Source organism: Magnolia sinica, chromosome 2, assembly GCF_029962835.1.
Source record: "Magnolia sinica isolate HGM2019 chromosome 2, MsV1, whole genome shotgun sequence".
NCBI classification, from domain to species: Eukaryota; Viridiplantae; Streptophyta; class Magnoliopsida; order Magnoliales; family Magnoliaceae; genus Magnolia; species Magnolia sinica.
The window spans coordinates 45379915-45524093 of record NC_080574.1 but is presented as its reverse complement, the minus strand read 5'-3'; the positions used below and the strand labels follow the sequence as shown (position 1 = coordinate 45524093).

The 144179-nt window shown below is 39.9% G+C and overlaps 3 protein-coding genes and 1 long non-coding RNA gene across 10 annotated transcripts; 1 reads left to right on the top strand and 3 right to left on the bottom strand.

The window, feature by feature from the left end:
* The first annotated feature begins 5212 nt into the window (after positions 1 to 5212).
* On the top strand, positions 5213 to 13134 carry LOC131237071 (uncharacterized). Its single transcript, XM_058234725.1, has 2 exons — positions 5213 to 5844; positions 11889 to 13134. Exons 1-2 carry the CDS (start codon positions 5362 to 5364, stop codon positions 12660 to 12662), a joined length of 1257 nt encoding a protein of 418 aa, XP_058090708.1. The 5' UTR covers positions 5213 to 5361; the 3' UTR covers positions 12663 to 13134.
* Positions 13135 to 65927: 52793 nt separating this feature from the next.
* Positions 65928 to 78310, bottom strand: LOC131228620 (uncharacterized). 2 transcript variants are annotated; one of them, XR_009163028.1, is made up of 4 exons: positions 78119 to 78310; positions 77918 to 77962; positions 76153 to 76241; positions 65928 to 66293 (listed from the first exon to the last, which is right to left on the bottom strand). It is a non-coding gene; the product is annotated as an uncharacterized LOC131228620 (long non-coding RNA). The 2 variants fall into 2 exon arrangements; XR_009163030.1 differs by having other exon boundaries at positions 65928 to 66283; positions 76157 to 76241.
* A 485-nt stretch (positions 78311 to 78795) lies between these two features.
* LOC131228614 (uncharacterized) lies at positions 78796 to 80046 on the bottom strand. Its single transcript, XM_058224393.1, has 5 exons — positions 79708 to 80046; positions 79502 to 79606; positions 79353 to 79424; positions 79017 to 79271; positions 78796 to 78925 (listed from the first exon to the last, which is right to left on the bottom strand). The coding sequence occupies exons 1-5, from the start codon at positions 79729 to 79731 to the stop codon at positions 78881 to 78883; spliced, it is 501 nt and encodes a 166-aa protein (XP_058080376.1). The 5' UTR covers positions 79732 to 80046; the 3' UTR covers positions 78796 to 78880.
* A 16837-nt stretch (positions 80047 to 96883) lies between these two features.
* Positions 96884 to 132000, bottom strand: LOC131237070 (uncharacterized). Of its 6 annotated transcripts, XR_009167006.1 has the most exons (7): positions 131830 to 131999; positions 123796 to 123854; positions 122379 to 122639; positions 113738 to 114818; positions 110608 to 110985; positions 108562 to 108891; positions 96884 to 98275 (listed from the first exon to the last, which is right to left on the bottom strand). XR_009167006.1 is itself a non-coding variant. In XM_058234722.1 (6 exons), coding segments are annotated over exons 4-6 (1431 nt in total). In that variant the 5' UTR covers positions 114789 to 114827; positions 122379 to 122639; positions 123796 to 123854; positions 131830 to 132000; the 3' UTR covers positions 108514 to 108889. The 6 variants fall into 6 exon arrangements, 5 of the variants coding, with proteins under 5 accessions (XP_058090705.1, XP_058090707.1, XP_058090703.1 ...); XM_058234722.1 differs by lacking the exon at positions 96884 to 98275 and having other exon boundaries at positions 108514 to 108891; positions 113738 to 114827; positions 131830 to 132000; XM_058234724.1 differs by lacking the exon at positions 96884 to 98275 and having other exon boundaries at positions 108514 to 108891; positions 110655 to 110985; positions 131830 to 132000.
* Between the last annotated feature and the right edge of the window lie 12179 nt (positions 132001 to 144179).

Below are 144179 nucleotides of genomic sequence, written 5' to 3'. Positions count from 1 at the left end.
GGGCGGGTGTGTGCGGGTGGCTGTAGTTCGACTACATGGGACCCTCGCGCCCGATGTCACACGCCTCATGCTCGCCTGACTCGTGTGGTCTAGCCTACTGTCTGACCAACCTTGATTGTTAACCCTGTTTACTCATACTTGTATGGAACCTGAGACACCCCACAACCATTGTAGCTCATCAATAATCCACTTGAAATTTGGTCCACAGTCTCGTGAGCCGGGCATGGTGGAATGAGACACTATGTCCGAGCTGTCAACCTATGCTGGGGTACCGCGCCTCCCCGTAGTGACCGCGAGCGATCCCTTTCTCATGGCACTCCTCATGTGCTTGAAGTCGGGGATGAGGAACCCGATGGGATCACGGACCGCGGGGTCTCGGCCTCACGCATTAGGGGGCCTTGGCCTCACAACCCGTTTAGGGCATTGATACGTGGGGTGTACCAGATTCCCAAATCTGCTGGATGAATGGACCTAACTAATCATACGGCTAACACGATCATTGCATCGCACTAGTTAGGTGGCGACTCGGCAGTCGAGGTCGCACTGAGGGAGTGTTGGCATTGGCGATCGTTAGATGTTGTCGCACGAGGGAGCGTTGTGGTGAGGGCATGCATCATATCATGCTGCGTACATGCGCATTAATAAGATTACTTAGACGTGTGTGATTGTTTGCTTTTCATTAAGATCATATCAAAATTGATGCCTGTGATAACTTGAGATTAATAGCACCCACTGAGTTGATCACTCACTCCCACTCTGGGATGGTGTTTTAAAACACCAACCAGACCCATTCATAGATGCAGGTGACTCGGGACTGGAGGAGCCTGGCGAGTCGAGCCTGGACGAGGAGGACGAGCTATCATACTTCCAGCTGATTGAGGGTTCTCCGCCAGCTTGATCGGCGGGATTGGGCCACTGAGCAGGGGGCTCAGTCCTATTCTTTTGGTCTTGCTATTCTTTTGAGATTTTGATGGGTAGCGTCTTATGCAACCCATGTATTCTTTTAGACTTGTATATATATATATATATATATATATACATATATATATATTTATATATATATAGATATATATATATATATATATATATATATTGTATTCAGTCTCTTTCATTTCAGTGGACTTGTGTGGATGTACTTTATGTTCCAGAAGATTCCAGGCTGCGCATTTAGATTGGATCGCATATTAATGAAAATTGACTATAAGTGACCTCGGGAACTCGGGAGTCGAGTATATGCACGACCCCCGATTTTTAGGGCGTTACACCCTCCCTCCTTCAACGGCTCATAGCAGGTTCTAGCCAGCCTAATGAGATATGCGGTCGAGAAATACCACGTGAACTTGCCTCATATGCAGAAATGTGGAAGATGTATTTACTAAATCTAGACCTCTCATCACGCCATCTCCACCAGGCGGATTCCAGGCCTAAAAGTTCAGCTGATATGATCATGAGCGGTGTCACGCTTGTAACAAAAAAAGAAAGAAAAAGGAACGATTATAAATGAAACCGATCAACGGTCCAAATTCTACGTCCCATTTGTGGCCCACCCAATTAACGGATGAAGCTGATCCTTGAGACATGGATTATGCACACGAGATCATCTGACCGACCTAATTTGATATAGCACACACGTGCTCCTTTCTTTCATGTGTGAGGCGAATTTCTCTACGTAATAGATGACTCGCAGGCACTTAAAAGATTACTTATAAATTGCATACGTGGCATAAATGTAATTGAAATTAAGCTTTCTATATTATGGGTCCCCATCATGAGCCAAAAATTACTGTTGTTCGGTCATTGGTGGTCATGTATTGTACGGTTAAAAATAAACTATTTCAATCACGAATCGAAGGTCAGGATTGTTTAATCAATTTGATTTTGGAACTTTAATTTAGCAACAGTGACTCCACAAATAGACAGCTTAATTTGAGTGAAGGTATGCCACATGTACAATATTTTAGTGTCTGTGTATCAAGCGTCACATGCAGCCAGAGTATCAAATAATTACCAACATCTAATCTCTCCTGACAGAAAAGTATTAACAAATCAGAAATTCTGTGGGCCCACATAGTCAGGAATAATGAAACGCACTAGTTACAGTCCGACGCCCGTGGAAGTCCCTATCATTTCGGACGTGGGCCCGCTGTTTACTTTTGGGTCCCACACCAGGTATTAGGGAAACGATTTGGCTACTCTCCCTGCTAACAGCCAATGGCTGATGGTTGGTGCTATTCGGGCTCCACTATGATGTATGTGTTTCATCCATTCCGTCCATCTATTTTTCCAGATCATTTTAACATATGAGACCAAAAATTAAGTATATCTCAATATCAAGGGGAACACATTACAGGAAACAGTGTTGAATGAACGTCGACCATTAAAAGCTTTTTGAGGGCCATAAAAGTTTTGGATCAAGATGATCTTTCTTTTTCCCCTTCATCTGGTCCTGTATGATCTAATCAACAAATTGGATGTGAAATAAACAGTACAGTGGGCCTTAGGAGGATTTTAATGGTGGATATCCAATCACTATTGTTTTTCTGTGGTGTGTTCCACCTGAGATTTATATCCCTCTAATTTTTTGTATCAAGCCCTAAGATGATCTGTAAAAATGGATGAAAGGAATGGATGAAACACATACATCATGTTGGGGCCCACAGAGAACCAACCATCAGCCCCATTTCCAGGTATTAGTGGTTTCATCGGTCCCTGAAAATAGATATGGAGTAGGTGGACCCCATTACCCTGTGAGTAGGCAGAAGTTTGTTCCATCTTTTCCAACAAGTGGTTTTCTCATATATCCATGTGCTGGCCTTTTTTGAAGTACCTTGAGTAGCTTGCCACTGTCTTCCTAATTACAATGCAGCTTTGACTTCAACTTGCACAATGCCTCGTAATTCAGTGATCCAAACCATTAATTAGATGGACCATCTCCAGATTGATCATGCCCCACAACTTTTCCATATTGTAAGATCCTAGCAACCCCATATTTGGGTTTTTGTTTTAGTTGAAAGTGGACCGTCGGGCCATCGATGGAAATGTTAACATATCCCATCGACTAGATTTTAATTGCATGATGGTCGTCCACCCGAGTTTTGGCCCGCAATGTTCACCATCTAGGGCATAGAATCACGGTCCCACATGTTCGAATTCAATAACCAAACCCCTACAACGCGTCCCACCAAAATTCCATGCAACCATCCTCACCATACACGTGGAGAGAGAGATAACGAATCTATACCGTCCATCTAGTGGCCCCTACCATGGATGCCCCCGAAGCGGATTGGCTGGTGTATAACACACCTGCAACCTAGCTGATGTGGGTACTTGTCGTGCGTAGATGAGCGCTGACTCTCCTCCAGCTGCGAGTTGTACGAACGGTTCAAAGGAGATCAAAGTTATATGGGCCCCACAATAATGTATTTATCATATCTACACCGTTCATCCATTTGGTGAGATCATTTTAGATCTTGATCCCCAAAATGAGTAATTTCTAAGATTCAAGTGGACCACACCACAAATTACAGTGTGGACAATTATTCTCACCGTTAAAACATTCATAGGGCCCACCGTAACGGTTACTTTCCATCCAATCTGTTCATAAAGTCACACAGACTTGGATGAAGAGTAAAAACAAATATCATATTGATCCAAAAATTCTGTGAACCCAAAAGGGTTTCAATGGCAGGCGTTCAATCCTCTACTACTTTTTACAGTGTGGTCCAATTGATTTTTGAATGTGTCTTATTATTTGGCTTAAGACTTAGGACAAGCTCACCAAGTGGACGGATGGTTTGGATATGAATCATACCTCATGATGAGACCCACAGAATTTGGTGACGTCAACACACTAGCCACATCGGTGGTGTGTGGTACACCAGCCAATCCGCTTCGGGAAGCCCCATAGCTTAAAATCAGCACCATCAGATAGTCCTAGCCATTTGTTTTTACCCACTTTCCCATCTGAATGAATAGGAAACGGATTGGCTACTCCCCCTGCCACCAGCCAATGGCCGGTGGTCAGTGCTCTGTGGCCCCCACCATGATGTATGTGTTTCATCAATGCCGTCCATCTATTTTTATAGATCATTTTATGGTATTGCACAAAAAATGAGCTGTATCCCAGTCTCAAGTGGACCACATTATAAGAAACAGTGTTGAATGAACGTCAACCATTAAAAAAATTTTGGGGCCCATAAAAATATTGGATCAAGCTGATCTTTGTTTTTTTCCCTTCATCTGGGGTCTTTATGACCGAATAAACAGATTGGATGTCAAATAAAAATTACAGTGGGCCTTAGTAGGAATTAAATGATGGATACCTAATCAATATTGTTTTCCTGTGGTGTGGTATACCTGAGATTTATATCCCTCTCATTTTTTGAACATACTCCTATAATCATCTTTAAAAACCGATGAACGGAATGGATGAAATACATACATTATGGTGGGGCCCACAGATCACCGACCACCAGCCACGGGGCTGGTGTCAGGGGGAGTAGCCAATCCATTCCCGAATGAATACAATCTGTCATGTTCTAATATCACGTGAATGAGATCATCTAATGAATGGTGTACTTTAATTGTCAGCCTTCCATAGTAGGGGACAGTATAGACGGTCCTGATTCACAACTCACTGCCAACGTACGGTACATTGGAAAAATCATTTCATCTTCCTACTTTCAGCGGCATGCGTGGCTTTCTTATTTCTCCATTTAGCATTCCGTGGTATCATCTAGTTTGGTACTCACACCATCTAGTAGGCCCAAACTTTCATGTGCCATGTGCCACGTGCCTCAATAATCGGAGTCCTTTCATTTTTTGGACGAGACATGTCCGAAGATCTGAATGGGAAAACACAATGTTAGACGATCCACATTCAACGTGCGCATGTAACGTTTGTTGAACGCGATGCACTGGCACCTTTTGCTTTAAGAGGTTTTGCTTTCTTCGTACTTGAAATTAATAACCTTTGGTTGGTCCACGTGGCTGCATTTAGCTGATCTCGCGACAACCATATTGTGGGACCTACTCACCTTGAACAGATACCATCCCTTCTTAACCGTCCATGTACGGAAGTGGGCCACACATGCACGTGCGACACCAGGGCTACCTGTGATTAAGTCACGATGGCCCACGAATTTCAATGGTTCCGCAGGATACCGAATCCGCATCCCTTTAAAACAGTTTTATATGATATCGAAAATTCCAACCTTCATCATCTTTATGTTCATCTCACGCAAACCTCGTGCAATCCTAATATCAGCTCTCTCCCTTCATTTCCTCTTCCAAAATGGATAAAAGAGCAGCGAAGATCAAAAGCAAGAGAAGGAGAAGCATCTGAAGGACCACAGAAAAATCATGGTCCTTCGATGGAAGACCAATTTCAACTGGCGTCTCTTCCTTCTATTCCTCACCCCTCTCTCTCTCCTGATCTTCATCTTTCTCTCCTCCACCACCAATCCCTTCTCTCTCCTCCCCCAATCCCCCCAACCAAAACCTCGTCCCTCTCTCCCACGTCTTCCTCGGACTCCCAACCTCGAAACGTTGCGGTGGAAGAGGAGGAAAGCTGAGTTGGATCGGTCCCGAGTCGCCATCTGCCTGGTAGGCGGAGCAAGGCGGTTCGAACTCACCGGGCCTTCGATTCTCGAGAACATTCTTAGGGTTTATAAAAACTCGGATCTGTTCCTGCACAGCCCGTTTGACGGAGGAGCGTACAAGTTCTCGATCTTGAAGGACGCGCCACGGATCGCAGCTGTTCGGATCTTCGTACCCGAGTACGTGCCCGAGAACGAATCGCAGGCCCGGGTCTTGACCGCGAGCGGTTCCCCCAACGGCATCCAGGTGACAGTTCCCGTCCCGTTTCAGTTTCGTTTTCTTCTAACCAAATGCCGGGTTATTCTCTCTTCATATTGGAATAGAGTTTCTCGTATCGGTTTTCTTGCGAGAAGAGGAATTATACGATACTCATGCGTAGCATGACGCTTGATACGCAGGCACTTAGAAATCGTAGACGTGTCATATACTATTAACTAAAATAAACCGTCTAGACTGCAACCAGATTCGATGAGGCCCAGACATGGCAAGATTTGATAGCGCCACGTGTTCCCATCAAGCATGGCCCACCGAAGCATGTTTGGAAGTGGTATGCGGCTCACCAAATCCCGTTCCGTCCAGATTGTTAATCCAACGGTGGGAGATTTTCAGATTTTGAGAATTCTCCAGGAATGTTAGCTTGCATTTTCTCGGGAGATTTTCAGATTTAGAGGTTTTTCAGATATTATTAGCCGAACATTTTAGCTGAAAATAAAATATTTAAAATATTAATATCAAATTTAAAATATATTTATATAATGGATTTAATGTTTTACCTTTTCAAGATAAAATCACAATAAAATGCAAAATTTTAGAAATCTCACGATAATATTATCTAAATTTTATACAAGATTATCAAAATATGGAGATTAGATTGGTTTAACAACCCTAACCTCCGCTTCATTGAAACTTTTTCTTCCCAAACCAAGACCGTTGGATTTTTTGTTTTTATTTTTTCATTCTTAAACGGTCCAATACATGTCCACCAATCCAATAGAGAGATGATCAAATAAACTTAATTTTTGGTTCATGGTACGTATACACTATCATAATTTGGAGGGTTTAATTTGACTAATATTTTTATGCCAATTTTAAGTAATTTCTAAGTGCCTGCGTATCATCCATCACACACTAGCGGAGTATCAAAGTTTCTGTTTTACTTTCTCCGGTCCTCCAGCAGTAGGGTGTGTGTCAGTTTCAGGCGTAGGTTTGTTGGGATCCTTTCGTACTGTTTGAAGGGTAGGTTGGTTTCATGATTTCCGTTTTCGTTTTCGTTTCCTCGGGACGCACATGGCTGGCTGCTACTTCTTGCGTAGGGGAATTATTTGATACTCTGGCGGAACGTAATGGTTCTTATGCGTGCACTCTGAAATCATAAGCGTAGGACTCGTTTAACTCAAATCAAACCGTAAGAAAACGTGGGCCCCTCGTAGATAGGGCAGTCTCACAAAATTCATTGATTTTAAGATGATCCTAACCTCATTTTTAATGGACGCTTGTTTGTTGAGTTTGGACCGTTGACTGGTTCTTATTTCGATCGTCTGTTGATAGGTCGTCTTTCCAAGTTAGGAGATCGGCTGTAATTTGTTTACCAACCCACGTATAAATGTGGGCCCAAAATTTTGAGCCACCTAATATGACTAATATATGTGTCACGTGTACAATTTCTAACTGGAAGCGGATTAGGTGCAGCCTCGATCTCACCCAACAAGCTGCGGCCCTGGCTGTGGGGCCCACCTTGATGTATGTATTATATATCCACGCTGTCCATTCGACCATACCGTAGGAAACAGTGGTGATTGAACGCCCACCATTAAAAACTTTCTAAGGGCCCACTGTAATGACCACCGTAGTGTTTATTGGCCATCTTACCCCTTGATAAGGTCAAACAAACATGAATGGAGATAATTAAAAAAAAAAAAAAATTAAAAAAAACAAATATTAGCTTGATTCATTTATGGGCCCCACTGTCAGGGCCTAACCACGTTGGGTGAGGCGGGGGCCGCAGCCGCAACTAAATCCGCCCCCTTTCTAACGGACGCGGATTTCCAGCCAAAAGCCTTTCTCATAAAGTTCCTGCGCTGTAAATCTAGTTGGGGCCCACCGTGATGTTTGTGAGAAATCTACTCCAACCATCCGTTTTTTTGAGCTCATTTTGATTCACTGGACCAAAAATGAGCCGGATTCAATACTCAAGTGGGCTGAAAACGTAAGTATTGAACGTCTGCAGTTGAAATATTTGTGTACAGAAGTTTGGAATCAGTCTAATATTTGTGTTTTGTGTTCATCCCGGTATGGATGGCACGTAAACATCACTGTTTAACTGAGAACTGAGGGAGGTTTCAACGGTATGAATTTCCTTAACCGCCTTTTTCCTTTAGTTCAGCCCACTTGAGTGTTGGATCCTATTCAATTTTGGTATCAACCATTAAAATGATCTCACAAAACGGATGAACGGAGTGGATTTCCCACAAACATCACGGTGAGCCCCACCTAGGTTCCCAGCGTAGGAACTTCCTGCCAAAGGCATTTGCAGGAAATCCGCATCCCTTTCTAATTCAGTCATCACGCAATGGCGTGGTATCAGAGCTTTTCGTCGATTAGCCGCTTGTGCTTTCCGTCCACTAAGTGATATTCCTTGACCTAATATCAGGGCACTCGAACCGTTAGGTAGGTTGCACGTGTACAGTAGACGGTTAGGAAAGGGCGCGGGTTAGGTGAGGCAAAGGTATCAACTAAACGGTTGAAGCCTGATCATGGGGCCTACCTCAATGTTTTTGTCGTATATCCATGCAGTTCATCTGTTTTTCCAGCTCATTGGAAAACATTTGTGATTGAAACGCCTACCATTAAAAGATTCCTGGGGCCACTGTACTCGGTGATAAAGCCACACGTACCTGGATGAAGGGAAAACACAGGTAATACCTTGATCCAAAACCTTTTTCATCCCTACTGTGTGGCTGAGATTTGGATCTGCCTCATTTTTCGCACCATGCCCTAAAACGAGGTGACAAGATGGATGAACGGCATGGATATACAACAATACATCAAGGTGGGCCTCACCCACTAAGATGTTGCCCCTGCCTCACCTAATCCGCGTCCATTAAAGGAAAATGGGCGAACGGGACCATATTGCATGTGGGGCCTACGCCTGGATCAGGAGACGCTTACAATGGGACTCACCTGATAAACGTTCTTTACGTATTCTGTGTGTGAGCTGAAGTGGAACAATACCTTGTCACGTAAGTCATATATATATATATATATATATATATATATATATATATATAATATATATATATATATATATATATATAAAGGCATGCTCGGCATGCTCTCCTACCACCTACACAGGTGTGCACCTTTCCACACGTGTCATGGGTGACGAATCCAAATGGTCCATAAGATGCGGAATCCCATGAAACCTTAAGGAGGTGAATTTTCACCCTGATCTAAGATTTTGGTGGGCCATAGTAAAGAGAAATTCAAATCAAAGAAAGAAACTGTTTGCATTTTTATAGCCCACCAAAGTTTTGGTTAAATGTAAAAATTGGTACCATGAGGTTTCATGAGGTTATGCTTCATGTGGACCGTTCAGATTTTCAAGAATCATCATATATGATGAGTTCTCAAAAAAGTTCGTAGATAGTCCATGGTTCGCAGGTGAGCGTTCAGCTATATATATATATATATATGATCATGACATGAGCCCCACCTTTAGATTAAAACTTGGACGGTTTCTTATATTCTTTTCATATCATGGGTCACATTTTCACCTCAAATTTGGATGGTTGTTCGTATTCAGTTCACCTTCAGTCACGTCTTGCACAAAGACAAGCCCGCACAGGAGTTGTTAGGTCAGTTGCATGATGGGAGTTGTTAGCATGATTTTTTCTTTCTTCCTACCTTATTATTAATATTACTTGGACTCCAAATGACTCGCCTTTATTCCTGTGTCGAGACGGGGCTCGACTGAGTCAATCATATTTATTTAGGGGTGCCTCGTTGTACTGAATTGGATCAGACTCAACTGATTTTGATAAGTTGGCTATTAGATGGGAAAGTAATGGAGTGGGATCAATACTTAAAAGTAAGAAATTATGGAATTAAAAAAAATTAAAATTAAAAGAAGAAAAAGTTTGGGCAATGACGTTATTTTATTCTTTATCCCTACTTTTAGACTTTCAATCTAGATTATCTCTTTGTGGCAAACAGAAAATTCTTATTTGTTGCAATCTGATTGGGCTACATTACCACCCAATGTATTTGATGCGATAGTACTGACAATATCAATGATGAGGTGGACTAATCATGATGAAGGAAAACTAGAATTTCCAGGATCCAAATTCTTAGAATTTTGGATGTGGAGACCACCTCAATTTTTTCGTTGGTAAATTCCTAAAGAGCCAAACAATGAGTTTGCACGCAATCAGTGGAACATTGATCTAAAATTGGCAAATCCCAAAGACCATAATTCATAAATCTAGGATTGGATTGGAGAAAACAAGGATCCAAGTAACAATTTAAGCATTCTTTTACCTCATATGGAACATAGCCAAAAAATGCTACCTCCCACAGATGAGCCACTCATTTATTTAACGGATCAGGTCTGGGCACACGAGGATCCATACGAGTCTTAACTCTGGTCTGGGTATATCTTCAATGATCCCTATACAATGGATCAGCTAGCTTTCATATGAGAGCCTGTGTTTGGGGAAGTCTTATTCACACAAGCAACTAAACCTAACAATAACACCATTGGGATGGACTAATTATCTTCTTCTTCTTTTAATCTCTTTTCTCCCATTTAGTAAATTTATGAGAAATCATCGCATTCGATAACCGTATGTGAACTTCCACATTCATCCATTTATTTCTGATCACCAACATACATGCGCAAGAATGTCAATCGTGCCTGCTTTCACATCTATTAATTAATTAATTAATTATAAATTTTTAATTTTCACTTGGATGCGATTAAACTCAGTTATTATTGATCATTTTCAATTTTGTAAGGTTGGATGTTTCCCTAGATGTGTATAACTTAACTAATCCAAGTTGGATCTAAGCAATCATATTTTAGGATGACCTAAATTCCATTCATTTAAAAATTAATTTAGGTTGAGTTTGTTTGGGTTGATTTTGAGAGGGGTCCCACATTCCACATTTAGTAATAGGTCAAACTTCTGCACCTAGACGTTCTTAATTTCGGATCAGGTCTAGTGTCACGGTGAGTAGACTCACCCATTCATACCTCTTCACCGAAGTTAACTTGACATCTCAACAAACCATCATCAAGGAGTCATCATGTAGAAAGAGATTTTTTTATATTTTATATATTTTTTTATTATTCTTCATCTTTCTTTTCTTTTCTAAACACGCTAACGGGGTATGATGAACCATGATACTCCAAAACAGCTCATGTATCTGTGCATGTCAAAGGTTATACATAGCTTGCCGAAAACCTACGCGAGTCCCAGCTGGTCCATGTTATAGATCACAGAACCATGGGCCGTCCACGTCAAACTGAAAAAATCGTAAACGGATTGGCTACTCGCACTGCCACCAGCCAATGGCTGGTGATCGAGTGCTCTGTGGGCCCCATAATGATGTATGTGTTTCATCCATGCCGTCCATCTATTTTTCTAGATCATTTTATGGTGTGAGACCGAAAATGAGATATATCCAAATCTCAAGTGGACCACATTAAAGGAAATAGTGTTGAATGAACGTCCACCATTAAAAACTTTTTGAGGGCTATAAAAGTTTTGGATCAAGATGATCTTTGTTTTTTCCCTTCATCTGGGTCTGTATGACCTAATCAACATATTGGATGTCAAATAAAAAGTACAGTGGGCCTTAGGAGGATTTTAATGGTGGAGATCCAATACTATTGTTTTCCTGTGGTGTGGTCCACCTGATATTTATATCTCTCTAATTTTTGGGATAAAGCCCTAAAATGATCCGTAAAAATGGATGAAACACATACATCATGGTGGGGCCCACAGAGCACCGACCACCAGCCACCGGGCTGGTGGCAGGGGGAGTAGCCAATCCGTTCTCGAAAAAATCTAATTGCACTGTGCATGATAATACCATCTTCGATACAAGCTCCAACTGTCCACGTGGCACGTAACACCGTGACATGGATGAAAAAAGGGGCACCGTAAAAGCAACGGCTACAATTGAGGCATGATTCTTGAAGAGTGGGCCACGAGTATGCTGGGGAACACCATGTATAAAAGCCCCCACTTCCATTTTCTTCTAACTAGGTATTTTGATTTATCTTGCAGGGCCTGCTGCAGTACTTCAACCTGGTGGAAGGGTGCCTGACCATGATAAGAGATCACCAGACCCACCACAACTTCACCTACGACTGGGTGGTCCGCACCCGCGTCGATGGCTACTGGTCCGCGCCGCTCTCCCCTCACAACTTCATCCCAGGAAAGTACCTGGTCCCACCAGGGTCCCAGTATGGAGGCCTCAACGACCGGCTAGGGATAGGTGATCTCCGCACCACCACAGCTGCCCTTTCCCGCCTCTCCCTCATCCCATCCCTCGACGCCGCGGGCTACCGTACCCTCAATTCAGAGAGTGCCTTCAAGGCACAGCTGGTCACCCAAGGTGTGGACTACCATACCAACCAAATCCCATTCTGCATCCTTAGCGACCGGACCTACGCCTTCCCTCCGTCGCGATTCGGCGTGCCCGTTGCGTCGCTGGGAAGCCCGGGCCCACTAAGTGGGGCCAAATGCAGGCCGTGCAAGGCCGTGTGCGTGGGGCCCTGCGTGGGTGACGTGATGGAGAGCCTGGAGAAGGGATGGAGCTGGACGGAGTGGGGAAACGGGATATTGGAGCTGTGCGACGCGAGCCACGCGTGGGAGAAGGGTTGGGAGCGGATCTTCGATGGGGTCGGGGGTCGCCGTTATGCCGCCGTTAGGAAGAGGGTTGGGGGAATGGGGTTGAGGGAGTGCGTGAGGGATTGGGAGGTGATGAGGAAGCGGGCCGTCTGGTGGGACGCGCCTTCTTCGACGGAGATCTGTAAGAAGGGTTTGCCGGGCGGTTGATCGTGTGGTGATGGTGGTCCACGTCGCATGATTTCCATCGTTTGTCTGGTGGCCTGTTTTCTTTTGTACAGAGACTGCGAAGAGGCTTTTGTTTTCTCTTTTATAGAAATGTGCAGGATTTGGAGAGAATGTATACCGGAATTCATTGGTTTTTGAATGAAGGTAGAGGGAGAATGGATATTCATGAAGATTCGGAATGTGAGTTTCAACAGATGTGGGTGAAATCGGGACCGTTCATCAGAGTAGGGTGCACTTCGAGAATGCGCTGTACCAAAACTTAGGCAGTTCCAATCATGTGGTGAAAATGATTGCGTAAAACATAAAGGTCAGCTATAGGGCGGTAGGGTAGTTTAAGTGGACCATTAAGAAATGAAAAATGGCACTTAACGTGTGGTCTCGTCGGATGGAAGCGGAATGCGTACTGTGTAGACTCTGTGGACCCACTTTGATTTATGATTTTATTCATTCCGTCTATCCTTTTTATCAGATAATTTTATGGCCTTTTCCCAAAAATGAAGCATATCCAAAGCTCAACTGGACCACACTACAGGAAACAATGTGAATTGAACGTCTACCATTGAAAATTTTATTTGGGGTCACAGAAGTTTTGAATCAAGCTGATGTTTGATTTTATTTTTTTTTTCATAAAATCGTCATCCATGTATGTGCGATATTATAAACAGGTTGGATGACAAATAAACATCAGTATGGCCCTAGGAATATTTCAACGGTGAAAATCATTATTTACACTCTTTTCTGTGGTATGGCCCACTCGAGCTTTGTATGTGATTCAATTTTCGGCTCAACCCTTCAAATAATATGAAAAAACGGATGGATGGCGTAGATAAACCACGTGAATTCACGGTAGGCCCAACAGAGTTTATGCAGTACGCTATCTGATTTCTCGTCGGATGGATGGGGACGCTTACATCCCACTCGCACTGCAATCGGTCCATTCATTAGATTAAGGCGTTCGCATCGGACGCGGATTAAGTGGTGTTGCCAACACGTCTCCAGCGGTGGTGTATGAGCTGTGGGGCCCACCCTGATATATGCGTGATATCACTCCGTCCGTACGTTTTCCAGCTCATTTTAAGACATGAACCCAAAATTGGAGCAGATCCGAAGCTCAAGTGGATCCACACCACATAAACGGTGGGGACATTGACACCCACCGTTGAAACATTCCTATGGCCTACCGTAATGTTTATTTTCCATCCGAACCTCTTAATAAGGTCACACAGACCTGGATGAATGGAAAATACAAATGTCAGCTTGATCCAAGATTTTTGTAACCCTCAACAAGTTTTTAATGGTGATCGTTCAATCACCACTTTTTTCAGTAGTGTCGTCCACTTAAGCTTCGTATCTTTTTTTTTTTTTTTTTTTAAACTCATGACTTAAAATGAGTTGGAAAAATGGATGGACGCAGTGGATATAAAATATATACATCAAAGTGGGCCCTACAGTTCACACTCCACCGCTGGAGGTTATTCCGCGTCTGTTCGCATACTTTCACCCGTTTTCTGGTAAAGGCTCTTAATCCCACCTTACCTTCCACGCAAAGAAACGGCAGGAGTGGTTGAACGTCCGTTGATGAATACTCTGACTCTAACATATACTGAGGTGCATGCCTATGAACGATCCAACTCCGCTGACCATCAACTCCATTTGTTTGATGAAAAAATTAGCACAGTAAATGATTACTTTTTTCTTTTTTTTAAATATTAATGAAATGCTGAAAACTTATGCTATCAAAGTAGATTTTTAGGGTACAGAAACATGGTTTTGGATAAAAATACCCTTGGATTTTAAGGTAAAACAGTTGAAAAAAGTAGGGGTATTTTCGTCTTTATAAGTTTATTCGTACAAATAGACTCAGTTCAAATAAAAAAAAGGTGAATGGTCAATCACATCTATAGTAAAAAATTACCCTTGTTTGATCGGGCGCACCAAGGTGGTTGGGACCCCTTACTATGGGGCTCACAGTGATGTATATGGCTTAAATCCACACCGTACAATCATTTTGAAAGCTCATTTTAGGGCATGATAGCAAAAATTAAGTGGACCCAAATCTTAAGTGGACCACACCACAGGAAACAATCGTGATTGAATCCCTAGCATTAAAAACTTTCATGGATTTCACCATAATATTTATTTACCATCCAACCTGTTGATAAGGTCACAAAGACCTAGACAAAGAGACCACAAAACAAAGACCTAGACGAAGAGACCACAAAAATATCATCATTATCCAAAGCTTTTGTGGCCCACGACAAGTTTTTAATGGTCATTTACCACCATACACCGTATTTGTGTGCATGCATATACATACGCACTCAAATATATACACTTACATTAACTTAGGCATCAACGTGGAAATCCACCTCAAAACGCACCTTTTATGTGGGTGTTCATGAAATAAAAAATTTATAAATAAATAAATAATAATAATAATAATAATAATAAAAAACTAACCATGCATTACCTTTTATATATATATATATATATATATATATATATATATATATATATATATATATATATATATATATATATAGGTTAGAGTCCTAATAATTCGATTAGAGTCCATTTGAGATTTGGATCCGCTTATGTTTCTGGATCATGCCCAAAAATGACCTTTCAATACAGGTGAACTGCGTGGATGTATAAACGAGTCCTAATAATTCGATCAACGTCCATTTGAGATTTGAATCCGCTTATGTTTCTGGATCATGTACAAAAATGACCTTTCAATACAGATGAACTGCGTGGATGTATAAAAGAGTCCTAGTAATTCGATCAAAGTCCATTTGAGATTTGAATCCGCTTATGTTTCTGGATCATGCCCAAAAATGACCTTTCAATACAGATGAACTGCATGGATGTAGTCACATACTCAACGGTGGGCCGCACAGTCCGGGGTACACACCCCGTTTGATCAGATTATCCCGACTATCAAATGAATGAACTCTTTCTCATCAACGTAAGCAGCTGCCTTTTCTTTTTTCTTTTAATCTTTAGCTTCTTTTTTTTTTAGTGTGCACGAGCGCATGCGCTTTTATATTATCGACGTGTGAACCATCTGCCAAAGGTCGAGATCATCCAAACATTGTAATTTTGGCCTGGCCCATTAACTAATTAAGGGGCTTCCTATCTTTTCCATTTGTTGATTATCAGAAGGTGGGACAAAAGGAAGGCTTCCTATCATAGCACATGTTTGGAAAGAAGAGAAGGTCAGTGTCTTCTTCTCAAAATAGTAGTCGAATATAAATGCATATTATACAAGGAGAGAGAATTCTCAAGAAATGAAAAATAAAACTGATATTATTTATAAAAGTCTGAATGAAGTCTTTTCACCAAATTGCGGAGAACACTTACATCAGCTATAAATTAAGAATTTATTATTATTTTTTTAAAATAATAACTTTACTAAAAATAATAAATAACTTTTAAATTAACTCAAACTTTTTTCCATAATTAAAAAATAATAATTAGTTATAATTATTTCAGAATATTGTAAACTTTTAAATACTTTTAAAATGATAAAAAAAATCATAACTTACTAAAAATAATAAATATAACTTAAAAACAAAATGTAGTAAATTTTAATTTTATATTTTTCTTTTCACACACATTCCGCACGAGCACTTGAACTCATGACTTCGGTGTAAAGCTACTCTTGAAACTTTTAACAAGATTTCCGTGACATTGTTTCTAGTCTACCCAATAGACATAAAAAAATAATAATAATAAATAAATAATAAAAATAAAAAATAAAAAATGAATGGGTCAAATGGGCAAATTCCTCGGCACATCCCAAAAATAGCCAATGAACTTGATCGTTAGAATCGGAACCCGACAAGTTAGATCCTAGCCAATGATCTAGACTTTCCAAAAACCTTTACCACGCCTCATTCTTATAAAGTTGTCTCTGACCGACCTAAGAAGCATCAAAATCCAAGTGAGTCTAGTAAAAAAGGTCACTGGCACCCCTCATAAACAACCAATGAACTCAATTGGCAGAGGAACTCAACAAATCAAACCTTGGCTAATTGTCTAGACCATCAAGAAATCTTGATCATTTCTTATTCTAATGAAATTGTCTTTGTGTAACACAAAAGGTGTTGAATACTTGAACAAGTCCAGTAAAAAGGGTTCTCGACACTTCTTAGAAACAATTAATGGACTTGATCGACAGATTAAATTCAGTAGATTTGACCTAAGCCAAATATCCAAGCCTACCAAGGTACTATATAATCATTCGACACAAGAAACTACATGCAAAAAGAAAAAGAAAAAAGAAAGAAAGAGACAGCAAACCGTTGGTCACTAGGTAATTGACAGCTCACCTAGCACACTTTTAATTTTCAAAATTATTCCCCAACACCTGTTATTTTGCGAAACAAAAAAGACAACCAGTAGTTAACATCAATGTCAGTCACCTACTGACCAATGGTAGAAGGTTAATTATAAGGCATGTAACAATTACCATATGGGATATTTCGAAAGCTCCAGAGACATGTTGTTCACTAGAAAGATAGAGAGATATGTCCATGAGACAAGATGTGGACGTTTTAAGGTTTCCCGAGAGTCCAGAAATCCTTGATAGTGCCGACAGTCTATCCAATCCAGAATTTCATGATAGCCAGTAGAAGAAGTCAATAAAGTCCATAGTAAGGCTATGATCGGGGATATGCGACCACTCCTTTAAAAAAAACATGGTGTTTAGTCTCTCATTTTCCTTCTCATATATCTGTATCCAAATTGTATTCCACTCCACACATCTCTACTACACTTGTAATCAGTTCATTTACTTTTCTCTTTCCTTTTGCTTGCCCTAAGCCATTGACTCTGTAAAGCAATGCTAGGTATGCTTCTTCTTTCTTTCTTTTTTTTCCTTACCATGAGCCTTTGGCTTTGTAAAGCAACACTAGGGGGACTTTTCATTTTATTTGTTTACCTTGAGCCTTCGACTCTGCGAAGCAAGGCTCAGTTCCTCTCCTTTTTTTCTTTTTTCTTTTCTTTTTTTCTTTTTTTCTTTTTTTCTTTTTTTTATCTGCTCATCGGCTTTGTAAAGCAAGGCTAAATTATTCTTTTTTTTATTATCTGCCCTGAACCTAAAAGTTCTGTGAAGCAAGGCCAGATGAAGCAGCACCAAAATTCTACTAAATCCCTAAAAAAACATTAATTAAAAGCCCACAAAGTAGAGATCTACACATCATGCGGCCACAAAAGAATGCATAATCCATTTTCCATCCCCAATGCCCTTACAGAGAATCTGATCGTTGACTAACTCATGAGTCACTTGAGTTTGGGAGTCTTACAATTTCTCGTCCCTTAATCAATTATATGACTTCTAGATGATCGTAGATTCTAAGCTTTATTTAGTTAGTAACGACTCCAAATTATATGTTTATCATATTTGAGTCAATACCACACCCCATCTACGCAACAAAAAGAGATGGGGGCGATCTGTAGTGTTCATATAGAGTTTGTTAATAGCTTTTCAATGATAGATTATTCATGTGAAATGAATAACCAATTGCAAAGTTATGGCCAATGGAAGTTATATGGCGTGCTAGACCCTTGATCAAACTTTCTAACTTGATTTCCTTTAATACCCATGATGTGATTTTTGTTGACTTTGTCTTACATCAGACTCCTTCACCTGAAAAATTAAACTACTCCCTAAGTTTAGAGTGGTAGCAACCTATCACAATGACTCGCCTTTGTACCACGTCTTCTATGTCTTTGCAATAACTAATGTCGAAAGGTTATATGCTAAATTAGAATTTTACACTTATAATGGAATTTTAGAAAATGAAACCTTGTATTTTGTTTTTTTTGCAGTTTTTATGTACAAGCTGCCGACTTCCACATCTTTTATAATAATAGATTTGTGATTAGTTGCTCTCAATTAATGTCAATTGGCCAGACTATTTGTAGCGCCCCGAATTTCAGGGGCCGAGTAGGAACTCGACTCCCGAATTCCTGGGTGCCACGTGTGCCCTAATGGGCTCCAAATTCCAATGCATTTGGGTTTATTCATAAGCAATGAGGAGTTTAACAAACCATAAGCATGAGAATATCATGAAATATAAATACGAGCTGTTAAACATGTAAGATATCTAAAATACAGTGTTAAGAAAATCCAAATCGGGAACTAGTCCCACCCAAATAAATATCTCAAAATGACTAGGGCCCTGGCCCATGTCTCGCAACCATCAAAACATAAACTAGAAGAAACCATCGAAAGTCTGATAGTACGCCTGCTCCTCTTCGTCGTTCACATCGACATCTTTCAACGTGTCCCGCTCCAGTGTTCCTGCATCTATGTCAGATTCTGGTTAGTGTTTTAGAACACTGTTCCAGAGTAGGAGTGAGTAGCTAACTCAGTGGTACCATTAGCAATAGATCACACAAATCATCATACATAAGAGTAGATTTAGTAAATAATATACGTGATAGAATCCTAAGTACTCTTAGTTAATGTAATGCTTGATTTAATGATATGATGTATGCCCCTCACCATCAACACTCCCTTGAGCGATAACATCTAACGATCGCAATGACCAACACTCTCTTATTTGCGACCTCGACTACCGAATCGCCACAATAAATAATGCAATGTCATGTAAGTGTTAACCAAGTTGATTAATTAGGCTCATTCCTCTAGTAGGCTGGGAAAACTGGAGTACCCTTGTCAGAAACATTGCCCTAACCTGATCGCGTGGCTCAGGGCTATGGCTATATGGCTTTCACGGTCCTTAGCTCTCGTGGGTTCGCCAATCCCATATCTCTAGTGTCACCCCAAACTCGGAAACTGGGCTCACAAAATTTTCGATCGCCGAATTCGACACCGACAGCCTCCGTAGTGCCCCATTCTCAGATCCCGGCACTCATATGCCAGATTCTGATCCCAGGATCCTACAAGGAGGATTTTCGAACGTACATTTGTCTCATAAGAAGTATAACTACAAGTATACCCAAATCATAAAGGCAACATCATCACCACATATCCACTAATATAATTATTTGAATACAATGCTAAAAGGGAAATACATATGTCAAAATCAAAGCTTCAGAGGACAGTTGCACGCTCCAACTCAATGCTGCTGCAACCTAACGCCACCTGCACACATCTATCGTGCATAAGCTTGTAGAAAGCTTAAAGGGTGGTGAAAGTATATGCACAAGGTAAGTGCCAAGTAAGCAATATCAGAGTAATGCAGAAATATACGGTAAGTCTATGAATGCTATCAGTTGTACCAAAGCTATGTGATGCAAGGCATGAATGCTATCGGCCATACTAAGGTCATGCGATGCGAAGCCTATGTAGCCAAATGTCATATGCGAGATACAAAGCAAGCATGTCAATACTCATCAAGTACACATATCAGTACAATTCCTCTCTGGATATCATCGGGGTCTAATACACTTCACACTAACTGCCTCATCCCTAGCTGCACAACCAAGCAAGTGGAAGAGACCACACTATCCGCCGAGCAATAGTCTGTCAATACCTACCCGGCTCATCGATAGCGGACTCATTTGTGAGCTGGTCAAACTCAGCCTGCCTTATAACCCCCTCACTTGGGCAGATAAGGCCACACTCCCTTTCAACCGACCACGACACAGTGGGAGACGTGGTCTACTGGTATTCGGCACTTGGGCGCTCATGTATCCACTCAGTCTAGACGTTGGAGCATATCCTGGTACCAAAAAGGTTCTGAAATTTTCACTCAATGACATCCTAAGTGCCCACAATGCTAGAGCCAATATTTTCAATATCCGATATGACCATCCATGATGTGCCTGTGGAGACCACAGCCCTGATGTCGCTAGGGCATGCAGTGATCACGACACACAACGTGAAATGCATGAGTCACACCGTCAGTCAAGCAGCAATCCTGCGCATATCGCGTGATCATGTGGGGCACTTCGTCTTATAAGGAGTGTCGTAAATGTCTCAGCCCAACGACTTATGCTATGATTAAACATTCCTCATATGAAGCATACATATGATGTGTATGGGCATAAATCATGGAGTTATACTAAGCATGTTATAAAGTGATGAATTATCAACAAGTATGAACCTATCAATGGGCCCTAAGGAGAGTTACAATGCGAACATTTAACTAACATTGTACTTACAATGTGGACGTCAAACCATCATTGCTCCCAAGGCATAGCCCGTCATAAAGGTCAATACATAAACCATGGTGGAATCACATTCAATGGGCCTTATGTACATCCCATTGGGCCTTGACCCACGGGCCTCCAATACATCAAACGGGCCTCATAACTTGGGCCTCAACAACGGGCCACAAATACATCAAGATGGGCCTAATCACATGGGCCTCATATATATACCAAGTTTGGCCTCAATAGATGGCCACAAGTACATCAATATGTATAATATATATATATATATATATATATATATATATATATATATATATATATATATATAAATGAATCATATCAAAAGACCAACTGGACTGCACTCCAAATAACAGTGGTGAGAATGATTTCTACCATTTAAAACTTTTGAGGCCCACCATAACATTTATTTTCTACCCAATCTAATCATAAGGTCATACAAACCTGAATTAAGAGGAAAAACAATTTTCCTAATGATTTAAAACCTATGTGACAACAAGGTTCAATGGCAGACACTCAATCCCTACTACCTTTGTTGTGTGGTCCACTTGATACAGGATCTGTCTCATTTTTTAAATCAAGCTTTAAAATGATCTTTCAAATGGTTGGACGACTTGGATACAACACATGCATCATGGTGGGTCCCATATAGATGGACAGCCTAGATAAAACACATATTTCATTGCAGGGCCCGTATAACTTGCTGACATCATACAACAATGGGACCCTTAAGCTTAATGGCGTCAATACACCAGCAAGCAATGTAACTGGTGTGAGGTACCCAGCCAATCTGTTCCCACTGCAGGTGGGTCCCACCATCCAAACCTGATGGATGGTGGATACAACACATGCATCATGGTGGCGTTCTACCATCTAAATAATGGACAGACGACGTGGATGGAACCCACGTAGCAGCTGGGTCCCACATGTCCTACTGGCATCAGTACAATAGCTATAGAGCTGCTGTACGTTGCAGCATCAGCTACTTCAAACGATAAAGGTGGGTCCCACGTAGGGCCCACCCTAATGTTTATCTGCCATCCAAGCCGTTGATAAGGTCACACAGACCCTGAATGAAAAGGAAAAACAAATTTCATGCTGATCCAAAACTTCTGGGACACCCAAAAGGGGTGCCATGGCAGATGTCCAATCCCACTATTTCCTGCCTTATGGGCCATTTGAGATCCAGATCGAGCTGATTTTTGGAGGGGGCCCACTTCAAGAAGGGGCCCACCAAATGAACGGTTTGGATGACAAACACCCATCATGGTGGGGCCCACGGCTAGGACCGTGGGTCCCTGCTATCCGCCTGCTGAACGCCGCAGGCGCTGCCTGCGTGGCTCTAGCAGCAGCAGCGTCTGCTGCATATGTATTTTTTTTTAAATATAATTTTTTTGAGGTTTTCCATGCGTGGGGCCCGCATCGGAAGAACCCACCTCGTCCACTACTTCCCATAGCCCAAGACAAGTCAAACAACCCAATATTCAATATATTTTGGGGTGTGGAAACATCATATGAATTTTTAACGGTGACAGCCACTGTTTTCTATGCTATGGCCTGCCAGAAAGTCGGATTGGCCCCATTTTTATGCTCAACGCCTAAAATGGTCTGGGGAAAGGGATGGATGGTGTGGATTGGGTTCATACATCAAGGTGGGGCCTACAAAAGTGGCCCACCCAAATAGCCTTGAACTAAGGCTAATATTTTTGTTTCCATTTTAAGTCCAGCGTCCCTAGACACTGGGCGATTTGGGCTTCTACACAATTCATTTAAGGTGGGCCCCACCTAGGGATGTGGGCCACCAAAAGAAAGGGTTAGATGGTGTGGGTAATACATACATCAAAGTGGGGTCCATCCAAGTGGGCCACACAACTACGTCATCACATAAAAAAGGCAAAAGGAGAGACAGAGAGGGAGAGAGAGACATACATGCATGGAGGGACCCCGACACTATGGGCCCTCCTTTCAAGCATTCAATCATACATCAAGTGGGCCCCATTACACATGGGCCCATCAAATCAAAAATCAAAGGTGGAGATCCTTTCTCCACCAAAATGTAGGGTTAAGATCCTTTCTCCACCAAAATATAAGGTCTAGATGACCCTATTCATATAAGGAGAATAAACATCATGATAGGTTCAATGGAGAATGGCCCCATCATGGAATGACATGAGGATTAAGGTGGGCCATCAACCACACCTAGGGTCTAAAGTGAGATCCATACCATCAATCGGTTGGCCTCACTTGGCCCTTCATTAAAAAAAAAGAAAATCTAGGCCTAATAGAGCACCCACCATTCGATCTTCTTGGTCCGTTGGAACGCTGGTCTCCTTGTACTTCACTTTGATGGTAGAAGATGAGAAATGATTGGCTAGAATAAAGGTTTTGGGATGAAAAAGTGGGCCACACACAACTCACTTTCTCTCCATGGGAAGGCTTAGACGTCCACTTTTTCTGGTGCTTGGAAAATGCATTTGAGAAATGAGAGAGAGAGAGAGAGGGTTGTTGGGAGAGAAAGGTGAGTGATGGATGTGAGGTGAGTGATGGGTGAGGTGAGAGATTGGTTAACTTGGTGGTTGCTTGACTTGTGGAGAAAGAAAGTATGGGTGCTCTTGTACTTAACATGAGGTGATTGATTGATTGATTTGAGTGATTGATTAATGGGACATGATGTAGAGATTCTCTTGGGATTGCAAACGCACGGCGTTTTCTTCGAAATAAATGCCGACCCACATCTCCCTGCCAGGGTATCGGATCGGTATGCAAGACGCGGGGTTGAAACCGCGATGATGGTGTGGTCACAATGGTACAAGTCTCAGATTAAGCAGACTCAAATTTACAGGATACGACTCAGGGTCATTCACAAACATCAATTATAGGTCATGAATTGCCAGACTTCGACGGGAAGGATCGCGGGAGTCGACGGAACAATATAGACTAGGATACGGGCTTCATATCTAGGCTCATATGAAAACAATTAGGACTTCTAGGTCCTGCTCGCGGTCACTACGGGGAGGTCGTCACCCCAGCATAGGCCGATATCACGGGCACAGTGTCCTATACTACCGTCCCCGACTCACGAGTTTTGTTGCTCATTGGTCACTATGGGGAGGCTCGTCACCCCAGCATAGGCCGACAGCATGGGCATAGTGTCTCATACCACCATCCCCAGCTCATGAATCTTGTGGGCTAAATCTTATAATTAACAGTGAGTGTAAAGGTCTCGGGGTATTTCAAGTTCCTACATAGGCGTGCAATCATGGTTAACATATAAGGAGGACCGATTGTGAGCCAATATGCACCCATAAGTCGTACCATAAACTGAACGGCCTGAGAATGGTGTCTCGTGTAGTCCAACTATAACCATCAATTCACGGCTTAACTAATCGAGCCAGATTTGTCCGTGGGCTGAACCAACAGAGGGGTTTCCCAAATAATTACGGTTAATCGGCCAATCTATGAAAGGACATATTCATAAATAGGTAGTATAAGTTCAGCACTTCCAGAATAACTCTACCAATGCGGAATGAAGTTTAACATTCCAAGTACATAAACAGCAACATAATAATTTTCACAAAATGAGAGAGTCATGTTCACATATTCCAACGATTTCTACCAAAGGGGCGGCCATGTACCTGGGCATGTCAACACGAATTCACATATGCTAACATAAAACAGGAAATTCAGCAATACATCAGAAACTTAGCGTAATTAATTCAAAGATTTAGCAATTCTACAATGCACTACTCCTATGCCTAGCATGTTTCACATACAACTGAAATCAACCAGCAAATTCAGCATTTATTCGGTAAACTAAGTGCATACACCCTAATTTGACGTGCATCATAGTGTTTCATATATTTGGGGATGTTTGGAACTAAACCCCCTTTTCATTTGGAGAAAACCCTATATTTCACAAATTAACTCAACCAATTCAATTTCAGCAACATGCAGGGAAGTTTCATCAAACACATTTACTAAAAACCACGCTAGGCACGAAGATCGTCCATCTAAGGGTAATGATCCGCACATATAGTTGACCGGAAGTCTTTGCAAGCGTCCTAACGTTGCTAGGTCCGCAAACTTGACGTGTCGAGGCCCTGCGTTGCAAGAAAGTGGCGGTAAGATGCATGTATGTGGCTGATCACTAAGAAAGAGTGGATTGAAGTCTGATTCTCACCTTAGATCAGGCATAGCTCGGTTCTAGGTGATCGGGCCAGAATTCTCGACAATTTAGGGGTGTGGATTAGGGGAATTTTGATCCCCAAGCACCAAATGCACAACATAATCACTCTCCTTTCCTCTCTCTCTCTCTCTCAGATTTCAGTTGCTGGAAACGGTGGAAGTGAGAGGGGTTTGGGCATTAAATATCCAGAAATTAAGTCATTTGGCCCTGTTTCACTAAATGCCTCCAATGGCCTTGTGGGGCTCATACCTAGCTATTGGGGCCGTCCTGATGGTCCCCTAGCCCATCTAATTTATGAGATAGGTACCTCATGGCCCGATGAAGGACTAGGCAAAGTTTGACGATAAACAGATGTGGGGTTTTATCGCAAGGGTCCGATTTACAATCAACGATCACCATTTCTCGATCGAGGGTCAGATTTGGCAGACGACAGCAGAGAAATATCTTTAACCTATGGTGCAAATTTGGGTGGAATCCAATGGCTAAAATGTCCCAATTTATTATCCTAAGTGATGGGGCCATTTGTTTTAAAATTTAAATTTTTGGTCAATATTTGAGAGAGTTGTATTTTACAAGTGCCGACTGGATCGTGCAAATCGTCTATTTCCAGGCGTCGTTTGAGTGCATTTCCTGCGATGGACCACATGCCTAGTGAGATGGACATTACATTATAATTTCGGAACTAGCGGCCCACCAACGAGCGATCTAGAGCTTATTCAGGTAATCAGGGCACTTTTGCAATAAATTGGGTAGGGAGATTTCTTGAGCATAAGGTTGAAGTATGGATTAACTAAGTTCACAGTATGGTCTATTCAAAATTAGCGAAAATGATGATTCGGTTATGATCACTCTAAACTGTCAATTTTAGGCTAAAAGAGTAACCGGGTTGATTTAGTTTATTAATTAAGGTCTGGGCCATAGCTGACTCGACTTTAGATAGATCTTTAATTTAGTTACGGTTGTTTGATTAGTCAGTGGCAGGTCGGTTAGATTTAGGCCCTAATTGAACAAATCATGGGGCTAAACTCAATGTTTAATTGATTAGTTGGATTCATTAGTTTTATACGGTGGATTAATCTTATTAGTATGGTTCTTTATCAGTACCAGCCGTGTATATGCCCATCTCGAGTGTCAAAGGTCAGTAAGTGATGACGTGGTTAGTTATAAAAAAAATTAAAAAATTAAGGATTTTTGATAATTCAAAATAGCAAAAATTCACGGTGTTACAATCTACCCCCCCCTAAAAATAATTTCATCCTCGAAATTGCCTGATGTAAATAGGTAAAGGTATTTTAATTTCGTACACCTAGGTTTCGTTGGTTTCACGTTCATGTGCATGATAGGGTGCATTCTATCTATGATAATCTGACTTATTGTAGTCTACCCCCTTAAAACTTTTCCATCCTGATGGTTTACTAAATTTTTATTTTATTCATTTATTCATTTTTTGTAATATTTGGATTCATGATGACAGTTCTCCTCTATCTAGAGTAAAAATGCATGTTTTCAATGTTCAGCTAACACGAAGAGACGGTTGTAGTGGGCTTGAACCTGATACATCGATCATCTACCTGGCAAGTGTAGAAGGTTCATTGTATCCCTTTTTAGTCCTGGTGGATCCTAGTCTTCTACTCGGTCAAAGCAGTAAGTCCATTGGTAGTCGCCCAAGATTGAGAATTGGGTCAAGCCGCGAATGTTTTGCAGGTGTATAGTTCCGTAATTCTGTAGTCCGATCAATCTAAATGTTTAGGGAATACCCATCATTGAAAAGTTCAAATCTCTTATTTATAAGGTTGTCATTTGGGTCTTCATCTAAGAAAGTTCTCATTTTAATTTATGTCCAAATTAAGGGTTAATAAATCTCTCAATATGCCTATGATCAAAGATCATCCTAAAAAGGTTTCTAATGGCATAAAATTTTATATGTTTATTGCCATTTCGATCTTATGGCTAGAGGGCTATGAGCAACTGTACTTCAGTTTCATTTATCTCAAGAGGGAAGGAGTGATCGAATGTTCTAAGGTATTCTGAAGGTTGGAGTGCTAATAACGCTAATAAGGACGCAGAAAAGGAAAGATGGAGAATATCATCTTCTCGAAGTTGTTTGAACCTTGAGTCCATAAGAGGATAAGAAAACTCAAAATATTTTACTATAGTCCACCTCTAATATGAGCTAACAGAGTATTGAACTATGAAACTCAATCATACTCAAGGGTCCTAACTTAATTACATCAAAATAAATTAAACAAAAATATGTGTGTGTAATCAAATTTAATCACAGCATGATTCCTAGTACAATTATAAATAATTTCTAAATAAACACCAAATACTAAGCTTTAATATGAAAAGATATGACTAGTCGATTGGTAACTCGAAGTTGCAGAAATTTTTGGTTACAACCCTTTTATTATTTGAAACATATTTGTCATCTTTAGCTATTATATTATTTTTATAATTTTTTTTTAAATACATCATTAATCTTACTTTTATTTTTTAAAATTTCATTTCATTTCAACATCCATAAAAATCCTAAAAATTCCGCAAGTACCAGTTGTCCAAAACAAACGATTTTCTGTATGGTTCCATAATGTCTTTATTCCATGTAACATTTTCTATACTTTTAGTTAGTAAAATATTTTAAAAAAATTTATGGTGGTTTAACTTTAAGTTTAAATTTACTCCATAAAATTCCAATTCATTTAGAGTTATATAAAAATTATTAAATTTCTAGAAGTAACAGTTGTCCAAAACTAACGATTTTTGGATAGTTGTCAAAGCATCCTAGATTTAACTATATTAAAATTTTTATTTTATTTTTTTATATGAATAGTTTTTTTTATGAAACTGGATTTGTCAAGCTTCAATCTGGCTTTTGAATCACCTAAATCGAAGTTATATTGAGGGAGATATGACTTTTTGAAGTTAGTCTAAAAACACAGAAAATCGCAAAAAATTCCGGCGGTGTGCCACCAATTCGGTGGTGGTGCCGCCATCCTCTGGTGCTAGTGGCAGCATGCCACCATTTTGGTAGTTCCGTCACCACCTTCTAGTGGTTCCAGCAGTGGCTCTGCCACTTAATATTTGAAACCGGTGTTTCTTTAAATCTATAATGAGTTACTCGACATGCCATATATAAATTTGGGTTAAGAGAAGTTACTCTATCCAAATAACCTAGTTATTTTACAAGACTCCATCAGGTTAATGGTCTAAAATCTATTTTATTTATATTTTCACTATTTATAGTAAGTTTTAGTTTAATTATAGCTCTCCATCCCCTGAGCTTTAGGAGTTGTGTTCAACATGAAAAGTACTAGAAAAATTAGAAGAATAAAGTGGTGGAAGGTGAGATTTTTAAAGGAGATGGGTTGTAAGGAGGATTTGAGACTTAGGGATTAAGTTTTGAGAGCTTGTGAAGTGAATAGGGTGATAACTTGAGAGTGAAAAGGGTAGAAAGGAGTAGGAATGGCCCTAGGTGAAGCCCCTAGGGCTTCTATGTGATTTAGAGGAGTAAAGAGGGGTCCCCACATATTGGAGAGCCCCACACACATTTTGGATCGCATTATCTCCAATCTTCGAATTTTCAACTACAAGTGATTAATATCACTTCTTATAGCCTAAGCTCCTTCTATACCAGAACCCTAGGCTAAGACTGCAGTGTTCAAATTAACCGGATGGCTTGGTCTTAAGGTCCTTTAATATCTCTAAGTTCGATCGCTCCCTCCTAAGTTGATAAGGTGTCATGATAAACCCACTGCCCAAGGCCCAGCTTAACCCCGAACCATGCTCTGATAACATCTGTAGCGCCCCAAATTTTAGGGACTGAGTAGGAACTCGGCTCCCGAATTCCCAAGTGCCACGTGTGCCCTAATGGGCTCCAGATTCCAATGCATTTGGGTTTATTCATAAGCAATGAGGAGTTTAGCAAATCATAAGCATGAGAATATCATAAAATGTAAATATGAGCTACTAAATATGTAAGGTATCCAAGATACAGTGCCAAGAAAATCCAAATTGGGAACTAGTCCCACTAAATAAATATGCTAAAATGACTAGGCCCTATCCCATGTCCCGCAACCATCCAAACATAAACTAGAAGAAACCACTAAAAGTCTAATAGTATGACTGCTCCTCTCCGTCCTCCACACCGGCATCTTCCAATGCATTCTGCTCCAGTGTTCTTGCATCTATGTTAGATTCTGGTTAGTGTTTTAGAACACAATCCCAGAGTGGGAGTGAGTAGCTAATTCAGTGGTACCATTATCAATAGATCACATAAATCATCATACATAAGAGTAGATTTAGTAAATAACATACATCATAGAATCCTAAGTACACTTAGTTAATGCAATGCATGGTTTAATGAAATGATGCATACCCCTCACCACCAATACTCCCTCGAGCGACAACATCTAACGATCGCAATGACCAACACTCCCTCAGTTGTGACCTTGACTACGAATCACCATAATAAATAATGCAATGTCATGTAAATGTTAACCAAGTTAATTAATTAGGTTCATTCATCTAGCAGGTTGAGGAAACCGGAATACCCTTGTCAGAAACATTACCCTAACCTGAGCGCACGGCTCAGGGCCATGGCCATATGGCTCTCGTGGTCCTTAACCCTCGTGGGTTCATCAATCCCATAGCTCTAGGCTCATACAAAAATATTTAGGACTTTCAGGTCCTGCTCGTGGTCATTATGGGGAGGTCGTCACCCTAGCATAGGCCGATAGCACGGGTACAGTATTTCATACCACTGTCCCTGGTTCACCAGTCTTGGTGCTCATTAGTCACTACGGGGAACCATTACGTGACATAAGTTAGTATCAGAGCATAACTTGGGAATACCAAAAGATAACATCACATATCTGCTGATAGCTACCCTACACTTTATGATTGTTGAGAACTTAGCATGGTTAGATCCCCGAGTTTGAATAACTTCGATATTTTCTGACATAGCTCCCTACCGTTGATATTGTAAGGCTGCATAGTATTCCATTTTTTATCATTTCTGATCTACGATTCGAGGTTCAGTTGGATCATCGTAATGTTGATGACGCGTCTTGGGAGGGCGAGGTTAAGATTAGAGAGCGCTATCTTCATCCTTTTGTAGATTAATCATGCCTTATCATATATACTTGATGATATTTTCTCTTCCCTTGTCTGTTCTGTAAATTTCGAGGATGACATTTTTATTAGGAAGGAAGAGCTTTAAGACCCCTATCCTAGCCCGTACCATTCCGTACACTTCCACGGTCCTCCTGGTCGAATTTCGGTGACTCGCGATCTGTCATTGGTGTTTGAGCGCGATCCTGAGTCATGTCCCCTATATTAGAGTCAGCTTGACTCGAAACTTATACCCTAGTGACTGCGCCGTCGCTACGGTTCCAACGCCGTGACTCGAGCATCGATCCGATACCCGAGCCAGGAGATGTGAGCCTGTATTCATTCTAAAGAAACGCCGATCATTGTGAATTTTGAGAGAATCTCTACGACCCGTCACATCAATCAATCAAGTACACATCATTTTACAAGTCAAGTGCACTACCCATACCCCATGCCACCTCACCCCTCACAAGTCAACTCTCTCTCTCCCCACCCCTCTTTTACCCAAAATTCAACTAAACCCATACCTCTCCATCCATTCCTTACAACACCCGTTCCACCCATCCCTTATCAATTCCATCACTTCTCTCTCTCTCTCTCTCTCTCTCTCATTCTCTAACAATCTCCTAGGCTCCCAAAGAGAGAACCCAATGTCCAAGCTCTCCAAGCCTTCCATGAAGAAGCTAGTGTGGCCCACCTTCCTACCATCCAATCCCACCCTCTAAGCTTCATCTCGACCGTTGAATCGCATCCCTTGGAGCTCTAAAATGAGTTGATGGAAGAAGGAAGAAGGGATCTTGAGGTGGGTGATTTTATATTTTGATTTTGGTGATTTAAGGGCCCAGTTATGGTGGGACCCATCTTGATCTATGCATTATATAGGGAGGGCCCATAGTGGTGGGGTCCCTCCCCTTCACCAATTTCTCTCTCTCTCTCTCTCTCTCTCTCTCTCTCTCTCTCTCTCTCTCTCTCTCTCCCTCTCTCTCTCTCTCTCTCTCTCTCTCTCTCTCTCTCTCTCTTCTTTCCATATTTTTCGACCCATCTGATGATGTGTGATAAATCCAGACTATCAAGCAGCCACTCGGGTCTAATTGGATGAGAAAAACATATATCAGTTTGATCCTGAGCTTGGGTGGGCCACATTGACATGGACCCCACCTGATCTATCATTTTACTCACACCATTCATGTGTATGTGGACCCCACTTGTAGCATTCATCCATCAGGCTGTCCACTGTCCAGACAGGGACGGTGGAACCCACCTTAAGTATGTATTTCGTACACACACCTTCCATCGTCCAGTTTCTGGACAATGGAACCATTACGTGAACAGTGTTGCATTCACACTGTCCATCCTTTTTGCTTGAAGTGGGATCCCACCTAGATATATATTACATCTCCGCCGTCCATTCCATTTCCTAGCTCATTTTAGTTATTGAACCAAAAAATGAAGTCAATTCGAATCTCCAGCGGGCCACATCATAGGAAACAATGATATTTACTGTTAAAGTCTGTTAGGGCCCACTGTAATTTTCTACACACCAAAACATATTGAATATTGGGCTTATTAGACCCGTCATGAACTCAACCGGTGGACTAGATTGTCCTGATGTGGGCCCCACATACGAAAGTCCTTAAAAAACAAATATATATATATATAAAACATGCCTGGACATTGTTGCTCGTTACAGCAAGCAGCGTCCTGCTGCTTGGAAATGGGCAGGGTCAATGGCCCCCACCTCAGGACCCACCATGATGCGTGTTAATCATCAACACTGTGCATTTGATGGGTCCCCTTTGGGAACTGGGATCCCCCAAAAATCAGCCATTCACGGGACTCAGGTGGTCCACACTTCAAAGCAGCAGGGGGTTGAATGTCTACCGTTGAAACCCTTTTTGGGTCCCAGAAGTTTTGGATACATATGATATTTGTTTTTCATCTTTATCAAGGTCTGCGTGACCCTATCAACAGATGGGATGGAAAATAAACGTTATGGTGGGCCCCACATCTATGTGAACGGACTGGCTAGTGTACCTCTCACAGCTATATATAGCTGCTGTATTTACGTCAGTAAGCTCAGTGGGTCTGATTACGAGGGATGTGTTAATCTAGACTGTCCATCTATGCGGGTCCCACCTTGATGTACCTGTTGTACACGTGGACCCCAAGTGATGTATATGTTTTATATCCACATTGTCCAGCTATATGTACGATGGAAATCCACCTTGATATATGTCTTTTATCTGCACCGTCCAAGGTGCAGATGGTACTGTGGTACCCACGTGATCTATTTATGTGCACCACCATGCTGTATATGTTTCATCCACACCGTCCAAAATGCTTGGATGGTGCTGGACAGTATTTGGGCGATGTGCAGATCCCACCTCCATGTATGTTTCATATCCACATTGTCCAAAGTGTTTGGACGGTGCTGGACAACCACTGGGAGGTGCTGATTTACATAGGCAATGTTTGGACAGTGCTGATTTACCTGGACAATGTTTGGATGGTGCTGATTTCCTTGGACAATATTTGGACAGTGATGATTATCATTAGTGAGCCATGTGCCCCATAGAATGATAGTGCATAGTGATACACATGCTGCACCTACCACTATTGAAATGATTTTAGATGTAATCCAAGCCCTCACCCACATTATAATGGGACCCACCATGATGCATGTGTTGTATCTATACCGTCCAACCATTTGAGAGATTGTTTTATGGCATGAGTAAAAGAATGAATCAGATCTGGAATTCTAGCAGACCCCACCATTTGAAATAGTGGGGACAGTGACATCCACCGTTCAAAAAAAAAATTCTTAAGGGCCATGGCAGTTCCAAGCAAGCTAATACTTCATCAATTTTAACTGATGAATATGTTAGATCTCAAAATATATCACAGCGGGTCCTATAAATGTTTTAACGGTGGGTGTGGCTGCTCCCACGGTTTTGTGGCGGGCCCTTTGTATTTTAACGGTGAAAATCATTATCTCCATCGTTATTTGTGGTATGGTCCAGATGATCTTTTGATATGATTTATTTGTCTAGATAATGCTCTAAAATGATCTCTTTAGATGGATGAATGGTGTAGCTAGAGTGGCCCATTTGATATGGCCTATTTGATGTATTTGGGGCCCATTAGGTGAGGCCCGATGTGATGTATTTGGGCCCATGGGTTAAGGCCCATTGTGATGTATTTGGGCTCATGGTTTAAGGCCCATTGTGATGATTTGGGCCCATGGTTTAAGGCCCATTGTGATGTATTTGGAGCCCATGGGTAGAGGCCCATTATGATATATTTGAGACCATGGGATTTGGCGCTTTATGATGTATTGCGGCCCATTCGATAAGGCCCAGTGTGATCTATATTTGACCTTTGAGTGAGGCCTATGATAATGTACATTAGGCCATTGTGTGAGACGTGGGCCCACTGTACGTTTGGCCCTATGTGGGCCACTCCTTGGGAACAATGTTGGTTGAATGTCCACATTGATGGGCAATGATAGTTAAATATCCACATTGTGACCTTCCCTTAGGCCTAATTAGGCCCATTCTCATCATTCTCTAATAGGTTAACCCAAATTATTGGGCCCCATTAATATTCTTGATCCATCATCAGTTGTCCATTTATGGACCCTGCCTTGCGTCGAGGTTGATTCCGATTATCGAGGCTGATTCCGATTGTCGAAGCTGATTTCGATTGTTAAGACCGATTTCGATTCCAATTATCGTGGCTGATTCCGATTATCGATACCAATTCCGATTGTCGAGGCTGATTCCAATTGTTGAGGCCAGATATCGAGGCCGATTATCGAGGTCTAATGTGATGTATATGCGGCCTGTATTTAAGGCCCATTGTGATGTGCATTTGGCCCATGTTTGAGGCCCGATGTGATGTATATGCGACCCGTATTTGAGGCCCATTGTGATGTGCATTCAGCCCGTGTTTGAGGCCCAATGTGATGTATATACGACCCGTATTTGAGGCCCATTGTGATGTGTATTCAGCCTATGTTTAAGGCCCAATGTGATGGATATGAGGCCTATGTGATGAGGCCCATTATGATGTATTTGAGGGCCAGGCGATGGAGCCCATCGTGATGTATGTTAGGCCCATGTGAAAGGCCCATTTGATGTATATTAAGCTCTTAAGTGAGGTCCATGGTGTTGTATATTTGGCCCTTGTGTGAGGCCATAGGTCCACTATACGTCAGGCTCTATGTGGGTCATTCCTTGGAAGCGATGTTAGTTAAATGTCCACATTGTCGAGGTCGATTGTCCATATCGGTTATTGATACTGATTATGAGTATGTAATAGCATATCATCAAGATAGATGCCCATACACATCATCTGCATGTTTGTTATGAGATGTGGTTGACCATTGCATATGTCATTGGGCAGGTTGTTATGAGACTTCCTGATAGGCGGAGATTGTCTCACATGAGCGCATGGTATGTGCAGGATTGATGCATGACTGGATTGTATAAATCAAACATCCTGCATTGTATGTTGAGATTACTATACGCCCTAGCGACATCAGGGCTGTAGCTTCCATAGGCATATCGTGGATGGTCAGATAGGACACCGAAAATCTGTTCTAACATCGGGTCGTCATAGATGACCCTAAGTGAAAATTCCTAAACTCTCTTGGTACCAGAGGGCACCCCAACGTCGAGACCGAGTGGATACATGAGTGCCCGAGTGCCGAATACTAGGAGGCCGTGTCTCCCACTGTGTCGTGGTCGGTTGGGAGGGGGTATGGCCTTACCCGCCCGAGAGTAAGGAGCATAGCTAGGCTGATTTTAACCAGCTCGTGAATGGGTCCGCTATTGATGTGCCGGGTAGATATTGGCTGACTACTAGTTAAGCAGATAGTAAGGTCTCTTCCACTTGCATGGTTATGCGTCAGTGGGCGGCGATTTGCATATAGAGTGTACTAGACCCCGATGATGATCCTAGAGATGAACAGTATTGATATGTGGACTTATTAGGCAGGAGTTGCATACTCATTCATTCATTCACTATTCACTCAGGCTGGTGGTGCACAACTATTTGTTATGTGTGCCTTCGCATTGGCTAGGATTTTAGTTGAGGCACGCAATTAACCTGAGATCAGGAGTTTACCACATTGAATTTGACTATCCAAATTTAGGTATGAGACTAGTTTGGATAGAAGTCCCTTGTGATGGACCCCATAGCCTGTAATACTATGTACTATCATCCTGACGTCATACTCCAGCATGGTTATTCCATTCGCACCACATATTGCATTACATCTGCGGCATATGACATTTTGAGTTACTGTGTTTCTGCATTTATATAGTCTACATACGACTGACAGTATTTGTGAACTCATCAGGAATTATATATTGCATTGCATCCTTGCCATCTGATATTTGGCTCTTTATGACTCCTCATTTGCATAGCTGATCTGTATTGCGTACTCTGATATTATTTGACTCATGGACTCATCAATATTTCCACTTTACTTTGATATCATATGATTCATGATCTTACCAGTATTTTCGATATTGTATGATTATGGTATTATATTGAATACTTAGCACTTACCTTGTGTACAGACTTACACCACCCTCTAAGCTTTCTATAAGCTTATGCATGATAGATGTGTGAAGGTGACATTATGATGCATCGGAGCTGAGATAAGAGCGTGTGGTTGAGCTTTTGGAGTTTTCTTTGATATTTCTATATTGTATTTCCCTTTCAGCATTGTACTCAAATGATTATATTAGTGGATATGTGATGATGATGTTGCCTTTGTGATTTGGGTAAACTTATGGTTATGCTTCTTACGAGATAAATGTATGTTGAAAAATCCTCCTTATAGGATCACAGGATCGAAACCTGGCATATAGGCGCTGGGAGCCGAGAATGGGGTACTACAGAGGCTGACGGCACCGAATTCGGCGATCGGGATTCCTATGAATCCGATTTTCGAGTTTGGGGCGTGACAATAAGCATGCGAATATCAAAAAATATAAATACAAGTTACTAAACATGTAAAATATCCAAAATACAGTGTCAAGAAAATCCAAATCTGGAACTAGTCCCACCAAATAAATATCCCAAAATGACTGGGGCTCTATCCCATGTCCCACGACCATCCAAACATAAACTAGAAGAAACCACCGAAAGTCTGATAGTACGATTGCTTCTCTCCGTCCTCCACACCGGCATCTTCTAACGTGGCCCGCTCCAGTGTTCTTGCATCAATGCCAAATTCTGGTTGGTGTTTTAGAACACAGTCCCAGAGTGAGAGTGAGTAGCTAACTCAGTGGTACCATTAGTAATAGATCACACAAATCATCATACATAAGAGTAGATTTAGTAAACAACATACATCATAGAATTCTAAGTACTCTTAGTTAATGCAATGCTTGATTTAATAATATGATGCATACCCCTCACCACCAACACTCCCTCGAACAATAAAATCTAACGATCGCAATGACCAACACTCCCTCAGTTGCGACCTCGACTATCGAATCGCCATAATAAATAATGCAATGTCATGTAAATGTTAACCAAGTTGATTAATTAGGTTCATTCATCCAGGAGGTTGGGAAAACTAGAATACCCTTGTCAGAAACATTACCCTAACCTGATCGCATGGCTCAGGGCCATGGCCATATAGCTCTCGCGTTCCTTAGCCCTCATGGGTTCGTCAATCCCATATCTCTAGGCTCATATGAAAATATTTAGGACTTCTAGGTCCTGCTAGCGGTCACTACGGGGAGGTCATCACCCTAGCATAGGCCGACAGCACAGTATCCCATACTACTATCCTTGACTCACGAGTCTTGGTGCTCATTGGTCACTACAGGGAGGCTCATCATCCCAGTATAGGCCGACAACATGGGCATAATTTTTCATACCACCATCCCCGGCTTATGAGTCTTGTAAGCCGAATCTTATAATTAATAATGGGCACAAAGGTCTCGGGGTATCTCGAGTTCCTACATAGGCGTATTGTCATGGTTAACATATGAGGATAGCTGATTGTGATCCAATATGCCCCTATAAGTCGCACCATAAACCGAACGGCCTGAGAACGGTGTCTTGTGTAGTCCAACTACGACCTTCAATTCACAGCTTAACTAATCGGGCCAGATTTGTCCGTGGGCTGAACCAACAAAGGGGTTTTCCAAATAATTACGGTTAATCGGCCAATCCATGAAAGGACAGATCCATAAACAGGTAATATAAGTTCAGCACTTCTAGAATAACTCTACCAATGCAGAATGAAGTTTAACATTCCAAGTACATAGACAGCAACATAGTAATTTTCACAAAATGAGAGAGTCATGTTCACATATTCCAATGATTTCTACTAAAGGGGTGGCCATGTACCTAAGCGTGTCAACACGAATTCACATATGCCAACATAAAACAGGAAATTTAGCAATACATCAGAAACTTAACGTAATTAATTCAGAGATTCAGCAATTCAACTACAATGCACTACTCCTATGCCTAGCATGTTTCACATACAACTGAAATCAACTAGCAAATTTAGCATTTATTCGATAAACTAAGTGCATACACCCTAATTCGACATGCATCATAGCATTTCATATATTTTGGGATATTTGGACTTAAACCCCTTTTTCATTTGGAGAAAACCCTAAATTTCATAAATCAACTCAACCAATTTAATTTCAGCAACATATAGGGAAGTTTCATCAAACACGTTTACTAAAAACCATGCTAGGCCCAAAGATCAGCCATCTAAGGATAATAATCCGCACATATAGTTAACCAGAAGCCTTCGCAAGCGTCCTAATGTCGTCGGGTCCGCAAACTCGAAGTGTCGAGGCCTTGCGTTGCAAGAAAGCGGCGGTAAGATGCATGTAGGTGGCTGATCACTAAGAAAGAGTGGATTGAAGTGTAATTCTCACCTTAGATTGGCCGTAGCTCGGTTCTACGGCGTTCGGGCCGTTTAACTAAATGCCTCCAATAGCCTTGTGGGGCCCATATTTGGCTATTGGGGCCGTCCTGATGGCCTCCTGACCCATCTAATTTATGGAATAGGTGCCCCATGGCCCAATGAAGGGCCAGGCAAAGTTTGACAGTAAACGGACGTGGGGTTTTATCACAAGGGTCCGATTTGCGATCGCTAATCACAGTTTCTCGATCGCGGGTCAGATTTAGCGGATGAGCGTAGGAAAATATCTTCAACCTATGGTGCAAATTTGAGTGAAATCCAATAGCTGAAATGTCCTAATTTATTATCCTAAGTGGTAGGGCCATTTGTTTTAAAATTCAAATTTTTGGCCAATACTTGGTAGAGTTGCATTTTATAAGTGCCGACTGGATGGCACAAATCATCTATTTCCAGGCGTCGTTTGAGTGCATTTCCTATGATGGACCACACGCCTAGTGAGATGGACATTACTCTATAATTTTGGAACTAGTGGCCCACTAACGAGCAGTCTAGAGATTGTTCGGGTAATCGGGGCACTTCTGCAATAAATTGGGTAGGGAGATTTCTTAAGCACAATGGTTGAAGTATGGATTAACTAAGTTCACAGTATAGTCTATTCAAAATTAGCGAAAATGGTGATTTGGTTATGATCACTCTAAACTGTCAGTTTTAGGTTAAAAGAGTAACCGGGTTGATTTGGTTTATTAATTAAGGTCCAGGCCATAGCTGACTCGACTTTAGATAGATGTTTAATTTAGTTACGGTTGTTTGATTAGTCAGTGGCAGGTCGGTTAGATTTAGGCCATATGTGAACAAATCATGGGGCTAAACTCGATATTTAAGCGATCGGTTGAATTCATTAGTTTTATACAGTGGATCAATCTTATTAGTACGGTTATTTATCGGTACCAACCGCATATTAGCCCATCTCGAGTGTCAAGGGTCAGTAAGTGATGACGTGGCTAGTTATAAAAAAAGAAAATTTTTAGGATTTTTGGTAATTCAAAATAGCAAAAATTCAAGGAGTCACACTATTATTGTTGTCCTACCAACATTTAATCCATGCATGTTGGTGGTTGTTGAAAATGTCATGCTCTAAAATTCGAAGCCTGAGTACAATGACCATAATTCCAAGTTCTAAGTTGTGAACTATTATTTTATGCATCCATTCATCACATTCACAATCAATTAATCACATATTCAAACCTAATCAACTACTTATTCTTTCAAACTAAAAAATATAAATTTAAAATTCAAATTTAATTTCAAAATTCAAATTCTACTTTACTGTTGTTATAATTGTCTTTCACTTAAAAGTCTTTCTATTTATCTTATTACAATTGTTTTAATAATAATGAATAGAATAAAACTAAACTAGGGACAGCTCTTTAATATAATTAACTATCTAAGTACTTGGCTTTTACCAATCCCTCCTCCTAAGAGTTGTTAAATTAGGTGAGCCAGAGGCCCAAGGCGATCATATCCATTATAGTTAAATTTAAAGAGATCTACCATACGAAACAATTTTATAACATATAGGAACCGACTATGATATCAATGGAATAATGTTATTGATGAAAATCATACAAAGATTTCATGAATGAACCATCATAACATAATGTCATAAATGTAATAGTGTATGAAATTGTATATTATATTACATCCAACTCCAGTCAACTAGCTTTTCATAAACTCACATGGCTTTTAGACATTATGAACCTTTTGTAAATCAACCATGCTTACCTAACCGGTCTAGCAAGGCATGTACTTACATTTAATTTGATCTCATATGACTTTAGATGTTAGGAACCTTTTACAAATCAACCATGCTCACATAACTAGTCTAACAAGACGTGTGCTTAGATTCAAATTAACCAAGATCCTGCACGGCTCTAGACGTTAGGAACCTTTTGCAAATTAACTATATTAAGTGATGACCAAATTAATCATGCTTATCGATCCATCGATTAGAGCAAATCAACCATGCTAACCAATCTAACGGAAAACAAGATCTCGCATGGATTTAGATGTTAGGTACCTTCTGCAAATCAATCATGCTCACCTAATTGATCCAACGAGATGAAAAATCAACCATGCACACCGATGAGCAAATCAACCATGATCATCAATTTGTCATCCAACCAAAATTGAATTCTCCAATATCCACAGTTTCTAATTCCAAATATCCAAACCTAATAGAATGTATTCCATGATAATGTAATCATATCAATTCTCAATTAATCGTAATGTTAAATCAATAATTCGAATTCAAGCACACTATGACCATTCATGTAATCCCTTAATAGACAACTTAACAAATAATCTATACTTATTAATAATTCAAGAAAAATTAATAACATAATAAGATTGATACCAAGCGAGATTGTGATATAATTGAAGGAAGCATACAATAGTCATAATTCAAAAGAAAATTACAAAAAATGTTCAACATTCAAGATATTAATTAAAAGGGTTAATTCCAATGGTAATGGACAATACAAGGAATGTATCTAAATCCTTGAGGATCAAGTAAAAGCAGTCAAAATAAGCCCCTGAGTCTAAAAGGAAAGAAAATGGTTATTTCTTCAAGCGAAATAACTAAACCCAAAGAAAAAGAGTTAGAGCGACGCAAAATTTGAGATTTAAACAATAGAAGTTTATTATCAAAAAGAAAATTGAAGACATTTAGAGTTTGATTTGAGAAGAAAGGAAAATTTTAAAAAATATATTGTAAATGAACTAAATCTAGAATATTATATACAAGTGAAAGGAAGTTAAGAGAGAAGGATCATTCACTGGTTTGTTGAGTCAACCCGAATCTTACTCAAACTCCACTCAATTTATCTCTGACTCAACCCTGAGTTGGCCTTAAATCAGTGAGTTAACTCAATTACACGATTCTTCTTCTTCTTCTTCTTCTTCTTCTTCTTCTCTCTGTCTCTCTCTCTCTCTCTCTCTCTCTCTCTCTCTCTCTCTCTCACACTCACACACACACACACACACACACACACACACACACACACTGGTAAAAGAGCTTTATAGAGCTCTCTCAACCCTCTCACGGTTCCGAAGTCACAACCGAAGAATGATTGTTAAGATTAGTTATGCTAGAAAGTTCCAACAAGCATTTTCTAACACTAAGATCTTCAAATTTTTTATTCTTATTTATTGCAGTGATTTATTTTGGAAAGATCTTGATTTAACAATGATCATACAGTGATGAGATGGCCCATGTAATATGCAGTTTGGATCTTAATTCGAAGATCATACAAATTTATCTAGTTATAGGGTCTCGATGGAGAAGAATGATTGCTCTAATGGTGGATCCTCATTTGGTAGAAATCTTGATGATCCGAAGCTAGTGGATAGCACAGATTGATGTCCTAAAACTTGTGAATAGGAGAATTTGAAGCTTTCAATATATTCACCTGGTGGGTTATGCAAGAAACCGTTTTGACTCGTTGTTGCATGCCACTACGAAAAATGAAAAAATTGAGGAAGGTCTTCTTAGATTCCAACTTCTATTCAAGGTCCCTTATATTATTATTTAACGATCTGAATTGATTTATATCAAAGGTTTCGAATGCTTACTATAACAGAGTCATTCTCATGACTGAAACTGTTAGAGAGGAAGTCGGGATTTGAGCTTTGTTTTAAAATGAGGAGAAAAGTGAGGTATGAGGTGAGGATGACAATGCGTTGTGGGGATGGATGATTATGGACAATTGAGATGGGTTCAAGCTTTGATATGATAACTTTTCATCCATTATATATGGCTGAAGGAGGAGATTTCGAATGTACAATCAAAGGTCGCATATTATCCTGGTTTCATGTGTGACATGAGGGAGCTTTTTAGGCTATATGATTGTATACACCAATGTGTGGATAGGTGAGGCATTTTCTTAATGACTTAGATCGAGGAATGGAGAAGACAAATCTCATGGTCGATCTATTAGGTTGATACATATGAGCTATCATTTGATGGCCATGATTTGATATTTAGACGTTTTAGATCCATTAGTTACTAGTTCCTTCTAATCGTAGACGGTCAATTCTCTAAATGAAGATGAGAGGAAAATTATTTTTTAGCACTAAAAGGTTTCATTTTCAATCGTTGGAGGAAAATTCATTGATTCTAATTTACATGCACACATGGTGTACATCTTGGCCCTGAATCACATGTGTGAATCATCCGAGGATGGTTTGTAGGTTGATCTCGGTCATGGTATCTAGTTACCTACCTAATGTGTAGAGTTGTATATGAGCCAAGCTAGCTCTACTTGGCTTGAACTAGCTCACTTTGACTTGGCTTGAACAACGAATCAAGGTAATCTAAGCTTTAAATGACCCATCTTGTTTTGAAAACGGGCCGAGGTCAAGCAGAGTGGAGCTCGACCCGACTTGAAGGTTGACCTCAGCTCGACTTATATATATATATATATATATTGTAACACCCCGGGTTTTCAGGGGCCATGTAAGAACTCGGCTCCCGAATTCCCAGGTATTATGGGTGCCCTAATGGACTTCATATTTTAATTACATTTGGATGATGTCACAAACAATGAAGGATTTAGCAAGGCATGAAGCCGAAGTACGTCATAAGCAGTATTAATTGCTACTAATTATAAAAATATCCAGACAATGAATCCAAAGTCAGCTAAATAGGGAACTAGTCCCACCCATACACGACCCAAAGCGACTAGGGCCCTAGTCCATACCCTACGGTAGCCCAAACTCGACTAAACAGACCTAGCGAAAGTTTCGAAGCAGAGAAGCTCCTCTTCCATATCCTTACTCACCTTGCTCGGCTCATCGAGCTCCGCCTCACCTGCATCTAGAAAAGGGTCTGGTTGGTGTTTTAAAACACCGTCCCAGAGTGGGAGTGAGTGATCAACTCAGTGGGTGATATTAGTCTTAAGTCGTAACAAACATCAATTATATTATGAATTTAATGAAATGCAATCATTCAGGAACACCTAACTAATCATATTAATGCATATGTCTGATAGATGAATGATGCATGCTCTTGCCACAACACTCCCTCGAGCGACTCCGTCTAACGATCGCGTATAACCAACACTCCCTCAGAGCGACCTCGACTGCCGAGTCGCCAACCTAGCTAGTGCGATGCAATGATAATGTTAGCCAAGTTCTTAATTAATTCCATTCATCCAGTAGGTTAGGAAAACTGATACACCTCACGTATCAATGCCCTAAACTGGTTGCGAAGCCAAAGCCCCCCAATGTGTGAGGCCGAGACCCCGCGATCCTTGATCCCATCGAGTTTCCCATCCGTGACTTCAAGCACATGGGGAGTGCCGAGAGAAAGGGATCGCTCGTGGTCACTACGGGGAGGAGCGTCACCATAGCATAAGCCGACAGCTCAGACATAGTGTCCCATTCCACCATGCCCAGCTCATGAGACGGTGGATCGATTTTGATATAGTTATCGATGGGCTACAACAGTTGTAGGGTGTTCCAGGTTCCATACATATGTAAGCAAACAAGGTTAATAAATAAGGTTGGTCAGCCAGTAGACTAGACCACACGAGTCCAGGCAAGTACGTGGCGGAACGGCATCGGGTGCAAGCGACTCATGTAGCCTAACTACTGTCGTCCACACGCACTCACCCAAATCCATGGGTTTAGCCTCGAGACAGTCCTACCAACGAGACCGCCTTCTCTCTCCTCGAATTCCTGACCAACCCAAGGGTGGGGTGGTAACTCATAACCTGCCAATTATCAATGAATCATCAAGCATACACAACATCATGTTCTCATACTTCTCAACATACAATTCAGATTCTCTTAGCAAACAAAGCTAGCAATATCATGAACAAGGTTTGTGTATGTGTGTGTTATGTGGGTTGGTGAGGAAGTTAAGCACTTCCTACATCCCTTAGAACCAAAATGCACAAGAATCAAAGAATCTTACATGCTATAAGACACATCATATGAGAGATCAAGCAAGATAATACATGTAGTTATCCATGGTAGCCGAATCATGTGAGAAACACAAACAATATCACATGAGAACCAACCAAGCAAACAATCCCATACAATCCTCAAGCAAACATCCAAATCTTAGGGTTCCTCTAGATTCTCCAAATATAGCATCCAAGTAATCAAAATCATTAGACTCGTAATAGAATTTGTGCAAGGCCACCTAAGGATAATAGTCCGCACCTCTGGATTGTTGAAGGCTTAGAAGACAACCTAGGAAGATGGATTTTTGGGGTTGAATGACCAAAATCCCTAAAGCAAGCATTTGTATGTTAGAATCCATGCCAATCTCTTCTCAATACATGGATTTCAAGAAAAAGGGGTGACGGGTTTTACCTAGACGACTAACGGATGATTCTTGTGGCTGTGGTGTAGGGATTTCCTTAGAGAAGGGGTAGAGAGTTGCAAGGTTGAGCTTCCTTGGGCCCCACCATCAACAACACCCTCCTTCACTCTCTTCTTCCTCTCTCTTTCTCCTCCTTCTCTTCTCCCCTTTCTCTCTTCTCTCTCTTCTAGGGCAAAATCGTATGGGGAGAGGGGGTGCCCAAATGAGGCCCTTTTATAATGCCAGATTTGGTGGAAATGGCCCCATGTGTTAGGTTTTTACTATACTAGACCTATAGGAGGATCTTTCTAAGCTATAATGCCCACTATAGGGTATACATATTGATGTACACCATAGGATAGATAGCCTTAATGATGATCTACGTATGAACATGATCGGCCGCCATTTGGATGCGCCGATCGATAAATATGATTAGAAGTCTGTTCAACGGTACCGATGGTCAATCGGGGCCTCGACTATACAGATATGAGCAGAGAAATATTCTTACTCCATGTGTGAAGTTTGGTCACAAACCGACGGTCTGAAATCCTCAACTTTGCATAAGAGTGGATGACTCAATTCACTTAAGTTTCAGCTCCTTTCTTTAGGGTATTTGTGCTTCTCATGGACTCGTCCTTCAGCTTAAGTTGAGCAGTTCTGAACACTACCCAGGTCCGACTCCCGCGATGGACGTCGAGCCCAGTAAGACGAACATTACTCTATAATTTGGAACTATTGGCCCACTAACGAGCGGTCTAGAGCTTGTTCAGAAAATCGAGGCGTTTCTGGAATGAATTAGGTATTGAGATTTCTCATGGGTAATGATCAGGGTTTAGATTAACTATATTTATAGGGTGATCCATTTATAACTAGTGAAAGTGGAGATTTGGTCATGATCACTCTAAACCGTCGGTTTTAGGCTAAAAGAGTAATGGGGTTTATTTAGTCGATTAGCAAAGATCCGGGCCTTGTCTGACACGGCTTCAGTTAGATCTTTAATTTAATTATTCTTGTCTTGATTAGTTAGTGATGGGTCGGTTAGATTTGCGTCCTATGTGAGTAAATCACGGGGCTACACCTGATGTTCAAGTGATCGGGCGAATTCGTTGGCTTCCTAGAACTGATTGATCGAACTTGTGCGGTTCTTTACTGGTACCATCACTGTATAAACTAACATTCAGTGCTAATGGTCATTAAGTGATATTATAAGTTAATTAATAAAAAAATTCAAGGATTTTTGAAAATCCAAAACAGTGAAAATCCAGGATGTTACAATCTACCCCCCTTAAAAATAATTTTGTCCCCGAAATTACCTAAGGGTAATAAGTAAAGATATTATCATTTCATTTACTTAAGTTTTGTTGGTTTCGGGTTGATATACCTTTTAGGGTATATAAATAATACATTAGCCTAGCTCATTATGATCTACACCCCTTTTTTAAAAAAAATCACCTTTAAGGGTTGAAAACAAATGTCAAAATCATGATTATTGTGCTACGTGTTTGATGATAAAGTTTACCTGAGGGTGGTATATTCTACTCTTTATGATTGGGTTAATATGGAAAGACAGTTGTGGTAGGCTTTGATCCCATACGTCGATCCTCTGCCTGACCAGGGCAGAAAGATCGTTGTATCCCTTCCTAGTCCTGGCAGATCCTGGTCTTCTGCTCGGTCAAAGCAGTGAGTCCGTTGGTATTCACCTACGATTGAAAGTTAGGTTAAGCCGCGAATACTTCGCAAATGTATGGTTCCGTAATTCCGTAGTCCGATTATTCTTAACATTTGGAAGATATCAAAATTTATTAAAAAGTTCAAGTTTCATATTTTTAATAATTTAGTGGGTGGTGAGTCTCCCACAGTGCTTATGATTAAATGATTATCATAAAAAGGTTTCCAGGAACTTAAGGTTTCTATCGACAAGGCCGCCGTGAGGTAGGTGAACATATCGACCTTCTCCCCGCGAAGGCATTTCCTAGAAGGACGTTCCTTAAGAGGTTAAACACTACAGCATTTTCTGTTCAAGGGTTGTACACAATATGTATAAGACCTATAGGTCCAATTTCACAAGCATAACAATTACACATACAAGGCATTCACAAACAAGAAGAAAAACTTCAAGACAATTCATACGTTTATATTAAATCCAAAATGCCATTACATGGCCAGTTACATTCTATAGCATGGATTTCAAGTGTTACTAGATACTGCAAACATAAGGGAAATACAGCCTAATCAAAGCAGGAAAGGTTACAACTATCTTTCAATGCTTGAAAGTAATCCTATTGACTCAAACAAACTACTACTTATCCGTAAAGTTAAGCCACTATTCTTCTAGGTCAGACGAGGATGAGGTGCCTCCGCCCCTCTGCTGCAACAAATCAAGGCTCAGGAAGTGATGATGGTGATTTGGAAAGAGCTAATAGAGTTAATCAAGACTCAACTACTGCTACAACTCAAACAAGACAACAAAGACAACTTATCGGATGGAATACCTAGCCCAAGCTATTGAAGGGTCAGATCACACATCTAGGTCGATGTTTTGGATCCTACAGGCAACTTAAATCCATTGATTATGTGGACTACATAGCATCCTTAGCACCTTCCTTTATCTGGAAAGCATTGGAGAATGGAAAGATATTAAAGTCTATGGCCACAAAACTCAAAGGGTGTGCTTGTTTGGTGGCAACAACACCAATTGACCTATGAAAGAAAGGGAATGGAAAAGATTAATAATCGGGCTAAAATGAAGTTGAAAATGAATAGTAAATTGTTATCACTTGATTATTATCAAACCTTATATAAAAATTTTCAATTACAACAATCTAATGATCAATCTATGCCAAAGTATATAAAATCAAATTTTATTTATTTTTTTTATACAAATCGTTGGGTTTTGTGAATGAGCTTATGGGAGTGAATGAGTGGATGGTTTTGAATGGGTTTTGTTGAAGGGGAAGGTGATGAGAATGGGTTTTTTTTTAAAAATGGGGGTATTGAAGGGGAAAGTATTGAGAATGGATTTGGTGAATGGGTTTGAGATGGTATTGAGAATGGATTTGAGATTTGGAGAGGGAGAGGGTTTCTTTAGAGGTTTTTGGAGGGTTAGTAGTGAAACGAGAAAGAATAAAGAACCGAAAGTTCTACAATATTTCAAAAGTTTGAAGGGATGGTGACCCTACAAAGGCTGTAGGAATGGAAAGAGGAAGAACATCATCTCCCCAATGTGGTATGAATCTTGATTCCATACGAGAATAAGAATTCAAAATATTTTAGTAAAGTCTACTTCGAATACGAACTTACAAATTCTTAAGCAATGAAACAAAACCCTACTTAAGAATTCTAATTCGTTAAATTATAAATTATTTAAAATAGTAAAATATACTAAAAATAAGGATTTAATTTAATCACCCAGGATGATTCCTAAGATCCTTGGAAGCAATTCCTAATTACACTTCAAATCTTAAAACTCTATGATGAAAGGGATACATTTGGTCCATTGGCAACTTTTACTTGTAAAAACTTTCGGTTTCAATACATCTTTTATTCATAAAGTATTTATCGCTTTTAATTACTAAAAAATTTTTTATGGTAATTCATCATTAATTTGACCTTTTTCATATAAAATTTCAATCCATTTAAAGTTCCACAAAAATTATAAAAATTTTAGAAGCGTAAGTCATTCAAAACTAGCGATTTTCTATAAGATACTAAAACGTATCTAATTATTGTAACATTTCTTATACTTTTAGTAACTAAATTATTTTTAAAATTTTTATATGATTTATCATTAAGCTTTAAGTCATCTCACAAAATTTCATATCAATTGGAGTTGTAAATAAATTATAAAAATTCTAGAAGTAACCACCATCTAAAACTAATGATTTTTGAACAGTAGTCAATTCATTCTAAGTTTAACTATATTATAATTTTTATTTTATTTTTATATAAAACTATACTTGTTAAGCTTTAATCTGGCTTTTGAATCACCTAAATCGGAGTTGTAATGAAAGAGATATGAATTTTTTCAGACAAAAATTTACAAAAAATGGGTCGTCCGGCCCGCTGGAAGGTCGGGCGCTGGCGGCGCCGGGGCTGGGTGTTGTGGCGCCGGGCCTCTGTACCATGGGCACTGGCGGTGCCGGTCGAGCGCTGCGGCGCCAAGGCGCTGGAGGGTCACACATTGCGACAGCCATATCTCATAAACCGGGATGCATTATTCAACATGCCATATATGAATTTGGGGTAGGAGAAGCTACTCTACACAATGGACCTAGTCATTTCACAAGATTCTATCAATTTAATGGTCAAAAATCTATTTTGTTTATATTTTTATTATTTATAGTAAATTTTTGTTTGCTTATAGCTTTTCATCCTATGAGCTTTGTAATTGTGTCCAATTTGAAAGTACGTAGAGATATTAGAGGGATAAAGTAGTGGAAAGTGAGATTTTTTGAAAGAAATGGATTGGAAGGAGGAGCTGAGACTTAGGAGTCAAGTTTTAATAGCTTGGGAAGAAAATGGAGTGATGATTGAGGGTGAAAGGGGTAGGATTGGCTAGAAATGACCATAGGGAGAAGACCTTAGGGCCTTTAAGGAGCTTTTAAGAGGCCAGAAGGGGGGTCTCCACGTGTGGGAGGGCCCCACCTATTTGTCGAGCCAGGATACACTAGATTTTAGGATTGCACAAGCTACTTCAGCAGCTTAAACCTATCGTATTTTGGTCAGGTCGACTCAAGTCGTCCAACCTTCCAATTAGAAGTGATTTGGATCACTTTGCGCAGTCTAAGTATTTCTATTCGTAAACCCTAACGTTCTAGTCTTCGGACTTGTCAAATGACATGATCCTGGGATCCTATAGATGTCTCTAAGTTTGTTCGCTCCCTCCTACATCAGCAAATGCATTATGGCGAGTTCATAATCCACATCCAATTAATTTCAAACCATTGCTCTGATACCATCTGTAACACCCCGGGTTTTAAGGGGCCGTGTAAGAACTCGGCTCCCGAATTCCCAAGTGTTATAGGTACCCTAATGGGCTTCATATTTTAATTACATTTGGATGATCTCATAAATAATGAAAGCTTTAGCAAGGCATGAAGCCGAAGTACGTCATAAGCAGTATCAATTGCTACTAATTATAAAAATATCGAGACAATGAATCCAAAATCATCTAAATAGGGAACTAGTCCCACCCATACATAATCCAAAGCGCCTAGGGCCCTAGTCCATACCCTACGGTAGCCTAAACTCAACTAAATGGACCCGACGAAAGTCTGGAAGCAGAGAAGCCTTCTTCCCTATCCTTGCTCACCTCGCTCGGCTCATCGAGCTCCACTTCACTTGCATCTAGAAAAGGATCTGGTTGGTGTTTTAAAACACCGTCCCAGAGTGGGAGTGAGTGATCAATTCAGTGGGTGTTATTAGTCTTAAGTCGTAACAACATCAATTATATTATGAATTTAATGAAATGCAATCATTCAGGAACACCTAACTAATCTTGTTAATGCATATGTATGATAGATAATATCATGCATGCCCTCGCCACAACACTCCCTTGAGCGACTCCGTCTAACGATCTCGTATGACCAACACTCCCTCAGAGTGACCTCGACTGCCGAGTCATCAACCTAGCTAGTGCGATGCGATGATAATGTTAGCCAAGTTCTTAATTAATTCCATTCATCCAGCAGGTTAAGAAAACTGATACACCTCACGTATCAATGCCCTGAACTGGTTGCGAGGCCAAAGCCCCCCAATGTGTGAGGCCGAGACCCCGCGATCAGTGATCCCATCGGGTTCCCCATCCCCGACTTCAAGCACATGGGGAGTGCCGAGAGAAAGGGATCGCTCGCGGTCACTACGGGGAGGCGCGTCACCTCAGCGTAGGCCGACAGCTCGGACACAGTGTCCTATTCCACCATGCCCGGCTCACGAGACGGTGGATTGATTTCGATATAGTTATCGATGGGTTACAACGGTTTTAGGGTGTTTCAGGTTCCATACATATGTAAGCAAACAAGGTTAACAAACAAGGTTGGTCAGCCAGTAGACTAGACCGCACGAGTCCGGGTAAGTACTTGGCGGAACGGTATCGGGTGCAAGCGACCCATGTAGCCTAACTACTGTCGTCCACACGCACTCACCCAAATCCATGGGTTTAGCCTCGAGACAGTCCTACCAACGGGACCGCCTTCGCTCTCCTCGTGTTCCTGACCAACCCAAGGGTAGGGTGGTAACTCATAACCTGCCAATTATCAATGAATCATCAAGCATACACAACATCATGTTCTCATACTTCTCAACATACAATTCAGATTCTCTTAGCAAACAAAGCTAGCAATATCATGAACAAGGTGTGTGTGTGTGTGTGTTGTGTGGGTTGGTGAGGAAGTTAAGCACTTCCTACATCCCTTAGAACCAAAATGCACAAGAATTAAAGAATCTTACATGCTATAAGACACATCATATGAGAGATCAAGTAAGACAATAACATGTAGTTATCCATTGTAGCTGAATCATGTGAGAAGCACAAACAATATCACATGAGAACCAACCAAGCAAACAATCCCATATAATCCTCAAGCAAACATCCAAATCCTAGGGTTACTTTAGATTCTTCAAATATAGCATCCAAGCAATCAAAATTATTAGACTCGTAATAGAATTGGTGCAAGGCCACCTAAGGATAATAGTCCGCACCTCCAGATTGTTGAAGGCTTAGAAGACGACCTAGGAAGATGGATTTTTGGGGTTGAATGGCCGGAATCCCTAAAGTAAGCATTTGTATGTTAGAATCCATGCCAATCTCTTCTCAATCATGGATTTCAAGAAAAATGGGTGACAGGTTTTACCTAGACGACCAACAGATGATTCTTGTGGTTGTAGTGTAGGGATTTCCTTAGAGAAGGAGTAAAGAGTTACAAGGTTGAGCTTCCTTGGGCCCCACCATCAACAACACCCTCCTTCACTCTCTTCTTCCTCTCTCTTTCTCCTCCTTCTCTTCTCCCCTTTCTCTCTTCTCTCTCTTCTAGAGCAAAATCGTATGGGGAGAGGGGGTGCCCAAATGAGGCCCTTTTATAATGTCAGATTTGGTGGAAATGGCCCCAAGTGTTAGGTTTTTACTATACTAGACCTATGGGAAGGTCTTTCTAAGCTCTAAGGCCCACTATGGGGTATACATATTGATATACACCATAGGATAGATAGCCCTAATGATGATCTACGTATGAACATGATCGGCCCGCCATTTGGATGCGTCGATCGACAGATATGATTAGAAGTCTGTTCAACGGTCACCGATAGTCGATCGGGGCCACGGCTATACGGATATGAGCAGAGAAATATCCTTACTCCACGTGTGAAGTTTAGTCACAAACCAATAGTCTGAAATCCTCAACTTTGCATAAGAGTGGATGACTCAATTCACTTAAGTTTCAGCTCATTTCTTTAGGGTATTTGCGCTTCTCATGGACTCGTCCTTCGGCTCAAGTTGAGCGGTTCTGAACACTACCCAGGTCCGATTCCCGTGATGGACATCGAGCCCAGTAAGATGAACATTACTCTATAATTTTGGAACTAATGGTCCACTAATGAGCGGTCTAGAGCTTGTTCGAAAAATCGGGGCGTTTCTGGAATGAATTAGGTGTTGAGATTTCTCGTGGGCAATGATTAGGGTTTGGATTAACTATATTTATAGGGTGTTCTATTTATAACTAGTAAAAGTGGAGATTTGGTCATGATCACTCTAAACCGTCGGTTTTAGGCTAAAAGAGTAATGGGGTTCATTTGGTCGATTAGCCAAGATCCGGGCCTTATCTGACTCGGCTTCGGTTAGATCTTTAATTTAGTTATGCTTGTCTTGATTAGTTAGCGATGGATCGGTTAGATTTGGGTCCTATGTGAGTAAATCACAGGGCTACACCTGATGTTCAAGTGATCGGGCGGATTCGTTGGCTTCCTACGACTGATTGATCGGACTTGTGCGGTTCTTTACTGGTACCATCACTATATAAACTAACATTGAGTGCTAATGGTCATTAAGTGATATTATAAGTTAATTAATAAAAAAATTCAAGGATTTTTGGAAATCCAAAACAGTGAAAATCCAGGATGTTTCATATATATATATATATATATATATATATATATATATATATATATATACACATATATATATATATAAATTCCTACCCTACCTATCCCTCCCTTTCTTATATTTTCTTTTCCTTACCCAACTCGCCAGGCCTGAGCTCCTCTCTCTCTCTCTCTCTCTCTCTCTCTCTCTCTCTCTCTCTCTCTCCACTAGGCCACTCGCTGAAGCTCAATTCAGCATCTGCCGAGCTCGTCTCAGTAGTACGAACCACACTCGGCCACTTGTCCGAGCTCTCTCTCTCTCTCAACAACTAGGTACCTCTATCTAAATCTATTCTTTGATTCTTTTTTATTTTTAGAAAACTCTAAATCCCAAAATTAAGATTTGAGATTTTGAATCTTTGATTTGGAGGTCAGGTTGGAGCTGGATTGGGGTTGGGTTAGGTTAGGATCAGGCTTGCCTTGACTCAAGGTAAGCTCACATCGACTTGATCCACTAACTCACCTTGAGCTTGCCTCGAAAGGTTTGACCATCAAGCCAAGCTCCAATGGTAAGCTCGAGCTCGAGGAGAGCACGGACAAGTCAAGCCAAGCCTAGCCCACCTCGACTCGACTTAACGTAATGTACAACCCTACCAATGTGCAACTTAGATTGTCGAAAGATGATTTCAATTGGTTATTTAGTTGGATGGTTTAAAAGAGATGTGATTCAAAATTAACAGTTAGATCTCATTTAAAACAAAATTCAAGTGTCTAACAATATTCTTTGAGGTGTAGTTATATGATTAATCTCCCAAATGAATGGTCGGATTGTGACCTATCATGTGAAGGCGTACGGTGTACAGTATGTATGCAATCACTAAATCCTCTTTAGATTTTAAAAATTGTAGATTCTATGAGATTCTTCCCAAAGGATTTAGGACCTCTAAAATTATGTCCAGATATGACCCAATGTGAAAAGTAATTGGTAGATTCGTTAGGGGTCAATTATGGATCGCAAGGATTATCTTTGTCTAGTTTTCAAGTAGGTCATCTAGCGAATATGATGAAAATTTTGACAGACAATTGACCTTATGAATTAGATGTCGAGATTGATAATGTGCAATTCAACTAGGTTAAATAAATATTAGTTAAATTTTTCATCATGATTGGACTCCCACAAATAGGTTTTTTGAAGAATGAAGTCAGGTAGTAACATACACACCATAAAAACTTTAGATAATCAATGATGTATTTGTATCCATTGAAACTGAACTTTAATGGTGTAAAATAATCCTTAATGTATTAGGATCAGGATGAAATATTCAGAGTTATCGATTGAAAATGGACTAAATTGTGTTGTCTATTTAATGATGATGTGATTGTCTAAATTAAAAGTAGACAATTGTGCAGCTTAATCTATCCATAAAGAGTCTTCTCAATGGTTGGATTGATGAATGATCAAGCATACAAGTAGATATGAAGGTTGATGACTGAATGACCTAGAATTAGTGGAGTTGGAGAATTTACACACATCGGTTATGGGTAAGGATTGAGGGATTGATTCATCTTCGTGGTTGGATCATTTTGAAGGGTTTAAGCATGTTATCACATGGTTCAAAGGGTTGATATAAATCGTGAGTTCAATTGTCCTTAATTATGTAAGTTTATAGTGAGGATTATGCGTCAAACAAAGGCGGATTGATTTCGAACGTTATGGGTTCACTATGAGTTGGTGTCACTCAAGATTGTACAATTTAGAATTGGCTAATTTCATGCTCAAGTGGTTAATCTATTTGGGTAGACTTTTAGTGTAATTGTAAGGTACTAATCAGGATATTTTAGTACATGGTTCGTGGGGTCATATCAGGTAAGTTTAGTGTGTGATTATCGGTTAGATTTAGACTAGATTATAGATGAACAATTAGTCTTGTGAGTGTAAGGGCGTGTTTGGATTTGCGTATAGGGTTGTATTGCATTGTTTTACTGTGCGTCTTATGTACTCCCAGCATTGTAGGCTGTATCGACGAGTCTTTTCATTGTTAAGCAGAATGGTTGGTACGAAGTGGGTTTGAAAATGTAAGCAGTGGATATACCTAATTCACTGTTTGAATTAGGATTGGACTGAGGGTGCCGCTAGTGCATACCACATACAATACTTGCTACGGACCACCGATGGAATGGCAAGTAAAACAAACCAACACCCAATGGCTGGGATTCTATGTTATGTGGGCCCCACCACGATTATTCATATACCTCTCATGAGTTTGTATCTAGACTTAAAATCATCTTAAAAAATGGATGAACGGAATGGATGCGGCACATATATCATGGTCTAGCCCATAGCACTCACATATCCAATTTTAAAATAATAAATATCTAGTTTCAAATAACAGAAACACAGCTAATGTATGTCCAACGAATAAAAAAAATACTGTAACACCACTGAATATGGGAAAAATAAACCAAAACGAGCTCTGAAATAACAGTCAATAATATACGATTAATACAAATAAAGTAGAGATTTGTCCATTTACCGGGAAAAAAGAAATTCACAATATACTAAAAAGTTTTTTCTAGAAAAAAAAAGGTAGAAAACGCATGACCTTGAAACATCTGAAACATCAGTCAATTTAGGGGTAGCTATATCGTCCGCACCCCACCCAATGATCCCATAACATCAGAAACTTGAAACAAACCATGCAACCACTGCATATATAAGTACCACCCCAATCAAATTTTTGAAGATGACAATCAAATTCCCTTCCTCTGTACCATATCGATTCATGTCCGAGCTCGATACACTGGATCTCTACACTCCATTTTGAATTTTGTCATTGCTAGCCGATGGATGAAACACAGCAACATCACTTTCAAGTCTTCTAGACTGTCTTTCTGTCATGTTTGCTGACGCCCCGTAGGGTTTACCACAGGTGTCGCCCGATCAACTTTGCTATAGATTGGCCTACATCGATGTAACCACATGAATTATGTAAGTATGATACAATGGACTAATCTGATAATACCCAAAAATAGGTAAACATGTTTTTGAATATTGCATTCCAATTGTAGGTTCATACCTTGAATCTGGTCCATTCAGTAGTAGCCTCACCGTACGTTCTGAACTATCTGTGTCCGCACCCACTGAATCCATCAACCTGTTCTCGAGCAAGCTCCCAGTTGTCATAGATTCCTGGCACTCTACCCACATACACGACATAGTATTTACCCATTTCTACCTACAAATAAACATATTGTCATATTTGAAGTGAATCAAGTCTTCAGTCAGTATGCTCGGCCTTATATATATAACTAAGAACAGAGAACAGCACATGAGAAGCTTATGATGGAAAATATGGACGAATAAATCGCTTTCTCACCTAAAACACTAAATGATTTATTCAATTCGTAGTTGAATTGAGTAGAAATATATAAACCCTATTTACATGAAAGCAGTATCATACAATTTCAACTATCATTATATGAAGTCCCTGTATACATAAAAGCAGGATCATACACATTCAATATTCATTATATTCAGTCAATAATCATCACATATTTACAAGATTATATATAAATAGCAGTTTAATGAGATGACAGTATAACGAAATAGCAACAACAAATCCATCAAAAACATGAATACCAGAGTAACCAAACCATGCAGACAGTACAGCGAGTCCCTACATTAACCAATCAATCAACATTGGCCAATTTTCCAAAAGAAGTAAGCTGAAATACATTTTCAGCTATCCACATCAAACTGTGGATGGTCCAACCATCAGCAATGTCATTATCCAAAATTATCATATATCAATATGTTCTGTTATCCGTCAGCACCCATGCAAACCAAAATCATCAACCATCTAAACCCATCATACCATAACAGTTATACAAAACATAAACCAATAAAAAAAAAGGTGTTCAATTTCATCAAGTTCCCATAAGCTATGTATCAAAGGAAGATATTTTTTAAATAGGGCCACTGCGTTTGAGGAATTTCTGCACCCACTCCTTCCTCCTCTCATGGCCCATCTTCATAAAAAATTCAGCACAAACAAGATCCCCCTACATAACCGGGCAGCATGAAGTTGGTCTTCGGGACTAAGTCCGTCAACTTCTTCAAGTATGCTCAACATTTTCTAGACTCAGGTCATTGTTTTACCCTGAGACATAATGATAGTCAAGGATTTGACAGCATCAGCCACTTCACCCATCTTGTCACCAATGACACCACTGGACAACCTGGTAGCAGTTGATTGAGTATTTTTTGACCCCTTAAAGGTCTCGACAGAAACTGTGGAAACTCTGTTTAACTGATGTGATCCATTATTGATGGGATGGGCTGAACCACTATCGTGGTCCTCACCCGAGTCAGATGAAAGGTAAACTGTCTTAGATCCATATTCATCTGATTCCGAGTCAAAATTGAACTCATTTCTTGATCGTCGTCGACCAGAAAGTGGTGACGAGTAAGCTACGCTCGTGAATGACCCATAAGCACAGTCGTTGCCGAACATGAATGCCAGATCACTGTATCTGTCAATATATTTCCCACGCACTCTTTCTGCGAATGGGTGAGACTGTAAAAAGGATAATAGAATCTCGTTGGCACATTTTCATCAATATACTGAATTAAAACTGCATAATTTGAGCTGTGATTATTGCTTACGGCAATGTACCCATCCCACACTTCATCTGTCGTCGTCATCATTTTGTTTTCACTGTCTCATCCAAACCCGAAAGCATTTAGTATGTCTAGCACAGCCAGTAAAATCTTTTTAGGGTATGTAAGCAGTTTGAAATGTGTTTGTTCTCTAGATTAATACCACATATATCAAATATTTCAGTTATTGTGGCCTTATATGCCTCTGGTTTGAATCTCATATCACTTTTCCTGCCAAGATTCATTTATTCGACTAGTGCATTATCCATAGGGTCTATTCATTGAACCCGACCTGATTTCTTACTACCTATAGGTTTTCTATTGTTGCTCAGTGTCAGATTTCTCCTACTCGGGCTACCAATTAGCTTACTCAGTGATGCTTGGGTTTTTTTGGGGGAGCTTGTCTCACGTCTAGGGGAACCCGTTTCAATCTAACACATTTTTTCCTTATATGAACTCCGTAAGAAATTCATCTTACCTACGCATTAGTAACAATTAATGGGAATAGGAATACATAAAACTATGAAACATTGCAAGTTTACTTAGCAGCAACAAAGTATAGATTATGACATCCTAAGACAGTATGAGAGTATTATTATATGGCAAGTAGTAAGCAGTTATATGATACTAAAATTCATGCATGATCCGAAACTACTTTAACCAAAAAATCATCACAAATCCCATTAACCGAACACTGTTATAAAAAAAAAAATTGTTGTTACACAAACAACATTATACATAAAGAAAAACTTAGCAAAGTCAATGTTACTACCGAGTCCAAGGGAGACTGTAATTTCACATCCTATCTGTAATCTCATCCCTCTTTTTCACCCACTCTTCTCTTGCTTTATCTGCCACGCGAGATAAAACACGATCTTCTTCGACCACACTTACATCCATAGGAGATGGCAAGATTTTCTCAGCATTGTCTACACTATTCTCAATTGTTTCTGTAAATCCATCTTGAGCACAAACACGGATGAAGTTGTGTAGAACACAGCAAGCTATAACAATCTTAACTCGAGTTATAAACTTGAACTGTGGTGCTACACGTAGAATAGGAGAACAGCCTTTCAAGAGTCTAAAACAACGTTCTATAACATTTTGCAGCTGTGCATGATGATAATTGAAGAATTCTTTCTTATTAGCAAGCCTTCATCCTATACGAAACTCATTCAAATGATTTCTAACACCTTGATAAGGTGTTATAAACCCAGGAGAATGTGCATAACCCGCATCAATGACATAGTATTTTTCTACATAAACCAACGTATGGATATTAAGAACATTACATTTGACCTTTTACTACTTTTTTGATGGAATAACATCAATGTTTATTTACCATGAAGAACAAGGAAACAATCTAGTCGATGGGTTAACGCATTATGCAAAACAAGAGCATCAGAGGCCGAACCATCCCAACTCATAAGCACGTATACAAATTTCATATCAAAAGTACAAGCTACCATTACATTCTGAGATAAAAAAACCTTTTCGATTTCGAAAGGTGGCACTTGCTTCCTTGGAAAAATATGCTGGTATATGTGTCCCATCAAGTGCCCCAATACAATCCTATAAAAAGGTTGTTATGACTTTTAAGTTGTTAATTACAAATTAGCACATAGTTCATTTCATAAAAATCTGTATATCAAAATATTTTACCTGAAAGTATGGCGACCACATAGGATTATCGGATATCTCTTTCAGAGTATGTAAACCTAAAAACTTCACATATTTCGGATAAAGTCTAATTACAACATCAAGAACTCTTTAGAAATGACAACTAACGGTTTCACCAGACTTAGAAAAGTGATGTCCAATAACACGATTTCGTACATAGTGGCCGATTGTATGCAGGAACAATACTACTTGTTCCTTCAAACTGCACCTCCTTAAATTAGAAAGTAAATTTCTATCTCTAAGTAGAGAACATAATTCGAAGAACTTATCTCGACTCATTCTTAACTGTACTAAACAGTCAACGTCGCTCTTGTTAATGATGTCATTTATGAATCTACTTCTCTCAATATGACCACCTCTAGGCGTAGCCTTTATACAATAACGCCGATAATATTCAACAGCTCCCATAACACACGTAGACACTAAAATCGTGGTTAATACAGCAGTTATTTCATTTTCATTCCATTCACTACTGGAAGACTGATCTCGGCTAGACTCACCACTATGAGACCCCATTAGACAAACGAGGGAGTGACCTGTTATTCTTCTCAATTATTTTCTATTTCTTAGTGCAAATGACACTAGAGGACTGTATATACAGCAACGAATTCAAGTAGACATTAATTGATTTCAAATCACAGCAAATGAATGATTATCAAGATTGGCATACGCAAAATATATCTAATACAAGGTATATTACAGTCAGGTAGACTCAGAAAAATTGCACATATGCAAATATCGATGTCTACACTAGTGGTCGACAATTAGACCTCAGAATATACTTATGTCAATAAGAAAATTAAAAATAGAATCGAAATGATAATGGAGCATCTTCATATTACAGTTTGCAAGACAAGAGACCTGGTCTGCTAGTCTCTCAGACATCGTTCATAACTAAATAATATTCACAGCACCATAGAATACGATCAATAGAATCAAGGGTTTCAACATGCATCATATATTTCTTATCTTACTCGAATGATGCATTCAAGACATTGTAATATTGACAAATGAGTATTACCTTCAATAATCAATAAGCCACTCGATGAAACAAAACTCTTAAAAAGATTTATAGAACAGATGTTTTTTGGGTGGAAGAAGATGGTTGATAATAGCTTCTTATATAGCACCTTTGTTCTTTGTTACTTTTAAAAAAACTGATTAGTATGAGGATCTGCATGTATGTAAATATCGCTGTCTGAACTAGTGGTCGACAGTCAGACCTCAGAATATACTTATGCCAACAAGAAAATTGAAAATAGAATCGAAATGATAATGGAGCACCTTCATATTACAGTTTGCAAGACAAGAGACATGGTCTACTAGTCTCTCAGACATCGTTCATAACCAAATAATATATATTCACAGTACCATAGAATACAATCAATAGAAACAAGGGTTTCAACATGCATCATTTATTTCTTATCTTACTTGGATAATGCATTTAAGACATTGTAATATTGACAAATGAGTATTACCTTCAACAATCAACAAGCCACTTGATGAAACAAAACCCTTAAAAAGATTTACAGAATAGATGTTTTTTGGGTAGAAGAAGATGGTTGATAATAGCTTCTTATATAGCTCCTCTGTTCTTTTTTACTTTTGAAAGGACTGATTAGTATGAGGATCTGCACATATGCAAATATCGTTGTCTGTACCAATGGTCAACAGTCAGACCTCAGAATATACTTACATCAACAAAAAAATTGAAAATAGAATCGAAACGATAATGGAGCATCTTCATTTACAATTTGCAAGACAAGAGATCTAGTTTGCTAGTCTCTCAGACATCGTTCATAATCAAATAATATTCACAGCAACATAGAATACAATCAATAGAAACAATGGTTTCAACATGCATCCTATATTTCTTATCTTACTCAGATGATGCATTCAAGACATTGTAATATTGACAAATGAGTATTACCTTCAACAATCAAAAAGCCACCAGATGAAACAAAACATTAAAAAAGATTTACAGAACAGAGGTTTTTTAGGTGGAAGAAGATGGTTGATAGTAGTTTCTTATATAGCGATATCCAAAATCTACTTTGCATTGGTAGATGGAGTTAATAAATCCAACATTGTATGACATGTAGTGGTCATGTCCCACATGTCGTGAGGTGAATCCATCAAACAGATTCACTTCTGATATGCATTCACCTCATGTAGACTCTATACAGTCAAGAAAAATTAAATCAGGTGTATTGCAGGATACACCTTCTTCGTAGGGTATAGGAGAGAACAGTCTACCCAGATACTCATCTCCTCCTATAAAAGAGGGTACATGGATAGGCATAATATTCACCACTGAAAGGATGCATATGCTCCACATATATCATGGTCACCCTTTGTTCCTTGTCATGGAAAGAAAATCAACATACCTGGTTTCACTTCTGATGTTAGCGTAATCTGTATTAGGCGAAAGAAAAAGGAGAATTTTTGTCAGGATCAACCTACGATGGAGTCTTCCCATCTTCTTTGTAGGGGAAGTCGATGATGTAGGGTTGGAGATATAGCCGTAAGGACACAGTATCCTCTCGCACAGGGCTGGAGATGAACGGAGAAGAAGACTGAGTGCGCAGGAAGGTGCGATGGACCAGCGAAACACGAAGAGGCAAGCCTCTTTTCTTATAACAACTCGTCCAACTAGTACAGTGTCCTGGGGCGTCCACATAGAATTTTTTGCAGGACCGATCATTTAAACTATGCGCGGTGAGGTACCACAAGCAAATCAACCTAAGATTAGCCTATTAGAATAAACCGGTCGGGTCCTGACAGGGTCGATGCGGGCCATCAAGCTAGATGACTCGTTTGCACTTAGCAACAGCCCGTATGGGCTACACCGTGACACAGGAAGGTCAGAAAATTCTAAAAATGAAGGGAACCATAAATCTCACTGGGCTTGTGGACCATCGTAGAACACGGACCCAGTGGACACCCAGAAGTGGGATATGGCACTGACCAAATGCGCCCCACCAATGTCAGGACCGGAATCTGGCGCTTGCAATGAAACCGATGTACCAGGCTATCCAACTGTCGGATCTCTTCTACATTTGCGGTGGAGGTCTAATGAATTTTTCTACACCCGTCCACAAACTCTGGGACCCGATCATGGAACGGTGACCGTCAATCACAAATCAGACCCGTACGACTAAACCCCAGATCCGATCACCCCCAAATTTTGCATGGCCCTTCATCGGGCCATGAAGCAACTATCCCATGAATTTCATACCCAGAGGGCCACCAGAACCATTCCAATCACCAGAATGGACCCCTTAGGGCCGTTTAAAGATCAGAACCGTTGACTCAAACCCCACAACCGTTCATCCGTTTGCTCCCAAATTTTACACGGGCCCTAATCGGGATATAGGGCACCTACTCACCAAATTTGGTGGCCAAAGGAGTGTTAGGGCCACACCAACTCTAAAAATGAGTTCTAGTGGGCTATTTTGGGAATTTGAGGAAACTTAAGGCCAAAGGGCCCAAGTCTAGGGAATAAACCCTAGCTCTCATAACTCTCCCTCATTTTGCCATAACCACCAAGAGAGAAAGAGAGTGAGGGAGTTAAGAGGAGATGATAGTGTGAGGGGAGGAGATTCAAGGTGGACCCTAGATCGAGGTGGGGACTAAGGAAGTCGATCTTGTATTTCCTTATTCTTGTTCCAAAGGGAACACCCAGCACTACAACCCCAAGAATCGTCTGTTGATCGTCTAGGTAAGATCCTTCATCCCTTTTGCTTGAAACCGTTGTGAAGAGGAGGGATTTACATGAGATTCTAACATAAAATGTATGCTTTAGGGATCCCGGCAATTCGATCCCAAAATCCACGCTCCTAGGTCGTTCCCAAGCCTTCAACGAATCTGAAGGTGCGGACTATTATCCTTAGGTGGCCTAGCACCAATTATAGTAGGAGTTTAATGATTTTGTTTGTTTGGAATGTTGTATTAAAGAATCTAGAGGAAACCTAGGAATGACATGTTATTAGAATTGTATGGATTTGTATGCTTGGTGCTCATTTGATGATTGATATTGCCCCTCACATGATTTGGTATATGGATGATTTCATGCTCATGTTTGGTTGATTTTCCTCATATGTGTTTGCTTCCTAGTGTGTAGGATCCATTGCTCATGTGTATTTGATCCCTTGAGGCGTAGGAAGTGCTTAACTTCCTCCCTAATCCACACTACTCACTTGCACCTTAATCATGATATTGTAGCTTGCTCGATAGGAGTATTTGAATCATATGTTGCGATATATGTGAACATGATACTGTTATGCTTGTTGATAACCTTGATGTTGGTATATAATGATCCGTTCTCAAACCCTTGGGTTGGTTAGGAAATACAAGGAGAGACAGTAGCCCTATTAGTAGGGCTACCCTAAGGCTAAACCCGTGGATTTGGGCGAGTGCGCATGGGCAGCAGTAGTTCGACTACATAGGCCTCCTGCGCTCGATGTCGTCTGTCACGTGCTCGCCTGACTCGTGCGGTCTAGCCTACTCACTAGCCAATCGTGATTGTTAACCATGTTTGCTCACTTATGTATGGAACCTGATCCACCCTACAACCGTTGTAGCCCATCAATAACCCACTTGACACTGGTCCACAATCTTGTGAGCCGGGCATGGTGGAATGGGAAACTATGTCCGAGCTGTCGGCCTACGCTGGAGTACCGCGCCTCCCCGTAGTGACCGGGAGTGATCCCTTTCTCTCAACACTCCTCATGTGCTTGAAGTCGAGGATGAGGAACCCGACGGGATCATGGAGCGCAGGGTCTCGGCCTCACGCATTGGGGGGTCTTGGCCTCGCAACCAAATTAGAGCATTGATACGTGGGGTGTACCAGATTCTCCAATCTGCTGGATGAACAGACCTAACTAATAACTCGGCTAACACGATCACATTGCATCGTTGGCGACTCGGCAGTCGAGGTCGCACTGAGGGAGTGTTGTCATTTGCGATCGTTAGATGGAGTTGCTCGAGGGAGCGTTGTGGCGAGGGCATGCATCATATCATCTTGCAAGCATGCACATTAATAAGACTAGTTAGGTGTTTATGATTGACTGTCTTTCATTAAGATCATATTATAATTGATGCCTGTGATAACTTGAGACTAATAGCACCCACTGAGTTGATCATTCACTCACACTCTGGGATGGTGTTTTAAAACACCAACCAGACCCATTCATAAATGCAGGTGACTCGGAGCTAGAGGAGCCTGGCGAGGCGAGCTTAGACGAGGAGGACGAGCTATCTTACTTCCAGTTGATGGAGGGTTCTCCGCCAGCTTGATTTGCATGATTGGATCACTGAGCGGGGGGCTCAGTTCTATTCTTTTGAACTTGCTATTCTTTTAAAATTTTGTTGGGTAGCGTCATATGCGCCCCTTTTTTTTCACTTTTGGACATGTATATGGACGTATGTTTGTTTTTTTTTTTTTTGCTCATTTCAGTAGACTGGTGTGGTTATGTTTCATGTTCCGGAAACTTTCAGGCTGTGCAACTAAACCTGATTAAAGGTATTAATAAAATCAGTTAAAAGTGACCCTCGGGAACTCGGGAGTCGAGCGTATGCGTGACCCCCGATTTTCAAGGTGTTACATTTCTTGGTCCAGAGGTAGTGCAGTGCAATGAGGGCACTGCACTGCCCGATGCGTATTCAATGTACCAGCGAAACACGTGTTAAGAAGAATGTGGTTCAACGTAGTACTCAGACGCCACATGAAACAACGGATTTCAAATCAAATTCAAACGGGTGATATTGTAAATTTAAATAATAAAACAATGTTGTACCATCTGGACCACTCATCCAAACATGCCCTAAGTGGCAAGAGTGTATGTGTACATACTTACATATATAAATATATACACAAAGTCATATAATTACTAATTATTCACACTAAACAGATAGATCACACATATCAATGGTTACAACTTACACAAAGTACTAGATGCATGTATGCATAGATGCATAGATGAATGCAAGTGTACACATACACATGTACCTGAAGGTTTATAAAACCCCTGGTCATTACAGAGAAGGAGAAGGGTGTTGATCTTTGTTTTGATGACCATGGAAGTATTATCTTACTCTACGATCGATCCGTGCATAACCACCAGTCCATCAATCAATGTTATTAGGCCATCCATCAATTGATATTTTGACTTAATCGAAACTTTTTCTAAACGGATTATCAATCCATCCATGGATCCATTAAGGAATCCTATGATTGATTTCTATTGGTGTGACAGCACATGTTAATTCATTATTAGAGCAAATAATCCATCAGTGGATTCCTCAAGAAGCGCTCCTTCATTTGCATAACTCAACTCTTCTACTTCGTCCTCAAGAGGCGCTGATTCATCTGCAAAGGTCCATTTCTCTTATTCGTTTTTTGGATGACTAAAAAGCATCTGATTCCATAAGTTAACTTCCCCCTCTAAAGGTGTGTTGCCTAAAGAATATCCTAAATTTCGATAATCATTTTCAAGAGTTTGAGGAGCTATTTTGGTTTAAGCATTGAGCATATTCACACTACAAGAAAAATGGGCACAGGCTACGGCCAAAAACCGTAGCAAAAGGTCTTTTGCTTCCGATATGGTCCGTAGCACGTCCACCGTGATTGGTTGGGTAGCTAAAGGTAACGCTACAGATTATATCCGTAGCAATAGATACCAATAGCTACGGACAAAAGCCGTAGCGATGCTACACCTACAAATTAAATCCGTAGCAGTAGGTGTCAATAGCTACGGATAAAGGTCGTAGCTATAGTTTCTGTAGCGTACAATACCTACGGCTACAGATTAGATCCGTAGCAGATGATATCACTAGCTACGGAAAAAAGCAGTAGCTATAATTTTTGTAGCGAAGTGCACCTACTACTACGAATAATATCAGTAGCTAAAAGTGGAATGAAATCCGTAGCAATAATCTATAGTTAGCAATAGCTACGGTTTTCAGAACAATAGCTACGGCCAAAATTCGTAGCTATTTTTTAAAAAAATTGTAATATGGTGCCTGTTTCCATTGCAAGAACCTGTTGTGATTGATAACTCATCAAAGCTTAATGTTGATAGAAGTAGTACATAAAATGCAATCAGGAAAAAAAAAATGATGCATTTATTACAAATGGCAATCAAATTATACAATGCATCCTCCATTCACATTTCTAAATAAACAATACTTCACTTTGCTCAACCTATCATAAGAATTACAACTAAGGCGTGCCCTCATGTGCAAGAAACAAATACACTCCAACACAGTAAACACCCTCCATATAATGCAATAATGCTCACGTTTTTACAGAATTTTCTTCCTTTAGACGGTCAATTTCAGCAAATGCAAAAGATAGAGATTCTTCTTTCCCTGAAACTGCAGATGTAACTTCTGTGAACTTTGACACAAGATCACTTTCAAGTTCTAGAACCCTTCCCTTGAGAAAATGAATTTCATCCTCCAGTGACTTCTTTCAAGTTCTGGAACCCTTCCCTTGAGAAAATAGCATTTATAGACACAATTAAACAAGCATGCCTTTGTACACATCTCGAAAGGAAGAAAGATTTCAAGAAAAAAAAAAACACACACACACTTATATAGGAAGATATCACATATGTGACACATTAGGTTTATCAGATCTGAACTTTCCATTTGATTTTGAATATCAGATAATTTTACTTTTCAATTAATCCACAGCTTATAAGGTAAAATGATGGTTTTTTTTTTTTTTTTTGCTAACCATTGATATATATATATATATATATATATATATATATATATATATATATATATATATATATATATATATATATATATATATATTAATCCACAGCTTACAAGGTAAAATGATGGTTTTTTTTTTTTTTTGCTAACCATTGATATATATACATATATATGTGTGTGTGTGTGTGTGTGTGTGTGTGTGTGTGTGTGTGTGTGTGTATATATATATATATATATATTGTCGCCAACCTAAGGATTCAAATGGACTAAGTTTTACATATGAAATCCTGAGTATTGTATATTAAAATATGGAGAGGTCAGATATCACATATATGCCACATTAAGCACAATCACCCATGTGTGTATGTATATGATACTCAGGTGGATATGGCGAAACTGCATGTTAATGAGGTTTGGTTTAGGAGTGAAGTGGAGGAAGTGAATGCAAGTTTATAGGATATGCTTTTTTCTTTGTGCTCATAAATGGGTCTCTAAAAGTCTTTTTAATGATTTTGAGGGGTTTGCCGTTGTCATCTTTCTTGTACATTATTGTAGTAGATACTCTTAGGCAACTAATTATCAAACCTAACTAAGAGGACGCTTCAGGTGGAAATTTGGGATTTGGGCTACAACTTCTCTAAACTTACGTAACTTATGGAAGAGTAGTTAATGATTAAACAAAAACTAAAGCATTCCTAACTGACGGTGAATTAACCATGCACTCCTCTTTTTTTAACTTTGATCTTTCATAGATGCCTTAAAGCACTTTTTGTGATTTGCTTTACAGTAGATTGGTATTGAAGGAGAGTGTCTTGGTTTTTAGCTCCTTTGTTATAAGACTGTCAACAAGAATTATTATAAAAATAGGCCTGCAATCATAGATGGTTTCCAAATCTTCAATTTAAGTAGGCATTATTGAACTATCATGATTTTTTGTTGCTATTATTGATGTCCCTGATGTCTTGATTCTTGAGTCTTCATGTATATACTTCGTAGTATTAGGTTATATTAAGCTTTCTTTCTTTTGTTATTAAAGCTCAAGATTTACTTGTGAAATATTAGACATATTGATAAACTAGGGATATTTTTTAAAATAATGCATGTATGTTATTATTTTTGTGTGCATGTATTTATGTTTCTCGAATCATAATTTCATAATCAAAATCAAAATCAGAATTAGTAAAAAAAAAAAAAAAATGAAATTACAATCCTTCTAAAAAATGTGTTCAAACCCAGGATGGACTTTTAAACTCAAAACTCCAACTTAAACATACTAAAATATGTGACTTACTATAAAAAGTAAACTTACTATTTACAGATGATATCCATTCCTACTAGACTTCATGATTTTCTACCAAAAGTAGTAACAGCCCATCAACACAGTAAAGTGGTTTGGATGACAACTGTGCAGTTGGACATAGAATTAATGTCTAACAGAGCATTCTGGTTTTCTGATTTTCTATTTTCACATTAGTGCTGATGTCACATATGTTCCTAACGCTGATATATGGTTTCTATCAGTAAAACAGAGTGGGGAATGCCAACGCTACACTATAACTAACAAAATTGGAACATACTTGTAGAAACATTGCATGGTAAGAGAGAAAGACATGAGTAAGAAAAAGAGGAGAGAAAAAAAATGCATACATGTATGCATGCATGCATACATACATACATAGATCAGGTTATGAGTTTAGGTTTAGGTTATAGGTTATAGGTTTAGGAATTCGGGTTCGGGTTTAGGTTTAGGTTAAGGTTAAGGTTATAGGTTTAGGTTTAGGGATTTGAGAATAGGTTATAGGTTATAGGTTTAGGTTTAGGTTTAGGTTATAGGTTACAGGTTTAGGTTATAGGGTTAGGTTTAGGGATTTGAGAATAGGTTTAGGTTTAGGTTTAGGTTTAGGTTATAGGTTATAGGTTATAGGTTTAGTTTATAGGTTATAGGTTTAGTTTATAGGTTATAGGTTTAGGTTTAGGTTTAGGTTATAGGTTATAGGTTTAGTTTATAGGTTATAGGTTTAGGTTTAGGTTATAGGTTTAGGTGTAGGTTATAGGTTATAGGTTATAGGTTTGGGTGGGTTTAGGTTTAGGTTATAAGTTTAGATTGAGGTTATAGGTTATAGGTTTAGGAATTCGGGTTCGAGTTCGGGTTCGGGTTCAGGTTTAGGTTTAGGTTAAGGTTAAGGTTATAGGTTTAGTTTAGGGATTTGAGAATAGGTTATAAGTTATAGGTTATAGGATTAGGTTTAGGTTTGGGTTTAGGTTTAGGTTATAGGTTATAGGTTTAGGTTTAGGTTTAGGGATTTGAGAATAGGTTTAGGTTTAGGTTTAGGTTATAGGTTATAGGTTTAGGTTAAGGTTATAGGTTTAGGTTTAGGTGTAGGTTATAGGTAGGTTATAGGTTATAGGTTATAGGTTTAGGTTTAGGTTTAGGTTTAGGTTATAGGTTATAAGTTTAGATTGAGGTTATAGGTTATAAGTTTAGGAATTCGGGTTCGGGTTCAGGTTCGGGTTTAGGTTTAGGTTTATGTTAAGGTTAAGGTTATAGGTTTAGGTTTAGGGATTTGAGAATAGGCAATAAGTTATAGGTTATAGGAGTAGGTTTAGGTTTAGGTTATAGGTTTAGGTTTAGGTTTAGGGATTTGAGAATAGGTTTAGGTTTAGGTTTAGGTTTAGGTTTAGGTGTATGTTATAGGTGGGTTATAGGTTATAGGTTTGGGTTTAGGTTTAGGTTTAGGTTTAGGTTTAGATTGAGGTTATAGGTTATAGGTTACAGGTTTAGGTTTAAGGATTTGAGAATAGGTTTAGGTTTAGGTTTAGGTTTAGGTTATAGGTTATAGGTTTAGTTTATAGGTTTATGTCACGCCCCAAACTCGGAAAACGGGCTCACAAAATTCCCGATCGCCGAATCCGGTGCCGACAGCCTCCGTAGTACCCCATTTTCGGATTCCGGCATTCTCATGCCAGGTTCCGATCCTGGGATCCTACAAGGAGGGTTTTTAGTATAAATTTTTTTTTGTAATAGAGCATAACCACAAGCATAACCAAGTCACAAAACAGCATCACCACATATCCACTAAATCAAAACTTTAAGTACAATGCAGAAAGGGAAATACAAGGTGATCAAAAGCTCCAAAATAAACTGACGTGCACTCCTGCCTCAGCGCTGTTGCTGTCCAACACTACCTGCACGCAACAGTCGTGCATAAAAAGCTTAGAGGGTGGTGCAAGTGTGTGTGCAAGGCCAGCGCCAAGTGTACAATATCAGAGTAATGCGGAAATATGCGATAAGTCCATGAATGCTATCGGCCATACCAAGGCCATGCGATGCGAGGCCTATGTAGCCAAATGTCATATGCGAGATGCGAAGCAAGCAAGTCAGTCCTCATCAAGTACACATATCAGTACAGTTCCTCTCTAGGTATCACCGGGGTCTAATACACCTCACACTGACTGCCTCCTCCCTAGCTGCACAGTCAAATGAGCGGAATAGACCTCACTATCTGCTTGACCAGTAGTCTATCAATACCTACCCGACTCGTCGATAGCGGATCCATTTACGAGCTAGTTATACTCAGCCTAGCTTATAGCGCCCTCACTCGGGCGGATAAGGCCACACCCCCTTCCAACCGACCACGAAACAGTGGGAGACGCGGCCCACCGGTATTCGGCACTCGGCGCTCGTGTATCCACTCGGTCAGACGTTGGAGCATCTCCCGGTACCAAAAGGTTCGGACTTTCACCCAAGGACATCCTAAGTGCCCACAGCTCTAGAATTAACATTTCCGGGATCCGATACGGCCATCCACGATGTGTCCGTGGAGCCACGGCCCGATGTCGCTAGGGCGTGCGTGATCAAGTCACACATATGCAAGATGCATGAGTCACACCGTACAATCATGCAACAGCAATCTCATGCGTACCACGCAATCATGCGGGGCACTCCGTCTCATAAGGAGTCCCAGAAATGTTTTAACCAACGGCTTATATTATGATCAAGCATTCCTCATATCAAGCATACATATGATGCATATGGGCATGTATCATGGAGCTATACTAAGCATGTTATAAAGTGGTGAACTACCAACAAATGTGGGCCTACTAATGGGCCCTAGGGAGAGTTATAATGCGGACATTTAACCAACATTATTCTTACAACGTGGACGTCAAACCAACATTTCTCCCAAGGCATAACCTGTCATCAAACATTATTACACACACTATGGAGGAATCCCTCATTGCAATGGACCCTAAGGACATCCTGTTGGGCCTCGACCCATGGGCCTTATATTCATCAAATGGGCCGCATCATATGGGCCTTTTATAAATCAAGTGGGCCACATCGGAGGGGCCTTATGTACATTGCAAATGGGCCATATCCCACGGGCCTTTGAATGCATCACAATGGGCCTTGTAACATGGGCCTCAAATACATTGAATGGGCCCCATCACATGGGCCTTACATGTATACCAAGGTGGGCCACACCAAAGTACAAGTGGTGAGGATGATTTCCACCATTAAAATCCCTAAGGCCCACCAACAAATATATATTATATAATATAATATATAATATATACAATATAACATATATAATATAATATATATATATAAATATATATATCTATATATATATATATATATATGTATATATATATATACATATATATATATATATAGATAATAATATATATATTTATATACACACACCACACGCACGCACGCACACAGCACGCACGCACACTCACGCGCGCACACACGCGCACAGGGGGGCACCGTCCAGGGAGGACGGTGCGGACGAACACATACAACAAGGTAGGCCACCGTCTGTCCGGACGGTGGCTACAACACATACATCACTTTGTGGGTCCCATGTGGGGCCCACCATAACGCTTGCTTTCCATCCAACCGTTGAGGAGGTCACGCAGACTGGTTTAAGTGGAAGAACAAATTTCATATTGATCCTAAACTTCGTGGGCCCAAAATTGGTTTCAATGGTAGAGAGTTCAACCCCACGTTACCTTTGGTGTGGGCCAACCGAGTCTTGGATGGACTGAATTTTGGAGGGGACCCACCTCAAGGGGTGGTCCACCTCATGGACGGCGTGGATACAAAATATACATCATGGTGGGGCCCACATGAGGGGCCGTGGGTCCCTGCACGGACGTCCGCTACACGCGGCGTCTGCGTCTCTGGCGCTGTCAGCGGCAGCAGCGAAAGCTGCTGCCTATATATTTTTTTTTTGAAAGAAACCTCCATTTTCAAGGTTTTGCATACGTGGGGCCCGCATCAGGGAGATCCGAGCTCGCCATCGATCCCCATGGCTCAAGACAAGAAGGATGAGCCCAATATTCAATATATTTTGGTGAATAAAAACAGTAGTTGGATTTTTAACGGTAACCACCACTGTTTCTCATGCTATGGCCCACCAGTTACTCGGATCTGCTTCATTTTTCGGCTCAACGCCTAAAATGAACTCAAGAATGAAATGGACGGCATGGATTGTCTTCATACATCAATGTGGGGTCCACACAAGTGGACCACCTCAATGGGGTGTGAACCAAGCTGATATTTGTGCTTTCATTTCAGTCCAGGGACGTCCCTGGACAGGGACGGCCTGTGCACACGGCATGCACAAGGTGGGCCTTGCTCCTGTGGGCCACCAAATGGATGAATGGTAAGGGTAAAACATATATTAAGGTGGGGCCCATCCAAGTGGGTCACATGGCCACCCCATCACGCACAAGGATAAATAAATAAATAAATAAAAGAGAATGAGAGAGAGAGAGATAGAGAGAGAAACGGGACACGCATGATGGAGGGCTCCGCCACTATGAGCCCTCCCTTACAAGCAATCATACATCGAGTGGGTCCCATTGCATGTGGGCCCACCAAATCAAGGATCAACGGTGGAGATCCCTTCTCCACCAAAATGAAAGGTCTAGATGACCCTTTTCAAGCTAGAAAATAAACATCATGATGGGGTTCATAGAGAATGGCCCCATCACGGAATGATCATGAAGATCAAGGTGGGCCATCGACCACATCTTAAGGTCCCAAGTGAGATCCATACCATTGATCGGTAGGCCTCACTTGGTCCATCATCAAAACATGAAAACCTATCCTATAAGGCACCCACTGGTCGATCTTCTCGGTCGGAATGCCGGCCTCCTTGAGCTTCACTTAAACGGTGGAAGATGGGGAATGAAAGGCTAGGATGGAGGGTTTGGGATGGGAAAGTGGACCACACACATGCACTCTCTCACATGGAGAAGCTTGGACGTGAGAGCTCTCTTAGGTTGCTTGGAATTGAGTTGAGAAATGAGAAAGAGAGAGGGAGAGATGGGATGTAAAGAGAGAGAGTGATGGATGTGAGTGATGGGTGAGGTGATGTGTACTTGACTAGCATGGGTGTGTAAGAGAGAGGGTGAGAAAGGGTTGACTTTGGAGAGAGAAAGCATGGGTTGCTTGTACTTGACATGAGGTGATGGATGGGATTGATTGATGGGATTGATTTGACACATTGTAGAGATTCTCTTGGGATTGCAAACGCGCGGCGTTTTCTTCGAAATAAACGCCGGCTCACATCTTCCTGCCAGGGTATCGGATCGGTACAAGAGACGCGGCGTTAGAATCGCAACGACGGTGCGGTCGCAAGGGTACAAGTCTTGATTTAAGCCGACGCAAATCTACAGCATACGACTTAGGGTCGATCGCAACGTCAATTATACGTCACGGGATGTCGAAATTCGACAGGAAGGATCGCGGGACTCGATGGAACAGAACGGACTAGGATACGGGTCTTACAGTTTAGCTTTAGGTTAAGGTTATAGGTTATAAGTTTAGGTGTAGATTATAGGTAGGTTATAGGTTATAAGTTATAGGTTTGGGTTTAGGTTTAGGTTATAGTTTTAGGTTTAGTTTATAGGTTATAGGTTATAGGTTTAGGAATTCGGGTTCAGGTTCGGGTTCGGGTTCAGGTTTAGGTTAAGGTTATAGGTTTAGGTTTAGGGATTTGAAAATAGGTTATAAGTTATAGGATATAGGTTAGGTTTTAGGTTATAGGTTTAGGTTTAGGTTTAGGGATTTGAGAATGGATTTAGGTTTAGGTTTAGTTTATAGGTTATAGGTTTAGGTTTAAGTGTAAGCTATAGGTGGGTTATAGGTAATAGGTTATAGGTTTGGGTTTAGTTTTAGCTTTAGGTTTAGGTTATAGGTTATAGGTTTAGATTGAGGTTATAGGTTATAGGTTTAGGAATTCAGCTTCGGGTTTAGGTTTAGGTTAAGGTTAAGGTTATAGGTTTAGGTTTAGGGATTTGAGAATAGGTTATAAGATTAGGTTTAGGTTTGGGTTTAGGTTATAAGTTATAAGTTTAGGTTATAGGTTTAGGTTATAAGTTTAGGTGTAGGTTTAGATTGAGGTTATAGGTTATAGGTTTAGTAATTCGGGTTCGAGTTCGGGTTCGGGTTCGGGTTCGGGCCTGTAGTGATGTTTATTTATCATTTAACCTATTCATAAGATGACATAGACAGTGATGAAGGGAAAAAATAAATATCAGCGGTTCCCACCTTCCAGGGACCCCCGCTCAACATCCGAATAGCTCTGAGCACATCCAGATCTGCTTCATCAATTTTGAGATAATACATAAACACGGGCCTGTCCAAATGGTCAGGTCACCCATATTGCTATCCATAGAAAATGGACAACTTCATCATGGTCATAACAGCGGTTCCCACCTTCCAGGGACCCCCGCTCAACATCCGGATAGCTCCGACGCACATCCGGATCTGCTTCATTAATTTCGAGATAATTCATAAACACGGGCCTATCCAAATGGCCAGGCCACCCATATTGCTGTCCATAGGAAATGGACAGCTTCATCATAATCATAACAGTGGTTCCCACCTTCCAAGGACCCCCGCTCAACATCCGGATAGCTCCGATGCACATCCAAATCTGCTTTATTAATTTTGAGATAATATATAAACATGGGCCTGTCCAAATGGCCAGGCCACCCATATTGTTGTCCATAGGAAATGGACAGCTTCATCATGGTTATAACAGTAATTTCCACCTGTAAGGGATGGAGGAGAAACTGATACGAGAAGTTTATATGATGTGGGGTCGTGATCCAGATCAAACGGTTGGACTTGATTGTTTTCTGATGTGAGAATTACTCAGTCTGACTCTCAAAATCCTCAAAAAGACAATCATGATACCTCATATCTGATATTTTGGCAATGGATCTATGCTCCCTATAACACCCTTCTGAATCATATAGCCCCAGAAATCAGGTCCTAAAACACCCTTCCAAATTCAAAAGTATGGTACCTAAGTTTTCATATGTGACAAAGCCAATTCCTCAATGTTACTTGGATACTGGTTCCTAAAACACATTGAATATCAAATATCAATGTCTTTGATACTAAAGATACAAACATATAGACACAAGTTTTATAGAAAAGATACAAACAAGAGAGCCAGTATAAAACTACAGGGAATCAAATGCTCTAATTGCCCATAGTCATACCAATAGAGCATGTTTGCAATTAACCGTGCACCTCATGGTGGAGAATTTTCATCCAATCCACTCATCCATTAGATGTGTCACCATATTTTCACCTGGATCTTAAAAATCAATCTAACCCAAAACTTGAGTGGGCCACACCATAAGAACTCTAAATTCTAAATCTTAAAAATTAGTCCAATCTAAGACTTGGGTGGGCCACACCATATGAAACAATGTAAAATCATGCTCAAAAACTCTAAATTCAGTTCATCCTGGTCTGGTGCATTAGATAATTGAATAAGACGCCATATAAACACTAATACAGTGGACCCCACATGCAACTTACATTATTGTAATAGTGGGACTTCCATCTCAACTATCCCCCCATATTGTAGACAACCTACGTTTTAAATAGGCCTGAATTTTTAGGTCCTACTGGTGGATCTCATGTACATGACGTATTCTATGCACGTCAGCAAATAGTCACACCCGCAAATAAGGGTAAAAGCACTTAGAATGGTATAAACATCTCCTAAAGAATTTGAGAATTTTGTAATGTGGTTTTATAAAGAAAAGGTTGCATAGAATGGCTGTAATATTCTTGACCATTCAATCAATGCCCCACATGGTTAACCTATAAGATGCTCCAAGAAAATGTGCATATGAACTGCTTCCATGACATGTGCTTAGAAGCCAGCAACCAAAAAGCCTAATTATAAAGTGCTAGACATTTTACGGGCCTATTTGGATGCACACCAAATTCATGAATTGCATGAATTTGGCAAATTTTTAACTGTCAAATCCTTGGATTTGGCAATTAATGTGTTTGGGTTGGTGTTACTTGATAAATTCACTAATTGCCAATTAGAAAAAGGACATAAATCATGCAATTAGCAATTAAAAAAAATCTAAAATTCCCCTATTCACGAAGTTAGGTATCTTGAGAATGTTTCCCCCCATTTGACAAAAGGTCCATTTTGTAACCATTAGTCCAATTGCTATAACCATGTGATCCAAATGATATTTGAGATAACTAGAAAAAACAAATCAAGCCCCAGATGATGAATGGTCCAATCAATGAATCATATAGTATGAAGGAAAGAAGACTCACCAATTTAGCTAGCAAGGAGAGAAAGTGTGAGTGCTTGGAATGTCGCCCTTTCTTTGAATAATGGATGCATATTTCACAATGCAATCTGAGAATGAGAAAGTTTTTTAGTTTCTCCGACAATGCATATGGGCACAGATTTACATATAAAGATTTTAAAGATTGTAAAACAGAGTAAATGATTATATTAACTTCCAATTATCGATTAAGAAGAAAAATGTAAATGATGATGGGAAAGAAATCTCGATATATTAAATTATTGAAGGACAATGAGACATACCAAGACTATAGGTGCCCAGAGTGAGATAACTGCACTAATGTTGTACCTAGCTGCATTGACAAAACAAAAAATTATACGAATGAAATGACAAAAAGCCAAGATATCATGGACCAAGAGGAAGATAAGTACCCTCAAGAAAAAACTCATGTCAAGCATATTTAATGCGACGAACTTTCATTATGTCTTTGGTTGGCTTCACCAAAGGTTTTATCTGCACTAGCAGGACAGATTAATAAACAACACCAATAAAACAAAATTTTACTTGGATGTAAAAGTTGAATGTCAATTTGCAACATAGAAGCAACAAGCAGAAAATTGTGTATCTGAAAATATAAATAAAGAGCTAAAATTTGAGTACATTTGAGTGAAAAAATAACCAAGATCTACTGATGACACTACCCGTAGAAAGTCAATACCCCTTGGATAACTAAATCCTCTATTAATGCAATTAGCATTTCTAAAGGAAATTTAAAAATAAATAAATAAAATTTAAATCTGCCTTCTAAATTGTACTTACCGATAGTTGGAATTTAAATCTGCCTTCAATACTCACAGCTGTATACTGAACAAAAGTCATCAAATGTTGCATCACTGCTTCAACCTCCTCTTTCGACTGCCTCTGAGGAACAAGTTCACATCCCAGTCTGGAAAATCAATAAAGGAATGGCAAAACAAAAACATGTGAAGACACGAATGAAATACAGCAGACTGTAAAAGCTAAAGCAGATAAAAATCACTCCAATTACGTGTCAAAATAGCGTTCTAAGTGGTGCCATTGAGGATCTTTACAACGGTTTCCAAAGCGAACCACTTCTCTCGAAAATACTTTCAACTCTTCCCTGTAGAATTGCATGATAAATCAAAAGGAACATCTCCCCTTTAAGAAGTATGTAAAATCTAGTCATATGGCAAGCATAACCATGTGGAATAAGATCTTCCATAATTCAATGGAAAAGATATTATTAAAACAGAGTTTTACTAAGCCCACTCGCAACTCTACATGTGACCAGATCTGCTGAATTGGAAAGCGTGTAGGACATCCAAGCCACGCATCAGATGGGTAACACCATGTAGATGACCTGGAGAAATATTCAGGATGGTCAATTAGGCAGAGGGAATGTGCATGTGAAATGTGAAACATTGAAGAAATCTTTTTGAATTGCCCATTGTGTCCATACATGTTTGCCCCACCTACTAAGTCAATTGCCCTGATTTTTTTACCAAATCATCAACACAGAAGAGCCTATCTGATACATGGATCACATGTCCTACATACATGCATCTAGAGGAGAGTTTGAACTTGGGAAAGCCCTATCAAAAAAAAATAGTTAATCATGCACTATTCACCTCTTGTCAGCAGCAACAATCCTTAGTAGTTCATCCATATCTTTGGAAATTAAAAATTGAACACCTTCAGAAGGAATAAAAGGTACCATTTACCATGAACTAAAACCATACATTATCCATACCTTGATTGGACTCACTACAAGGGTAATCTTTCAATGACGGCCCACTGCTTCTGATAATCACTACAGGGGTAACAAAATTACAAATAGTAAGACTCATGAGATGACATATGTATAAATAGTGACAAGACTAGCTGGTAATGACAGGAGGCTAAGACATCAAATTATTTATGAAGAACAGGAAAAAGCACAGATAAAATAAATAGTTAAAAACTTTACCATTTCAATATTGAACCTTGTAGTGGCAACATTGATCTGTGGGGCTAAAAATACATCAGCCTGCATATAAAAATCTCAAGTTCGTTGGGCCTTTGAGGTCCTCAACTGATAGTAGAAGAAGCCAGAAAACTATTGAAATTAACCATCAAGCATTTTAAAAATCCCTCTCAAAAAATGAAGGAAAAGTACACAACTCACCTTGATGCCCATTCTCCCTCCTCCTTACCCGGGCTTGGGACTGGCAATGCAAGGAGTTGCATTGGCGGAGTTAAAAAGGGGCTTAGGCTCCATTTGGTTTGTGATGACCAAATGGAGTCTAATATGTTTAAATATAGAGTATAAAATTCATTCAAAGTTACAAAAACCAAACCAAACAACATATAGAGTAACCAGAAAAAACATGTATACCATCAATATGTTGAACTATAAAGTGTCAAATTAGTTCAAAATTAAGGAAAAAACAAGTGAAACATCATCTAAAGTAACTAAAAAAAGCATCCACACCAAGTTCAATTATAGAGAGTACTAAATTTGTTCAAATCATTGAAATCTCAAAGATTCCTTCCCCAATTGCACAAGTGATCCCGGACCGGCCTCTCCAAGTGTAGATGTGAGCCTATCTTCTTTCCACAAATGAGTGTTAGGATGTATAATCTTAGTCAGGATAATAACAAAAACTCCCTCCTCCAATGGTTCGCAATGGACAACTGCATTTGGATTAACTTCGTGTACTTGACCACAAGCAACTACATCACGATTTTCCTAACCAAGCAAGTCGCATCTCTTACCGATATATATAACATCCAGCTACATGTACACATATAAAATGGCATTAGTATTGTTATCATTTATAAAATAATTGTAAGTTCAATACAGTAGTAAATTTACACTTGCATACCGACGATGCCTGAGCAGATCTAGCAATTGTTGGTGATAAGAGGTTTTGAGTAGATTGTGCATGTTGCTGCATCTCCATCCAAGCCTCCATCTTGGCCAGTAATTTCTTTATATCAAATATCTCCTGCACTAGGCTATCTCTTTCTTTTATCAAATTCTCTACCTTTGAACGGGCAGGGGCTGACATCTTCAATCCTGTCTTGGTTATTGAGCAACTTAGACTCCACATTCGCCCTCTACTGTCAGAACCAACCAACTGTAAAACATTGCAAATCAAGTTATTAGAAAATTCATAATTACCATGAATCTCACTGTAATTTTTTAATTTTATTATTACCTGTGTAAGGGCATCGTCAACGCCGGTAATCTTAGAAGAAGGATTGCTAGAATAAAGCTCATCTAATTTTTCCTGTGACAAAATACAAACGAATGTAAAACAATTCAAAGTTATACATCACATCTACCGGTAGAAGGGGATGTACTTACAACAGGGTGAGGATACTGGACAACTCCGTCCTTGCTTGTATGGGCTCTTAAGTAAACATCACATCTACCTATCTCGGCATCAGAGATAAGATTTCTCTCCTTCGCCTTTGGCACATTACATATGAATGGAGTTAGATGAGTGATAATTCAAAAGTAAATTCAATATTAAACTATAATACATATATTTATAAATAAATAATACATACCATCTGATGGCGAATAACAGCCATGTTGTTCCTCCCAAGACAAGCAGGTCCTTTTAGCTTGGACCGATTGACTTTATTCCTTTCGCTTGCTCTCTAGAATTCCTCAATGCTATGTTGATTCACGAAGACTAACCAATCCTCCATAGGGATACCTGGGGGGGCAGGACTATCTCTCACAACTGCAAGATTCTTATCTTTAATATATTTTGCAGTCAACCTTTGCTTGTAATTCCACCATGTTTCCTTGATGCGTTTTGTTACGTATATAAGACTCGCATCCCAACTTTGACCCTCAAACTCATAAGCCTGTGACAATGACTCTATGATCATTTGAATGTGTACATGAGGCACCTGGCGAAAGTCCTGGTATATGATCGAGATATGAGTACGGGTGAGATGCCAATATGTGATTCAAATTGCTTTTGTTCAGGACAATCCTCATTCGGTTGCCCGAATTTATTCGTCTTTAGGACTTTTTCCCTATCAGGTTGCTCATGTAAAAAAGCAACCCTAGTAAGACCTGTCTTTCTAGACGAAGAAGAAGAAGCTGACACAACAACATAAAAAGAATAACAGTTATATATACACATCATTGATTACCGCCAATATATAAGAAAATTGAAATTTACATATCTAATTAAGGAGAACTGTCATATTACCGTTGGTCTTGCTCGCATCTGTAGTCTCGATCAAGTGCACGCCCAATGCCTCTGGTTGTGAATCCATGTGCTTGTTTAAATTAAAATAAAATAAAATAAAATAAAAATACTAGTGATTAATATAATAATTTGGATAACAGATAAAGTACAAACAATTCACTACATTATCCATACCTTGATTGGATTTCCTCCAATAAATATCATTTTGTTCCATGCTTAGAAAATATAAATAATTCAAGAGATTCTCCTTGGTCGCTTTCTTTTCTTTTTTTCTCGACTACAACACTGATGTCTTCAGGTTCATTGAATATCAACTCATCAACAATTACTAATGAGGTGAGATTAGGTCCTGCATCGGCATCAGTTACATCCTTAAATCGTTCTGATAGATGGCATGTCTCTTCTTTGATAAAAATCTTTTTTGAAACCTCCAATACCACATGCCATTTAGGATTTTTTTGGATCTCTAGAGTAGAAAACTTACGTGGCATGCTCCGCAAGAATGAATGGCTCGTCACCCAATTTGTCTAAACTATAAAGACTAGACAAATTTACTAATCTCAGATTCGCTTCGACATCGAAAGAAACAGCATGATGAGTCACCTTCACTCAATCATACTTAAATAAGATGGGCTTATACCCTGTTCTATACTCCAATTGGATAATTCTACGAAGGACTCCGTAGTAAGGTTGATTTTCATCCACTGTATTCATATCCTTAGCATTAGATCGGAAGGTGGTCATACCCTCCGTTATAACCCCACTGTTTTGGTTCATTTTATTCTTCTCATAGTCCTTAGTGACAAAGAGAAAACCATTAATACAATACTTATTGTATTGAGTACAAAAAGCTAGAGTTCCTCTCACTATATCTTTAAATTCTTTATCGTCAGATTCACTAAACTCTGGTTGCCTCTTCAACCAAGGTATGAATACATCCTCGTTAGGCACCCTGTTGGTCCTCCTGTAACATCGCTGCAAGAAATCTTTGTGCTTCCTGCACGTTATTTGATACCATTGTTATATTGAAATTGTATAAAGTAAAGAAGATATATACAAATGAGCTAATTGTGCATACCCTTCTCACACATCATAGCTGGGATGACTCTTCAGTACCCATGTACGAGCCTACTCGTATTCGATACCTGCTAGGATAACACTTTGACCCGAACCTATTAGACCAACATCGTCATTATTGTTATCGTCATCAATGACATCTTGCAACTTTTATAGTCCTAAAATGACTCCATCAAACCGTTTTTCCAATTTTTGCAAGAGGCTTGTTTTTTATTTTCCTCTGTATTGGTTGCAATATATAATTATCTCCTCTTGGATATATTGTTTTGCAATGCAACCCTCAGGTCGCGTCCTGTTACAGACATAGGCCTTGAATGTCTTCATGAACCTGATAAAGATAATGATACATTACAAATACATATAACTATAGATGTTAAGCTAGATTATTCTTACTAAACTTATAGCGTACCTTTCGAATAGATACATCCATCGATAGTATACAGGACCACATATGCGAGCCTCGAAAGCCAAGTGGATAGACAGATGCACATCACGACAAATATAGATGGAGGGCATATAATCTCAAGCTAACATAACGTCCTAGCCATACCCCTCTTAAGAGTAAGGAGCATTTGAACGTCTACTATTGTCGAGCACAAGGCATTAAAGAAGGTGCAAAAGCTTGTAATTATAGGACGAATGACCTTCCTATCCCTGAATGCATGCTGGATGAGAACTGGGAGCAAATGTCGCATCAACACATGGTAAGAATGAGACTTCATTCCCTTTAAATCCATGCAATCTCCCTTTATGATGGTCTTCCAAATCGCAATAAAATCGATTGGAACACGCAGGTCATGCAAAGTCTGGATGAAAAGCTTTTTCTCTTCTTTTCTTAAACAAAAAGGACATTGTTTCTGAATCATCTTGCCATTGCTCTTTTTTAACCATAGACGCTTCTTAATTCCCAACCGTTTTAGGTCCCTACGTGCATTAGCATTATCCTTGGTCTTGCCAGGTGTGTTCAACAACAAGGCGATAAGGATTTCACATATATTTTTCTCGACATGCATAACATCAAGGTTGTGACGCACTGGAATATCTTTTCAATACTCCAGAACAAATAATATAGACCATTTGAAGAACCACGGTGATTCAACATCACCCGTTAGCTCTTGTCGGCCTCCATCAATACCCCTCATATTCCTCTTCTCAGTCTTCCCCCATTGCATATTCAGGTTCGCAGTCTGTCTTTTGACCTCAATCCCGTCCAGACGAATGGATTGACGTCGTATCCCCACCTTCTTATTGAATGTGTCATCACTTGTGTCCTTCCTTGCCTGGTCTAACATTGGCAACCATATTCTGTGACCCATATAAACATGTTTCTTTCCATATTGGAGTCGCAGAGGAATCTGTGTTAGGACCACATACAGGACAACCATACTTACCCTTGGTCCTACAACCAGAAACATTACCATATACTGAAAAGTCATGGATTGTCCAGAGCAAAATGGCACGCATCTTGAATTTAGTTTTTATGATATGTGCCAAGCGTCGTGACCCCTTTATACGATAAGTCTTGCAATTCATCAATCAATGGTTGTAAATGAACATCAATATCATTTCTTGGTTGTTGTGATCCGTCAATGAGCAAAGTCAATATATTAAACTGAGGTTTCATGCAAAGCTTTGGTGGAAGGTTGTACATCACACACATAACGGGCCATGAACTATAAGTTGTAGTCAAAGCACCGAATGGGTTAAACCCATCTGTAGCCAGGCCCAATCAAACATTGCGAGGCTCAGCTGAAAAATCCATATACTTCTCATCGAGATTCTTCCATGCAATAGAATCAACCGGATGCTCCATCTTTTCTGGTTGTAATTTTCTAGTTGAGTGCCAGGACATTTCTTTTGTTAACCATGACACACTGAACATTCTTTGTAGCCTTGGTGTTAATGAAAAATACCTTAACACCTTGACAGGTACTTGAGATTATTTTTTCTCAACATTCATTTCTATCTTGAACCTAGGAGCTTTACAAGTTAGACAACTGGTTTTCATCTTGTTGTCTTTTCAGTACAAGATACAATCATTTGGACAAGCATGGATCTTCACATAATCAAGACCCAACTTTGTAATGATCTTCTTCGCTTGGTAGGTATTAGTAGGGGCCTTATTACCAGAAGGTAACACCTTCTTTAATAGTTGAAGAAGCTCTGTAAAGTTTTTTTCGCTTCATCCATGCTTCACCTTTAATTTGAAAAGTTATACAATAAAAGTCAGCATAGTGAAATCTTGGGCCCCTGGGTATAGCCCAGTCATTGCGTCTCATAGATTTTCTTCAAACTCATCAGTTTCATTTTCCCCAAAGACGCCTTCGACTACATGGGTCACATTTGGCTCATCTTGTACAACTTCATCTAGGTTATTACCACCGAGTTCTTGAACAATTACGTTGTGAACCTCATTTAAGTTCAGGGCATTATGGTACTGTTGGGAACTTGATGCATATTCAGTACACTTAGTTGATACATGCTCACCATGCATGTCCCAAACCCTATAACTTGAGTCAAATCCATTTTTCATTAGATGTATTTCCAAATCATCATAAGAAACCGGTAATCGTAAACATCTGCAAGTGGCGCATGGACAAAGAATGGTTTCTCTACCAGGAAGGTGTTCTCGTGCAAACTTCAAAAAGCTTCTGATTCCAGAAATAAAATGAGGGTTCGGAAAACTTAATGTCATCCACTCCCTATCTATTATAGCCGGATCCTGATTAACCATGGGGTTCATTTTGAACCTACACCTTACAAAAAAAAATTATTATTATTATTTTTCACCCATTCACGGATCTAATTCTAAACACATGCATCTATGACTATCATTGGAGCTTAGTCTTTGAATAGCTTTAACTTTTCATGGGCATATCACGAGGGACCTAGATTGCCTACTGACGGTGCTGTGTGGGTCACCGCATGATGTATGTGTTTCATCCATGCCATTCATCCATTTTTCTACATCATGTTAGGGCATGAGACCAAAAAAAGGAAGATCCAAATCTTATGTGGATTACATACGACGAAACAATGATTATTGAACGCCCATTCATTTTTGGCCTCATGACCCGCGATGATATGGAAAAATGAATGAACAATCAAGCTCAGGACCCACATCATGGAAAGTCTAGATTAATAGACTATTTGTATTATGAACAATATAAACCATCAATTTCCTTAGCCATTGATTGGATAGTTAAGATCATCTAGTCAAAAGTGGTTTTTTTTAGAGAGAGAGAGGGGCAATCAAGGATGGACACATTTGATGGATTGCCCATATTGAGGGTTGGGACCAACCTGGATTTAAGTACAAGGCATGTTCCATCAGTATGGGGCAAGTGTTTGCCATTAATGAGATTTTTGAGAGGAATCCCACTATTATTGAGAACTAAGGAATTTGGTTGCGGTACCAGAGCAGAACTGGTTACCACAATATGTATAAGGAATACCGAGACACGACTCTTAATGGTGCTATTGACCAGATGTATGACGAGATGGCTTCTTGCCATAGGGTAAGGTCTCCTTGCATTTAGATAATCAAGACAGCTACCATACCTGACTCGCTTTGCAAGAGAGAATACTAAGCAATTTCATGATTTCAAAATCAAGTTCCCGTTGGTGTTCAAGAAGGTTAGGCCACCAACTAGGAAGCTTAAGACAACATTCAAGGCATCAAGGCCTAATTTGTTCATGTAATTCTAATCAATGATATCTATGACTTTGTGTTGCCAAATCAGATTCGTTGAAACTATTAGAAAGTTGAGATGCTTCCAAGTTATTTGGGATTTTGGTCTCGATGGCATAAGCTTTTCTTTATTGGTTTTTATATTTTAGAAATTTTAAGTGTGGTTTAAGACATGATGGTGAAGGATATTAACTTGTTTTTTATTTCTTAACAAAAAAAAAAATGTACAAGGCATGTTCATGTACATGTAGTGCCAGACCTGGCACCAAGCTCATATGTTGGACATACATGCCATTTTGACACATGTGGGGCAGTTCACCTGTTCAATAGTGGAGATTTAAAGGAGTATTTAATAAATAAATAAAAACTTTTGAAAGACTTGAAGGAGATAATTGCAGAATGATCTACAGCAATCCAGAACTAAACATACAGAAGTTTATTGAGGCAACAAGAAATGCATGAAGATGAAGTGAACTACAGCTTCAGATCTAGAACTCATCAAGAAGATGAGAAACTAAGGCTATATTTGGCTCAAGGCATGAAGAAAATATTATGCAATCTTTGGAATTTATAATCTTAATAGAATTACCAAAAATCATGAGAGATGCATGTTTGGATGCAAAAGAAACCCCTTTCCAATAAAGATAAAAGAGCCTCATTTTGCCATTTATGTTCAGCATTGTGACTCAATAAAAAAAACCACGATTTGAGGGGGTGGAAATTACCATTGGATAACTATCAGACAGCACACCTTTCAAAGATCTAGGCCATTCACCAGGTAGGGTACACTGGGAGCATGCCATGAACTAAAATTAATGTTGGTTGGTCCACAGATCAAGCAGGCCACTTGTGTGAGAAAAATGGGCGGTAGAACATGTGTGGCTCACTTGATGAGTGTACACCATCTTGATTCTTGGTACAAGTTCACAATGTGTACTACACATCAGATAATCCAGATCCCCGATATATGTGCCATCTGACGTGGGAACCAGGCCCCACCTGGGAGTTGTCATGCCGAACTCCACGTTCTATTATGAGCTGAAATTCCAAAATCACCGGAAAAAAAAAAAAAAAAAAACCTCTCCTGAAATGGTTGGAGCAAAATGCAATAATCTTACGCAATTTTACTAAAAGGGAACTTGAAATTCAGGGTTAAGGTGCAACAAATTGGGGTTTTGGATAGAAATCCACTCAGAAGTAATTGAAGTTTCGAGAACTTGAATTCCCAGGTTTTTCATAAGATAATCAAGCACAAAAGCAACTAGTATATCTAGCTCTTGAAATCAGGAAGTTTCACACAGAAGCCAAAGGAAATGCTAAAAAAGAAAGTAGAAACTTACATTTTAGATCCAAAAGTCGACTTCAAACAGATCAACTTAAAGGAATCAGGATTTTCAAATGTTGAAATACAAGGGTTGGGTAAAAAAATTCAATTGAAAAAAGTACAAAAAACTAGGGTTCCAGATTAACGAAATCTAAAATCAAATTCAGAAAAATACACAGATCTTCAAAATCTAGGTTTCCACAATGAAATCAAAAGAAAAGTTGGGCAAAAATAAAAATAAAATCCAGATCCGTGAAATGTGGGTTTTCGAAGAATCAAGCTGAAACAGCCACAGAAAATGCACAAAAAAAATGGAACTGAAACTGATTCACGAAGAATTCGAAGTTGTTCAACGACATTCCAGGAGTCGAGAGATTTTGGATCTGGATGAAAAAGAAGGAGAAGTATCCGTACAATTTCCTTCAACGGTAGATCTCTTCGCATTGCTAAGATTTCTACTCTCTCCAAAAAAGATATTACAAAGCAGAAGCAAACCCTAATCGATTACAAAACTTCAAAGAAGAAATCCCGAAAATAAAAAAGAAAGAGAATTTTGTTTCATGAATTTAGCACTATCAAACAATCATGAATATATTAAAGCTGAAAAGATCAAAAGAATATCACCTTCCAGAAGTGGAAACCCTAATCTGTTGGATTTGTATGCCGATGAGGTGTGGACGGAGCACCGTTACAATGCCGTCGTAGGGCAGCTGGGTTGCGGTAAAACAGAGCTACGACATGTCTGCAAGGCAAATGAGAGAGAGAGAGAGAGAGAGAGAGAGAGAGAGAGAGAGTGTGCGAAATACAGTGTTTGTGCGCGGCTCTGTTTTGAGCACGCACCCAAATTTGGGGCTCTTCCGACGGACCGACCGATTAAGGACTCCGTGGGGCCCACCATGATGTATTTTGTTAATCCATTCCTATCCATAATTTTAATAAATTATTTTATGTTAAGAAACCAAATTTCAAGTATATTGAAGGCCCAACTGGACCACACCATAAGAAGGAATTGTAATTTAATATCAATGTTTCCTACCATGTGGTCCACTTGAGCCTTCGATCTAGCTGATTTTTTTTTTCAACCTCTAAAGTAATATTTAAAAATATATAGACGGCTTAGATAGAACATATAGTTTTTTTTAGGCCTCATAGAGCCCCTTACAACACTATTAATTATTAATGGTGTATCAACTTTTTAGCTATGGATTAAAACCGTAGCAAGTATAGCTAAGATTTATATCCATAGCAAAAAAATAATGTGGTCTAAATCCTTTACCCCTTTTTTTGGTAGTGTCACCTATTTATGGAGTACATCGGCATTCAATCCCAATAGCGGAGGTGAGTGCATAAGCGATATAACATGGTTACTTGAACACATACTAACTGCGAGCTCCTTTAACGGTTGTGAACATTTATTGGCACTATTATATTTGCAATCCATGGCCTTCGTCAATCAAGAAATCCCCACTTGCAACTCCTACATTGAACATTTGAATTCTTAATAAAAGGTTACGAATTCTTTGCTCATTATGTTTGATTCCCCAAAGCATAATTCATAGGATTATTACGTCTTTATTTATTGTCAGAAACTATTGACCCCTAAAAGACTTCACACTGATAGCAAATAATATAGCAAGTATATGGATAGAAGATGGGAACACTATATTCTTTTCAAAAGTAGCCATTGAATCAACAAAAATGAGAAATATCTAAAAACCAAAAATAAAATTGATATTTTTTTATATTTCTTAGGGAATAAAGAATGTTTACGTAGCCATTAACATGATTTACGTAAGAAAGAAAAAAAACCCTAAATTCATGACTTCTTCAAATAGTAAACTTTCAATTTATTAAAAATAGTAAATAATTTCTAAACTAGATCAAACTCTTTCCAATGACTCAAAAATTGAGTTCAAGTTATCCTAAGACTCTAAACTCTAAAATAACCTTACAGTTGTAAAAATCCTAGTTAACAGCAATAAATTTTAATTTAAAATTTAAAATTAACTCCTAAAATAACTTATTCTTAAAAAACCATTCAAGGGCCAGCATGTAGAGTTAATTGATATCTTTCCAACGATATATTATACATTATATGCACAAAATGGATAACCACTTGTAAAGTTATGGCTGCTAGAAGATATATTGTGCTCTAGAGGCTTAAGATTGAACTCTTTAATCCAATTTCCTTTCATCATATCCATTCATGAGGTAAAATCTTCCTGGACCTTGTCCAACATCACTTTCCAGGTGAATCTTATACAACCCTTGAATTATTCATAAAACACTCATCTAAAGCAACAAAAAAGCACGCCAATACACCATATCTAGAAGAAGACTAGAATACGCCATTTTTCCAACTTTGTAAAAATAAAAAAATCGTGCGTATACAGTGCAGAGCCTCAGGTCAAAGTCTCTTTTGAGGTACGAGGAGAAAATGGGTGGGAGCACGTGCTTTTTTGAATTGCTTGTTGTCCATTTCTGAAGAAAAGGTGGACCCGCAACATTTGAGATTGGGCCCCTTAGAAATGGACAACTTTTGTGAATGAAAAAGTCATGAATGGAGGTTTCATACCGCTCAAGAAATGCTAAAGCTACAAGGATGTTGAGATAAGTATTCATCCATGAAGCTTCCCTTGCCTAGAAATTAGACCAGTCCATTCATCAGGTGGGCCATTCGTGGATGGGAAAACTGGAAGATTCAAACAGAATAAATGACCAACTATCTATACTAAACACACGTGCACCATAGTTCGCAGACCCAAAAATTAAGGTCGATTCAATGTTCAGACAGGTCGGGTCAGCTAGAAGACTTGACCCAACTCAACTAGATATTGATACTTGCAATTAAAAATACTATGTGTGTGTGTGTATATATGGAAAAGGTTTTATGCCGTCGAGCTCATGCGAATTTTCCATGAGGTCGAGTTGTGTGAGCCCCACCATGATGTGTGTCGAACATCTACCCCATCAGTCAGATGCACCATTCCATGGCGGGCCTAGGGCTTAAAAATCAAGTCAATCCATGACTTGGGTGGGCCATACCACATACAAAAGTTGAGAGGGATTACCCTCCCATTAAAACATTCATAATCATTTGTTGGGTCCACCGAGATGTGGTTCAAAAATCCATCCCATTCATTATGTGTGTCCCACTTAGATGAGGGGTCATACCAAGTTTCAGACACATACAAATTTTAGATGGGCCCCACCAAGTGATTTTATATGGTATGGTCCACTTGAGTTCTGTATACGGATGATTTTTGGGATATCCCATAATTTAAAGGGGACTCATCAAATGCACGGTGTTAATCTTCGACAAGTATCATGGTGGGGCCCACACAGCTCGACCTCATGGGAAGTTCCCATGAGCTCGGCATAGAACCATTTCCCATATATATATATATATATATATATATATATATATATATATATATATATAGTTAAAACCATAGATGAATGATTTAAAAGCATCCCCATGAAATCTTACAGAACCCAGCTGGCCCGATTCAAGTCTTCTTGAGTTGACTGAGTGGTTGAGTCGACTCATTGTGTCTTCCCAAATCAGGATTACCCAGAGCTGAGTTTCCTAGAGGCTCCAGCTCGAAATCTAATTGAGTTAACTAGGCTCAGGCCCACCCTCTGTGGGGTTGTGTTTGATTCCCACCCTCCATATTTTCTTTTTATTATAGTAATGTTGTGACTCATGAAGTGACTCGGTTCGAGTCATCGTGTGTCGACGGAGTGGTCGAGTCAGCTCAACAAGTTTTCCCACGTTAGATTGACTCAAATCCATGACCGAGTTCCCAAGTGATTTGGCTCAAAATCTTGCTGAGTTCAGTTGATTCAAATCTAGAATCAAGTTTCAAAGATACTGGGTGAGAATTTTCCAAGAGATACTGCTTGAAGGCTCACCGAGTCAAGTTGACCATTTCAAGCCATCGTGATGCAACCAAGTCGTAGAGCTCGACTCAGTGATTCAGGATCGACTCAGACCCAAAATGAGTTTCCAAAAGACTCAGCTCCGAGTCTTTGGCAAGTCGAATTTACTCAGGCTCCAACTCGAACTTGGTGAAAGTTTACAAGAGAAATTTCTCCTAGTCAACTCAGACTTAGAAGCGAGTTTCCAAGAGGCTTGATTCGAAATATAACTGAGCCAAGTTGACTCGGCTATGTTTTGAGTCTGAATAGACTGGATCTAATACAGAACATTTGTGATCATAGGTTCAATATCAAGGCAATTAACATGCTTTTTAGTAGGTATTGCAAGATCTATTGAACTAGGGCTGGCACCAGGTAGAGCCGAGCATCGAGTCGAGTGAGACCGAGTTAGGGCTGACCTGACACGATCCAGTTTTGAAATAGACCTGACCCCAACTCGACTCAACTCGGTATTGAATCCAGCATGCCTGAACCAATCCAAGTCCGGGTCTAGCCTGGACTAATCCAGACAGAGTCCAACCCAATCACAAGTACCAAGTCAGGTCGGGTGCACCGGGCATCCATGGGCTGAAATCACAACTCAAAACCTAGAGGCACTTGCCAGAATTGCAGCCTCTCCATCAGCTACACTGCATCTCAAATCTGAAACGTCAAATCTAAGTTTTTTTTTATTTTTTATTTTTATGTACGAGTTGAGTTTTGGATCAAGTTGAGTCAGTACCGAGTTGGATTTCGGGTTGGCTCAAATCGAGTTACTGGGTGACCCAAACTTGACTCAGTTTGAGTTCAGATTGGACGAAGACTACTCAGTTCAGATTGACTCACCCACTCGATTCAGATTGAGTCGGGTCTAAACAAGTCAGACAAGTTGAGTTTGCCGAGTCAAGTCGTCCCGTGCCCGACTCTAGCACAAGGTGAGGCCAGCCCATCGGGCGGCCTAGATTCCGATGTCCATTTGGTTAGTCTGGTTCAAATATTTCAGCCTGATTGGTGATCGGGCCAGGGTTGGGTCATTGTCATGGGTCCATCAGGTTCCAACGCTAATAATTATGATAAAATATCTTAACCAAATGCATACTGTTTGTCGAAAGTGCTACATGGACCCAGCTTGTGCTTGCCAGATAAGGCTCGGGCCTAAGACTTTGCCTGTTTCGGGCTCATATACAGCTCAATTGACGCGGACCAGTCCAGGATCAGCTGGTTGGGACTCCGAAAGTTTTCGGCCTTTGCAATCAACTTGGGATATGGTCACATAAATGGTGATTACAGCACAAAAGAAGAAATGATTATTTATTCATTCACAGTACAACGCTTTATACAGGTGAGGCCCATGGTCTAATCATTCACTGTTACAGTAATGGGTCCAACCATAAAGCAGCTCCTAGTTGGAAAGCTCTTAGCTATCCAATAGGTAGCAGAAGTGAAGAGAAAAATACAAGGCAATCTTTTCACATACAATCAAAGAGGGGTAAAGATTACTCGGCTAGGGTTTTCCAATATTGGTATTTTATTTTATTTTGTTCATGGGCCACCGACAATGAAACGGATGCTACTAACACATAGGAGCATTGAACCATCAGCAGCAGTTCACGAATGGAAAGTCCAAACATACTTCACAAAGCATCATATAGAAAGTACTATCCTTTTACCTACAGTTTCCTTTTTCTTTTCTTCTTCCTTTTCCACCAAGAATTGCTTTTGTATAACATTCCAGCCATGCACATGATTCTCCAAATCATAAAGATCAACCAGCACAAAAAACAGAATGATCCGTTCATCGGAATGGGTACATTATCGGGATCAGGTACTTTATTGAAATCAACCGATAGCCCGTGGTCTGACCCAATGTTATTCTAACTTTGGATCCTAATGATCCTTAAGGTATGCATTGTATGTTAAGGTTAATATACACTTATGCATGTGAACATTTCTAAAAGATAAATCTCCTGATTCAACAAACAAGGTCTATTGATTAGAAGTTTGGGATCGCCAGATCAATTTGATTTGGCATGTCCCATACATGGTAGGAGTCATGATATAGATGGTTGATACAGGACAACTAACCACTTGCTCTAAAAGCTCGAACTGATAGATCATGGCGAATCAATCCCTTTATCTCATAGCCCAGGCCCCACATCCAATGGGTTAAAACCTCGGCCGAACCCCCTCATGGACCCCACTTCGCAAGGTTCAACTTCACATGAGCCACCCGCCACACACGGGCCGCTCACCCTGAGTGTGCCCCCGCATCTCACAAGCCACCTCACTCAAGCCTGAAAATGTCCCAGCATTAATGGTTCTGATTGATGCATATATGCCCCATTTACAGTGGCAGTATGCATGAGCGTGAATGGTCATACTCGGCTTGGATATGTTTGGTTTTCTTGTACCTGCCAATTTTTGCAACTATCCATTGACAGAATGAGATTTTTATGGGCAAACATAAATCCTAAGCAACATGAATAACCCAGAATTCTCGAGAATCAAATATCAGGCATTAGCTAAACCCCTTTTGGAATGGAAAAACCAAAAAGAACGAACCAAAGAAAGAAAAGCAGAGGGAAAAGTTGTTTTAATCTTGATAGTTCTATTCATATAGATACTGCTTTTCTTTTTCTTTCCCTCTTCTTTTAAGAGGAACTAGTAAAATAGGCATATGTGTTGCATAAGAGATAGTGGGAGCATTTCTTGAATAAGAGGTGATAGATCAAGAGAAAAAGAGGTCGAATTGCAAATGGATAAAGAAAATTATCAGACAGATCAAGATTTTATAAATAATAATAATAATAATAATAAAATTTCAATGGGGGATCAGGGATTTAGACAACTTATTCTTTTCTTTTCGTCTTTTTTCTTTTATTTTAATGGATCTTTGCATACTGTTTTCTTTGTACCTTTCCAAAACAATAAGAAGGGCTTAGCCACGTTGGCTTAATGCCTATGCCACCACATTTGCCATTATGGCGAACGGGTGCAGTATCCAAGCCATCCATCAGGCAGACCTCAACCTGTAGATGCTACTGCCCAAAGATAAAGGCAGTCAGTTGAGGTGTGCCATGATATTAGAACAAATTGACAGGTTAGAAAACTTCAGGTGATCTTTTCACAATCATCCGTTTGTTCAGTTTATTGTGGCCGACCTGACAGGTGGACAGGCCTGATTGTCAGTATAGGCAATCTAGATGACGGTACCCTTCTTATGGATGGCTTGGATATTGCACCTGTCTGACGCTCTGGCATTGTGTTGCATGCATTAGCTGACTTGTACATGTTCCTCATTATTTTACTGGATCCAGTACTCTTCAATTGATTGTATGTATAGTATTTCAAAATATACAAACAACTAAGAAATCTTCTCCTGCACTGAAGGCAGAAAAATGGAATTTAAAAATTCAGAAGCAAAGTGAAACCATTAACTATTGATTGTGAATTCATGAACGATTTTAAGAACCAGGGTTCAGAAGAAGGCAAAGAATATATAATTGAACTTTCTCAAAGAAAGTAAAACTATCAGAAACCCACAAACAGCCAGAGTCAATTACACAACACTGATGACATGTATTTAACCATAAGGAGAAAAATCAAAATAATAAAAAACACGTGACACACAAACAACCAGACTAAATATCATAACACCGATTACATTTATATTTCACCATAACTAAGAGAAACACATTGAACCACTCTAGGAGAATTTATCTTGCTCAACTTTGGAAAAATGACAAAACATGTACAACCAAATACACTAAGACAGTAGAGATAGCTACGATTAATCAGGCAGACTGAAGTGACAGCCACTTCAGCCCAAAACTCGGGAGGAACAAAAGAACATGAGAGAATGAGCAAACTGCATATTTTGAGATACTCTGCCACTCCAGCATTGAGTTAAAACTAGAAAGGGAAAAAAAAAAAACCCTAAGCTTGTAGAGGAAAGCTCATTCTTCAACTTAGCATAGTAGAAAAGTCGTATCAATTAAAACTGAAAGGATTTAAACAGAATCAAATGAGCATCTCCAAGCTAACCATTGTAATACCTCCCGATTCCACAAATACTTGACTTTGTACAGTCCTTAAAAATCAATGAATCTCCCATATTTATGCCCCAATGCTCATGAAAATAAACAACAGACCAAATAATCAAATCAACCTTAAAGATTATCTAACCAAATCCACAAAATACATCTCTCACATTAGAAAAGAAAAAGAAAAAGAAAAAACAAATCAAACCAATAAACCAATACATCTCCCAAACTGATGTCTTGATGCTCATTATAATAAATCGGAAACAACAAATCACCAAATGAGCCCCGAAATAATCGTAGTCAATTCCAAAAAATACACCCCTCACATGTGCACCACCAAAGCTCCAAATCAATGTTTATGTTTCGAGGCAGAGAATAACATAACACAAGCTTAAAACTATAATGAGAAACCCCAAAAATTGTATCAATGAATAGCCTATTGAATTAACTTTCAAAGGAGACCAACATCATTTGTGATTTTGACATGTATTGAGGATGTTACAACCAAAACACCAATATGATACCAAAACGAGAAGAAACATGGGATAACTCAAATAAAACCCTCAAAATTTTTGAAACTTCCTCACAAAAAAAAAAAGAAAAAAGAAAAAAAGGCCTTTAGAAATCCCTGATACAGGATGATAATTGGCCAAAAATCTGAACAACCCTTCTCTCAAAACCCTAACTATGGTACCATAATGACTTCAGAAAAATATAAGACGAAAAAAATGCAGCAACCAATATTTTAAAACCCTGACCAAACTTCAACACAGTTTTGTGGGCAGTTCGGTCCAAAACTGATATGACCTGCTCTGTGGCACATTTTGGCCTGAAAATCCTTTCTTCTTATTCTTTTTGGGAACGGTTTGGCTCATAACTCTTTTTCACATTTCAAAAAAAAAAAGTTCAAAAGAAAAATAAAGGGATTACCAGCTAATGTTTGTTCAGTGGTTAAAGAGTTTTTTTTTTAAAAAGTAGAAATAGGGTACGAAATCAGGGTTTCGTTCAAGCTTGACAATGTAATTTCGTTTTTTGAACCAAATGATAATCAGTGTTTTAAATAACTTATGTAGCATGTAGCTTATGCTACAAACTCATGAAAATAGCTTCAAGTCACATGTAGCCTATTCTACACTGCGTAGCTTATGTTATGTGCTATGTAACTTACACTACAAAATTTTCACTAAACATTAAAATTAATTAATGTTTCCAATGATTTGTTACATTTTCCATTTTCAATAGAAATTAGTTAATGTTTTCTATGATTTTAGTAAAATAGGATTAAATCAATTCTATTATTATTTTTCCTATTATTTTAGGATGCATTTGGTTGCCACATTAATTAAAAAGTAGCATGCTGTGAATGTAGATCACACCTCATGCTTTAGGGGGATGAACACTAAGCTACACGCTATTTGCTATTTACAACACTGATAATAATAAACTTAACTGATTGGATATCAAGTTGAACCAGTTCATTTAAGTGACTTTTCCAGTCCAACCCGGTCTGAGTTCTAAACACTAGTGTACACCGTATTTTCTTCTTTATCATCGCCTTTGCTCATAGCGATGTGCGGGCATGTGATAGCCATGTCCAACTAGTGAATGGAACAAAAAAAAAAAACCCAAAAAAATAATCATTATATTAATAAATGGATCCGTTGACAACACAACTAGCACAGGATGGAAAATACAAAAAATTTACTTCTTTTTTCTTTCTTTTTTTCTCTCTTTTTTTTTTTTTCTTTGAGAAGTAATGTGAGGCAAAACCTTGTGAACAACAGGGGGAATTAAAAAAGGTCAAATAGTAAGTAGCAGTCAGGAAAAGGCAAATGCAAATCAATCAAGGTGGGTGTAAATGTGGCTTCCATTATTAACTACTGCAAATCAATTGGAGAAAACTAAATTGCAGTTTAATATACTACAATTATTACTCTTGATTGAACTCAAATTGACACCCAGTTTGAAAGACACTGTTCTCAATTTTCTGTAGTTTCACGACTCATCTCGATTCAATTAGATTTCTAATTCGAGTGTACTTTAATATTCCAGAAGTGCCCTTAGTTGAAATAGAAGAACCAATTAGATGTTGGTCATTTTGAATTAGTCGATTCATTCTACAGATTCAATGAGCCTACCCCAACAAACCAGCAACTTCAAATCAGCTAAGTATGGGTAGACTATCAACATTCTAACATAGCATGAAGATGGACAACAAGGAAAAGAAAGCACAAGGTTGAGACACTAAAATTGGAAGTACCAATAAATCATTCTGATAAAATTTGGGTTACATAGCTAAGGACCCACTGCACTTTCCGTAACGACCGCAAGGGTAATCATGACATCTACTTCTACTCAAAATGATATTTACTTCCCATCAAAACACCTACTTTTCTACTCAAAAATATATCATTCCACCAAATATAGAATAAAGAGGTGTGTGCATCAAAAGGTGGGAGTGTAGGTATTTGTTCTCAAAACATATTGTATTAAAATTTCACTGAAAAATCTTCCAATTCTGTCAAATATTTACAGATTACACACGTTGACTTGTTGACTTTTATTTAGCTCCTGTCTTTTTCTCCTAGTACATCAAAAGCACATTCACCGGATACTGAAAGAGGAGCTATGTTGTTTAACAAAGCTTGCACTGAATACCATGATGGAGGTGAAAACATACTTCAGCTTGTGGGTAGTTTCAACCCCTTTTAACCAGTAAGGGCCTGTTTGGATTGTAAATGACAATGATAATGTAATGTGATTTCGTCATTATGAAATTTTGATGCTGCTTCTGAAAATAACAATAAAACAGTAATCCACCACAGTTTTACACCAACAAGTTGTCAGAGTAATACTGTAAATTACTGCCAAAATTCATTTCTTGGATTTCATCGAGATACAAATTCATTCCATTCAACTGTTCTGCTGCTTGGTGGTTCGATTGTGCATGGCATTAAACACACCACTACCCTCATTAAATACACCACAACCTCCATTGCAAAAGCTCTTCATCTTCCTCACCATCTCTCCCTCACAATCTTTTGCATGGCCCTAAACCGGCAACAACCCTCCCTCAATCCGCTGGGGAGACATCAACAGCGAACAATAGAGGCTTCTTCAAGGGGTAAATCTGTAGCAAGAACCATCTCTGACTGTGAATCCGCACTGAGACAACAGAAGGTGAGAATCTTCGTTGATGCTTCTCCCTTTCTTTTCATTGCATTACTCGTACATTCCTGATGGATCTCTTTTCTCCTTTTCCATGCTCCTTGTCCAAGTGAAGACCATCTTCTTCAACACTAGTTGTTCTCTGTGACTCCATACTACTTCATTCGAGTATCTGCTATGTTCCATCAATCCGCATATGGACAACAAACAAAAAGGTCAATACAACATCCCATTGCCTACAAATCTGAATCCCTTATTTGTTTCTAATATTTTGCAATTCATTGATATCTGTGTTAGTGTCGGAGTCAGAACATACTCATTTTCTAATTCTTTGGTAGCAGGTACATGCTACTTCTCTGAAGACATCTTCTCTGATATGTTATTCCATCAACCATTAATAACATTACATCTCGCATTCTACATTGCATTTGTAATAGACCACGATTTCACTTCTCGCCAATCAGCTTTTTGGTGACGGTTAGCAAGCAGATTGTACTTTATATAAACTAATTGGTAGTCACCATTGACTTGCTGTACATGCACGCATGTTGAAGAGAGAATGGTTGAATGTAAAGTCGACGAAAACGATGTAGCTGCAACAACCATGGCCGCTATTGCTTACATCATGTCAGATGCTAAGCACTGTTGCAGCTACATGTCTATAGCACCATCAAGGCGAGGAAACCTAGAAAAACAAAGTTTTCTAAAGGTATAATTACAAAGAATGACACCAACTGTATGGTTCAATTATGAATGAGTTAAAAGTAAATGACCATCACTAATTCACTTTCAATTGAAATGTTATGCAAATTCATACATAAAAATAAATAAATAAAATAAAATCAATCATCATAAACAAAAGAAACTCAATAAATTAGTCTTTATCTAGTACAACCAAAAGTAATAGGAACGATTCTGGGCTAGGTGAAAAAAACATGGTTTTTATGATCCTATCTTCCTAAATGATTTAGAGGCAAATAATGAGTGTCTTGTAGAAACAGATGACCCGATCTTTGCAAGCGAGGACCTAACATTGGCCCAAGTCAAAGATGCCAATTTGAATCAGCACCTAGAGAAAGTTCTTCACTCTAAGGCGGAGAAGAAGGTAGCGGGCCTAGTAGCAGTCAAGACCAAGAAGTAGACGAGACTGAGAAGATAAAAGAAAAAGATGATCAAGATCAACCGTTAGATGTGGATAAAGTACTAGTGCGAACCAATGATGAAGAAACAGAAGAAGATGAAATACACGTCAAAGAAGAAGACGACAACGATGGTGTTGGTGGTGGTGGTGGTCAGGTGCCACAATGGGTTTTGGATCAATGTGTAGAGCACTCTATGTTTATTTTTAAAATTTTAAATTTATAAATCAATAAGTTGTAACTTATAACTTGTAATTTGTAAGTTGTAAATTGTATTTGTAACAAGTTATAAGTTGTAAGTTGTTTGCAACTTCTAACTACTACGTTATATAAATCAACGATTCAAGATTCAAGTTATGAATAAAATTTCTATGTTCGAGTTTTTAATAATTAATTCTCTTATTGTAACTTGTTGATTGTTTTGTTATATATAATATAAGTAACTAAGTATATAACTTATAGATGGTCTAAGAGTCAAACTACAATGAAAACAGGTAAAAGAACCCAATCCAATCACTTGTAATTAGGCATAGTTTTTCCTAATTTTTTTAGAATTTATTTCGATTTTTTCCATTTTTCCCCATTTGTACTTTTTTTTTTTTTTTTTAAATCGCACAAAAAGGCCCAAGGCCTGAGCAATCGCTTGTGCAAGTATGTGATCACATAAAGGATTAACTCAGGCTGGTCACATCAAACGCACATGCAATTTGACAACATCGATAGGTACTATGACTCTCCTAAAGCAGAACATACTTTTGATGCCTACAAAGTCATCGGGTAGATCTCCTTCAAATCTAAGAGGAAATCTCTAAGAAATGCCGCTAAAAAATCCACTTTGTTGAATTCGGGCTAAAGCTGCAAAAATTGGACAACTGATGAAATGAATAACATATTGATTAGTATATTGATAATGCAAGTAGGTCTTGGCCGTAAAGGGGATAATGGATTCAAAAGGGACGCGCACAAGGCAGTTCTTATTGAGATACAAAATAATGTTGGAATTACACTCAAGACACTCAATCTACAAAATCGTTTTCAGACGCTAAAAAGAATTTACGACTATGTTGAAGAAACGCTCACCGCTAGAGTATTCGGATGGGACCTCAACGCAGAAGTTGTCACAACAACAGACGAGGTCCAGGCTGAGTACATAAAGGTATACTAAATATGTACTTTTTAGTTTGAAGTTATGTACATGTATGTCTTTCCACTCCTTAGAAGCTTCCCTTATATATTTCCATTCTGTTGAAATAGTCACTCCTATATGCAAACAATATCTGGAGGGAGACAATGCTACTCTCTGACCAGCTATAATGTGCCTCTTACGGGGACACATCGGCCAAGGGATCCTGACATCTCTACAAATTCTGCCCAACAGTTTCATAACACGGTGCCATTGTCATCTAATGACTTCATCAATAACAGTCCTGAAGATCATTGGTCTTATGACAATCGTAATGGCCTTCACAAATCATATGGAAGCCCAACACCTATTGTGAACACGTCGGAGAATACCCATAACAAGGTTAGTTCGAAGAAAAAGAATAAAGTAGGACATCCATGAGATGTGCTCAGTACATCCATCGACCATGCGGCAGATGTTGGCAAGTCATTGGCATTGTCAATGGCTGCGGGAAAGGATATGTCACAGATGTCCAAAGTAATGCAGCATTGGAGGAGGTGCAAGACTTATCCAACAGTGACTCTCTCTATTAGCAACATCCTTTCGAAGGATGAGCAGTATGCAGCCCTATTCCTGAACTTAGCCAAACACAGAATACTCAACTGGCTATAAATGTTGGTTTGAGTCCATCAGGGTCTTGTAATGTGAATGTCATGGCAATGTGCTACCCCTAGGGCTCATGATTCAGAAAGTTTGATTTATTTTTATTTTTATTTTTTGCAATTTCACATGTAGATGTAGCCTTATACTCCTTGAAGATGTTGGTTCGGGACCACCAGGCTCATTTTCTATGACTGCCATCCCTTTGATGTTTACTTGACCCCTGCTTTGATGGTGTATTTTGTTAATTCATCAGAAACATCGATTTCATAAGTGTGTTACCTTTTTGGAGTAATATACTATTATCTGAGAATGTTTATTAATGGACTATGTATACCTTGGTACTTTGGCTCCAAACATGGTGGTCGATTAAGTAGCTTACTACCTAGTGTAAAAGGTTAGTGTTTTTTTTTTTTTTTTTTTTTTTGGGGGGGGGAAGAAAAATATTTTTTTAATTACCAACCAATGGGCCAAAGACCCTAAAACTACATCGAAAGATACAAGAGGCTGAAAAAGTAAAGAGATAAAGCCCACCTGTGGGGCCCAGAGCAAAAACAAAAAAGCCATAAGCCCACACCCCGAGCTAAGGTGAAAAGTTAAAATAGAAGCCCACAACCCAGGCCAATGAGAGAACTAAAAATGAGCCTAAACCATGGCCTAAAAAGAAAGCTCACACCCCGGGCAAGAGAAAGCAAGAGGAGAGCCCACAACTCAGGCCAAGGAAAGCTAAAGCAGGCTTTCCACCTCAATAGAGAACAGGAGAATGATATCATGAGATAAGGGAACATCAGCAAGCTTCAAAATATTGTTTTTGTTGCGACTTTCAATAATGCCCACATGGACTTCTCTCTCGACAATGAGAGCATAGATAGCATGGGAATGAAGACGCATATCCCATGAAGAAAGGATAGGATTTCTAACATCAGCCAGGCAATCCCCAACTACTTTGCCCAAGGGCAATATTTGGAATGTTAGGGCAGAGTCTTGAGAGGCCGAATTGAAGAATTCTAAGGATCTTGTCTTGATGACCATAAACATCTTCCTCACAGATCACACCCAAACAGTCATGGAGCTAGGGAGAAAACAAAGAAGACCATTTTTCCATTATTTATATCAGAACATAAAAAGTGCCAAAAGTTAGCAAGAGTGAAAAATTGGGTCATTCAAGCGGGGATGAAGGGAACTAGGGGAACCCTAACAGGGTCTAGGAGATGAGCAGCAAAGTGGGAAGGTCCCAGTGTGCTGAAATGGCAATGACGTTGGGAGAGATCCAACCAATTTACAGACCAATGACGTAGATCACCCTTGATCTGAGAGCGACCCCCCCCCCAAAAGGGCAGGAAAACAGAGCTTGCTGATAATATTACTGACCCTGTCTATAGCAAAATCAACAAGCCTTTGAATGGATTGAGGGAGAGAGGAGCCTGAAACATGCAAAAGGCCAAATTTGGAAAGCGGGTTAGTGTTGCATAGGTGGCCAATTTAATAGCTCCTGGTTGGACCATACATGAAATATATCATGTCCATTGCTGCTATCTTCTCTTTTGGTGGACAATGTGTTCATGTTTTATGTGAATGGACTAGGACATCGTTGCATATGCTGACAGTTTATGCATTGGTGGTTTACCCTTCTATTGTTCCAAACTAATATATATACCTGGATATATTCAAGTACAACAATTGTGTTGATTAGGAGTCAATATTGTCAGTTATATCAGATACAATAATATCGCATAGGTTATGGTTTAAAGCTAGCCAGAACTATGTTGCATGTCCTTATGTATAATCCAAATCTACAGCTACTACATGTATACATTGACTAACTAACAGCGATATTATGTGCATGCCATTATGCTTATTCAATCTGCAGGTATGCCTTCCCACTTAGGTTCGCTTTTTTTTACAAACTCACCTCCTGCCTACAGCACCGATCTAGGTATTCTAAATTGTCCTACAATTAATTTTTACTTTGAACAAATGACAGCACCATCGGCTCTTGCTTTATGCCTCTTCATTTGGCGCAATAGTGAGGATCCTAATTTCTAACCTTTGCATGCAATCAGTAATGTGAATTCATGAGAAAGGAATTAATTTGTTAGTAGGTGGTGATAATATCTGAATGTGATATGCTTATCACTTCACTTTCTCCTTTGCCTGCAGTGAGTAATGGCTAGATTCTATGAAGTATTTCTGAGCAGGAACCTAGAAATTTACGACAATTGGGATGATTGTCGGTTACAAGTGGAGTGCTTTAGTGGTTGCAGATACATGCTTTATCAATCATATGAGGAAGCCTTTGTTGATTGTAAAGCCTTCAATGGTTCGCATGCAATCCCGCTATCCCGTACCGTCAACATACCAGACAACTCTCCACCCAAATACCAGATCGTATTCGATGAATGTACAAGCTTGTTGCCTCGTGCTAAAGCTGCTACCTTGGACCAGTGTTCAAAATATCGGTATCATGTTACGTATCTCATCCTTGGGATATAGATATATAGCAGTTATCGCACAGAATATATCGTTTGTATCGGGTCATTTATCACACGTTTTGGGAAACATAGGGAAAATGGTTGAATTTTTCAATGAAACTTCAGGGATTGTTGAAAAAAAGACCTTAATACAACTTCTAAATCATAACATCGTAAAAAATAAGTGCACGTAATAGGTTTCCCTTGTATAGGGTCCTAAGCTATGCATTGTCTAACTGAACTAATGCAACTATATTCAAATTGAATGCATGACATTTAGAGTGAATGTGATGATCATTCCATCAAACACTCCTAAATACTTCGAATTGACAGCTGATTAAAGGAAATTTCGAGAAAAAAAAATTAATATTTTAATATTTTTAAAAAAATTTAATTAAATATAATTTTTATTTTCTGAAAATTAACAAGGACTTAACAAATCAGTAGATCAGCCCTCATACATGCTTGATTTCATGTTTCGAGTGCAACATTGCAAGCAATTTGGGAGAAATTGGGAAATTTTCGAATCTTCGACAATTTTTTCCAAATCGGACCACTTACACTCAAATTTCAAAATTAAAGTGTATATGAAGATCATTAAGTGTATATGATGATCATTTCATCAAATACTCCTAAATACTTCGAAATTAGTCTCAATTGACATTTGTTGAAGGAAAATTTTGAAGAAAAAAAAAACATGGAAAACATGAAGAACCAATGGATATTGAAATCAAAGCTCCAACTCCATGATTTTTCATGCAAAACATGAAGAACCAATGGATTTGTAACCATTTGATATTAATTTAATATAACTCCAAAAAAAAAAAAAAAGGATCAAAAATTGAAAATGCTCACAGAATCGAACATGTGGGATATATCAGCACTACCTGTGTATTTCGTATCGCACAGGTGAGATACAAGATATATCGTGGAATATATTGGCTGATATCGTCGATATTTAAAACATTACCTTGGACAAGTTAGACGAGAAGGCGGATGTGGATCCAGGGGATGCACATGTCCTGTTGGTGTTGTTGTCGTCGTCTTGGTTTTTTGCTTCTCTGTTAGCTTGGTTTTCCTCACTTGATGATCATCTTACTTGAATCTAATTTTCCACCTTCTTTCCTTGGCAGTTTTTTTGGACTCATAGAAGTGTCAGATAGTGTACGATATATGAATGTATCTATGCCATATGATTTAATTTGTTGTCACTCATAAAGGACTAGTATTCCAACTTTATTATGTGATGTGTCCATTGTTTAATTTTGGGGGAATATGCATGTTTCGCAAGTTCTTCTTACGCCATCCTCCCATGAAGGTCCTACATAAATTGCTAGTGCTTGATAGATTCATGAGTGGTTTATGCACCCTTCTTGCAGGTTGGTATGTTGCATCCCACTGAAACCATGTTGACATAAAAGGTGAAATGAGATGTTGTAGGACTGTCCTCTATATGGGTTCGGCACATGTTACCACCTCCAGTTGCTCCCTTGCATTTAGCAGCAAGGATTTGGTTCATACTTATGTGAAAGTTGCTTTTGTAGTCAATTATAATATGTTCATTGTAGTCAATGTGATGAAATCAGGGAACATATGAATCAAGGCCTGTTTGCTTGGTTACCTTACAGGATGTTATTCAGTATGTAATTTACTGTGGCATTGGATATTCAAACAGGTGAAAACATTTATTTATATTCTAGTCACTGGAGCACCGAAACATTTTATCTCAATTTCCTGTGTGCTCCTCTAAGATATTCAAACATTGTAATCCAGCCGCCATGGCTTCATTAGATGATTTCCAGTAATTCCCAATCACATGTATTTGATGGCTGAATTAAAACATTTTCAAGAGACAGCTCTCGTAACTTGTAATGATTACACTTTTATATTACATTACTGTCATAATTCGCAATCCAAACAGGTCCTAAAAGACATTTTATTGTATAAACTTCTCATTTTGCTTTCTCAACTCATGTCCCCTTTTGAAAGATCTATAAAGGGTAACCAATGAAGAATTATGTAGAAGTGAGAAGAAATATAAAAGAGAGAAAAAGAGATGGAGAAAGAGAATAGAGAGTCAATTAGGGCTTCATGTCCCTACTCTTTTTCCTTTCTATATTAAGTTAAAAAAACAACACTCTCAAAACTATTACAATATGACATTTGAATATTAAGTGTACCTAATTGACTAAATAAAGTGACACACAGACTAAACTCAAGACTGAGTGAGATGTCGCACAACCCGCATCCACGGTCATTAACGTTGCCCCCCTCAAGCTAGAACATAGATGTCATCGATTCTTAGCTTGGAATAAATACATGCACACTTATTGCAGCCAGAGCTTCACTGAACATATTAGCAAGTTGATTATAAAACCGAACATACATAGAAATTTACCACAAGAAACTTTCTCATGTATGAAATGATAATTGGCTTCATTATGCTCGGATCTCTCATGATAAACTGGATTGTCTACAATAGGAAGCTTCTTGGTTATCACAAAACAACTGCATTGGTAGGCTCACTGCAAAACCATTTCCCACAATAGTTTCTTGGTCCATGCGAGCTAACAAGTGGTATGAGTCATTGCCCTATATTTTGCTTTAGTGCTTGATCAGGCTACAACACTGCTTTTTACTATTCCACGTGACTAAATTTCCTTGCACAAATGTGCAGTACCCAGTAATAGACTGCCTAACAGTTGGAGAGCCTACCCAATCTACATTAGAATACCATGTAACTTGAAGATTATTATTCTTTTATATACAATTCCCTGGCCTCATGCTCTTTTAAGATATCACAAAATTCGAACACCTATCCATGTGAAGCACCCTAGGAGAACTCATAAACAGACTTACCACACTCAGCATATGAAATATCTGTCCTAGTGATTGTTAGGTATAACAAGAAAAATCATAAGATAGAAGAGAAGAAAGTGGTGTAAATCAGAATTCAGAATGAAATTCATTCTAATACCATGTAGAATTATGTAGAAGAGAAAAAGAAATATAAAAGAGAGAAAAAGAGAATAGAGAGAGTCAATTAGGGTTTCACGCCCCTACTCTCTTTCCCTTCTACATTTAAGTAAAAATCAAAAATCCCAAAACTACCCCTCACAATATGACATTTGAATATTAAGTGTACCTAATTGACTAAATAAAGTGATGCAAGGGCTCAAGACTAAGTAGGTCATACCACTGGACAGCACCTTTGATGTAGAACCAATGCATGAACTCAAATAATGTGAGAGATCCATCAACAAATTTAAATTAATTAATGAAAACTATAAATCTTGCTACCATCATCACAAATATCAAGATTCTATAAGGAAATCATGCATAGTTTAAACCTAGGTTGCCAAGCATCATCCTACAAGACCATTAAACATGAGAAAGTAGGATTTAATGAATGTAGAAACATCCAAATAGCATAGGGTTAGGCCTATTTTAAAGAGGAATGTCTAATACTACCTAGGGTTTACAACATTTGGGTGTGGATGAAGCTAGGGTTAGGAAAGTTTGGGGAAAAGGGTAAAATTAAGGTTAAAGTGGGAAATTGAATAAAGGGATTAAAGGATTTAGGTATTAGGAGATGGGAATTAGGGTTTTGGATGTAGGGAATTCAAGGATTTGGGTTTAATTGAAGGATTTGAAGATCTAGGGTTTGGGAATTTGGGAAAATTGGAAGATTTTGGATTTTTAGGATTAGGGTTAGGGTTTATAAGTAGGAATGAAGGTGTTTTGTTGTAAGCGTAGTAGAAGGCTAAGGGGACAAAGGATGGGACTATACGGCCAGCCCTATGGGTTCACACGTGTGGGCTAGGCAGTGATGCACGACAATTAACCACTTGCTCTAAAACCTCGCACTTTATTTCATAGCTCAGACCCCACATCTCATGGGTTAGGACCTTGGCCAAACCCCCCTCATGGGCTCGTGGGCCCCACAAATCACATGAGCCGCCCACCCCGAGTGTGTCCCTACATCCCATGGGCTACCCCACTTGAGCCCGGTGTGAAATGTCCCCGCATTAGGTAGGGTTGGGTTTTCGGTTTTAAGGTTCAACTTGACGAAAAAGGTATAAAAGAGGAGAATCGGAAGGTTATTGATAGCTTTTGGAGAAAGGGGGAAGAAGAAAAGAAGAAACTCAAAGAAACACTTCGATTGTTGATGAAGAGATATAAATGTGGGGATAGAAGGAAGCCTCGCACTTCCGTTGATGAAGATAGGGCTCGCATCGATCTTCCTTCCAAGTCATATGGACGATATCCTCACGCCACATGAAGATTAAAGAGAAAATAAGAGAGTTCTCTTTTTTTTCATAAACAAACCACCCCCCCTGTAGTATCAAGAACTTTTCAAATTTACAAAATAGACTCTGTTTAATGACTTTTGACCAAAACAACCCTAGTCTAAAGCAAAATCAAATAAAACCACTCATAAGGTGTCCAACGCATGAATCAATCATAAACTATGTCCTAAAACATAAATATGTCCTATGATGATGAGAATGGTTCATGGTCAAGGGCCCGATCATGTAATCCATGCGATCTAACGGCCCGATCGTCACGTCCCTCAAATCTAATAGTTCAAGTCACTCCCTAAAGCAACCCATGTGCATCTTCCCAGTGTAGGCTTTTCCAGATGCTCGCACATGCAAATGGGACCTCCAACATGAATACTTGCCTAGCCACAAAGAAATCGGGGGGGCCCACCTCCTCCTCTGATACATACGCAAAGGTGTACGTGATGTGATGTCATCATCACCCTTATTACAATCATCCATGTACAACCCACACCCACAATCATTAACAACCATCACCCACCTTTCTGCACCTCTCTCCCCAACGCAAACAACAGCACCCATGGGAGAGAAGAAACGTGAGAAATGCCTACTTTAACCCACTTCATGTCTCCACCATACATGGCACATGTGTACAGTGATCACGATTATTGATTTAGTGGGTCAGCAAGTGGATGAGTCAAACCTGAGGCAATTGGACTTGCTCAACATCTGAACAAGGTGATGCAAAATTGATGGTTATTTCAAAGTTGAACAATAGATGAGCAATGGTCCACTTTCAACAGACAAAACCCCAATGGATTAGACAAGAGTGTACAATGACTGCAGTTTTTGAGAGGCAGAACAGTTTACTTATAGTTGGGCAGATTTATAATGATAGTTATTCCTGTTTTTGTAATTCTATGGGCCTTTGGGCTTTGGCAATAAAATTTTCAAAATTTAAAAAAATAAAAATAAAAAATAAAATAAAATAAAAAGAATCAGTTTACTGATGGTTGAGCAGATTTATAACGATAGTTTTTCTTTCTTTTCTGTTTTTTGTGATTCTTTGGGCCTTTGGCCTTCGGCAATAAAATTTTCACAGTTTCAGAAAAAAGGAAGAAAAAAAAAAGACTGCAGTTTTTGAGATATGGACCACTCACATGGTAACCCACCATAATGACATCAGAATCAGCGTACATGTTTACCAGGGGCATGGTAGGAACCACATTTTGTAACACTGAGAAGCATGCATCACAATAGCATTCCTTAGAAACAATAAATATCAGTAGGCAAACCTCTTAATAATGGGGCCCACAGACTCTGTACAGGAATGGCGCCAACATAGAAGGCAAACACATATTATGCCAAGGGAAGAATGGAGGCAAGTCTTCCTCCCATTTTTTATTTCCTATATACAACATGAGCACTCTTCCTTTGGTGGAGCTGCACACTTATGAATTATAGGCAATCAAGCTTCTGCAGGGTTTGGCGACAATTGCACGCCAAGAAGCCAATGCATGTTTGGGGCACAGCTGCAGGTTGAGGAGATCATGATGTTGGATCAGTTTATCATGTCACGGGCTGATAAGAGGTGGTTGAATGTTGAAAGTTATGGAGATTGATTCCTGCAAAGTCAAAGACAAAAACCACCATTTCTTTTAATGCTGAACAAATACACACCAAAGAATACACAGTGTCTGGAACATGCATCAAGAGCCATGGAAAATAATGAGTCAAAAGAAAATGAATGCAGCAATCATATTCAAGGTTTTGAATAACAGTATCAGTGGACATACCGACCACGCCCAAAAGTGATACAATACGGGGTATATTGGACACAAATCAGATGATACAGACCCGTATCAGTTGAAACATTTTAATCACCAAAAGAAAATCTTCAAAAAATAATGGAAAAATAGGGGGGGGGGGGGGGGGAGGCGGGGATGTAAGACATTAGGGTACATTTGGATAGGGGATCTCACATATTTGGGATTAAGTCTTATCCCAATTTTAGCGGGCCCCATGCTCCCCATGTCAGATTCAACACGTGGGAGTGGCAGTCTCCGCCACATATGACAATCAGCGGCGCTTCAAGTTTTTTCTAAAACTTCAGTAATTAGATTTATGCATAAGGAACGCACTTTAGTGTGGCAATCCAACATTTAGAGCATGGGGGTCTATCAAAATCAAGATGAGGCTTAACCCTGATTTAGTAGGATTCCCTGTCCAAACAGACCCTTGGAATCTATCATTTTGTATTTTTAATGTGTATTCAATTGTGTATCAAACCATTCTTTGATAACAATGTTGTCCATTAGCTTGACCTGTTAGAAGTCAACAAAATAGGTCATAATCCAAACAAAAAATCAAGCATGATTTAGGGCCCATCACATATGGATACAACAAAAATAAGATGAAAAGGCAGAAGAAATAAATAAATAAAAAGTGATGGTTTATCCTTTGTCTAATATTTCCCAAAATGGTCCATTCCACTTTGATATGTTGAACCCACTCAAATCTTATGTTTGATCCTCAAAATAATCCTAGATCTAGTCTAAACTTACTTTCTAAGCTTCCTTCACGGTCAAAATGAGGAAGTGGAGAAATGAGATAAATTTTGAAAATAAAAATTTCCAAATGGGACATTAATGGCCGTATCAGCCCGTGTCAGCGGTAACAGCCCTGTATTTTTCTTTCTTAATGGACTGACTGTGCATGCATGTGATGGGTATGATGATGATGATGATGGAATGATAGAAACACAATGGGTATATTTTTCTACCCAAAGAAAAAAAAGACAGGTCTGCTATCACCCATTCCAAGATAACACAATCAAATGATTGACTAAACAACTAGTTACGTGGATAAGAAAACCATGAGCAATTTCCTTTATGGATTTCGACTTATGTAATTGCAGGTACACCAAGCACAGGCATAGAAATTATGAAACACTTGTTCGTGTGATGCATGAGAAACAAGCATTGAATGAAATGAGACCTGTCTACTGGCAAGAATGGGATTTCAAATCTCTCCAAGACAGGTGGGCCCTAACGTGTGCGTTTTCTCTTGGAAATCAGGCTGCTCTCGCACCAAGTGCTACGCGTGTATGAAAATGAATGGTTAGACAGAAGAAAAGCCCAACTATCCACACTCAACTTACATGCATGGCCTATCTGGTGGTCAGACCACCATGATTTTTTGGGCCACAGAACATACATGGTGGAGACAAACAACCCATATCTCACACATAGGCACCTACTCTCGCAAGAAACCAGCAGGCCTATATCAAAGTAAGTATGCATCTATGTATGAGTTTAGAGAAATTCAAATGGGAGAGTTACAGTTAATTGAGTGATGACCGGCCTGTCCAGGTTCGATTAGACTTAACTCCATATCTTGAGAGGCTGTCCAACCAGGTTCATACGCTTCAAGGAAACCAAGCTTCGCTTTATTGGGAAGATCGTGGGGATGAACAAAGGGCACCCCTGGTGGCCATCCAATCTCCATGCGTATGGTGCCACATGGGCTGTCCACTGCTTGTATGTGACCTTCACATTCCTTCAGATTGCAAAACCTAAGCTTGATACCCTTCTTGTCCGCAATGTCCTGAACCCGCTCCTTGAGGACTCTCTGCGCTTCGAGGCGCAGCCTCTTGGATGGTGGCAAAGGCTTGCACCTTGTATTGTTCTTCCTTCTCTTCAACAAGGGCTTGAGAGATCCTGTGCCAACATTTCATAGATTCAAAGACCAGAGTTTAGACTTCACACCATGAATTGGATCAGCAAAATAGAAAAACTCAAAACTCTTAGGAGTTTGACGATCAAATGATAAGAATATGTGACTGGACTGATGTATCCCTTCCATGCCAGCGTATTCATCTATCAGAAAAGGGAAAAGGCAAAAGGCCCATATCTTGGGAGCAATTTTTCTCATGAAAGGTGTATGCCTCAAACTAACCGCAATAACCTCCTAGGACATGTTTATCATCTTTACATCTCTCCATTGACATAAAATAAAATGTATAATTGGTGTTAATTCTACCTTTTGGAGACTGCTTAGCAAGATAACAAAAAAACAAAAAAATAAAAAAATAAAAAATGAAGGACACTTGGATCAGGAATAGAGGTGTACACGAACCGAGCTAGCTCGGTTAGCTCGCTCAACTCAACTCAAAAAAGCTCGATTCGACTCAGTTCGAAGCTGAGTTCGAGCCGAGTCGAGCTGATTTTTTGAGCTCGAAAATGAGTTCGAGCCGAGTTCGAGCTGGCCCCAGCTCAACTCAATGCGAATTGAACCCAGCATGAATCGAACCAGTTCGGTGACTCAGTTACTTTGATATTGATGTTGCTCACCAAGTGTTTGATGAAATGACTCAAAGAAGTGTGGCTGGTGGCAAGGAAGGTATGTATATGAAACCAACACCATTTTTTTCTTGATTTTTATGTTGCTTAGAAGGTGTTTGATAAAATACCTGTAAATCCATTGCTGTTGTCTCAAATAAAGCGAGATTTTGAAGGTGCAGTCCAGGTGTTTGTGAAAATGCTGCAATGGCGAACTCGGCTCGATCTTGGCTCGAACTCAGCTCGAACTGGCCCGAGCTGCTGACCGAACCGAGCTGAGCTGGCCAGTCAAGCTCGAGGACCGAGCCGAGCCGAGTTCGAGCTGAGGTCAGCTAGTGGCCAAGCCGAGTCGAGTTGAGGCCAGCTCAACTCGGTTTTGACTCGATGTACACCCCTAACCAGGAATGTGGACCAGCAGCAAACGGATTGGGAGACGATTTCAACTTGTCTGCATTTAGATTGAATTTCTATGTAGCATATAATGCTAGGGAAGAAGAAAGGTGATAATAAGAAAAGGAGAAGAATGAAGAGAAATAGGGGCCCAGTTACTAAAACATCACTCCAAATTTGACCAGCAGATGCCACTGATGGTGAGAGAAAACTCCATGATTACAATTGTAAATGGTTTTAAGGGGAGTACATGTTGAAAGGAATAAAAATGAAAATTAGAATGGTAGGAGTGTGTGAGGCCATCAATCTTTATGAATTCAGCCATTAGTCTGTTACCATTGTTTGAACTTACAAAACCTTCAACAGATGAGCGTGTTTAGATACGAGGAATCCAAGGTGTGGATATGGACATCGAAATGATTAGGCAATGACTATTTCCATCTTTATTTAGAAAGTAGGATTCCAAATGTTAATATTAAAAATAGGGAAATGTACCTGAGGGCAACATGCCAATTTCCCAAATGGCTCACTGCAGTCAAACCTGGACGTGGTACAGCAGTCCATGACTTGGGGTATATTATACAATGCATAGCCTGAGAATATCTACAGTACACTTGGGTTTTCAGTTTGTATACACAGGGCCCATGGTTCAGTGATCCAAACCATTGACATGAATGTCCCCACTCCGCACATGTTCACGAGCACACGGAATTCAAAGCCAGCAGATAGACAGTTAAGAAGAAAATATAGCAACAGTTCAAAATCAACCCAAAAAAAGGACAAAGACTCAATGGCTAGGATCTTAAAATGGAAGAAACTTTCCATGCTAGGGGCATCCTCAGTTAATCCCATGATATTAACAGTCTGGATCACTGAACCATATGCTCCACTTAGCACAAAATTAAAACCTGAGCGTAATTGTATGAGACCTCATGACCCAAAGACTCATTGGATACGGCCCACCCTGTACCACAGGATAGGTGTACCTCAGGGGTAACTCCTAAGAGAAGGCTCTAGTGTGGGAAGGAAAGTCTGCAAATCCGTTAAAAAAAAACCCCACGTAATGCGCAGGAGGACCTCTACAAACAGAAACCCCCTAATTACCAACCCGCCTGCAACGAGTTGTCACCGTCAATATAGGGACACTAGGGCGCAGACTCGCTATTATACTGGTGGCTCCATACAGGACAACTTAATCGTATGCGTGCTCAGGCTCCCCTGTTCGGGGAAGCCCTCCGCGCGCGCTAGGAATATGTTGTGTAGGGTACATGCTTTTCGGGTCCAAGTGGTGGACCTTTTCACATAGAATGCTGATTCTTAGCAATACGGTCCTACTGGCCATTTGTAGGTCACCTGACAGATGGTTAAGATTTTAAATCAGTGACATTTTCTAAAACCCAAGCAATGCACGGTCTCATTCAAGGATTGTTATGCAACATATCCAATTTGAGTGCATCACACCCGACAGGGAAATTGGTTCTTGTGCTCAGGTTAGACTCCCCTTCAAATATAGCCTCAAAACACAAAAGCCACAGCAGAAGCATGAATTAAGCGTTGTCAACGCCATTAACACTGATGATTATGTCATATAAAGCTATAGCGAAATTAATTAATATGAGACTTCTTTTTTGAATGATTCAATTCTCTGGAACCTGATATGCATTTCCAAAACCCTGCGAACCAACGCACGTTCTTTGAATATAAATAATATCAGAGGAACAATATTATGATGCTGACCTACCATCTTGAGAGGCCGGGAAGGAATAACTAGGGAAGCTGTGCCTGGTAAATAGTTGATCAGTGGGGTGCGATCTCTGCATGAAGTCATCAACTGGTATGGGAAGCTGGAACTGAGCTTCAACCCCATGACCAGCAGCCCGCATCTCTGAACAGCTGAGGCTCGCCATGGACCGAGGCATTAGCTTGAATGCCAGAGAACACCGTCCATACATGCTACCCTGCAGGTTACCTGTCTCAGTTCGGTGCAGCGCTGGGCTGACATAACCTGCAGTTGCCTGGTATAGCGCAAGGCCAGGGTAGACAACGGCTTCTTGGGGTCCAAGATCCCCATCCACCAGTATCCATCGCCCATGGAAATCCCTGATGTGTAGGCCTGCCTTATCTGACTTAACAAGAGTTATTAAGCTTTTATCAAAATGATGCTCATGGTCAGTGTACATGACCATCTGGCTGTCTTCTTGTGCTGCCAAGCTGTGGTGCTGTGCTGCCTGAAAAGATGGTCTTGAATGGCAGCAAACTGACAGGACAGAAGATGATATTTCCCTACTTCTAAGAGGGATATTATCAAGTATTTCAGTAAATGAAAAGCTGCGCAAGTTCAAAGAGAAGCTGACAGCATCCAAGATGTCTCTAGCAGCCCTGCCAAGTAGTGCAAATATATCAGGCAAACCAGCTGGAGGGAATTCCATGGTGTTGTTGGGCTCTGTTGGAGTCAAGCCAGGCCTGTAGTCATACGTTTCTTGCCATAGCTGAGGGTCCGCATAGTAACCCGAGGTCTTACACCACTCACGGGTGTCATTAGTATGGACCATCTCAGTAGCTGGGTATGTTCTTTGATGGAAGAAGAGACGAGCAGATTCCAGCCCAGATCTTAAAAGAGCACTATCGCTCGCCGGTAGTTGAATGATGGCGGCAGAATACTGAGCAAGGGATTGTGACAGAGTTGACACAGAGATTTTGTAAGAATCTGAAGGGAGTCCTTCGGAGGCTATCAGATCAGTGAGCCTCACGCGACCGAGAGATGGCAGGCCAGTGCCTGCCATAGCACCCATTCAAGATGGCAAGAACACGGATGATGTGCACTGTTATAACTGCACATTGTTAGCTTCACATAAAGACAACAAGCATCATCATTATCTTAATCTGCATAATCCAGGTAAAGGCATTGGACTTTATGGTTACTGATTATTCTTTATTCCAGTGGAAGAGCAAAGAGAAAATGCAAATAAAAGAAGCAAGCAACTGTTTCCAATAGAGGTCATCTCAAGTCCAACTGGTTGGACCACAAGTTATTCCATGGAGGGGATAACTTCCAGCCTATTAACTGCATGCAACGTCCAACCCATCCAATAAGTTGGCCCTACTATGAGGATCACCTTGTGCAAAAATCAACCATATCCACTCATTGAGTGAGTCACGTCATTTATCAATGGCTAGACATTGCTTTATATGGCGTGCTCAATAAGATGAGTAGATAGGCTGATTTTTTCAATGAGTGACCTCATGGTGGAGCCAACCAATTGGAAGGTTTAGATGTCACATGCACTTAATAAGTTGGAAGTTATTCACTAGGTGGACTGTAACTTCTAGTCCAACTGGTTGGACTTGAGACATGCAATTTCCAATAAAAATGCAAAAACATGAAAGCATGTACATTTTATAATCTCCCAATCCTTGGCCTGCTCCTCTCCCCCTCCCTTAGTTTGGGGTAAAATTCACTTCATGGGCAGATTAGGGATCACCTTTTAAATGACGGATTGGTGGAAGTTTTACAATCTGTTACCCACTGTACAACAGAAGCAGATTGCATCCTGCCCCCATATGGACAGAACTCGGTCCAGGCAGGGGCCCTGTGGGGCCCACCATGATGTATCGGCTTTATCCACGCCATTCATCCATTTTTCCAGATCGTTTTAGGGGCATGAACCCAAAAATGAGGCATATCCAAGGCTCAAGCAGTGTTCGAAATATCGGTATCGCACAATGTATCGCACCCTTGGGATACAGATACGTATCGGTTATCGCATGGGATATATCGTTTGTATCGCATAGTTTATCGCACTTTTTGGGAAACATGGGGAAACATTGGGAAAATGGTTGAATTTTTTAATGAAACTTTGGGGATTGTTAAAAAGGCCCCTTAATACACACTTTTAAATCATAACATCTCAAAAAAAAAAAAGATGCACATAATAAATTTCCTTTGTATAGGGTCCTAAGCTATGCGATGTTTAACTGAAAGGACCGCAGTAATGTTTTTGGGTTAATTGGCATCACAAACATGAACCCAGTAATGCAGACTATTAGTGTGTGACCCCATTCTCTTCCAATGCTTTAGACTGTGCCATCAACGTTGATGCTTTAAAGAGGCATTATATGGTGTGTGAATGCCTCATTACAGATGATAAGCTGTTAATTTTGACATCTTAGGCCCATAGTTTTCCTAATCCGGAAGATGTGATGACAATTGCATCCCACCATGAATGGATGTTGCCTAAAAATCTACTAAACTGAAAGGCCCAGCAACCAACATTGGGACATTTTTTAGTTGAATGTGGGCCATTGTTAATATTTATATTTTTAACTGCTTATATGTAGGCCACAAATTATAAGATGAAGATTATCCTATCAAGGAAATTTTTTGGGTCACGGTCTATCTATGGTGGGAGTAACATGCCAATCATCTAGATTTATGGACCCCACTTGTCAGAGCTGAAATCTTGCGTATACAGGGATCGAGTGACATTTAATTCCACTATAGTCAAATTTTATTAAATGTCTATTGTCCTTTCTATGGATGCACTCACATTAGTGTGGCATTTTTTGGGCCCCACCATAATGTATTTGTTTCATTCATTTCGTTCATCCATTTCTACAGATCATTTTAGGAATTGATGCAAAAAATCATAGGGATATAAGTCGCGGGTGGACCACACCAAAGGAAAACAATAATGATTGGATATCCACCATTAAAATCCTCCTAAGGCCCACTGTACTGTTTATTTGACATCCAATCTGTTGATTGGGTCCTAAAGACCCAGATGAAGGGAAAAAATAAATATCAGGTTGATCCAAAGCTTTTATGGCTCCCACAACGTTTTTAATGGTCAACGTTCATTCAACACTGTTTCCTATAATTTGGTCCACTTGAGTTGTGGATATGGTTCAATTTTGGGCTCAACATTTAAAATGATCAGTAAAAACGGATGGACGGCGTGGATAAACCACATGTAATCACGATGGAAATCAGTAGAGTTTACTCTGAAAGATAAGAGCGTACCGAGTACGCAATCACGTATCAACCCGTCACATACAGGGGCACGACATCTCCAAGTTACGTGGGTCCCACCAGGATGTATTTTTTCTATCTACACCGTCCGTACATTTGAAGAGATCATTTTATAGCATGAGCCAAAAAATGGGTCAGATCCAGAGCTCGAGTGGACCCCACCATAGAAAACTATGGAGAAAGGTTTCAACGGTGGAAATAAGTATCATCACTGTTTCCTGTGGTATGACCTTAGATTTTTATAAAATTTGGGATCAACCCTTAAATTAGATGGGAAAACGGATGGACATCGTGGATGGACCACATACATTAAAGGTGGGCCCAAGTGAATTTACTGAGTACGATAAGAGCGTACTGACTAAACGCACCATGCACCACGACAAGCCATCCGCGGACGCGGATTGGGCACTGTGTACTGAGTAAACTGTGGGGCCCACTGTCATTCAAGCATTTTATCAAATCCGTCCATCCGTTTTATCATATAATTTCAGGGCTTTAAACGAAAAATTAATAATATCCAAAGCTCAAGTGGACCACATCACCTGAAACAGTTTGAATTGAAGTCTACCGTTGAAAAGTTCTTGGGGCCCACAGAAGTTTTAGATCAAGATGATATTTGTTTTTTCCATTCATCCATGTCTTTGTGATATTATGAACAGTTTGGATGACAAATAAACATCAGGGGCCTTATAAATATTTCAACGGTGGAAATCAATACTTCCACTGTTTCCTTTGGTACGGTCTACTTGAGATTTTGATATACTTTATTTTTGGGCTCAACCCCTAAAATGATCTGGAAAAACGGGTAGACGGCGTGGATGAACTAAAAAACCCCACAATGGGCCCTACAGAGTTTACTCAGTACGATAAGAGCGCACGGAGTAACTCAGTACGCAATCCTTTTTCCCCATCCGCGCCGCGCCCCTCTTTCGCTTTCCCTCTCTATTTTCACCGCCATCCACACAGTCCGATCCGAGTCTTTCACGCACGCAAGCTCTCGTCCCCTCAAATCTCGTTCCAGAAGGAACGGTTCGTCGATCCGACCTGATTCTTCGCCGGAATCTCCGAGAAAGGGGGAAGTTGAAGAAAATGGCAAGAAAATCCTACTTACCTGTCGAGTGGCCCACCTCCGATCACCGTTGCAGCCAAGTACGCTCCGATTTCTTCTTTTTTTTTTTCTAATGGAGAGGAAATCTCGCCATATCGTCGATATATCGTGCGATATCGACGATATATCGGCCAATATTGGGATTTTGGATTTTTTGGTTATCTTCCGGTGGTTATCGGGGGTGTATCGTTTCGCAGTGGTGCGATACCGATAATATTGGCTGATATATCGGCCGATAGTATCGATATTTCGAACACTGGGCTCAAGTGGACCACATCACAGGAAGCAGTGGTGATACAACGGCGAGCGTTGAAACCTTCCTACGGCCCACTATGATGTTTATTTGCCATCCAACCTGTTCATAAGGCCACAAAAACCTGGATGAAGAGAAAATAAAAATGTCAGCTTGATCCAAAACTTTTGTGGTCCCCAAGGAGTTCTTAATGGTAGTATTCAATTCCCACTGTGTGGTTCACTTGAGCCTTGGATGCGCCTCATTTTTGAGCTCATACCCCAAAAGGATTTGGAAAAATGGATGAACGGCGTGGATAAACCTCATAAATCACCGTGGGCCCCATAGAGCCCCTGCCTGGACCGATTCCGTCCAAGCAGGGGCAGTACACAATCCGCTTCCCCATATATCAACCATCCTCTTTTACCCAGGATCCAAAACTGGCTGTTGCAAAGGCTAACCTAAGCAGGTCAGCATTGTGCCGAAAGCTTTTAAATGACATATGGAATGGACCATCAATTCATTCCATACCAATATTGGCAGGCAATGATGCAAAAATCACAATGATTGGATCACACCGACCTTTTGAAAGTCATTGTGTTATCAGTTATCACCGATTCACCATATGTTCTTATGAGCCATTGTTCGGATAGTTAGTAATTAGTATCACCTAGCCAAGTGCTTCTTTGGAACCATAAGCAATCCACAATACGGCCTGGCATATGGATATTTAAAGATGATAAATCTATTTTTCTTCCCTCAATCTTCAGGAACAAAAAATCCCTCGTTTTGATTGGCTCACTCTTCTCCAAGCAATTTGAGGTCAGCTTTTAAATGGTAGATGGGCACAAGTTTTATGATCAGGATGCCCACCAGACATCAACCTGCCTCTTGTACATGGACACAAGAACCAGGAGAGGCACACATTGACAACACTGACAAGCCAACATCATGTTATCCCACCCAATACTGTAATGATTGATCATCTTTTAACAGTCATTTCAAAAGGTAGAATGTTGCAGCATGGATCAAAAGCCATTTTCCAAGTGCCATAAGGTAATATATCAAACGGATTTCATAAACTTGTAAAGGGCATGATCTCTGCATAATACTGAAGTGAAGATCAATGGCCCTTATTCTTAACAATATCTTTACAATTTTTTTCCATTTTTATCAAGGAAAATTTTGTTAATACGAAAGAGAGCTCCAAAATAAGTGTAGGAGGGTTATTAAAGCTCGGAAAATGGCTGTCTATAGACGAAGAATATTGTAAAATGTGCCAGGATAGTGAAAAATTCAAGGCTAGAGTGGCCTCTAATTGGTTATATTCAGGCATGTACCAACGGAGAAAATTTCTTTAGCTGATTCACGAAGGGAGGTTTTTCTTAAGTGATCCTTTGTACTAGGAACTCTTATCAATTACCTTAATGGATAAGAGCTCATTTTTTATTCTTATGAAGTGTTTGGATAATGGTGTGTTGTAAAGGCTGTTAAAAGGCCGTTAGATAAAGGTAACGATGGCCACCATTACACAGTACGGGGTCACAACGGCCATTACAAAAATGACCTGTAACGGCCTTTACAACCTCCATAACAGCCCATTACGCCACCTGTAAAGGCCATAACAGCCCTGTAATGGTCCATTAGGTGGCCGATAAAGGTTTTAGAGTTTTTTTTTTTCAATAAAAAAGAAACCATGTTGGCCAATACAGGAGCCATAACAGCCATTACAGCCCGTATCGTAAAGGTAATGGTGGTAGCCATTACGGCCACCATTACCATTACGGAATACCTTGGTTTGCAAAAATAGAAATTTCTCCACTGACAAGACAGTTGGGCTGTTTGAATACGTGTACCAGTACAACACACAGTAATTGTTACTCTTATCCATGGTCAGAATTCTCTGACGCAAGAAACAAGGCAACAATTGCCTAATGAATTTGAGGATTCCACTTGCTAACCAAACAGGCATCCCATTTTGGAAGTCTATTTTCTACAATGACCATGGAAATTACCATTGGGTAATCATTACATTATCCGTGGAACACAAACATAATCAATGTGTCCGAACACACCCTTAGTAAAATTTTCATTATTTATTAAAAAGGGAAAAAGGAAATATACAATCGACACCTACATGTGAAACGTTGTCAGCTTGACTACTAGATAATGCCAAGCAAGAGTAACAGCAAGCTTTATTACAATAAAATCATTTATTCCGTTCCATTCTCTAACTTCAATCCCATGGAATCGCAAGGCTACATATCTGCACCCTTCAATCAACTTCTCGCAAGCCACAATCACAACCCAACACCAAAAGCAGATAGGGGATTGCTCACACACACACAAAACAATGGCATGACAGAACATACAATCAGCATCTACTGGGAGTTAGTTAATTATTTACTAAAACCAAGGTTCCTAGACTTTTTTTAGCCTGATTACAATAACTTTTTTTATTAGTAAATAGAACAAGTTCCATATTGTCAGGCCAAATTGCCTTTTTGTGCTTGTTTCGTCAGAAATTCAAGAACCTAAAAGCGGTCAACTTACTTCGTAGGAGATCATGCCTTGCAAAAGGTCTAGAATATTGCAACTTACCTTTTAGAGGCACTTACCTTTTAGAGGCTTTTAGGTTTTCCTTAATACTTCAGGATTTTTTTTTCCTCTTGCATTAATGCTATATTGTTGTTGTCCTCTTTAGGGGAGAAACATTATCTTTCATATTTGGGGCCAGCTACAAGGATGATAATGATGATGATGAACATGAGGGATGAAAAACTGGTAATGAGCTTCTCCCTTGGAAGCAAAGGTAAAGGTGTCGAGATTGGCAGGCTGGTTTAACTTGAAAAGAAAATTACGATAATGAGGGAAGAAATGATATCTTTGCCACTGATGATTTTCACATTCTGATACCAATTAAGTGGAGCCACCATTCATTAATGTACAACCATACTAGACATGAGTTTCATGATTCCAGAAAACATAAGCTTTACACAATGAGATGAAAATCTGCATCAGAAACAACCCACTGGCAATTTTAATATTGAATTAATACAGATACTCTTGGAAGCGAAAGCTCCACTCTTCCAACCAAGAAGGTTGCAAGGTCAAGGAACTGACTGTTACCACGAGTCTTTGCCGTGGGATCTCATAGCCTTGACCTCATCAAGCACATCATTACTCACAACTAGGGCTGTCAATGGATCAGGGTCGGGCCAGGAAAAATCGAAATTTTGAATACGCCTTGCCCATCGGGGCCGGCCCGATCGGTTTAAATCCCAGGCCGAAGCCAACCCCAGGTCCAGCCTGTTGACAGCCCTACTCATGACCATGCATTTTGTTACACTTCCTCCTTGAGAGTCCAAGAGTATTACATGAGCAAAAGAAACAAAATAGGCAGGTTGTCTCAGATGTCTATTAGCATGGCAGAGGCAAGAGCTGTTGAAGCATTGTCTCAAAATATTATAGCTTCAATCTAGATTGAGGGCGATCTCAAAATGTAATCAGGTGATATAATAGTCATCTCAACATTATCAGGTTCTATCAATGTTCCATGCTTATTTCCTTGATGAAGGGAATTCAATAATCTAACTGATGGGAAATGGTTCTTCCTGCCTTTAAGGACTGCCACTCTTTAATAGATAGCTAAAATAGGTATGGCTACATGTGATCCTTTCGTGACTGTGAAGTCATCAATTATTTGCATGACTTCTCAAAAAGACAACTTGCATGATGAGAGAATAAGAAGCTAAGAATATTGTGGCCACAGAAGAACAGCATCTAGGTAGAAAATACAGTGTGTAATTATTCGTTGTGTTTAGTTGCCATCAAAACAAGAAAATATCAAGCCGTAAGGACCGTTCTATACTTTTCTTTATTTATTTGACCTTTTTTTTCATTTCGCTTTCTTCTTCTCTCCCTTGTTTTTTTAAAAGGCAATGGAGAGCTTACAGAAAATTGTTAGTTTCAAAGGGGGAAAAGAAAGAATCATCTTTATGTTCAGAACGTACCAGTAATGTGTCCTCAAGTATTGCAATGATCTTTTAAGACAAGTGAGCAAGACATGGAGGCCTGCTCTTTTGTAGATCCACAGTTGGGTCGTAGGCAGCCTCCCTGTGAACAATACAATAACCTGGGTTCTGATTTTCCGCAAGGCTTGAATCCTCTTGAGATGGGGTAATCCTTCTAATTGCAAGGACTTTTTTCATAATATCCACCAGGGTAACAAGCCCAACATGCTGATGTACCCAGGATATGTTATAAAGGGCTTCCTGCAAAACATGCCAACATAATATGAAGTAACAACAAATAATCCTTCACTTAAAATCGCTTTTTGAAATGAATAATGGTGTTTTCACTTTTAAGGAACTGTATGATCCTTGAAACAATGATATTATATGCAGAGTATCAACAATCCAAAGTCCATACAAGTGTTCGATTGATGATCTAGACCTTTTAATCTAATGAGTCCCACCAAGTCGGAACACTGTCAAGTGCGAGGTTTCTCCACGCAGCTGACTCATGGACAGCCATTTTTTACTGATATGATACACTAGATCCTACGTACATATTGTGTAGAGAATTCTAGAGAAGATTAAAGTTCCGTAGAGACCTCTCAACCATTCTAGAGTTCTGTAGAAGCTTCTTCTAACTAGCATAGTGTAGAATAATCTAGAGGAGTTCTAGAGGATTCATAACATTTGGATAATAGCCACATGACTTCATCCTAGCATTCTAGAGGCACCTCAAAAGGTTGCAACTCTTGAGCAATATAAGTCTCTTCACTCATACTATCTCGTGTGAACTCCTCTTCCAAGTAGCTTGGCAACACTTGGGTGATTGGCTAACTCATCCACAAAAGATTTGTGAGCTAAGTGCCACAAGGTCTACACTTGGGGAAGTATTCAGACCATAACAAGTACCAAAGCATAGTTATAAAGGGGTTTGTGAAGCTTGTGAGACAAAGAAGCACAATGACATCGGAGGTGACCAACAACAACCAAGTTTGCAGCAACAGGGGTAAGATGCGTGGAGCTCGCCATGGCCGAATGACAGGATCAGTTAGAGACCATGACCATGTAAAGGGCCTAAATAGCGGATTTAAGGACCTTGAGGGGGAGATGCTAGGTGCCTTGAACAAGCTGCCCAAGATGCAACATCGAGAGGTGGATGTTTTCCACGCAAAGGTGTTTGGAACTCTCACATGCTGCAAGAACAAGTTGATGAAATAAGATAGGATTGGACCACATATGGAAGAGGATTATGGCCACAAATGAAACCACGAGGATGCCAACATCAAACTCTATGACCTTCAACTGATGGAGGGATGCCAGGAAGCTGGATAACTTCCCATAAAAATTGGAGCAGTACTCTGAACCTATCTCGTTGAATAATGAGAAGATGAAGGAATGGAGCACAACTACACACCTCACTAACAGACCGGCATCATAGTGGCATGGGCATCATGCAAAGATCTAACAAGGTACCTGCACGATTGACATTAGGAAGATTTTAAGAAGGAAATTAAAAACCAAGTTTGGCAAGAACGCCAAGTTCTTGGCACGACAAAATTTGAAGCAGTTGAAACTTTAAACATACAACCTCACTCATGATTATATCAAGGAATTCTCCACACTTATGCATGAGAAGAACTTGTTCAATCATGGATGGTCTACAATCTTGGGCCCGTGGGAACTGCAACGGCAGGGCATGTAGGGCCTTACATGGCCATGGCAGTGCAAAGCAGCTAATAGAATCAAGAAGAGTGAGTCGTCCATATCAAAACCTACAAAGGGCGAACATGGCAAAGGTGGGAGAGCTTGAGGAAGGTTCTAGCCATAAGGAAGGTTCAAAGAAGTCATTCAGCAGCAAGGATGGCAAAGAGTCAAAGACTCGAAGAATGGTTGAAATGAAGAAAGAAGTGGAAAAAGGGAGAAACTTTGAAAATAAAGATTTTAAAATGGGACCATTATGCTCGTATCAGCCATAATGGCCCTATATTGGTGCTGATATGTGCCAGTATTGCAGTATCAACTGATACAGCCCATTTTTTTTCTTAACATACTGGTTCAACCCCATATCACATAACAGGTGTGGCCGATATAGTTATGACACAGTCATTAAAACCGTGCACATGGGGCAGAGTGTTGGGTAGTAAGATAACATGAATAGAGATTGAGTGTTGCAAAGAAAAGGATGTTAGATGGATGTGTTGTAAGACTAGCAAGAATAGAACTAAGAATGAAGTATTCTCATGAAGCCTAGGGGTAGTGTTGATAAGAGATGGTTTTCTCATGTACAATGAAGACCTAAACAACTTCAGTAAGATGGGGATCATAGACAATGGTTGAAGGGCCTGAAAAAGGATGAATGAAAAACCTAAAGGACTTGGATCAAGACAGTGAGAAGGGATATAAGACTTGTTCACTTACCAAGGATGGGACCTTAGGATTGATTGGCGAATCTTGAAGCTGGCCCCCAACTGGCCCAAATAGTTGGGACAAGGCAGTGACAATGATGATGATGATGATTAACTAGATTTGTGAAGCTAACCCAAACAGTTTGTGACAAATGCAGGGTCTCAATTGAGGTAAATGACTTCAGTTCAGAATCTCAGAATTTCAACGAATAGATTAATGAGAATTGTCCACCAACTTTCTGGTTGTGATGAAACGTCCACTGTAAATGTTGCCTATATGCACTGCGATTCAATCTAACCAAATTGTAGCTCCCCTTGTAGGTGTTTCATGGTCTAAAAGCCACACTAACCAGGTGATCTTATACATCTGATTGTGATGAGTGAATTTCGAGTCTAACTAACCATTTTGTTTTGATGACAAACATCAATTGGGCACCCTTCAGAAAAGAAGCGGTCATCGATTCGGCATTGCGGTTCATTAAGTGAATGTGATCTCCAAGTAATGATCCATTTGGAAAGGACTTACTATTTGGGCATGTAACTTCGCTAATCCTAGTAACCATTCTCTTTTTAAATTGTCCAAAGTGATAGGCAATCACCTGTGGGTGATCGATGAGAATAGAGAAGGGTATGTTGTGCCAATGTGTTGGTTGACAAGATTAGAGGGCTAAATGCTAAATCAAATGTTTGGAGGAAGGCTCTGAAGCCTATAGGCTTAAAATTTTAGCAGAACCAAGATGGAGTATTTGACATGCAACTTTAGTAGAAATAGGAACAGTAACAGAGACGAGGCATATGTTAAATCAGTGGCCAAGAGATCCTTCAAAGTGATATGTATTGTTTACCTTTACTCCATAATTTAAGATGATAAGGATATTTTTGAAGATTTTTCCAACAAAATTAGAGCTGGTGGATGAAGTGGAGATATGCCTCAAGAGTATTGTGCCACCCTGCATGTTTATCAAACTTGAGGAAAATTTACAAATCATCCATTCAACTGGCTATGGAGCTAAGTGTAGGGGCATTTAGAAAGCAGCATAAGGAAAGATTCTTGTTAAACAGATGATGACATTAAGATGGATATGTGGGAGGAATAACAAAGAAATAAGAATGTCGTCACTAAAGCAGCCTAGGAGTAGTCCCAATAACAAAATATGGGCAGAAATAAGAATGGTTTAGTCAACGAAGACGGGAGAAGGCTCCAATGAGGAAGGTAACATTTATTAGGGTTGAAGGACCTGAACCCTAACAAGAAGATGAAAGGAATCCCTAAAAAGACTTGGACTGAGGTGACAAGAATGGCTATGGCGGTTTGTTCATTAAGGAAAGGACTCGGATAAAATTTATTAGCGAAATAGGGATCATAAAGCCAACACCAAATATATAGGACAAGGCTATGATTATGATGACAACAACAATGGTGTTGTAGTGTTGGCAACAGCACGATAGGCATCTCCCATTTTGTATTTTAGTTGTCCAAGCAGTAGCCAGTGACTAAATGATTAATATCTGTCAACTAATATGACTTTGTCTATCATGTGTTACCGAACCCATATTGTGCCCCTCCCATACTGAATCTCATAATGTGGACAATTTTCTTTTTTGGCAAACATGGGATTTGGATTGAGGTAAGAATGGACTTTGGTTCCAAATTATAAGGGCTGGACTGTTCGGAATCAGCCTCTATGTATTGGTTGTAGTTTCCCAGCTACCATAACTGTGACTTACTATTTGGACCAGTGCCCATTTTATTTTTCCCCATCCAATTGATAGTCATCAATTGGGTGGTCAGGATCATTTTGTAAATGTGATTTCCATGCTTCACTCCATTCAAAAAGGGCCCTACTATTTCACTAGTCAAATCCAGACCAATAAGCATTCTCCTTTTACTATCCAAACGGTTTGGAATAACATGAATTTATGAAATTGTGCTATAAAAGAGAAGTCACAATTTGAAGAAATTGGCAGTAAATTAACATTATGTGAACAATCTACCAACCATACATGCAATAACAAACAGTGGAGGGCCTTACCATGTTCATACAAGCATACCCCCAACCCCCATGTTTGTCAAGAAAGGTCATTGGCATCTGTCAAAGGTACTTCTCATGCATGTTGGAGATGTTGGCCATTCATCAAATGGGAGAAATGGAACCCACAATAAGAATGATCCGACCCAAAATCAAGCTGGTCCACACATGATGAAGGCCTTGCCCACCTAGGCCCATTATATGGCCCAGTGAGACATAGACACATGGTCCACTGCAGGGCCCAACATATGCTGATTTTTGGACTGCTTATTTATAGGTTTGGAAGCCTAAATGAAGGATTGCATTTTAGTATTTTGGGAGACATGAGGGAGCTAATTTGAAGATATGATTGATGTGATCGGTACGATTGAAGATATGGGGCTGATTTAGAGATATAATTAACATTATGTGTACAATCCATCAACCATATATGCAATAACAAACAGTTGAGCACCTTACAATGTTCATACAGGCATACCCCACCCACCACATGTTTGCAAGAAAGGTCATTGGTGTCCGTAAAAGGTCCTTCTCATGCATGTTGGAGATGTTGGCCATTCATCGAATGGGAGAAATGGAACCCACGATAAAAATGCTCTGACCCAAAATCAAGCTAGTCCACACATGATGTAATGCAAGGGCATTTTCACACCGGGCTCAAGTGGGGTAGCCCGTGGGATGTGAGGACACACTCGGGGTGGGTGACCCATGTGATTTGGGGCCCACGGAGGAGGTCTCGTGTTCGAAACTCTTCACCGGGGGTGATTAATGCGCATTTCACACCGGGCTCAAGTGGAGTAGCCTATGGGATGCAGGGACACACTCGAGGTGGGCGGCCCATGTGATTTGGGGCCCACGAGGGAGGTTTGGCCAAGGTCGTAACCTATGAGATGTGGAGCCTGGGTTATGAGATAAAGGGATTAACTCGTCATACTCTAACAGTTCGAGCTTTTAGAGCAAGTGGTTAATTGTCCTGCATCCAATGTTTTAAATATCAACGATATCGGCCGATATATCCCACGATCAGTGTTTCAAATAGCGCCCGTAGCGTAGCGGTAGCGTACGCTACGTAGCGTAGCGTGGCCATAGCGCTACGTAGCGTCCCAAATAGCGTAAATCCCTTGTAGCGCACGCTACAAGGGTCGTAGCGTACGCTATAGCTACGTAGCGCGTAGCGTCCGTAGCGTAAGCTACAATCTATTTTTTTACTATTTTAGTTTTTTTATTATTTTTTCACGTTTTCTTTGTTTCTAATGTTGAGCAATGTGACACTTGTATTGTACTTGATACTTTTAACCCATGGGATTTTTATTTCTTTTCATAATTGTGACTTGTGGTTTCAATTAGACATTATTAATTAAAGTGGTTTACTTAGGAAGTTGTTGATGTAATAATTATTTGATTTAGCTTATATATGTGGATTGGCTTTTGATAAATGATAACTAATAACTTTTTTGAACATGCTTATAATTGATAAAATGAATCATCTTTTAGGCATTTTTATATTTTTTTTCCCTTTTTTTCCACTATTTATTATATTTATCCTATTTTTAAATTAAAAAATAGAAATATCGTGTAGCTTATGCTACACGCTACGTATTTACGCTACACGCTATAGAGGGCTAAGCACTACGCATCACGCTACCGCTATTTAAAACACTGCCCACGATATATCTTGTATCCCACCTGTGCGATACGAAACACACAAGTAGTTGGATATATCCCACATGTTCGATTCGGTGAACTTTTTTTTTCGATCTTTTTTTTTTTATAAATCATGTTAAATTAATGTCAAATTGTTACAAATCCATAATTTTTCATGTTTTACATGGCATGAAAAATTATGGATTGGGAACTTCGATTTCGAGATTTGGAGGAGAAGGACCAAGTTGTGGAAAATTGGAAAAAAAAAAAAATCAAAATCAAATAATTATATAACCTAATATAGCGATTCTTCTTTTGTTTTTGAATATATTGCTTGTGTTTCCACATGTCTTCTTACATTTATAAATTATATGAATTGACTTTGAATATACTTCTATCAATTCAGTTAGACAACGCATAGATTAGGACCCCATACAAAGAAAACCCATTATGTGCACTTATTTTTTGTAAGGTTTTGATTTGTAAGTGTGTATTGATGTTGTAAGTGTGTATTGATGTCTTTTTTAACAATCACTAAAATTTCGTTGAAAAATTTGACCAATTTCCAATGTTTCCAACAATAACGATACATTACGCAATACAACCGATATATCCCATGCGATAACCAATACGTATCTGCATCCCAAGGGTGCGATACGTAACGCAATACCGATATTTTGAACATTGCCTACATCATGATGCAAGCCTGCCTAGGCCCACAGCCAATCTAGGCCCATTATATGGCCCAACAAGACACAGGCCCATGGTCCACCACAGGGCCCAACACGTGCTCATTTTTGGACTTTTTTTTATAGATTTGGGGGCATAAATGAAGGATTGCAATTTACTATTTTGGGAGACATGAGGGGGTTAATTTGAAGATGTGATTGAATATACGTAGGAGATGTGATTGACATGATTGACGATATGGGGTTGATTTAGAGATATAATTATTTTCTATGTTTGCTTTTTATTAGTAGGCTTTTACCATATTAAGGAAGATTGGATTGGTTTGAAATAAATTGTGATTAATTTGAATCAATCTCTTAATTGGAGAATTTTAATAAAGATTCATTTAAAATCTATGAAAGAGGTGGTGGTGTAAGAACTAGTCATTCAAATATTTTTCTAAATATAAGTTTTCTTAAATTTTTGTAAGAGAAGAAGGTTGACATCAGCAAAGTTCTCTCCCTCTCTAGTTTAATATTCTTGTGAGTGTAATTCTCGTCACTTATTTGCGATTCGGTGTCAATATCTCATTGATTCAATAAACAAGTTGCACCAACACATCATGTGGGCAACACATGTATATTAAAAACCAATGTTCAAAAGAAAAGATGGAGAATATTCAGTATTCAATGTACATAGTGACCCACCTAATAATAAATAGTCCAGCCTGATTTTGTGAACCAGGGAATGCTCAAGATCCCAGTGTGATTTCTGCATGTGTTTGAATCCTGCGAAATTAGGTGGGAGCCACACTGATCATGCCCTAGCCTGAAACCCCCAATCCAGTATACGTAACGTATGGCACACCAATGTGATGGGGACATCACACGCACACTCGCGCGCACGCCGCCCCTACGCACGTACGCAAGGAGAGGGAGGGCCCCACCATCGATCTGGCTCGATGACGATGTCTAGGGAGGGCCTCCTAGTTAGAAGACGGAGTTTTGGTTCATTGGAGTGGACCGGATAATCAAGTAAAGCCCATCATGGGATCTCATGATCGGGGCCCATTGGTCAGATTGATTTCATATTTTAGGTTTTGATTATTTATGTTATTTAGAATATCATGAATGCTTTAGATTTATTTGATTAGTTTTTATTTTGATTTACTTCATCACCAAGTAATAGGTTGCGCGCATGGCGCGAGTTTTAGGGTATAGAGTTTTCTTATAAATAGGCACCCCTTGTAGCTCGTTTGATTCATTGAAGTTGAATAAAAAAAAATTCATGTGTGTTTTTTCTGCTCTCTAAGTTTCTGAGTTGTGGAAAAATTTCAAGTGAGTGCAAAGCCCTCCCTTTTCGAAGGGCTAACTACCGCGGTGCGAAGCCACGTTTATCTCAATCCGCCCCCATCTCATATCATCCATATTTCTCTCATTCGACGATCATTCTCGCATCAAATCCGTCTGTTTTGTAGCCATTCATCTCCCCACAGCCAGTTTCCAGAATCTGGCCCTGCAGGAGAGCCAAAACTTCGAAGGAGCACTGCACCCCGACCGCACGTCGGATCGCCACGAGGTTTGGAGGATTTGAAGTCCCCCCGGCCGACCAAGGTCAAGGAAGCAGTTTGGGAATTTAGGCCCCCATCACACGTGCGGCCAGCCCCCCTACGCACATGCGTCAGGCCCGGGCCGCAGTCCGCACGCGGGAGCTGTCTTTTGGTTCAGGTTTTCTTCTTATTTTTCCATTTTCATACCTATTTTCAAAACCCTAACCCTAGATTGCATTATCCTTAATTTATTTGCCCCTTTTCTCACCCTAGGGTTCCTTGAATTGAAATTGGTGAATCCCTTGGATTAGGGACTGATTGTTGTGCACGTGTGGATGATTTCTATTTCCCTTTGAGCATCATTTGGTTCATAATTTTTATTGATCCAGCCCTAACATATGTAGGCTTGGACCCGCCTAGCTTCCCCTTAATTAAATGTTTGGACTTTCATGTGAGATATAGAATTTGTGTACTTGTTTCTGAACTAACGTGATCTTAAGCCTGAAATCTCGCACATCATATTTGAATTTCATGTCCTGCATCACAATGTGACTGGCGCAGTCTGATTTCATGCCAAAACACGTTCACAATAGACCGCACCAGATACATGGCATCCCGGATCCTGCACAAGCATGTGATGGCCACACGTGTTTGAGATCCAGGCAATCAGGTGGAAGCCACCAAGAACACACCCCGACCCAAAACCAGGCCTCTCTATTCATCATATAAAGCAGCACATATATCATGAAAACCATCCAGTCGGAGAAAGAAGATAATGATCGGTTTACATTTAATGTAGAATTGTGGCCCACCATACGAGCGGGCCGGCTTGTTTCTTCATGTCAGGGCATGATAAAGAAGGGTCCCATCTGATGATGGCCCGGATCCTGCGTTCAACATACGCACACAATCGCATCTTGTCTCACTTCTTGCTTTGAAAATTCATGATTTAAAAACAAAAATCAAATTTAAAAAAAAAAAATTCGGATCTTTCTCTTCGTAAAATTCATGGTAACAAATCAAATGAAAAAAAAAAAAATCAAAGATAATTTCTCTTGTATGAATTGCCTCTTCTATTGTCTTGAAGATTCATGCCAAGACAAGAAATTTAAAAACGAATTGAAAAAAAAAAAAAGAGGAAAGCAGCTCACCTGAGTCGAAGAGAAGATCCAGAGAGGGAGAGCGAACTTGTTTTTTAGGATTTTTCTCTGCCCATGAGCCTCTTTTCATCCACACGCAGCCACGCGTGACAAAATGCACACGTGTGCCAGATCTCATCTTTAAGCTAGATGGACCTTACTGCTGTGATGTTATAAAATGAAAGGAAAGCCGCAGCGTAGAATATAAATGGACGGCTAAAAAGATTGTTACAGCACTCCGTTAATTCTGTTTGGTCCGCTGTGCCCCACCCGATCAGTAAGACAGCCTGGTTATTAAGAGAGTGTCTGATTAGCGTACCCCAACTGAGGGAAAGATTGCGAGAAATTGACCACTGTAAACCTCACCTTCTACCCAGCGTCTTTTCCAAGGCGCTCTCAAACTTTAATTTCCAAAACCAAACCATTACGTACGGACATATAATTTTCAGACGAAAAAAACTAGTATACAGCTTGGTTGTATTGTCCTAGCCGTAGACCTATAGCTACGAATTATAACCGTAGCCAAAGTAGCGTAGCCATGGCCATCAACAAGGCCACCCTATTAGGCCTGAGTTTTGTGGGGTCCTCTACACACGTATAAGGCCCCCTTTTAGCCCTTTTTTAAGCCCCCAAACACTCCCATTTTGAAATTTTCCTAATCTCTTTCCCTCAAAACCCAAAAACTACCCCCATGCCAATTCTCTACATCCAATCCTCCCCACCAAATCCAATTTTCCTGAATACTTTTCATCTTTAGGCCCTCTATTTACTAAAGTTCTACCTTTCAAACTCAATTCCCTCAAAACCTCTCATTCCTTAAACCCATCTTCCTCAATGGGGCATTTAGCGCAGGGTATTAGATGGGATTAAGTGGGATAGAATTGTATTTGGTCCGGTGCAATTTCATCCATCATTTGGAGAGGACGGGAAAGGTTAGGATTAGTAGGGATGGAATTACATTTAGTCCCATGGAATTGCATTTGGTACATGCATGATTTTTGTGGATTTTGAAATCCATTTACACATGTGGGCCCCACATTGATGCATGCATTTATCTATGTCATTCATCCATATACACCGTTTATATGCGACATTTTAGTTATATATGTGTACAAGTGAATGACATCCGTTATGAATTTGGTCCGTTGATTACAATTTCATGGTCCACCAAACATGATTTTACTTGATCCGATGTTTTCCAGTAGCAAAATTTTTATCCCAAACATGGGTTTGGATGGCTACATTACCATAGTATTTTTAGACATGCAATCATTATGCAATAATGGTGTTAATCACATCTAATACAATTCAATACCATTCAAATCCATGGACCAAATACGCCCCAAGGGTACTCCGAATCCATAAAGTTGGAAATTCAACGAGGCAAACTTAAATTTGAGCGAGGGAAATTAGAAATTCAACGAGGTAAACTGGAAATTGAGCGAGTTTGCCCCGCTTAATTTCTAGTTTGCTCGGCTCAATTTCTAATTTGCCTCGCTCAATTTTCAGTTTGCCCCATTAAATTTTTAGTTTGCCCCGCTCAATTTCTAGTTTGTCCCGCTTAATTTCTAGTTTACCCCGCTCAATTTTCAGTTTACCCCACTCAATTTATAGTTTGCCCTGCTTAATTTCTAGTTTGTCCCGTTCAATTTTCAGTTTGCCCCGCTCAATTTTCAGTTTGCTTCGCTTAATTTTTAGTTTATCCTGCTCAATTTTCAGTTTGCCCAGCTCAATTTCTAATTTGTCTCGCTCAATTTTCAGTTTGCCCCACTTAATTTCTAGTTTGTCTTGCTTGATTTTCAGTTTGCCCCGCTCAATTTTCAGTTTGCCCCACTCCATTTCCAATTTGTCACTCAATTTTCAGTTTGCCCCGCTCAAATTCTAGTTTACTGCGCTCAATTTCTAATTTGTCCCGCTCAATTTCTAGTTTGCCCCACTTGATTTCCAGTTTGCCACGCTCAATTTCTAATTTGTCATGCTCAATTTTCAGTTTGCCCCGCTCAATTTTCAATTTGCATCGCCCAATTTCTATTTTGCCTCGCTTAATTTTTAGTTTGTCTCGCTTAATTTACAACCGTTTCTTCTATAGGTTTATAACCATATATACTCGAAAGTGCCCTTGCATTATCCACAGTGCCACCATGGAATTCTGTATTGTTTATGGTGGCATTGTCTAATACTGGTGGATCAATAGCTACGGATTAGTAGATATGGCTACGGATTATAACCGTAGCTTTATATAGCGTTAGCCATAACTTTTAAGCTTCATACATCTTTGAAAAGCAGAGGTATTTTCATCTTTTATACCCGTCCGCACAATTTCTAAGTTTTGAAAGATTCAGAAAAGACGCTGCGTAAAAGGTGGCGTTTACAATAGTCAATTTCTCAAAGATCGCATTTATCACTAGTGTGTCACGGTGTCACATGTGGCTGAATGTGGCTGGGGACGTGGACTGGGTAATACCCGCCCATCCCTAGCTAGAGGCCACCGTGACGTATAGATTTTATCCACACCGTCTATCCATTTTTCCATGTTATTTTAGATTACAACCTCTAAAATAGGCTGTTTTAACACTCAAGTGAACCACATGGAGGCATTAAATATCTACCCTTGAATTTTTCTAGGACACGTAAATGTTGGATGAAGCTGATATTTTTGTTTTTCCTCATCCAGTGTATGTGACCTTATATCAGGTTGGATGGCAATTGACGATCGTGGTGGGCCCTAGGAAGGTTTAACAGTGGGTGTCATTATCACCTATGTTTCCTGCAGTGGGGTACACTTGAGCCTTAGATCTTCTTGTTTTTAAAGCTTATAATATAAAATGATATGGCAAAATAGATGAACGGTGTTGCTATACCTCACGGTGGCCCCTGTCCGTTCCAAGCTAAGGACGGGCGTGCCGAATCCGTGTGCATAAAGCTATCACTGCTGACCCGTAGAAAGAGGTGCTGTCGCCAAATCGGGGACGCAGATTTACTGGAAAAGCTTTGGCATAGAGTTCCTACTATTGAAACTTAGGTGGGGCCTACCATGATGTTTGTGAGAAATCCACCCCACTATCTGTTTTTTAATATCATTTTAGTATATGCAGACAAAAATGACAAAAATGAGCGATCCAATAATCAAGTATGCCGAAAATGTGAAGATTGAACGTCCACCGTTAAAATATTCGTGGGGCCACAAAAGTTTGGAATCAGGATAATATTTGTGTTTCCAAATTCATCCCAATAGGAATGACATTATGAACATTTAAACATCACTATTGACCTAGAGAGGTTTCAAAAGTAAGAATTTCCATACTTAACCTTTTCCATTAGCGTGGTCCATGTAGTCTTTGATAATGCTAATATTTGAGATCAAGAACTAAAATGATATCAAAAAATGGATGGACAATGTGGATTTCTCACAAACATCAAGGCACGCCTCACCTAAGTTTCCAGTGCAGGAACTTGGTATGAAAGTCTTTTGAGAAAATCTGCATCCCCACATTGGAACTCGCGTGAAAATCAGATCCATTCATTAGGTGGGGTATGTCTTGAACATAACTTTGGCCCACAAACAGGGCCAATACACTGATCACCTAATGCCCATTACCAGACTCGGCTTTTGGGATAGGGCATCTTTGAGTACATGCCCACGCGCCTATCATTTCGATCATTCATGCCTGGCGAGATTATTCTCTCTTTAAGTTGACGCCTAAACGATGGGAGGAGTTTGAATTCAAATGGATTGTTTGACATGATATTAAAGCGGAGATTTAAGTATTTTATAAAATAATAAAAAAGAAAAATATTTTCATTCCATATGATAATTTATGTTATTTAGATAGTAAATAACTATGCTATCAAATAATAATTATATTTTTTTTCATATTTTAGATTATTAGCCTAAAAATATACATTAATATTAAAATATATATATATGAAATTTTCACTCGTCATTGAAAAAATACTTAAAATTAAATATTTCAATACATAATTTGCAAATCATGTGGATCAATGCCAAATTCAGCTAAGTCTACTTAGCCAAGTCAAGGACCTGGTTATTACTTTGGGAGCATGCTTTGGTTAGCATGGCATCGGCCTGATTTCAGGAATCCACTGAGGCACTGTTAACTTGGGCAAATGAAAATATGTTAGCCTAGTTAGTGTAGGCTGAGTGTGATTTTATTTTTTCTGATCTTTTTCATAATAATAATAAGAAGAAGAAGAATAAAAAAATTAGAAAGGATGATTTATTTTTTTTCAAGATAAAAAGATTACACATTTGTCACTTTATTTTTCAGATTTTTCAAAATAAAATATTTGCCCATCTCCTAATTCCATACCCATCGTCTAATTACATATTTTTTTCTTCTTTTCTTTTAAAAATAAGGAGAAGAAAGAAAGAAAAAAAGAACCCATCTTCTAATTTGATTTTCTTATTTTTCTCAAATTAGAAGATTTATACATTTCTAGTTTCATGATGTTTCATTATTTTCTACTCTTTTTTCATAAGAAGATTGACACATCTTATAATTTCTTTTTTTATAAAAAAATTCAAAATAACAATATAAATTTCTAATATTTTTTCAAAAAAGAAGAATATATTTTTTTTCATTTTCTGATTTTATTTATCTAATTTTTTTATTAATTTTTCTTATTATTCTCTTTCCACTAATCAATTTTGTTCTTTTTTTCAATCTTTTGATTTGATTTTATTTTATTTTAAATAAGAAGAAAAGGGAGGGGAGGAGCATGAAAATCATATTTTGACCCACTTGTAGACCTGCCTAGTTAACCCGGACCTTATGATAGACCAGGTCATGGTAAGCATTCTATGTTGCAATAGTTCTAATGAAAATCACTATTGTATAATTATTGCTTTTACCTTTCATTTCCGGTGGACTCTACGTTTCCAAACATGCCCAATGTGAAACAATAGCAAAAGCATCATGTTCTCTCCTTTTAATCCAAACTCCTTTATCAACTCTTATCTCCCTCTGATTATCCCACGTCCAAATAGTCATCCATATCTCTCGTGGCATGAAGAAGAGGAAGAAGAAAATATACGTTATTTGGTGTGTTAAAGTAGATAAAACAAATGGTGGCCTTTTAAAGGGTTGGATGCCATATATGTGATTTAGGAAAGTTTCAATCCTAGGCGTTTCTATAACACTTTTTCTTGATGTACATTATTTTTGGGCTCATTTCCAACATAAGCAAGAGAATTTGATGGATAGAATGGATCTCACGTGAACATCATTGTGGGCCTATAGGGCTTTTCTTTCAAAGAATCTTGCAAATTGGAAGTGTCCACAACATTTGTTTTATACATTCTGTTTAGGTGGATCCTTGACTATGGTGCCCATTGTGATATTCGAATCTTACATTTGTTGGAAAAATGTGTTAGAAATACTGAAAAATAAAATAAAGTTAATTATTTTTGTTTTACCAGGTTAAAGAATGGATCTTCGAAGACCAATATTAAATATTTCAAGACCTAAAGATTCAAGAAAACCAAGTGGAAAAGGAAGGAAGTTGAAAGAACAAGCGCAGATAGCACAAAGATTGTCTTCGAGAACCATTCAATGACATTGAAGATCTGTTCGATGACATCGAACACTGGTCGATGACATCAAATTTATGAGAAAAGCTTCTTAAGGTCTTCAAAATGTCCTTCGATTGTGCGAGATTTGATGATCATATCGTCCATATAGACCTCCATTTCCTTATTTATCATGTCGTGGAACAAGGCAGTCATGGCTCGCTGATATGTAGCTCCTGCATTCTTCAACCCGAAGGGCATAACCTGATAACAGAAGGTTCCCCATGGTGTGATGAAAGAAGTCTTCTCACGATCTTCAATGGCCATCTTGATTTGATTGTAGCTGGAGAAGCCGTCCATGAAGGAGAAGATCTTGTGTCCGGCAGTATTATCCACCAGCGTATCGATGTGAGGCAGAGGGAAGTCGTCTTTAGGGCTTGCTTTATTGAGATCCTTGAAGTCGATGCACATCCTGACTTTGCCATTCTTCTTTGGGACTGGTACGATATTTGTGAGCCATTCTGGGTAGTTGGAGACTACCAGAAATCCCTCATTGTATTACTTGATGACTTCATCACGGACCTTCAGGGCCCATTCTATCTTCATTCTCTGTAGCTTCTGCTTGATAGGCTTCATGTCAGGCTTTGTTGGCAAATGATGTACCACAAAGCCTTCATCAAGCCCTGGCATGTCCTCGTAAGAGAAGGCAAAGTTGGATAACCTTGGTCTCAGGAATTCCTTCATCTTCTGCTTGTACTCTGGGGATAGTGATCTACCAATGCGCACTTCTCTGGGGAGTTCCGCTGATCCCAAGTTCACAACTTCAAAGTCGTCTGTCACAACGTTAGCCTTTGTTTCGAACCTTTCGAGAGTCCTCGAGTTCGAGAGTTGTATCATCATTTCCCTCATCCAGGGCTTCATCCAAACCTATGAGTTCGAAGTCCAACTCTAGATCGAAATCGTATGAGTCAACCTCGAACTCTGGCGCTGCATGTAAAGTGTTTGGCACAATGATTTTTGAAAGTTTTTCTGTTGTTTTTGTGTTTTGAGGATTTTCTGATGTTTTGTGATTTTGAGGGATTTTGGTGTTTTTGTACTTTTTGGAATATGTGATGTTTTTGTGTTTCGGAGGTTTTCTGATTTTTTTTTGTGTTGCCAAGGGGTCCCGAACAGGATGCCGTTGCAAACCAAGATCGGTCTTGTCTTGATTCGGGATGCCAATTGCTATTTACATTGGCATTTTTTTTAAGCTGGGGGTGGTTTATCGGCTGATTCGATCGTTAGGGGGATAGCTGTCCATCTTGGTTCTTTCCCCCCCTCGATCTTGCTGCTCTGTTCTATCTATTCTTGTGGGTCATCTGTCTTGATGACCATGATGTCTGCTGGACTGGACTCAGAGTCGGAATCCGATTCGATTTCTTTGCTCAGAAGTTGGAGCTCCTCTGGCTCCTTGGGTTCATCTTGCGATGGGACCCTGATGTCTGTCCAGTCTAGGGAGGGCCACTTCCCTTTATCGATCCAATGGATGGGCTGCTTCGGCCCCTTGTGCTGCTGAGTTGTTGATGGGGGTGTTTCTCCTTGACTGAGGTGGGTGCCTCCTTATTCTTGCCCGTGTCTTTTGTAAGGGGCACCTCTGGTCTTGGGTCCTTCAAGAGTGGACCTGCTTCCATGCCCCTAGCCTCATATAATGGATCTGGGGATTTTACCCCTAGCATAAGATGTGCATTTGATATCCTGAGGATCTTGTCTCACCTTATTGGTGGCCAAATGGACTCCTGGCTGGAATGTTCTGTGAGTTTGAGCCGCTGGAGGTGGTCCTTAAGGGAGATCATCGTGTCCCCACAAACTGTTCCAGCCTTAACGAACTTGATGGGTGTGCATTCGAATGGTTGCCTCTTTTTCGACCTTTCGGCATGATCTTCTGGTGTCGGTTGATATCCCAGTCCCTGTCTTTGCACGTTAGCATGTGCTGGCTTCACTACCATACCTTTCTCATGGAATTCGGTTCGATAGTTCAAAATTAACCGCTCAGCAGGGGGATGATATATTCAGCAGCGAGTGGGTATGGCTTAGCGATTGAGTTAACAATTTCGAACTCGAAACTGTGATATGATATGTCATCCTCTGCGTGCTGAACGTCAATCACTGGGATGTCAGCTTCTGGGATATTGACCGTCACCGGTAGGATGATTTTTGGCTTAGCTAGCACTGAGATGATTCGATTTTCCGAAGAAAATTTAACCATTTGATGGAGAGTGGATGGGATGGCCCGAACAATGTGGAGCCATGGCCTCCCCAACAGAAGTTTAAATGATGCAGGGATGTCAATGATCTGGAACGTGACAAGTGTCATGTCTGGTCCAATTTGTATCTCTATATCGATTTCTACCTCAACTTGCCTCCGAGAGTTATCGAAGGCTCAAACGCTCATAGTACTGGGCCAGAAGGAAGAGGGTTTTATCCCCAAACGTTCGGCAGTCCTCAAAGGGCAGACATTCAAGCTTAATCCGTTATCTATGAGTACGAGTGAGACCTTGAAATTCTTGTAACGGACAGATATGTTTAATGAGCGCCCATGTTTGCGACCTTCGGGTGGCAACTCCTCATCAGAGAAAGTGATGGCTCGTGGTGCGAGGAGTTGTCCGATCATACTTGCCACAATTTCAGGAGGTACGTCAGGGGAGATATGTACATCATTCAATGTTTTCGCAAAGATTTTTCGATGCGATCTTGATGTACATAAGAGTTCCCAGATGGAAATTTGTGTGGGAATGGATTTGAGTTGGGCTGTTATGTCGTAAGCAGCGTCGATTTTGTGGGTGGTTCCCGATAAAGTTCCCCGGATTTCTTTTGGGTTCTGGTTATCTCTCCTGAAATGTCTCTCGTTGTTGCCCACTTCAGCGCATTCTAGGTAATGCCATGGGACTGCCTTTGTGTTATAGGAGGGAACCGCCTTCCCTTCTAGGTATATCATTAGTTCTTGAGGCTGAGAGATCCTAGCTGGAACTATTTATCAAGGATTTGATGACTTTTCTTGAGGTGCAACCAAGTCTTGGTGAGATTACGATGAGGTTTTCTTCCTCCCCTTGATGTATGGGAGGGATCCTCCAAGCATGTGCCAGTTGGTGAGGCATTAAGAAACTTGGCGTTTGGACCGGGGGTGCCCCTTGCAAGGTTAACGAGGCTAGATCCGGGAGGCCTATTGGAAGAATGAGGGGTTCAGAATCCAACCTGTTTGAATTTGTTGCGGTTGGAGCTGAATGTGCCCCTTGGGGAGCGAGGTGTTGAAGATGTGACTTGGTGGGTACTGGGGATGCCCCTTGAAAGGTGAGAGGTTGAGAGTGAGACTTGTTGGGTGTTGCTTCAAGGAAAATGAGAGGCTTTGCTGTTGGTGCTACTTCGAGGACGAGATGTTGTATTATCGGTGCTGCTTCAAGGAAAACCTGTGGCCCAGCTGATGGTGCCTGTCAGTATCCCCATGTCCGATTTGCCGTATTGGGCATGATTGCTTATATGGAATGATGTGGAGAAGAGAACGTGGGATGCCCTCCCTCAATGTGGTTGACGGTAGAGGTGCTGGATGTGCTGGGTCCCGCTTGATGCGATGGCAGGGGATTTTGGAGAATGTTAGCTTGAGCCGTATTGTTAACCTGTGAGGTGATTGCAATCTTCTAGCTTTCGATTAAATCTTGGACCGCATGTTTCAAAGAAAAGCAGCGGTCCGTTAGATGGCCAGGAACCTAATGATATGTGCAGTACTGATTTACATTGTATCCTGGCGGCAGGGGGTTAGGTGGAAGTCGAGGCTGAAGTGGCGTCAAGAGTTGCTTTTGCATCAGCATTGTCAAGACTTGACTATATGTTTGCACTAAGGGAGTGAACTTCCTGCCTAGCATTGCCTGTTTGTATGGGTTTTGCGCATTTCCCCTAGGTTGTTGTTGTTATTGAGGCAGCTGTGCCAGATGTCCTTGTTGGGCTTGCTGTTGTTGGTATTGTTGGTTCGGTGGCTGGTACTGCCTATTTTGTTGTGACTCCGGTTGCGGAGCGTACTGGTTGCCTTGAGCGTTGGCGACGATATTGTTGACCTCTGTGGTGTGTTGCACAGGAGCAGTATTGTTTCCATTTCCAAATTCGACAAGTTTCCCCTCGACATTATTTCCTTTGATTGAGGGGGCCTGGTGCGGTCATGGAGAAATGGTTCCAGCTCTGATCCTGGCTTCCACCTATTCTCCGGCTCGGATGAGCTGAGAGAAATTTACGTATGGATACGAGATTAGACCCCCTGAAATGTTGGGATTTGCTGAATGCAAGATCATGGATATTTTCTCTTCGTCATCAATGGGGTTTCTCATTCGGGCCGCCATAGCTCGCCATCGCCCTACGTACGCTGATAAGGACTTGTCGCTTTTTTGTCTCAGGGCAACCAGGTCAGACCTTCTCGGAGCTATGTTCAGGTTATATGAAAACCTGTCAATGAATGCCTGGGAGAGTCTTTCCCAGGTTTTGATTTGATAGCTGTCCAGCGAGGTGTACCAATCCAAAGCGTCACCTTTAAGGGATTTCTGGAAGAGCCGTATCAAGGCTCCATCGTTCCCTATTATCGCATTGAGTTCTCCACAGAATGCTTTTAGATGTGTTATGGGGCACTCGCTACTATCATACCTTTTAAATTTGGGTACCTCAAAGTTCAAAGGTACCTGGGCATCTGAAAAGGGACATAAATCCCTGAATTTGGTGGATGGATGGCCCACTCCTTGCTGCCTTTGGAGCTGATTTTGCACTCTTTGCAATTGTTCTCGCAGTTCCTCGATTTCTGACTTGCTTTACTGTGAATATCTTACCCCTTGCTGTAGGGCTTGTGCTGCTTCCTCTTCGTATGGATCGAGAATAGGGGGTTGCCAGAAAGAAGATGGACTCTCGGTGGCGGGAGGTAACTGGAATTGAATGATGCTCCCTTTCAGAGGAGGGTGTGATGTTCGGAAATGGCTCCCGCCTGGGGTATCTGCCAATTCCGAAATGTTACTCCCGTTAGGGGGAGTGAGTTGGACTCGAAACTGGCCCCCTTTGTGGGCATTCGCCAGTTCTTGTCTGTGGTTCCCGTTAGGGGGAACTTGTGTTGTAACCTGATTGTTGTAATGTGCTGAGTAGAGATGTGTGGGAGGGTTGCTCCCATTTACTGATTGTTGTTGATCATGTGCTGACTCTTCTGAGAGAGGGAGAACAGGGTTTATGGGAGGAATGAGGGAAAATGCAAAAGGGGTATGAGGGATTGAGCTGTTTTGTACGCTAGGTTGTGCTACCTGCGTGTTTGGTACTACACTTGGTACTAGGCGAAGCAGTAACTCTTGTAACGCCTTGAAGTTCTGGGACATATCATTCAAGGCTGCTGTAACGGGCAAATCTGTTTGTACCACTGGTACTAGTGTTGGCGCGGGTGTATGGATTGGTTCTAACGTTGATGGTTTAGAAACTGGTGGAGCCGCCGGTTCCTCATCATGGGTAGCCAGAGAAGTCAGGTTGTCCGGGATCGAGTGGTCATGGTTTGAATTGATGCCTAAACAGGTATAAGCCAAAAATTAATGGTTTATGTATGAATGCAGAAATGATGTCTCTTGAGATTGAAGAGTCACACACTTTCGAGTCGGGTCTCAGTTACTGCGCTCTAGCAAAGTCTCTAGTGGAGTCGTCATTCTGTAGACACTGAAAAATCGGTGCCTACACAAACGTGTATACTAGTATGTGGTTTGGGAGGTGGGGATTAGCAGGCTGATTTGTGGATGTTGGAGTCGCCACTAGCCAATTGATCTCAGAATCCCGCAGTCGGCTAGAACTCACGGAATACATAAGGTTGGAGAGGTCTGAAGACACTCCTACCTTAGATTGACTCCTAGTCTGCGATCCGGGATTCTGGGTAAGGGATCTCGGTTACAAAGAGGGAAGGTGTCAGGCACCCTCTCTGCCGTATAAAGGTATAGTCTCTACTTAGTGTGGTAAAACAATCTCAAGGGGTGATGGATGCTGTGGTCGGGATGGGACTAGACACACATGTGGATTTCTGATGTAGCAAGATCCAAGGTTTCCGCAAGCCACAGAGCATACGTCCAATGGCGTGTCTAAAAGTTGGATGAAATGATGCTTATGCAAATGATGTAAGAAAAATGGACTAGACTACTAGGAATTTCTGATGTGACAGGATCCGATATACAGTAAGCAACAGAACATACATTCACTAGAGATCTAGAGAAGCATGGGGGTTGAGAAGGAATAGATGTCATAACAAATGCTTGCATAAAGTGAAAGGATCTTTGGCTTGAACTTAGGTAGGCTAAGACATGGGTTGCACCATGATCAATCCGGGCTAGACTTGAGATTAAGAAGGTTAGGAGGAGGCTAAGAGATGGCTAGAAAAATCTAATCTTGGAGGCTTGGGAACTCTCTCTCACCCTCACTCTCTTCCTTTCTCTTCCTCTCACTCTCACTTAAGCTTGGAAATGAGGAGTAGTTATTGTGAAAATGTGAAGAGGAGAGGGCTATTTATAGCCTTCTCCAATGGCATTGCTGTAATTACCAGGTTTGAGAGGGGTAAATGCTGATGTGGCAAGTGGTGAATGATTGAGGGGAAAGGAACGCCACGTGGAGCACTCCCATTGGCTATTGGGATTGGTAAAACAGTAAATAAGGTCGGATAAGGGGGTAATTCCCGGAGAAAGTTGACTTTTAGATGCTGGGACAGCTGTCCCCAGAAGTTCACACACGGGTCGCAAGCGGTGGCACTCCAAGTACCACTTGCGATAGTTGGACTACCGTCCGATACGGGCTCGGGCCGGGCTCA

Excerpts from the sequence above, each read along its gene's own strand:
- LOC131237071 (XM_058234725.1), top strand. The coding sequence starts at position 5,362 with ATGGTCCTTCGATGGAAGACCAATTTCAACTGGCGTCTCTTCCTTCTA. Across the intron at positions 5,845-11,888 it reads GTTCCCCCAACGGCATCCAG|GGCCTGCTGCAGTACTTCAA; the intron begins GTGACAGTTCCC and ends TTTATCTTGCAG.
- LOC131228614 (XM_058224393.1), bottom strand. The coding sequence starts at position 79,731 with ATGGCTGTTATTCGCCATCAGATG. Across the intron at positions 79,607-79,707 it reads CTGTTATTCGCCATCAGATG|GCGAAGGAGAGAAATCTTAT; the intron begins GTATGTATTATT and ends AATGTGCCAAAG. Across the intron at positions 79,272-79,352 it reads TTGACGATGCCCTTACACAG|TTGGTTGGTTCTGACAGTAG; the intron begins GTAATAATAAAA and ends AATGTTTTACAG.
- LOC131237070 (XM_058234722.1), bottom strand. The coding sequence starts at position 114,788 with ATGGGTGCTATGGCAGGCACTGGCCTGCCATCTCTCGGTCGCGTGAGG. Across the intron at positions 110,986-113,737 it reads CTTCCCGGCCTCTCAAGATG|GATCTCTCAAGCCCTTGTTG; the intron begins GTAGGTCAGCAT and ends ATGTTGGCACAG.